This window comes from Pelecanus crispus, chromosome 7 (assembly GCF_030463565.1).
Source record: "Pelecanus crispus isolate bPelCri1 chromosome 7, bPelCri1.pri, whole genome shotgun sequence".
Classification (NCBI taxonomy): domain Eukaryota; kingdom Metazoa; phylum Chordata; class Aves; order Pelecaniformes; family Pelecanidae; genus Pelecanus; species Pelecanus crispus.
This window is the reverse complement of record NC_134649.1, coordinates 45,405,248-45,542,824: the sequence shown is the minus strand read 5'-3', so window position 1 is coordinate 45,542,824 and position 137,577 is coordinate 45,405,248. Positions and strand designations below refer to the sequence as shown.

The 137,577-nt window shown below is 46.5% G+C and overlaps 2 protein-coding genes across 2 annotated transcripts; both read left to right on the top strand.

Annotated features, from left to right (window-relative positions):
• The first annotated feature begins 33,813 nt into the window (after window positions 1–33,813).
• FRMD4B (FERM domain containing 4B) lies at window positions 33,814–118,693 on the top strand. The gene is made up of 23 exons (XM_075713749.1): window positions 33,814–33,975; window positions 55,510–55,575; window positions 56,337–56,431; window positions 58,805–58,897; window positions 63,279–63,363; window positions 75,352–75,408; window positions 76,407–76,429; window positions 90,442–90,525; window positions 91,717–91,782; window positions 92,841–92,898; window positions 93,843–93,929; window positions 103,695–103,771; window positions 104,894–105,032; window positions 105,551–105,692; window positions 106,485–106,618; window positions 106,708–106,827; window positions 108,087–108,315; window positions 111,588–111,644; window positions 112,987–113,134; window positions 114,339–114,464; window positions 115,616–116,421; window positions 116,979–117,111; window positions 118,551–118,693. The coding sequence occupies exons 1-23, from the start codon at window positions 33,814–33,816 to the stop codon at window positions 118,669–118,671; spliced, it is 3,108 nt and encodes a 1,035-aa protein (XP_075569864.1). The 3' UTR covers window positions 118,672–118,693.
• An 11,079-nt stretch (window positions 118,694–129,772) lies between these two features.
• On the top strand, window positions 129,773–135,764 carry LMOD3 (leiomodin 3). Its single transcript, XM_009481412.2, has 3 exons — window positions 129,773–130,116; window positions 131,974–133,264; window positions 135,738–135,764. Exons 1-3 carry the CDS (start codon window positions 129,773–129,775, stop codon window positions 135,762–135,764), a joined length of 1,662 nt encoding a protein of 553 aa, XP_009479687.1.
• The last annotated feature ends 1,813 nt before the right edge of the window (window positions 135,765–137,577 follow it).

Below are 137,577 nucleotides of genomic sequence, written 5' to 3'. Positions count from 1 at the left end.
CAAGAACTTCTCCTTGCATTTTTTGGGCTGCTGGCAGGGAAGGGCAGTGAGGTCACTGATTTTCCCGAAAGGGTTTTGTTTTATGAGGATGCTTGTGGCACATCTTCTCCCCATGTTAATGGATGTGAAGAGCAGGTTTGCCTTCCCTGGAGGTCTCCTTGGCCCAGGAGCAGTGTCTGTGAGCACAGCGATGCAGGGAAGGGTTGGGATGATAGGGCAAGAACGTAAGCAGCAGACAAATCTTGGAGCTGGGCTTTTCATTAAAGGGCTAGATGTGTGTGTTGTGACAAAGCTTGTTGCTGCTCCAGTTCGTTGATAATCGGGGTCCTTTGCCCTGGCAGGTAAGGAGGTCACTGTGGTAGGAAACAACAAGCATGCTGCAGCTGTAGAAAAGGTACTTTGCTTGTTCATACAGCCTGTCTTCTGGAGGTCTATGGCTGTCTGCACTGGGGTTATAACATTTCAGGACAGGCCCTGTTTTCTAGTTTGGGGGATGAGCTCCTGGCCCGGATGGATGAGCAGCTGACAGGCATTAGGTGTTGGCCACTCCTGCTCCTACACAACTCCTGGGGACAGCTGGCATCTGCCCTGCTTTGGATGGGCTGTGACATTCATTTGCTGTGGTGCCTCATCCCCAGTTCCTCGTGGCAGCTGTACTTTCTTGCCCTGATTTACAAAGGGGTAGGCTTTTATTTTCCCCTTTGGAGAGTGGCTTTGTATCCCCAAGAGCCCTTTGGAGGAGCCTTGGCTGGTTTGCCTGGGCTGCCCCTTAAACATCCCTTGTTTAAAAGACATTGCAGTAGATATTGCATCTTCAGCAATGATAACAGGTCCGTTACCTGAAAATACAGCTCCTGAAACCAAATATGGTTTAGAAAGGAGATATTGCTTTATTCAGCGCTGGGTGCAAGGTGGAAGAATTCCACAAAGCAAGCACACCAAGCTCGGGTTCTATTCCCTTATTTATGCATTGAGTATACAATTTCCACACATATCTAATACATAATTATTAACCTGTCTTTGCATGCTCATCTTCACTGGTTAACAGTTTACTCACCTAGACTTCAAAGCTATAGTGTTGTCTTAATTCACTGCGCTTGCACAGGAGGAGTGTGGGGGGCACTTGCTTCAGTGCTTAGTTGGGTCGGTGGTCTCAATCTCCCTGTGCCCAAACTACCTTTTCCCCGGTTTCTCTGATCTTGCACATGCCTGTGTGTTTTCCCTTCCCCTTATCTTTGAAGGTCAGCAACCATCTGCTTAGCCATCCTCCCTTCCTCCTTATATTTTATCAATATAGCAAGATACGCATTACTTCACTACTACTTAAGGACAATATTTCATCAGTATAGCAAGATCTACTGCTTAAGGGCAACAGGTCCATACCTTGCTCCTGTAGCGAGAGCAATAGTAAATTATTTCACAGGTCCCACTAAATCAGGGATGTGATGTTTTGCATGCCATCGAGGGGAGCAAGTGTCCCGGTGCCATTTTTTTGCAGGGATCGGCATAGCCCTCGCTCCTGGGTCTGTGCATGCCTCGGCAGGGGCACGGTTAGCGTGTGCTGCCGCAGGATCTCTTTGTTCCCGGTTTATTGGACCTGTCTAACGGCAGAGCTGGGATTTGCTCTGCCACGATTTCTTCTATCTACTTAATAGGTGCTTGTGGGCATCTAATAATCAAACCCCAAATGAAATACATAAGGTAAGGTTGCAAACAAGGAGATGTATGAGCTTTCAACTGTGTGTGCGTGGGATTCGCCTCTCTGGGGATGTATGTTCATAAATGCCATATTTGTTGATGGCACAACAGAGACCTAATTACAGGCCTGTTCTCTGTCACAGCTGTGCTGTCCTCTTGTACAGACCAGGCATAAATTTGGGTTTCCCAGGAGAAAATATTGTGTGTAATTATGTGTGCGTGTATTTTAATGTTACCTATGTAAGCTAAAATGAAGAATTTCCCATCTTTTTGTGATCACATCATCATGCCTGTCCTTTTTCCCCTGCTCCTTTGCCAGTAGCTGTGGATTTTTAGTATATTGCTTTAAATTCTTTCTTTCTCCTCTCCAATTTGATGTTCTGTATTCCTAAACTTTAGAGGGTGCCTTTTTCTGGGTCAAACCTGGAGAATCAGCAGGACTTGTACTTTTTGCTCATTGTATCTGCATGTCTTGGAAGTCATTAATTCATCTGACACTTTTTTTTCCCCAAAAAGTATTTTTAAAAAATGTCATGTAGGAGAATTTTATGCAGTAAAGGTGGTTTTAAATAGAAGCCCCCCTTGGAGCTGCTGAACCTCAAAGCTTAATGCCACCCAAGACTGTAAAATAAGGTGGTGGCGGGAGGGGGAGGAATCTCCATGTTAAATCACAGTAAACAAAAGCAGAGCCCCTTGAGTATCTCGAATGCTATGTGATGGATGAGAACTTCACAAAATAGACATTTGGATATTTTTTTTTAAAAAGGACTTTCTTTTACCATGCAATTGCTGACAGTAATGCAGAGAAGCAATACAGGGAGTGAGCTCTTGCTTCCCTTCCTCTGGTAAAGGAATAGAACAAACTGGTTTGGATTCATCTGCCATATTTCTTTCTGGGGCAAATGTTTAAAACCTTTCTGTCAGCAGGCAGAGCCTGCCTGCAGTTATCTCATGCCTGTGCAGAGAACCTGGTTTGATTCCTGTGGAGCCACTCAGGACAGAAAATGGAGGTGTGAGCTCAGCATCACCTTCCCAAAGGCTGTGGTCATAGGGAGTATAGTATTGCAATGCATGTTTGTTGCGTTAGCCTAATTGTGGCATGCATTCAAAACCAATAAATTAAAGCTACAGTTTAATTTCTGCTTTCACGTTCTCTCTTTTCCTCCTGTACCCTTATTTAGGACCTTTGCAAAGACTTTATTGAGCTGTGGTGTTAGAAGTGTAGCAACATCAGGTCAGGCATCTATGGGGAACAGTCGGTTGCTCCTGGTCACCCAGCCAAGAGTCTGAGCTGGCAACATCTAAACAGACTCTCAACTTCCCAGCTTTGTAACAGGAGCCAAGGAATTGGCAGAAAGAGGGATTAGATTTGAACCAGCAGTACAAATTCTTACAAACTCAACTGCTGTGTATGTATGTGGCTGGTATACATAGCCAGGGCTCTGCGTGGTGGAGTTAATGTATGCAGCGCGAGGAGCTCAGCTTGTGGGTCACCTTGAAATCGGCACAGTGCATCCTGAAAAGCTCTGTTGCTAGTAGGCTTATATTCAATGTGATCAGAACTTCACATTTCCAACTTCACCATTTCTTGGACTCATTTGAACATGTCTGGACTTACTAACATTGTTTGATCTATTTCTTTTCAATTATAATCCTGTAATAAGTACAACCTGAAATATTTTTAAGGTTCTTTTTCCTAGAAAATAGTATTTTACTTGCAGGGAAGGAGGAATAATTCCCCAAACTTGTCCTGTCCATTACAGAATGACTACATGCAGATTGATTTCTGGATCTTATTTTTCTAAGCGACTGGAACCATCCAGTGCCTTTAAATAACCACTGTGTTTGGTCTTGGATTCCCAAAAAGGAGGGAGTGGCATACAAACTAACCTCTATGGGAACAAGCAGTCTTTGGGACAGTTGGTGTACAAAAGTACAAAGCTGTACCTCTTGAGCGATGAAGCTGGTGGAAAGATCTGAATTCTCCAGAATGTGTTAAAAATCTCACTGACTCTTAATGACAAGAAGCGATAGAACTAGCCTAGGCAAAGTGCCATGGCTTGGTGCCTACAGAATTAGTGGAAAATAAACAGCTTGAACTTTCATGTTGAGTCCTAGAGAGGTTAATAGCTGCCCAGTTTTCTAAACTATTCAACAAAGTGCTACATCAAAACAGTCACTTGTCACAGTGTGTGCCCTGAATTTGTGGCTCTTAACTGTAAATGGTACAGGAGCACAAACCTGAGGACATTAGCTGTCCAGTGGCTCAGTTTGTGTGAAGAATTAATGGTTGAAAATCAAATCATGTTCATGGACCAGAAAGTGGCCAGATATGGGAGTGTGGCCTGCAGAGCTGTGAGAACTTCAGGTGGAAAGAAGCAAACTTGGCTGTCACCCATTAAGCTCATGGAGGATTTAGAGTTCAGACCCTGATTCTGTTGAAATTAACGGAAAAAACTTTTATGTTTCTGATTAAAAACAGGGAAAATTTCTTACTCTGGCAATAGAAGCCTGTGTGTGTAGATATCATTTACATAATGCACTGTATCAAGACATCTACTAAAGTGAAAATGGTTTCCTCAGCTGCAGTGAGCCACCTTATTTCCTGCTATAAATAACGAATCCCTTTTTTGCAGCAAAAGTAGTCCCTTTGGGGAAGACTGATCAAGGCCATTCCCAGGGTCTTGGAGCTTTTAATGTGTTTTGCAGCTGGGCCGCTTTGTGTGCTGGTCCTCAAGCCCTGGCTGGCAACTGCACAGGACTAAAGGTGTGCTGTAATACTCTTGGTGTTATGCAGATCTAGTGCAATGTGGTCACCCTGTAAAGCTGCAAGGCAATTGCCTTGCGTGCTGCATCTTGGGCTAAGGACTGGAGAAATCCATGGGCAACTTCCTACCCATCACTTTCAACATTGCTTCTAGTGGGATAGGAGTGTACAGTAATATTAAATGCCCTCACTTTTCCTGTGTCGGGTATATTTTACCCTTTTAGACTCTTGAAAAGATCATTATTTACTTGGAGTTTGGTCTGTGAGGATCCATCGGTGTTTGTAAAGCAATCTGTGATCTCTTAGTAAGATGAAATCATGTTTTTTTATTGCTATAAAAATGTAACTGGTGTTGACTATGAATGCAATAAGGCTTCTGCCAGGAAAGGCTTTCTTGACTCTGTTCTGAGGATAAATTACTTTTTAGGAGCACTCTATTATGTGGGGTCATGTGGGTGGGAAGACTCGCTACTCTGGCTGGTGCTGCATCAGTCTGAGAAATTAGAGGTGCTCAAAGGTGCAGCAGTTGTAAACACGCTTCTTGCAGGGAAGAGATGATGTTAGATGTGGTCTTGCTGAGAGGCAGCTTGAGATCTTTTAGATTGCATTTAAGTGTAAGTTTTAATGTGAAACAGTAGCAGAGGAGTGGTGAAGGTTGGGGCTGCAGCAGATGCAGTGATCTGTGCTTCAGCCTGCAAGCAGCTGAAGGCTGCTTTCAAAATTGGAGCACTGTTGCTTTCGTTGATACTGTTGAAGACTGAAAAGGATAGCTGGAATGATATTCAATTAACAAAACTCAAGTGAGAAGGAACTGTTTCTCTTCTATGTTGTGAACAGTCTCAGCCAGTAAATAGCAATGCTTTTGTGGTCTTTGACTAAAACTTGCAGAAAGGGAGTTAACTGCTTGAGAGCACGGGAACACCTGAGTTACCAGGCAAAACTGGAACAGCCTCCTGTTAGTGTTGTTCCTGCTTTGTTGTATTGGGAATATAAAGGGAGGAAATCCAGGGTTTTGAGAGACAAAACCACTTTCCCCAGAAAAACTGAGGAAAACCTTCTGCACAGCTGTAGTTGGCTTCTGCTGGAATTTATCACTTTTACTTAGTAGTCAAGATTGAAATTATTTACTGATGCTTGCTTAGTTAATAAAATGCTGAGGAGATGATACTCCTTGGATTAAAGCAGGTCCTTTTTGCAACTGAAGTAATGCCACATTTGCAGTAGCCTGGGCTAAGCCTGGTCCCTAAACTCAAAATTGTGTGGGTTCTTTGCCTATGTGGCTCTGGAGAAGCCTGTGTATTTGGTAGCATGGGTTAGAGCACCAGATGGTGTGAATGAGAAGCTCCAATAACTTAATGCTCTCCTAATGACTGCTATCAGCTAAGGATCTAGTTGGTTATTCTTTAAGCAATGTGGATAACTGGGAACCAGGAGAACATCTGTGGTTCCAGGTTAGATGGTGGCTGGTGTCAGTAACTCAGCTTAGGAAGGATACCTGCTGACCCTGCCCATGGGATAACATGTGTTCATGACCCCATCTTGTAACACTACTTTATGCCTCAAAGCATGAATTTTAATTACCAGTGTGAGCAGAGCCTGGTAGCTATTGCCTGAGCCAGGAGGGGACAAATCTGCCCCCAGCTATGGTTCAGCTGCTCTGAAATCACTGGAAGCGAGGAGGATGCTCTGGGTATCGACATGCAAGTGGTAAAACTTCTGCTCAAAGTAGAGGCATGAATCTATATATATTGTCCCTTTACTCTTCCACCCAACAGAGGTATTAAATGGTGTCATATATGTTGTGTGTGCACTGGGCTGGGATGTGTGTCATCCCTTTGTGGCAGCTCTGTTACCATGAATAGGAGCAGCACTGTGTTGGCCACAGTGTGCTGGCTCTTCCCAGTAATGAGCTGCAGCATCTGTATTGGCCTTTTCAAAAGCTGGCCCTGCTGCTGCTGCACTAATCCTGCACCATGGGGTGCAATGCTCTGCCAAAGATCTTCCTTTGCATTCCCCGTACCCCAGGGCATGCAGGCTGCAGAGTGGTGGCAGGTGCTGTGCTTGCTCATGTTGGTGGGTGCCATTGCTTTTGCTGCTGTTCTCATTTTTAATTTGCTCTCCTACTCCAGCTCTGGGCTTTAAATACTTGCAAGTGGAATGGGCTGGATTTTGATCTAAAATAAACATGATGCAGCTATTATGAATGTGATCATAGAATTTGTGTTCCCACCCATGCTAGGTGGGTTTAAACAAAGAGGGGGTGGATAAAAGTGGAACTAGTTTGTATTTAGAGAAAAAAAAGCTGAGTCGTCTTCAGGGCTGTAAACCTGTTTGTCAAATTTGACAGTGCTTCGATTCAAGGCAAAGTCCATAAGATACTGAAAACAAGGCTTTCTGTTGCTGCCTTGAAATCAAAATGAAGCCAAAAGTCACAGAACCGAATTAATCATCTTCAAGTTAAATCTTGCAAGTAATACTGTATAAACACTTTAGATCCAAAGGGGATTACAGGCAAATACTGAGCTGATGGAGGAGTTTAAGGATGTTCTGAATTGCAAAGCAGGCATTTGGAAAGCATTTCTGGAGCCATGTGGGCTGGGAGCACATGGAGGGAGGGATGAGGTGGTGCTTAGGGCAAGCAGCTAAGAGGAAATTAGGCTTGGCTGAGACTGAATGAGAGCAGAAGGCCACAGGGAGAGGGAAGATAACACTGCAGATCCAAGAATGGCCAAAGGTCCATAGGTCAGCAGCACCTTACCCCCAGCTCCATTCCATCCACTCCCATGTGCTGCCTGTGCCAGTGGTGTTTCCTATGCTTGCTTTGCTCGATGGGCTTCGGGGTGTTTTCTGTTGGGTACAGTGGCTGAGTAGGGTAGGTGCAAGCCCTGGCTGCTTCTAGCCCCAACGTGTACTTGCTATGTGGTCTTGGGCAAAAGTCTTAATCTTTGTATGGATCTGCTTACTCACCTGCAAAATGAGTGTCAGCCATAGTAGGGAACTTGTATCAAACTGATCATCATTAAGTACTTGGGATGGCGTTTTACTTTGGATCAGTCTGTGAAACAGTGGGGTATGAAATTCTGTGTAATCATGATGTATTGTGGATCACCTCATTTATTGTGATTGGAGGGGAGAGGGAATAGAGCCAACTTTTTTGTGATGAAGAAAGAAAACAAGTGTATTGTGTAGTCTTTAATACTATATCAGAAAGAGTATCTCCAGAAAACCAAGTGCCAGACTCATCCATGTAGCAGACAAATTCTTGAATTCTTCATCCTCTTTGTATTTCCAGTAGAGTACACATGATTAATCGATGGCTTCATCTCCCAAAGAACAGTAGATGAATCTAAAGTCTCCATTATCCCCTCTGTTCAGGCACCTACCCAGATGTTGTATTTGTTAGAGAAATGATTTGAAATATGTTATTTTGCTTTTCCTGTTTGAAATGCTTTGACTTCTCTGTTATCATTTTTACCTGCCGTGACTTGTGGTGCAAGCTCCCTGCACAGTTAATTTCCTTGGATGATTTATTTACCAGTGATACAGCAGAGCCCTCAACATAGTAATTGCAATGACATGATCATCAAAACATCAAAGACAGGAGCCCCTGGTTTCTCATCTCCCTAATGCCGCAGCAGTCTTCCCACATCTCCATTTGTGCTCCCTCTTTGTTGTTTTAATCCTTTTAGGGAAAGGAAAAAAATATATCCTATAACTAGATAAAAACTGGGTGAGTGCTGGAGCAGCTTTCTGTACATAACTGCTTACATGGCTTCCTTTAGCCAGAGAGTACTAAACCACTGTGTTACACTGCTTGGGGTTTTGCTGTCACCATGTCCCCTCCTTGACCCAGTGCTTTAAGTGGCTGTGTCCCAGCAAAGGTGGATTGTATTGCGGGCAGGCAGAAAACAGGGGTGTGCTGCCCACACTGCTCATCCTGGAGATGAAGTGGGAAAGTGGGGATAAGTGTGTGGGGAGAGCCCTGGTTTGCTGCTTCCCCATCTGGTGAGAAGCAGCTGGGTTTGCATCTCCAGGAATCCGCTAGGTCTTGTGGAAGAGGGGAAAGAGCTCACCCCTTGATGGGCTGAGCAGGATTTGGCTGAGCTCCAGACCTCCCCCCTACTCCGAGTTGAATCTCCCTGCCTGCTGCCCAGCACCCAGGCCTGGCTCAGCCTGTGCAGGAGAAAAGACCTCTGCAAGTCTGCAGCAGCTCCTCCCCAGGGCTGGAGAGTGCAGAGGGAGAGGGTCCTTGTTATTTGTGCACAGCTCACCCACCTCTCTTGTCCTTGTTGTCCATGTCACCTCTGCTACGCGGAGCCTGTCCCAGGCAGAAGTGATGCTCACCCTGGCAGTGACTGACCTTCAGGTCTTCAGAGCAGCCATCAGTCCGCTCCAGTGTGCACAACAGATGCTTGGGTACAGTAATTGCTGCAAATCGGAATCTGAGTGTGGATAACTGTGGATAAACACAGTTGTGTAGCTCTGAGAAATGTTTTGCACTTTCCCAACCCTCCCCTCTTTGCCCTGTTCCTTCAAGTAAGTTGAGAAAATCTTGCAAGAGAAGATGATGGCTGGATGAAGTGAAATCAGAATAGATTTTAGTGGGAAGGAATTTCAGTTTTAAACCTGCATCAGTAGAAACTTTGGTACCTCAAAAATGAGGCACTTCACTGGTATAAATGGGATTGGAGAGCTCATCTCTTCCATGCTCTCCTGTTCATCTCTGGTCTGAGCAGATGTTCATCCATTTGCTGGTTCCTGCTCAGCTCTGCAGCCTTCTGCAGGTGCTTCAGCTCGTAAGGTCAGGAGGAACTCTAGGATGCTTCATGTCCTGAGAATAAAATCCCCAAAGAGCTTGAGTTTTGGAAGCGGCTCCTCAGCAAGCAGCTAAATGTTGGTATGGGGATTAAGGACTGCTTGGAAGGAGAAAGTCTGGCAGTGCAGTGTGGTGAGCTGCATAAATCATTGCTTAAGGCATGCTGGTTTCACTGATTTAGGCTGAGACCTTTAATTAACTTGTTTTATGTGTGTGCACACCTCACTTAAGTGTCTTTCTGTTATTTGGGAGAACTACAAAAGGGGAAAAACAGAAGGGGAGAAAGGACTGGGAAACATGTTGATACTTTTTTCTTCATCTTTTGAAAAGCAACTGGAGGCTCCAGTTCCTGCTGAGAGCAGAGTAGGGGGGAGATTCCTGCTCCCAGGAAGATGTGCTCTGGGATTTGGAGGGACCAGCTGACCCAAGGTGATGTGCTGACCCCTTGGCACAAACTATCCCTCTTCCCAGACAGCAGGAGCCCAGGCTGCTGCTGCTCCTGCTCCATTACATGCTAATAGTCTGAGAAATGAAATACAATTATTAGTTGAATTGTTAAATGGACCTAGAGCCTGCATCAGTAATCTCTTTCCAACAGCAACTGGAGCGTACAGTAACAAAAAAAAGCTGCAAAAACAGGATTACTGCAGGATTTTTTTATATGCTGCTTTACTAGGTTCCAGCAGACTATTTGGAGGAGGCAGTGTAGCTGTGGATGGGGCACTGGGCTGAGACATAGCTGTGCTCCCAGCTCTGAAACTTGCTTTTTGTGGAGTCAGGCCACTGGTCTGTGCTTCAGCTGCTCTGTGAGAAGGGAGTGAGATCCATGAGAAGGTCTTCATAGTGATGGAAGAGCATTTATGATCTAGCTTTGAAAGAAGGTGGCTTTTTTCTATTTTGGCTTGGTATGTTGGCCTGAAAATACAGTCTTGACTTTCACATGCTGAAGCTAAGTACATCTGCCTTTGTAAAAGTGGTTGTATCTGCCTTGGCTTGCTGTAGGTCAAATACTGCAGAGTCTGCTGCAGAAGGAATGGCAGATGGATGATCTACAAACCAGTTCATGAGCACTGGGATACAAATTGTAGCTGCAACTGATAGAGGTGGTCATGTCCCTCTGTGTTACACTGTTCCATTTATGCAGGGCAGCCCATGATCTGTCTGGTAAGTGGAGTAGGAAAGTGTTTATTTTTTGAATACTTTATCAAAAGGAGTAGCTGTTGAAAATGGTTCTTCCTAATTTTTTTTGGTGACAACTCAGTTGCAAAATATAGCAACTCTAATCCAGTCTTTTGAGAAGCATCCTCGCAGTGCATTGAAGCAGAGTATCACTGTGTAATTCAGCCCTGTACATGTCAAGTCCAGCACTCCAGGATTACCATCCCAGAGCAAAACAGGTTCTGTTCTTGTTCTGAATCTGGCTGCTGAGTGCTTCAAAACACACAGCAAGTGTCCTTGCTGTGTATTGGGAGGTCTCGGGGGGCAAAGCTGCCCTTTCTGAGGGGACAGCAACAGATGGGATGGAAGCAGCTCCTAGATGGAAAATGCCTGGGACTTTCCCAGGTGCTGGCTAGCTTTGCTGGATGTTTTGGTGTGGGGCATGTCCTTTGTCTCTTAGTGAAGCTGGTAGGACCCAGGGAGGAGCCATCCTCTAACTTCTCCCCCTATAACAGGAACAAAGATGATGTTGGGTGGCAACTGCCCCACCTTCCATGCTGCAGAAAAATGAGGCAGGACTGTTGAAGCTTGCCTGCAGAGCCATAGAGCAGCATGGAAACTGCTCTTTCCAGCAGGGAATGCATGGTGGGGTGTGGAGAGAGAGGGGATGTTTGGTTATGAGGATTTTGTTTATGCCAGAAGCTTGGCTATCAGTTTGGGTGAAGGCAGATGGAAGTAATTTTAAGGGACAGGAGCCAGCTGACAGTTGCATCTTGATACAGAACAACTGTGGGCTAGCCAGTCCTTAGAGGAAGTCTTTATCCTAACCCCTGTCATTTAGTGGTTGGTCTGTGCCCTAAGAATGGTTTATGTGCCCTTACGGTCTGTGCATCGGGTTTTTTAGATGCTGTAGCCCTCCCTGGTAATGATGGGAAATGATGATCTCCATGATGTTTGCAGCTCTTAAAGGCTTGTGGCCTTTTGGTTTTGTTTTCTCTTCTTACCTCTTAAATTCTGAACTCTTGGAGTCTTGATATTGCAATAGCTGCTCTCCCTTTGGTAGGTTTGTAGCTTTCAGGGTAGCTGGGAAGATCTCGGAGATATGAGTCTCAGAAGGCAAATGGGAAGAAGCCCAAATAATGATAACTTTATAATGCATTTCTCACTACTTTATGTGTTCTTATCCCAGACAGACCTTTATCTTTCATCCCATAATTCTGTGATTCCCTGTGGGCGCCTTAAAGCGAGCTTTTGAAAGTGTTAATTTTATCTATTAGATGCTTTTTATGATCTCCAAGTGGAGACATTGGTACTAGAAGGAAAGTTTTGAGGGTAAATTCCTATAGTTTTGGTGAACTGCACTAGGAGACTAGCTTTGAGCCTGTTTAACAGGACTGTCTGCATTTGTAAGTGATATGGTTAAGTAATGTCCTGCTGGAGGGGGCTGCTTCCTCTTCCCACCTTCCCCTTCAGTTTAAGCTGTGCTGAGTGTATTTCTCCAAGATCCTGTTCTGCCATTTTTTTGCAAAAAGTGCCAAACTTTTCATGTATGTCCTGGAAAATGAGCAGAACCCACAGCTGAAATTTTGTTTCATCTTTGAACTAATATTTTGCACTTCACATGCATTTTATAATGTGTCTGTTTTTATTTTTGCTCTCTTCTACCTTGTACTAAGTGTAATGGTTCATACTAAAAGAAAACAAACATCAATAGGTGGTGGGGGAATAGATGTTTTTCCAGGCTCAGTTAAATTGCAGCTGTGTAGGACAACACTCCAGCAAAGAGAGGCTCAGAAATGTGATTCCGGGCACAGAGATCGGTCAGACCAGTAATTACGGAAACCATGTCCACTCATACCTCCTAGCTGCTGCTTAAACCCACAGCCCGAGCTGGTATGTGGCCTTTCCCAAAGGAAAGGGGAAAAGAGCAAGCTTGTGAGCTGTAGGCTAAGGCAAACAGATAAGAGGCTTTGAAAACAGAAGGGACTGGTTTGAATGAAATCCTGGAAGGGGGAGTGAAAGGAATTGGGGGCTCATATGCAAGGGGGATGACTTGCTGCTGTTGTCATCATGGTCTCCTCTTACAGGATAGGTGATTATTGCCCAAGAACATGATAATTTACCAGCATCCAAATTGAAGACAGGAGTCTCCAGCTGGAGATCCTTAGCTAAGGGGCAGGGTGCTGTGTGGTGTCAGCTCATTTCTCTAGCAAGGTCCTTCTGCCACTTGCGCCAGGGTTCTGGCAGAGCGAGCCCTCAGCATGCTGTGAAGGGTCCTGTGGGCTGTCAGGGGCTGAAGACCTGCCAGCTGTGCTCATCGCAAAATTACAAGCACCAGGAACCTCCCCCCACAGGATTACATCAGGGATTAATTTGGCTGGTGCAGGGATGGAGAAGTGAAACTGTTGCAGTCTTTTTTGGAGAGAGCTACTGCAAACTGGCCCATCCATGAGGGTATGTGTGGATGTGTATCGAGAAGGGACCCTACTGCCATCTTTGCACAATCCCTAGTCCTGCAGCAGGCCCCCACTTTCTCCAAAGTGCAGCATGGTTTTTAGGCACAGCTTGTTGTTGCTAAGTCTTTGCTAAGTCCAGATCTTGGTTTTGCGGTAAGCTTTAACTGTAGCAGAGCAATGCTTTGTTTAGAGGGGGGCTTAATAGAAAAATATGTGAAAGTGGGTGGTAAGTGAGAAAATCACTTGACTCCAGTTTCTTTTCCCTGTCAGGGGCTGGTTGCCACTGACCCAGGGAGCTGGGAGTGCTGCTGCAGCCTTCAGCTCTGCTTCTGCTGAGCCCAGGGCTGTCCCAGCACTCACCCAGATCACTTCCCAGCTTGCATGGAAAGTAACAGCTCATAAATACAAGGCTGCATCTCTGGACAGGGCAGCTGTTCTGGCTCTCCACATTAAATCTTCCTGTGCTGGGAGGAGATAAGCGTTTGAAAATGCATGGCTGCAGGACCCTGACTCCTCCTGCCCAGCTGCTGTTTGCAGTGTGCAAGGCTGGAGCATGTCCTTCCCTTGCCTTAATTTGTAGGACAGGGGTTGGTTTAAATCATTTGTTCACTGCTGGTGTTAGCAGGAGCTTTTGTGGCCCCTTCCTGGCTGGTGCGTGACAACTGATGGAGACTGGGACTTCAGACCCCTTGTTTTCTTATCACATGATGAAACACAAGAAGAGCTCTGAACAGCCTTAACACAGCGGCTTGCCCTTGTGTGCCCCCCCAGATGTGGGGTTTGTCATGGGGACACTGTGCCAAGGAGGGGTCTCCTCTAACACTGCTTTCTGCTGGGTGCACGAAGGATGTTTGTCTTTCTCCATGTGATGTGGTCCCTCCTCAGAAATGGCGCTGTCACCTGTCCTGGGGATGACAGCCCCAGGCTGCTGACTGCTGAGTTTTCTTCTCTGTTGTGAAATGAAAACCTGTCCTCTTACTGGGGTCCCAGCATGTCCCTGTGGACTCTGTTTTGTGCAGCTGGGAGTGAAACCAGCCGAGCTCTCCCACCCTGGGATGAGCTGGGAGCTGCTGGGATGTGGCATCTTCCAAGGGTGTCAAGTGAGTCTGCACATGCCTGAGCTCTTGTCTGTGCTGTAGATCCCCTTCTCCCCAGCTGATGCAGGATGCTCATCCTGAGCAGATGGAACTTCAGAATTTTTTTCCTTTATCTTTTTCCTAAAAAAAAAAAACCCACTAACAAAGCGAATGGTAAAAACCCAACCCTGACTCTGGATGTGTCATGTAACAGAAGAAGGCAAGAGTTGTCTTGTTAACCTCACCATTGCTGCACATTTGTTCTGTGCCTGGTTAGAAAACATCATTTGGAGAATATAATGCTACATGACAAATACAGCAGAGTCACGACTGCAGGAACATGGGTTTTTCCTCTCCTGAGGTAATGTGGCGAAGACTTCAAATTGTACTGCGTATCAAAACAGCCTCTTCAGAAATTGTGCTCAGCAACTCAAGCCAAGATCCTTGTTGTCTTGCAGAGCGCTGCAGATTAATGCTGGTGCAAGATTGGGCTCTTAGTACAATCTCAACCCTTTAATTAAAATAACATGGAACAAAAGGGGAGAATTAGTTAAAAATAACAACTCTCGGAAGCCCAGCTTGTCTTTTTATTAGACTTGTCCTCGCTTTCTCTGCTGTTCTGATAAGAGGGATATTCTCCCTCTGGGATGGAGTGTATAAACTGGGATGGAACTCATTTGTTTGGGCATTATGTATTAATTAATTTCTAACACTAATCCCTTCCCCATACACTGTTTCTTTTCTTTCTTCTGGTTTTTAGATAGTAGAATACAGTCCTGTTCCAAGGAGAGGATGGGCAGGTTTTGTTGTGTTACAAAAGGGCGAAGGTTGTGTTGTCCTCGTTGACCCCAGGGCTGTGAAGCTTTGCCTAGCCCTGTGCAGCAGTATTTTTGGGGGAGTCGGAGGGTTTCCAGACAGCCCATCCAGAACATGTGAAACTTAAATTCACCTGGAATGTTGCCTAGACCCTCAACCATTGTATTGCAGCCTCTTGCTGGTGAGATTCCCCTGGGAGCAAGGGGAAGGCGGAGTTCCCGTGGGGCACTGCTGCTGCTGGGAGCGATGCTGGCTCCCCAGCAGCTCGCCGGTGCTGCATCCCTGCGTCAGCCCTAGCAGTGCCCAGGGTCCCGTACTGGGCATGGAAGCACTGAGCTCACTGCCATAGAATGGTTTTAGCGGAAAAACCCCCATGTATGCTTTATCTAAAATTCTCTTTTTAGAAAAAACTGAAATAATCTTCAAGCCTCTGGACAATGTGGGCCGTTTTCCTTTTGCACCCAGGCTTTCCTAGACTTCCAATGAAATTTTGTTTTTAAGCGGTCTCTTTAAACTGATGGGAAGTTTGCCATTCAAGTGGAAGATGACATGGACCCTTTCTCTGATCTTTCAGTGATTTAGTGATTTTTAAGTCCTTTCTCTTGTTCAGCAGTTACTCCTGCCTGCCACTGCATCCTGCTTACTTAGCTTTGTCCATTTTTTCAAAATCAATATGCACTGCTAAATTACTGGAGTTGGAGAATAAAATAAAAAAAAAAAATCCCACTTGAGGCTTTGGCATGTGAGTATTGCTTATAAAATGATAGGATGGTCTTTAGTTCAAACTGGCCTGCTTTTTCACTTCTGATCTATACATAAGTGTCTATGAGTGAAGCTCCCTATTCAAGGAGAAGTAAAATGGTGATAGGGAATCCTGGAAAAGGGCAAATTTTTTATTCTGTCCAAGTATCTAAACTACCGCAGGTGTCTCGAGCGGTGACTTCATGCGCTGCCTTGCGAACTCTTTCCCACAGTGCGATTGCTCTGGGCTCACTTTCCAGTAACAGGGTAAAGGCTGACCTCTGTCCTGTCATCTTGCTGTGTTCTCAGGTGAATTAAGGGATGGACTTGAAAAAATGTCTATGAAACAAATTTCAGCTTGCCAACATGCTCTTAAAATAGCAGAGCAGGAAAACATCAATTACACAGTGGCTGTGGACTGTGGAAAGGGCCGACTTCTCACAGGGAATTTCTTGCCTGTGGTGTGTTTCACTCCTTAGATGCAAGGAGACACTTGGGATCTGACTTAGGGCTAGGTGTGGAATTGGGACCATCATGGCTTTGAAGAGCTGAGAGCAGCTTACTTTATAAGAAGGAAAATCATCTTCTTAAAAATCAATGTTTTTTTGTGGTGTGTTTTAAATTACGTTCCTTTCTAGTCTGAGAGCAATTTTCTTCTATCGGGTATCAGTTTGTGAAGACTTTAGCTATAACAGAACTGGATTTGGTCAGTTAAAGCATGAAGCAGAACTGATTTAAGGGTAGCTGCTGCTGAGGTGAGCTGGGGTTGTCCGTGGGGCTGCGCTGGGTTCAAGCCCCTGCAGAACCATCTGTTGGCCTTGGAGTTTTTCCATGCAGGATCAGTCCCTCCAAGTGACTCCAGTAAGCTTTGGGTCAGGTTGCTGGTCCCCCACATAAATAACATGCTGTTAGAAAAGGGTCCATTGGGAATATTTAATCTGATTAACTATTGATACAAGCAAATCTGTCCCACTGGAGGTTATTAAAGCCTGGTGAGAACTTACACTATCTACCTTAAATCCCTATTCCCATGGTCTTTCCTAATAGGATAAGAGGTCATTGCCATACAAAGGCAATTACACCCTGGCAGGAATTTACCAAAAGAATAAATACTTAAAATACAGAGTAAATCTCCCAGCAGTGGGGTTGGATCTCACTGTTTCTGGCTGGCATGAAGGAGCTTAGCAGGTGAGGTTGTGGGTATTCCCATGCGAGAGGGGGACTTTTCCGGGGAGAGGGCGATGTGATTGTTGGTGCTGCTGGTTCACTGATTTATATATGTCTGGCATAAGCTAGAAAACAAAGCTATGGCCTGGGTTTTTTTATGAACTGTTTAGGTTTGTTTTTTTCCAGAGTCCAAGCCTGTGTCTGAGCCACACTGCATGCAGAGTAGAGGTTAATAAGGTTTTTTACTTCTCCCTTGCCACACCATTGCTCGTGGAAATTCAGTTGTGCCGTTTATATGTTTATATTGGAGCCCTCCGAGGCTCTCGGCTCGTGGAGGTTTGGGTGGCAGAGGCGAGCTGGGTGCTGCCTGCCCTCTAGTGAGCTGCTGCCTGCAATAAACCACTGCAGGAGCAGCCAGGGTGGCTCTTCCTCTGTAGCCTCTTAAAAACCTGTGATCAGTGTAATCCTTTTAATCCTAAACTGATGATGCTCCATCTTGCTGGTAGGAATCTGACTGCTGACTAATTAGTGTGTGTTAAGCAGAGGGAGGGGTTAAATTTTGCACATCTGAAGAGTACTGCTGCTGTGGGAGGTGTGAAGGAACAGCATCAAACCTCTGTTTCCGCTGACAGCGGGGCTGTTTCTGCCCCTACCCTGTGCTTTTTGGTGTGAGCAGCAGCACTGCTGGGGACCGATCCCTTGGAGGAACTGCTGGTGGAACTGGAGCAACTCAGGTGAACAGCAAATTTCTGCACCGGATTTCTGTGCATATAATAAAATTGTAGGGTGGCTTTTAACAGCTGCAGGAGTGACTCGGTGGGCTCGGGCAGCGTGTGCCCTGTGTGCGGGCTGCTGTGTCTGGTGGGGAGAGCCCTGGCTGGGGCTGTGCCCTGTCCTCCACGCTGCCCTGCGGGACAGGCTGCTGGCACCAAAGAGTGCTGACATCCCTCTGTGCAAACCACGCCGTTCGAGCAGTGGGAAAGGTTTTGCTTTGTTTCCATAGGGGAGAGATACTTCAGGGTGGGCTTTTTTATCCTATATTTCTCTGGCTGTTTGTACCTGTACTTCTCTGGCTGTTTGTATATTGTGGTGGTCTTGGTGGGTACTTGTGTGGGGAGGGTTGAAGCTGGTACAAGTCCTGTCTGATAGCTACCATCATCATCGTGATCACTAGGACTCAAAATACCATTATTAAGATATGGTTGGCAACACTGAAATCCCTGGGGGGCTGCCCAGGCGGTGTGTTGGGGAGTTCCTCCAGGCTTCAGGTTTACACGAGGGTCGCCAAAACCATAAGCAATGTGTGCTGCAGCCTGCCGAGGAGAAAAGCCAGAGAGAGGAGACCTCAGTGGCGTTGGATGGTTTTAGTGCCAGAGCTGCCCTCTCTGAAGAGCAGGTGTGTGGATGCAGGAGGGGCATCGTAGCAAAATTCACCTGGGAGGTGAATTGGATGGATTCCCTGCATGAGAGCAGGCTTGAAACAGGCGCCGGTGCCCTGGGCTGTTGAAAGACCGGTCCTGCCGCAGCGGAGTGCTGCTGCTTTGAGGAGTTGCTTGTAGGGGATACCCAGGGGGTAGGATTGGGTAAGTGGGGTTAGAAGAGCTTAGTCAGGATGTATTTGTTTAAAGGATCTGCTTCAGCCTGACTCCTGTAATTAGGTAACGTGTATATCTCTGTTCCTTGGAAACACTTCATTCATTAATCTAATGGGGGGAAGGATTATGCAGAGATGAATTTAAAAGATGTTAAGCAAGGTTGGGTTTGCATCTGGAATGACCCAAGGCATGCAGCAGTGATCGCTGCTAGAAAGGGGAGCACCAGAAACATTATCAGGGAGCCATGCCAGTTTGATCTGTGCACCAGCGTCTTGGCAATATACCTGGCTTCATCCGCAGACCTGCGGACCAAGTCTACTATTAGGCTTGGGCAGGGAGGTTGTTCTGTGTGACTGTGGGTAAAAACTTGTAAAAAATGTAGCAGTTTAGGATGCATGAGACTTTTGTAAGGCAAAATCAATATTCTCTTTGCTGCAGTGTCCCAGCAAAGGGACTGGATAAAAGGAAGAAGAGTGAAATGATGAAAAGGATGAAATCCATATGTGGTAATGGGAAGTGAGGATTAAGCAAAGGCAGGAGGCTTCACTAGAACTACAGGTATGAATTGATAAAGGCTTCTCTTAGCAAAGCAGTCCAATAGCATGCTAGAGGTGCACCTACATGGAGATGTTTCAAGATGTTTCTAATTCTGAACGCTGCATTCTCCAAGCTGAGTGCTCTGGATGCTGTAGGGAAGCCAGCAGCTCCTTTGGGGGTGCTGATTTTACACGTGTTCTCCAGGGATGCACAGTGAAGTGGGTGTCTCTTTTCCTGTATAGCAATAGTTCTTTACTAGAAGGCAGTGGTAGCTGAAATGCAGCAAAGCACAGATGCTAACAGGGCTGTAATGATGAAGAAAGATACATCTAATATCTTGATTTCTCCCTAGGAACTCATTTTGTTGGGGGAAATGAGGAAAAGTGACCTGAGGTCTGAGCATCTTGAGCTGACCTGAAGAGCTGAAGCCTGAGTGTGTTTCCAAGAGTTGAGGGGGAGTCCTGCAGCCGTGGACAGGCTGGCTCCTCCTGTGCCTCCTGGTACCGAGTGCAGCCAGGCTAACCCGGCCCGGGATCAGCCTTTCCTTCGGCACAGTGCTGGCTCAGAGCCACAGCACCCAGTTGCTGTGGCTCTGGTGCATTCATATGGTGCATCCCGTCTGCAACAAAAAGCTACCGAAACCTGCAACCGTGGGACTTGAGATATTTAAGGCATAAGAAAGATATCATGGGTTCTATTTCTAGATCAGATGAAACACTCTTGAAACATTCATGGGTCGTCTCCTTTCCTTCCATGGGAAGTTAGGATATGGGGGCTGGTCATTCTTAAAGTCATGCTGGTTGTTTTGATTCCTTATGGCATGTGTGATAGACAACAGGCTGGAGGGGAGAGAAGTGGAAACAAGACTCCCCATTCCTGGCTCTGAACAGTAAAACTAGGGCTGTGGAAGAGGAGGCGTGTATATGTAAAATAATCTGGGAGAAGGAAAAGCCTGTTTTGTTACAACTTCAGCACTGAAGTTCTAACTCTTGTTTTGTTCTCTTTTCAGTCATAAAATATCCCCTTTGAAAATGGTTAGGTGAAAGTCTTAAATCTTATGAAGCCACTTTCTTTTCTTTTTTTTTTCTTCCAAGCTGGGGCAGGAGCGAACACATGACTCAAACACCTCCTGCGCTGAGCTGGCCTTCAGTATAGGCAGCAACAGGCTGAACCAGTTTGCTCATTGCTTTCGTCTCCTGACAGGCACTCTCTTGTCCCGGGCGCCCTGGGAGGTGCTTGGTCTCTTCTCTCAGCGCTGCAGGAATTCCCCTGCCTCCAGCCACCAGCTCGGGTGCCGCGGTGTGTGGCCAGCAGCCTTTGGCCGGTGGCAGCCCCACGGAGGAGGCTTTGCAGAAGACCCGAGCTGAGGTTGGGGGACTGAGTGGAGCATCCGGATACTGAGTTAAGGAGAGGTTTTTATGGCGTGTAGCAGAGGGTAAGGTGTGCAAGCAGCTTTCACCTCCAGAAGGTATCTGTCTCCTGAGTCTCAGGTGAGAGAAACTTGTTTGAGTTGATGAGTTGAGTTGCTTGAGCCTGGGAGACTGTTACTGCCTTTTGGGGGGTGTGTTGCTGTGGTTGGTGGAGGTGCTTCTGGGAGCTCGATCAGAAGTGACTGAGCACGAAGGGTATTTGAAAGCTTGTGTTAAGCTAAGATTACTTTGTGTGGGTGTTGCCAGTGGCAGACCTGTTCCTGATGCTGGGCTGGTTGGAGGGTCAGGCATTCATTTGGATGCAATGTCTACCACAGATGTCAAGGGGACCAAGGCTTAACCACGCAGGGATGCTGCCCTGCCTTGGGCCGGGTGCTGGAGCCTGTACCGAGAACCTCCCAGGCTGAAAGGGTTTCCTACCGCAGCAGGAGCCAGCGCTGCTCCAGGCTGTGGTGGACTTTGCTGTCTTTGCTGAGCACAGAGCCTCAACAGCTGCTCCGCATGCAGAAGAGCAGGAATTTGGGGTGAGTCAGGGGTGTGAGTTTTGCTCTGTTGCCTGCCAGCTCTGTCCTTTTGGAATAGCTCTGTACTTTGTTGAGGAAGCAGCAGGATGGGGCAGACTGTCCTCAGCTGAGCCCTTGCAGGGCTCTGCACCCTGTGCCTCCATCACTGGGCCTGGGCACCCCCCAAAACCCCCCATGGGGATGGTTACCTTCAGGATCTGCTCTATACTGAGCTCCCTGGTGCTTTGGCTACTATTTGAGGTCTGATCGAAACAGATGAAAGAGCTTGAAAGCTCCCGGACTAATGGCTGAGACTTCCATGTGTGCTTGTGTACAAGTCCCTTAAATTTCAATCTAAAGATGTGGAAATGTTGGCTGCTTTTCTCCTTCCCCTTCATCTGTCATAATGGAAAAACTTGCAGCAGCCCTCGGAATATTTAGAAATGAAATTGCTGATATAAATGTGCTCTGGCATAAGGCATAAACAGCTGGAAAATGTGCATTCTCCCACAGTATTTTAAGGATGTGTAGCATCATCAAGGGCTATTCACTAGAGCTGGCACGGTGAGCCTATCCCATATGTCAGAAAAGTGATCTGTCCCCACCTTTCGGTAGGGTGTATCCCAAATGTGCAGTGGGCAGGTGACAGATCCCTTTCTCTGGTGACACATTCTGCCCATCAGCTCAGCTGTACCTTGAAAGGGATATGCAAGTAAATCCCTGCTACAGTAGTTGGCAGCAAGCATATTGAGAAACAGATGGTGCTGTGCTACAATTTTACCTGCTGTAAGACAATACATAATTTAGCAATACAGAAATGTGAGTTGTATTCCAGTGGTTGCTGCATTCTTGTGGAGGTTTTTATTTGATTTAACAATCAGCAGGAGTAAGGGGTAAAGGATATTAGATGTAACTCCTTTTTTTTTTTTTGACTCCCAGAGGATTTGAAATGTAGCATCCGCTAGATTTGGGGTTGAATCCCTGAATTTATTTTCCCCTTGCCATTTCTGTGTGAATGCTAGGAACGAGTCATGTGCTGTGCTGTGTGTGCTGAAGGGGCAGATGCCCCTGTGTCCTGCCAAGGCCAGCTAATGCGTGGGGAGAGGTTGGGAGGACAGGGCTGTGTAGGGGGACAGTCCCCTCTATCTGTGCCCCTAATGAGAGATGGTATTTTCTCTACAGGGAGCCAAAGGTACATTGCAGCCCCTTTCAGTCTACAGCTGTGCTTTCTCTACCCACCAAGACCCTAGTCCTGGAGTTTTTCCCACCTTAAAGCTACTGCCTGTCTCCTGACAGTTTCTCCAATCCTTTTTCCCCACTGTGGCCCAGATATCCTTGTTTGCCTCCTTGAAGGATGATAAATATATTTAGCATGTTAGGGGGCAAGAGGCATACAGCAGCTTTAGCTTTGGATGCTGAAGGTAGGACAGGACCTGGTGAGCCACCTGATACCCCACAGTCCGCAGTGTCCCGTACTGGGGGCCAGGTGCACGTAAGGAGAAGGAAGTTGGGCCCCTCTGTTCCTTGTGTGGCTTCTCAAGACTTGAGAAACAAGTACATGGGACAGGAGGTAATGAAACTGGGTGTAGCAGGGCCCAGGCAGCAGTAGCTGGAAGTCTTCCTTCTTCCTCCCGATGTAGTGCTGGAGGAAGAGGAGGACTGGGTGCTCTGGTTTCCCTGGGCTTGATGTCCCCCGTCCCCTTCCCTTCCAACCACGTGCACAGGATGGGAGCAGGGCTCCTGAGAAATGTCCTCCAGGAGCAGCTGGGCAGGATGGCATGACCTGCTGAAACAGGCAGGCAAAGGGCTTTTTGTGCTGCAGTTTTGCCCATTAACCTGAATGAGAATAGCAGCTATTTTTTTTAAATGTCAATTTGCTCCTCTGACCTCAGAAAGGGCCTAATACGAGCACTCCAGCTCGGTTTCCAAGCATCCTCTTCCTGCTCCAAATGGCTTCCTTTCCCTGGCTAACCTCACATCATGTCCTCTCCAAGGAGGATGGGGAAAAACGCATTATAATTTTGCAGCCTTGGCAAATGAGGAATCATGCCCATGAAAACAAATACCCGTTAATTAGGACCATGAAATGCTGATTGAATCACAGCTCTGATAATGGCAAGGGCAGTTTGCAAGCCTGCTTTATATCCCAAAGGGGAAAAAAGAAAAGAAATGAGAATTTTTCTTTCAGACAGCCATTTCAGCCACTCCTAGCCATCTATTTAAAAGTTTCTCTGCCAACAGGTACTGCTCAGTTACTGCGTTGTTTCCATTTGAAGTACGAGGGGGAGACTGAAGTTATTGCCTAGGATAATTGTTAACAAATGCTGAGTTCTCATTTGTGCCCATTATAGCAGGAATAACTTTTTTCAGCATACGAATGGTCTCAGATTGACCTCCATTGGGGAGTTTATGTTGTTGCAGGGCGGCCAGAAGAGGTGAGGAAGCTGTGGGGAGCCTGGCTGGGGTAAAGCCCTGCTCCCAGTGTGTCTGCTTGGCTTCCCTCTCTGCCAAGGTGACTAGGGAAAAGTTTAAAGGGGTTAAACAGAATAAAACACTGGATCTAAACTATGTATTTAAAAGTGCTTTTTTTTTCTGAAGATGAGTTTTAACAGTCCATGCTATCAGCTCAGTCCATGCTACCAACTGTGCTATCAACTTTGGTAAAGTCCACTCTCCCTTTCTGCTATCACCTCTCTGCTCTTATTCTCCCCAGTAAGCTACAAAACAAGTGACTCTGGTTTAGTAGTGGGCTGGGGTAACCCATCCCCTGCACCCTTGTCATCACCCTCTGCATATAGTGGGGTAAGGGGTTGCATGGCTTTACCTGGTGGATCCGGCCACAGCTGTGGTGGCAGATGGGCTGGCAGGTGGGGAGCTGGGATGGATGTGCCACAAGTGTCTGGTGGGGGACTGTGAGCTGTGAGAAAGGGGTGAGATGTGGGGAAACCTCGCTGGGCAGGGATAAGACCCTGTGTCCAACACCTGCACCCTGCTTTCTGAAGGGGTGAGGTCCTGCTTTCCTCCTGCCTTGAACAGGCTGACTCAGCAGCTGGGGCCACAGACCCTGCGGCCATCCCACCTTCCCCTCCATCCCCTCCACCTTTCCCTGCTTCCTTTCTCATTGTGTTTCTGAGTTTCCTGCTGTCGCTGCTCCTGCCCTAGGGGCATCTGATAAAGCATCAGGTCTTTCTCTTGGTGCTTTTTTTTAAAAAGGGAGGGAAAATTGGACTGGGACTCCTTGTGTTTGTTCTGGGAGGAGCTCTGCTCAGCTTGAACATGCAAAATACTTGTTGTCTTAACTCTGCCTGTCTTTCTTGGCAAGAGGAACTTTGAATTTCTGTAGTATCAGTGCAGATTTCTTCTCCAAATACTGAAAGCCTCAGGGCAAATGCAAGGGTGGTAACTGGGGGAAGGACCGACGTGTGTGGTGGCTCCAGAAGGCACATCATGAAGTACGAGGCAGAGTTATGGTTCAGGCTTTCCATGCTGATATATATATTTTGGGCCCCAGCTACATGGGGGATTGATTCCTGACCCGTCTGTGTTCCTGTATTCCTGGGGTTGGGTAGGAAAAAAAAACCTATTTCAAAATAAATTTTTTAATTCTAATATAACATAAATAACTTTGGCTTGAGCAGCTAGTGATTGCGAAATGCCTGCTGAGGCCAAGGAGAAAAGAACTGAGCAATGGCAGGAGGAGCTGCGGGATGTGGCGGTGGAGTCACTGTTGGGGGTCGGCACGTTGGTGGGGCAGCGTGTGGAGCCCTCATGGCATGCCCGGCCTCGCTGGGAGCCTATTGAGGGCAGCTGGAGTCCCTCCATCGATTTCAATGGGCTTTGGATCAAGCCCGTGGCATGCTGCTTGTTTATTTTGGAGGCCTTTTGTGGATAAAAGCACTCTTTCAGGGCTGCTCTTTTTCCTTCTCCTTTGGTTCAGTTGCTCCTTGTGCCCTGTGGCTTCATGCTGTTGGATGCCCACCTACTTTCTGAACGGCCAGCAGCTCGTGTGCTTCGGAAAGCTTGCTTTAGTCCTGCTCGTAGCAACATTTAGTACCCTGTATAAGCGATGTGGTCCCTCTGTGGGGAAATGCCGTGAGCTGCTTGACTTGTTTTCTTTTCCATGGTCAAACACTCAGCACTGAGGCTGAGCTTCAAGAAATGCTTATGCCAGAGCTCATCTGCTCTAACAGCAAAACATACTGATTTGCCTCCTTTTGAATTCTAGATGGTTATTCCCCATTTATTTGCCCAGAGTTGGCAAATGCGCACTGTACAGGTACTTTGTTAGTAAAATGAGGCACTAATTGCTGTAGCAAGAGATGATATGTTGTGAAACTATGGTTTTTTGCTTCCTAGCTTGAGAAGCACAGTTGCAGCAGACCTGCTCTCTCAGAAAACATCACTCTGTAGCACCTAGAGTGTTGGCAACTTATTATATAGATTTACAGTGCCAATTTCTTTTTGCCTCTTCTATCTACCTGTGCTGTCTCTTTCTTACTGCTTTGTGATTCTCCCTCTGCAAAAATTGGCTGGGAAGGTGCACTGTTCTGCCTTGAAAAGCTCTGCACTGAACTCACCTGTGGCAGGTGGAACAAGACCTGTTGATTTCAGGTTGTGCTGGATCAAGTCTGAAATAAAAATGGCATGAGGACCGTTCTCTTACTCAAGCACGCCAGAGCTGTGGGGCTGGATGTTGGTGGTCTGGCCTGGGAGAGATGAGCCGAGGACCGTGGCCCTGGGAGAGCATCACCTGCCTGGGCCACGCTGCTGCCTTCATCCTCTGCCAGCCAGCGACAACGGGGATGGGGCTTGGTTACTTTAAATATGGCTTTTGATGAAAAGCTTATATTGGTATTGGTGCTTTGGTGTGCCAAATACTGAATGGAGACAGAAATGAATCCTGCTCTGCTGGGTTTATGGTCTGAAACTAGGGGTAGGTAGAAGAAGCACAGAGGTGTCCAAGATGGTTTCTTTGTTCATGTTTAATAGTATGTAGCAATAGAAACTCTGTCATTTGAGCATGTATGCAGGGAAGGACAAGTCCTTTCCTAGGTGTACACCTTTCCTGGGCTAGGCATGACCCATAAAGTCTAATCAGGGGCAGAGCATTGCTCTGAGTCATGATTTTTCTGGAGGCTACAGCATCCTGGGTTACTCATCCTGACAGAATGAATGCACTGAGGATATAATTACACATAATATAATAGTTAGACATCATTTATTCTCGCTCTTTAAAAGATTCTTGTCAGGAGACTGATAGGTTTGGGTTGTTGTTTTTGTCTTCGTGGTCATATATATCATGCAAAATGCTGAAACTTTTACTATCTCATTTATGCTGCCTCTTACAGTGTTGTAGATCTCTGCCCAGTATTTAGGTTATGTAGTAATTCTACCCCATTTGCCGTAGATTAACGAGGCTATAAAATAATCATAAAGCTGGGGCAGCCCTGGATTTTCATGCTCCTCACGTATTTATATCTACCGTGAAATACTTCATCCAAAAGTAATTACCTGACTTCTTCATGCTCCCTTAATATTCCCTGCCAACTCAAAATGCTGGAGACACTGCCCCATTTTTGGCTGCGACAGCAGCAGGGCGATGCCTACATCCATCATGGACCGGTGCCCGAGGGAAGCTGAGCAGGTTTGGTACCTGTCGGGGAGAGTGGTGCCTGTCTGAGTGACCAGTCGGCAGAGCCGGGGAAGAAATGCTCGTGCTGGGGCTGTGGGAAGCGCAGGACAAACCGGTGGGGCTGGATGCGTTGCCCTACCTGGCACTCCAGCCCCTCGGTCCTCCAGACTTCGAACCTGCCACTCCTCTGATAAGACCTGGAAGCATTTTGTGGCTCCAGTAGGGCGATGGATGGGAAGAGTGATATCCATTGCTAAAATGCAAACCACAGAGGCGTGTGGCAGTGCTCTGAGCTTCTGGGAAGCTGCTGAAGCAGGTCTAGGTGGGAGGTGGAGGGGGCTGTGCTGACCCACCTGAATATTTAGGCAAGTGAGGTGGAAATTTTATCAGAATGGCGTGTCAGTGCACTGAAGCTATTATAATTTTGCCTTTAAAACTAGGATGCTAGGAGTATTTTGTGTGCTTCGTGACTCCTCTGACAGTTTGGGGGAGGTAGAGGTATGAGAGACTGCAGGTGTAGAGGGAAAACACGGGTTTGTCCCTTCCTATCACTTATTTTTGTGGCAAGTGACACCTGTCTGTTCCTTTGCTCCCCAGGGTCTCAACCCTATTTCTGCAGAGGCTCCTTGTCTCTTCAGGCTTGGGGACCATCTCCATGGGCTGGTTATCGGGAGGGGAGGCGTGTGTGCAGTCTGCATGTGAGAGCGCAGTTTCTCCAGGGCTGGATATTAGGAAGGCAAAATCAGCAGCTTGGAGAGAAATCACTCCTCCTGCCACAATTTCCAAAGGCAGACGCAGCCTCTCCTCTGTGCTGTCGCTTCCCACAGGTCCTCCCTGCAAGTGCGGAGATGGGGGTGCCTCCCTCCTGCAAGGGCCTGGTGAATCATTTCCTCCAGCAGCACTGCCGCTGCCCTGGTCGCAGCGCGGCTCTGGGTGAAGCCCTCTCCGGGAAAGGCGGTGGTGGCAGTGGTGGTAGTGGTGGTGCTTTCTCTGCAGCCCTAAGGATGCCCCAGGCTTCCACCCCATGCTCGTTTGCTCTCTCGTTTCCTCCAGATGTGACTTGGGAGTAGCACTGAGTGCAGGATGACTTCCCATGTCACTGGTGGTGACTCTCCTCCTGATGAAGCTTTCCCTGCGAAGGAAGCCCTTCCCACCAAGCAGAGAAGAGGAGGGTGGATGTCCAAGCTCCTGCCTCATCCTGGAGCATTGTCACATTAATCCCACGGCCCCGCCAACGCTGCGCTCCTGGGGCAGGTCTCTCCCGGAGAGCTGCAGACCGCGGTGCTGGTGACTGCGTAGATGGCCACCTTCCTGCGGGTCCCCAGCCTGCCCAGCTGGCCATCACCTGCCCTGCTGAGGAAGGGCATAAAGACGCAGTTTGTCTGAAAGCATTTGCATACCCCCTGTGTGTGAGAGAAACAAATCCTCTTTCAGCTGGAAATCAAGTTTCTTCTCATGTTTTTTCATTCTTCTTTCCTCACAAGGCTGGGGTGGAGTTTCCCCGTATTACATATCTTGTCTGTGCAAACTGACTTTACGGGGGTAGACACATCTACCAATTTAGAAATATGTGTGTATAAAAATTTAAATACAATTTGTGTGTAGGTATATGTTAAACAGTGACACGCGTTGTAAGCCGTGCTTGCTGCTGCCAAATTGCACGTAGACCTCTTGAACTACATCCTCACCTGATTATATGCGTATGGACATGAGGTTTCACTGAAGTTGGTGGAGCTGTGCCAAACTATACCCCTGGTGCCCTGGCCATAAGGTACTGGAGGAGCTAGATTTGTGTTATAAAAACTGGGTGACATGTTCTGATGGTGATAGCGTGGTAGCAAAAGATGATAAACCCTGCCTTGTGAAACTGGAGTGTATGCTGCTTGTTTTGAACCTGACCTGATTTTGTAGTTCTAGGTATAGCAGGTATGCAAGTTTGCTGTTTGAGGAATCAGACTGCAAGCTGTTTAATAATTTAAAAAGTTAAAAGGCAGTGGCACTTCATTTCTCATGTGATGTGCTAATTAGTTTACTATGGGATCCAGAAACATGAATTTCCCGCAGTCTGTCATAGCGGCTGTTCATCTTTAAAAGTGTTTATTTGTCAGGGTGTTATGTTTATATTGTTAGTGTAGAGCAATATATGTACAGCCCGAGCTCTGAGAGGAGAGGAAAAAGGCAGCACCTCACTGAAGGGTGTAAGGCTGCTGTTAAATGAGTGCATTAGAGGGTGTGCCCCATCCAGAGAGGAGAGCATGAGGCACTGAAGCCTCCTCTGCAGCTGTGGATCATTTTGGGTGCAGTTGTGGCTTTCAGCTACATCAGCCACTTGACTTTGGGGCAGTTCAGTGGGCAAAAGCTGGGAATCAAAATTCCTGGTGCAGCACCTGGGGCCAGGGCAGGTGCCCAAATACCTACATTGGGTGCTGTTGTTAGGCTTCAAGGAGGGTGGCATGGTCCTCTCATGCAGATTTCATTTGCTTTCTAAATTATGGTTTGGTAAAACGAATGGTGGTAGATAAATCTTTGTGGAACTGTGACTTATTTCTGAGAGGTCCTCAAAATTTGTGCTAATATAAAGGATTAAAGTAGGTTAGCTAGGAATATTTTGTGATTTTTTTTTTCTCCCCTCAATCTCAAAGAACCAAATTGGTTTGCAAACACCTTTTACCAGAAGTTTGAATCTTGCTTCAAAAGCTCTTGATCAGGGCAGGTTGCATTTCAGACTTATCCTGTGCACCGGTGCTGCTTTTTAAGCATCTTACATACTGAGAGGTTACAACATCAAAGAGAGAGTGCCTGATGACTGTATTTCACTGTATTAAGTTGGTAATTAAGGGCCAGAGTGTAGCAAAAATGATTTTTGAAAAGTCACTTCATCTTTATTTGGGGTTAATTGCATTAATGCTCACAGCTTGACAGGCTTGTTTCGTGACAGGAATTTTTAAAAAAACTGTTACAGATATGCAGCTTCAGCATTGTCTAAGAAAGTCCTAATCCCCAAGTAATCCTGTTGTTCATGCTCATGCAAACTCCTGTAAATCGGCACCTTTGGGTGTATTTTAAATGTATTTTTAAAAGCAATGTAATCATGTGCCATTGGCTTGTAACTGGAGCAAAATGGGAGAATTTTGATGAAAACCTGCACACAGGTTTGTGCAGAAAGGAGAAACATGTCTGGGTATAGCAGGATGAGGTGGGTTTGCAGCTGGTTTCTCATGGGAATTCAGTGGACAATGTGGTACCACAGCCCTTTGGGTCCTAACATGGACCTCAACGATGCTTACCATTGCCCTGAGGCCAATCCAGGGTGTCAGGGCTTGAGGGTTTGAACCCTTGCAGTTGAGGTGACAGCAGATTTCAAAATAGTGATGTGTGCCATGAAACAGAACTTTTTCTCACAACCTTGTGAGGGCTGTCTCAGTGGTTTTTTTTTGTCATCGCTGAACTCTACTGCTTGCTCTACATAATGTTACGAATATTGGTTGCAGTCATGGATTAAAGTGTGTTTTTAAAGCACTGGTTTAACATCTGCTAACCCATATCATTAGGCATTTTGTGCATCTGCACAATAACTTACCTTTTACTGTTGAAGGTTGAGACCAAAAATGATCAAAGCTTTAATTTCATTACCTGCCACTAGGGACTTTGTGTGTGTGTCCTTTCTCCTGTATGCCTGATCAAAAGCCATATCTAGGGGCAGTACTGCTTTGTAGATAAGAGGGAAGATTGAGGCGCTTGTCCTGTGGTCTCGCAGGTAGATGAATTCTCTATTCATGTAAACCTCATATGAGCTATTTTGAAAAGAAGCAGCAATTCAGCTAAGCTTTGTTCCATTCATTCTGGCACAGAAGATAACATGCAAGGAAGCCTGAAAATCCACTTGGGATCATCTTTTCCTATTATGTTGGTAGCAAACCTTTGTTCTCTTCTAGTACTTATTGTTCTGGAACTATGATCAATAATGTAAGGAAAAGCATGAATCTGCCACACATCAAGTTTTCTATCTCTTTTTTTAAGTGATGTTCTGCTTAGGTTCCTGTTGTGTAGGCTTATTCCTTACTAGAAATGAATGCCATGCTGTTCATATGACTGTACATCAAATAGATTTGCGGTAGCTGTCTCGTGTGTTCCCTTGGAAGTGGTACGTATATCTATAGAGACTTTTTGTGAGTTACCTATCTTCCCCTGCCCCCTTCCTCATAGAATAGACATCTGGATACTACAGCCTTTGGAAATCATCTGGGTATCCTTACTGGCTTTCCCTTGCTGAATTTTCTGTGATTTCTGTTCTGACTCTAAGGAGCCTGGATATTATTTAGGTACTTCAAATTAACCCACTTTGCAATCAGGTTCTGAAAATGGAAGTTGATAAAAGACTAAGACTGATTTGAATGGATAATTCATCAGCTGCATATTAAACCCCCCAGATTATTCTAAATTGCATTTAGCTCTTTGCATCATAAACTTTCTTTGCTCTTTTTTGTTCTGTGGGTGTTCAAGGCTATGCCCCAGGTTGAAGGAATGGTGTCCCATGGTGTGATTACTGCCTCATGCACTTGGGTCACCTGGGGAGGTGAAGTCCAGATGGCCCTTGCTTCATATTTATCTGCTTTGTCTGCACAAGGGATGACAAGATGTGTGTGAAGCTTTTATTCATGAGACTGGACTTGAAGTCCATGTACGCTAAGCAAGGGTGGGGAAAAGGTTCTTGCCTTGCTCTAGCCTACACATGGAGATATAACTTTACTATAAGAGCATAAAGCCTGCACAAGGTAATGGAAATATTGATGGGTAAAGCAGTTGGGAGAGCTGAGGAGGGAGGGCCTGAGTACATGTGGCTCTGCCTTCTGAGATGGAGTTATCTGAGGCCATTGCTCAGGCACACAGGAACTCGTGAAGCATAAAGAGTAACTGCAAAACTTGTGAGTTCTTATTTAAAGATACCATGGGTCGTAGACCAACTTAAAAAAATCCCTTGTGCTGAGTTAAAGGAGAAAATCCTCATCCTTAATTTTTCCATTCTAATTAGGTGATAAGGAAAACAGGCACTGAAGGCAGCAGGCACAGCAGAAGCATTTAAACTTTTTCTAATGGGTTGGTTGGATTTTCCTGGCTCAGGACAGGGCTCTTCCCTGCACTTTCTTTAACTACAAAGCTGCTTTTCTTTTCTTTTTGAAATGGAAGTTGAAAATTAGATTTTCTTTTTTTATCTCTGTTTAAATTTGGATATGACTTGGATATGACAATAACACATATGCCATTGGAGATTTTCCTGGCTGGTTCCTCTCTGAAGCAGTGTTATCTGAGGGAATGGCAATTAGCTGCTGCTGAGCCTGGCGCTGGCTTACGTTATTGGAATAACTCTCTGTAAATATTCGTCACTGCTCTCTCCTGGTGGAAAACCAAAAGTTTTCCATTTTGTACATTTGTGTTGATGTTCTCTAAACACAGAACAGTGGTGATGGGCAACATTGGAGGAAGAGGAAGATGACTTGTGGCCACAGGCTCTGACAGCATTCAAAGGAGCAATAAAACTCTTGGGGTGGGCATATGGATGCTGGATTTCAATTGCAGAGCTTGAGTCTTGACTTGCCTCTTGTTACAGCAAGCTGTATCTCTCTGCACTGGCTCACTTTGTAACAGCTCCTAATAACATTTGAAATATAGTTGTTGTTTTCCCCATGTGAAAGCAAGGCTCAGAGAGATTTAAACCCCCTGGCAGCAGCACAGCCAATAGATAGCAGCACCAAGAGGAGCAGTTGCTCTTACTTCAATATGTGTGAGGAAAAAGTATGATGTTTGGGAGACACACAGGTCCAAAGCCTGTCTAAAACGGGCAGTCATCTGCCTACAGAATTACATCCCCCCACCTACAACATGGGAGCTGATGGTGCATGAGTGTAGGCTCTTACAATGTGAAGAAGGTTGATTAATATGGAATTAAATGAGTTTTGTGAATACTTGCACTGTGCTCTGAGCATGCAGGGTGTCTTCCTCCCATGAAGAGCATTTGGGACAGCACTGCTGTAACGCTGGTATAGAGGCCGTCTGCAGACAGTGCCCTTGGGGAAGCGCTGCCAGCAACACCGTGGGATTTAGGTGTCTCATGCAGTCTTTATGCAAACTGTTCCTGCCCCCTTCTCCTTCATTTCATTGCACGAGAGAGACTACTTTAACAGAGAGGTTGCTCTTGCTGATGGTTTTAGCCAAAAATCTGCACTTTGAGGAGTTTGTTCAGGAAGGTGCTGATGGTGGCATGGGGGGCCCCCCACAGCTTCTGTCCCCAAAAGCTTAAGAAATGTCAAATCCTCTGAGGGGTCTTAAAGGATTAATTGCTCTTTGACTTACACCCTTTCTTAGCTTTTAATAGGAGAGAGCTCACAAATGAAAGGTGCAGATTGCTGGCATTAGCAGTTTGAGCCCCCGAAGGGCAGGGTGCTGCTTAATTTTTATACCGACTATCAAGGCAAGGCTGGATTCTCTCGTGGGCTATTATTTCAGTGTTTATTTGCAGCGGGCTGTTTGTGAAGAGCTCGGCTAGTGTAAGCAGCTTTGTTTTTCTCATGCAGCCAGTGCTGCATTAATGGAATTATGTTAGTTTAGGGGTAGAGCAAAATTGTCTCTTTAGCAGGTGTTGAGCGTTTAATCGGTACGATGCAATGACCAAGGGAGGCGCGGAGCAGGGAGATGGCTTTGCGCTGTGGGCATCTGCCATGATCTGAACTGGAAGAGAAGTTACTGCATCTATTTCTGCAGGTGTATTCTGATCCTTTTGTGTGGTTTTTTTTTTTCCTCCTCCGTTCCCTGGTGCCCAAAAGTGCTTTTTAAAATAGGATTTCTAGCATATAATCTGAGCACAGGATCAGCCGGGAGAAAACGATGACAGCTTTGTTCCCTGTGCTGCAGATAATGAGGTGTTGGAGGCAGAGAGCGCTGGGCGTTAGGCGGGAGCTGCGTGTGAAGCGCCTGCCCAGCTTACTGAATTGCGGCGGCGATTAACGCTGGCGAGCGGTTTCCTTCTCTTCCTGCGGCGTCTAAATGGGGTGGTTGTCAGGGCATATGGCAAAAGGGTTAAAATTTCATTAGAAAACATAGTGGTAGCTACTGGAGCTTAACAGAGATTTATATAAGCTGCTAAGAAGGACAAGGCTGCTGTGTGAGCTGCTGGTAGGGCTGAGCTACTGCAGCCGCTGGCTCGGCTTCAGGCGCCGCTGGCCGGGGCATGCCTGGGAATCTGCCCAGGAAGCGCCGTGAAAGAGGAGTTTGTTTTAAGGCTTGACCCTGGCTCTGTGCAACACCCCTGGCCTCCACCTGCCGTATAAAGCCGGGCTGCCATCGTGCCAGGCGTTTGAGCGAGGGAGCGAGAGCCAGCAGGAGCCAGCCGGGACGGGGATTCTGTTTTGCCGGCGGAGCGGCTCATGGCTTCGGTGTTCATGTGCGGGGTGGAGGATCTGCTGTTCAGCGGGAGCCGCTTCGTGTGGACGGTGACGGTGGCGGCGCTGAGGAGGTGGTATGCCGCCCGGCTGCGGGCTTGCCGGCAAGCCCTGCGAGCATGGTGTGGTCTCCGGGACGTCTACCAGGTAAAAACCCCCTGGTACTCACTTCAAGCTCTGTTAAAGCATCGTGCTGCCCGACGGACACGTGCTCGCTCACCTGTCCGGTTCCTCAGTGCGCACAGCCCAGGTGAGGCGGCTGGGACGGGGTGAGGCGAAGAGCATCGTGCTGGAGCCGTGGCGCACGCAGCCCCGCTGTGAAGACACCCGGCGGGTTTCTAATCTGAGAGTCTGCGCTGATGTCCAATATTGCTTTCAGGCAGCCAGTGCTGTACATCTGCCTTGAATTCAGGGTTTAGGGGAGATATTTGCGATGTGAAATGTGTTTTATCAGCCAGTTTATCTAACACGGTGTCGGCAGCCAGCTGCCCCCCGTATCGCAGCCCCTCGGGAGCCCCTTACGCTGCTGTCGCCATCCTCACGCCCAGGATCTGGGAGACGTAGCTCAGCTCTCAGCCTGCGCTGCCATCGGGTACTCGGAGCACGATGCTGCCGTGGGAGAGACTGGCTGCAGTTTTTCCTGCTGTTTTGTGTCTGTGCTGCTGAATAGTGGCAGACTGTAATGTGATATACGTTGCATTGCAAAGGGATTGCTATTTGGGGGGCGGGGGGGGCTGCAATGAGTCCTGAAAAAAACTATTGGGAGGCTTCCCTTCCTGCAGGCAAAAAATACAGCATCGTACTTGCAGTTACTGTGGTATCCAGTTGCAGTTAGGGTGGTGTCACTCTTTTTGGAGTCTGTTTTTGCTGGCAGTTACTTATTTTTGTGTGTCTGTATTTATTTTTGTCTCACGTAAACTTGTGATGTGTGCCTGGTCACTGTGTCAAGTGTGCCTGTTTGCTAGATTATGTTGAATATTTCAAAGCTGCTTCTCCTGTCTCTGTGGTGTTTTGCAATACAGAGAATGACACAGCTCTCCAGAACCATGAGGATGTAACTTCCATGGGAAAGTCCTGCTGAGAGGACATCTGTGCCTATTTAATCCCAAAGGGATCTGTTGCTGTTTAGCTTTAAGGTATGCTCAGGAGTGGGAGAACAGCTTTACAGTGATAAAATTGCTTCCAAGTGCTCAAATGCATCTTGTACAGATGATGGATGTAAACACTTTGATATATGTAACCCGTGTGACACTTGAGGAATATGGATTGTGTGTAGTTAGGGAACGCAGGAGTATGGGCATCGTTGCTCCCCATCTGCCCACCATTACTGACCTGAAGAAATGTGGGATGCAGCCCTGGCTCCCTTCTTTCTCTATAAATAAAATCCAGCTACACCTGTACTGTGTGGGTGTTATTTTTGGAGTCTGCTCACGTAAAGAGTGTGGAGCTCGGACTGCCTTCGCTCCCTGCTGCGTCCCCATGGAGGCAAACCCCATCCCTCCAGGGTTGGAATAATGGCTTGGTGAGGACCAGCTCTGACAACAGCTGTATTCAGCCTGTTCAGCTGCAATTCTTTTGATGGTTGGCTGGAAGTGAAAAGAGATTTTTTTTTTTCTTTTCCAAAACAAAGCATGACTGTACCTCTTTCCAAACTTACTGTCTCCTAGTGGCTGCTGGTAGATTAATCTGTTGTCTTTATGAAAAGCGTCACTGACTTGTGCCTGTGTCCTAAAGTGGGGATGTGAACATGGGTAAAATGAGGAGATGGGTCCTTGCATCGTCCTTCCAGGTGGCCTGTGAACCACGGGGGTGGATGGGGAGCACCCCTTCCCTGCTCCCCTCTGCCTGCAGCTTGTCACAGCCACGAGGAGAGCACAGCCAGACTGCTGGGGACATGCAGTGACCTGTTGCCCTGTGTTCACTGCGCCGAGGGTTGGACTGTGCCTTATCCCTGCGAGATGAAACTGGGCAGAAACAAGGCCACTCTTGCATTTTAATGTCAGGAATTTCCTAGTGGTAATTTAGGGTGTATTAAAGAGAGGTGGCTGAAATGGCCTGGAGCTCTTCCTTGGGTTGCGTAACACATTGCTTTTTTGGCTGAGGTCTTGGCTCTTCGCTGTGAAAACCACTGGCGGTGTCCCAGCTGAGTAGTGGGTGCAGGACTGAGCACACAGCATTAAATGTCACCAGTCTGTTTGGATGTTGGAGCCCTGTAAGAGGCTGAATCAAATACTGGTTTTCTTTTCCTTCCTGCCAGGGATGCTATTTGTCTTAACTTTTTGCTAGAATAAGTCCTGTAGTTAGTGCAGCCACATGAAAGCACATTTTTGCCTTGTTCTTACTCACATTGGCATGTGGACAGGTGCTTAACAAAGTCCTTTCCCACCTTGGCTTCCTCAAGAATGTTCATATTTCTGTAATGCCTTCACGTTTGTATTCCAGGTGTGAAAGGTACCACAGGTTGTATATAGAGGCTCTTTTGACTGAACTTAACGCTTTTGCCCTCTCTGAGGACTCCCTGGGCTGTGCACAGTGTAACAAACCCAGCAACAAGTCAGAACTTTGTCAGGGAGCTACGTGCAAGGGACACGCAGGGAAGGGTGAGGTGACAGGCACTTGTGCTGCTGGTCAGCCCTGGCGCCTTCAGTTTGCTCTGATCTGTATTTGGACTTCATGTTGTTTTGTGGGTCAGTGGCTATTTTGGGGTGAGTTGGACACTGCTAGCAGGTTTGTGTGCGTTTGGTTTCTTTTTAATCATCAGTACATTATTGTGGTGAAAGGAAAGCCAGAAGCATTTCTTCTCCCTGGGCTGCTAAGTTTGTTATTGTGGTGGGAGAGTCGAGAGACCTGAGCTTGAGTCCCAGCACGGAGAAGCCACCAACACCTTCATGCCTCTATGCAGGGCGCTCACCCATGTCCTTTGAAGCTGGCAGGTGCAGAGGCTGTCACGCGGGCTGAGCTGTCTGGCCAGGGGAGGCCAAAATCCTCTCTGCCAGCATAAAGCCTTTACCTGCCTTAGCAGCTTTAAGTAGAGGGAAAAAAAAATCAAACCAAGAACAAACCAGCCTTTGTCACTTATCTTCTCTTTAGCCTTCTTATTTCTAGCATAGATGTGTAGGAAACACCTTCCAAGGTCTTACTGGCTGTTTTTTCACCCTGTCATCGGTGCAGGGACTTCAGCCCCAGCCCAGCAAGTCAAGCTCAGGCGCTTTCCCAAGCTGGTCTCTGCTCCAAGGTGCTTGCCATCATCTGCCAGAGGAGAAGGCATGTCCTATTTGCCCAGAGCCTATTCATCTGGAGGAGTTTGTGAGCCAAAGTGCTTATGGAATGTCCCATTTCACTCTGAAATAACCTCTGAACCTGTATGAGGGGAGGAGGGTGGTACAGTGTGTGAATTTATCCTCTCCGTGAGCGCTTGGGTTGTATGCCAGGGAACATTGTCTTGTCCGTGGTGGAGAGCATCTGAAAGCCTGTCCTAGAAAAAACAGAGACTTGCAGAGACAGCTGATGGAAGAGCTGGCCCAGATCGTTAACTGCAGCAAGCCAATATGAGCTATTGGGGCTATTAGGGTTTGGAAAATATCCTAGGTGAGAATTTGGCATAGCAGCTTTCATCCAAGGGTACCCATTTCCTACAAGGGAAAGGAGCGAGGGCTGTATTTTGTCGCAGAGGTTCGGCACGTAGCACTGGCCTGCCAGCCAGGCTTTGGGGTCTTCCCAGAGGCCCCCCTGATGTCCACAGTGGGACAGTGCGGCACTTCTGGGTGTCCTGATACTACTTAAGGAAATAAAGCTTTTGGCAGGGCTCTCCACATGCTGGTTTTATAGGCCACCTGTCTTAGATTTAATTATAGAGTAATAAAACAAAGTGAAATTTTTATATAAATGAGGTTAATAAGCAGCTGCAAAACCAAAAACTTTCAGGAGCAGCATCTATCCTGTGTTTAGCTACTTGTGCTACCACTGGCCTGACTTTCCTTGGTATGTCAACACTACCATGTTCTGGTGCACGTCTTCCCCTGAGGTATGAATATCAATTTTTTCCTACAAATCCCATGGCACAGTCATTCTTCACTAGCCCCCATGCTTTAAGCATGAAAGAAACGTTGCATCAAAGTCTAATTGATAATGCCAGTAATCTTATAAATTAAAGACTGATCAAGTGAATGCTTTCGTTTTCAGGGTTAAAACATGTCAGTCTGCTTGATGCAAAGGTGAAAAGAGAAACCAGGCAAACTGTCCCCACATTCCCTTGCAGAATACGATGACACATTGTGATTAGTATCTGCTGGGCATGAAAGTGGGTATGGGAGCATGTCTGCGATTAAGCTATTCAGTTACACTGGTAATTTGGCTAACAATCTCTGTTGTAACAGTGTAAATTGAATTCATGTGGCTTTTTGGACAAAGTGCTTTTTAACCTCTGAAAGGTCATTTCCTTTGTGTGAAGTGAAAAAAAAAAAAAATTGCTGATGAAGCACAACAAATAAGCTTTGTACATGTGTCCATCCCATACGTACCTGGGGTGGAGGAGCGAGAGAGGAAGCGGTTGACTTCTGTTTCCTATGGTGCTAACGTAGTTGGTTTGGATAGTGAGGACCATGTTTCCTCTGCTACCACACCTTAACTTTTAATTATAAAAAATGCTGACAACAAATTGGAGATGCCATGTTTTTTTCTTTCTCTTTTCACAATGATGACAAGTGGTGCTGGAGTGGTGAGGGTGAGCACGAAGGGCGAGCGCGGTGTTGTCAGGGCAGAGCTTTCCTTCCTCCGCACCAGACAGACCCCAGGAGCAATGCTCAGAGGAGGCATCTCGGGCATGCTTATGGGTCAGGGCTTTCCAGAGCGAGCCTGAAGACCTTTTTAGAGGATGCTGAATATGTGCGCCTTCAAAGATTTAAACTTGCGCACTGGGGATTACCGGTTGCTCTGGAAAAGCTTTGCTCTGACTGCTTTCATCCAGCTGTTTTTCTTTTTGAAGGGATCTGATCCTGTGACACTGCTCACACATCACCTGCAGAGCTTTGGCTCTGCTTGAAACCCCCATCATGTCCAAACACTGCACGTGGAGGCTTCCCCACGGCTGGGGCTTTGGGGGAGCCTCTTGCAGAGCTGAGAACAGGACTGGCTCCAGGCACTGCCTCCTGACAGCTTAGAGTTAAACTTGGCTTTACACACTTCCAACAGCAGCTTTCCAAAGCTCTCTGCCAGACGTGTCTCCATTTGAGCTCATGATACAGCGTTTTCTGTTTGAGAGAGTTTATTCAAACAAAAATATGATTCTTGTACCACTCCTCCCTCTTCCCTAGCAGACATGCTTCACAACCAGACTGTGAACTTCATCTCATTTCCTTCAGGGTGTCACGGTGCCAGTTTCAAACAGTGCCTTCTATTCACTACCTGCTTTGGCCTGTATAAATATTTTTTTCGATCTGATGCAGTTCACAAAATATGTTAGATTTCAAATGTCGCTGGCGCCATTTTTCAGAACCAGGCTCCTACGCAAAGGTATTGCTGTGTGAACTTCCCTGCATAAATCTCCATTTTGGTCTTGTGCAGAGGGGCTGGCCAGCTTGCTCTGACCAGACAAGAGGCTTATGAAAAGGCAAATTAAGTGTTTCAGGCACATGCTGGTTTTTCCATACTTCTTTTTTTTGTCTTTTTGAGTGTTTAGCTTTCTGTCACTTCTTTTGCTAGTGCTGTCACTGCAGTTCTTTGCAATCTTGGATGGACTGTCCATGTGCTTCAAATACCACTGTGCTATCTTTGTCTCCTCATTTTCTAAAAATCAGGCCACCCTTGTACAGTCTGCATTGCTCTTAAAACCTCTGAGTCATAATTAGCGATTAGTAATTCTACTAATCTTCTGTACAGATGGACACCAGTTCATTCTCAGAGACTGCAAAGAGGATAAAGCTATCAGCGCTGGAATATATTAGCTTAAATACCCTCCCACACACACATACACATGTACACTTTTCCCCACTAATTGGTCTGCCATTCATTTAAACATGCATCAACTCTGCATGTTGGGGAAGGAGAGGTGGGGAGAATAAGGGTCATCAAAATGCTGAGAGTAGCCTGAATGTGCTGTTTAGCCATTAAAAGCCATCACTGACTATCCAAAGCAGCATTAGGTTTGACTGTGATGTTGCCATGGTTGGTTTTCCAGCTGATGCAGAATAGGTGCTGTCCCGGTGATGGGTGCCCCAGTGTTCATCTTCCTGCTCACCACCGGGTGCAAATGTGCAGTGCCAGCAGAGCTGGGAGTGCTGATGGAGAAGTTATGCATACAGCACTTACACAGCACGGCCGCTGCTAATTATGTGCTGTTTTCTGAGCACCCTGGTTTTACCTTGTGTTGGTTCGGTGGTGTCTAGGTAGGGTGATGTGGACTGGGCAGAGGGTTCATGGTGTGGAGAAGTACATGCTTGTTGGTATCTCGTGCAGGCAGGTTGTTGGCTTCCTAGAGGAAGGCGAAGGACTGGATGATGGGAGTGAAGAAGCTGGAAGAGCAGGAGAGGGCAGCGCAAGAATTACATAGCATGAAAAGTACAGGCTGTGCAAGTAAGGAAGGAGAGAGAAGAGACCAGGGAATAAAAAAAACTATCATTCTGACCCCATTCAGGTATATGTCAAAAACCCCAATGCTCTAAACTAGAGCGTAAACTTGCAAGAAAGTGTGGGAAAAGAAACGGGTAGCGGGGGGAAAAAAGCAGCAGGAGTGCAATAGGAGAGGAAAACTGAGGTTGTAGGTAGACAGGAAAAGAAAATGAGGGGAGCAGCCTCTCCAGAAAGGTGGCTGCCCTAGGCAAAGAAGTTCCCATCATGCTGAGTGTAGAGTTTCTTGGCTGACGCTGGGCTGGATGTGTCTGGTTGTCACAGTTGTTTTGGGAGAGCAAGGATGTTGGTGTAGATGAAGCCCACTGGGAATCTGGTTGGGCAGGCGTACTTAGCAGGCGTGCAAGTTGGTGTTTGCTAAGCCGTGGTGAAAGTGGGAGTAATTCCTCTCTAATATCAGGCATGTTGCGTCTGCTCACCTCATTCAGAGAGGCTGGGGTGTGCTGCATTCGCTGTTGGGTTACGTACCCTTTGGTGGGGAATTGCAGTGCTGCCATCCCCGAACCCCAGCTCAGAGCTCTTCTGGTGGCCTCTGAATTGTGGAGACCTTCCCCCTGCTCAACTCTTGCTGCTCTAACAGCTTCCCACTGCTGGAACACCTTACAAGTATGCTGTATTTCTCTTAAACTCTAATTTTTCTTCTTGTTTAGAAAAATTATGAGTGTCCAGAGTAGGCCTGAATTACACAGCCCAGATCTGTATTTGTTTGGAAGCCCTGGCTCCTCTGAGGAGCTGTGCTCTTCCCCTTCTACAGCTATTCCTGTCCCTGTGGTTATCCCAGCAGGGCAGGAGCTGGCACCACCCAGGTAACCTTCACGTCATTTCTCTAAGGAAAAATGACTCACTGTCTATTTTCTGTCTTATTTTGGGGCTTTGGAGTCTGTTTTGGAGACAAAACACAAGTTTCTTACTTTGAAATACTCTCCCAAAACCATCTCAGCTGCCACTCCTTAGGTCACTGGTGCAGTCTGGACCAGCTGGCTGGACCTGCCCTGGTATCCTCCTGCCTGATGTGGGGCCAGCTCATGGTTTTTTCATGAAACCTGTGATACTGAGCGTTATGTGGAGAGCTTGTGTAGCCTCATGACTATGAGAATATTGGCTTTTACAAAGCAACTTTGGGGGGGGGGGGTGCGGAATCTCTTTGTCTGCAGCTATTTAAAAGGTGGATATTTGATCAAAGCTTGTCCCTCTGCATTAAACAAGGAGGGCAAGGCACCTCTGGCACCTCACTGCGTCCTGGGTGTCTGGGGTAGCCGGGGTGAGCTGCCCTCGGGAGGTGTCTGGATTGCTGGTAATTTATGGAGGCAGCCCCAGTGCCTGGCCCAGGCGAGGGGAGCGGGGCTGACTCGTGCTGTCTGGTCGTGTGGACCAGGCAGCCCTGCTTCTCTTGCTAGCAGTGTCAGCTACGCTGTGCTCTGCAGCTTAATGCAGCCCGTTGTTGGCCTCAGACGCTTGGTACACAGAGCCTCCTGTTTGGGGGAGTTTAGCAGGACTGAGAGGGCTCAGTACCTCTAAGAAGTGGGAGCTGTGTGTCTCTGATCGGGTGTTGCTCTCAAAAGTTTGACCCTGAGGTTTTTGCTTCCCATTCTGATAAAAGCAAACTAGTTTGTTCCAGGTGTTGAACCTAACTTTTTCTATTAAAATAGATCTATGGATTATAAAAAAAATGGGGTTGGAAAAGCTTTGATAGTTTGTCCTCTCTTCGTAGTCACTGCTCGGTTGTGGGGAGCATAAATAACCAAAGGAGAGCACCCAGCTAAAGGGAAGAGGCTGTTCTCTCTCCCAGGCGAGGTTGTCTTGGTGCGTGGCCAGAGCTCCTACCCGCTCTGCCAGCGTGTCGTGATGTTCCCCCAGCCTGCATCTTCCAGCCCATATTGGATGCAGTGGTCCTGGGCTGTGTTGTTCCCTTGGCATCAGTCTTCCTACCATAATTTATGTGGCCAGAGGATGTGAGTCAGTGGAGTATTTTAAAAGCTTGGGTACCCATACTCATGTCATGTAGAAGGGAATTAATAATGCTGAGCTGTGTTTGTGAAGGAGGAACGGGCCTGTATTTTAGATTTTGGAATAACTGCATGTGTAAATTTGAGACCTTGTGCCTCTTGTGTACCTGCCTGGAGGTCAGGTTGGGGATCTGGAAGGTTGCAGCCTCCTGGATTTGGGTGCACAGTTCTCTGGTTTTCTGTTCTTTCTGCTTTCAGTGAAAGCAGTCCTGTATAGTCATCTGACTGACACTACTTTTGGAGGAGAGCTTAGGTTTTGTGCCTTTGTGTGATACCTGTGCTTTGCCTGACACAGTTAGCGTTGCTGTGTCAAAGCCCAGAGGTGTGTGAAGCTTTGTGGGTTGATGCACCAGAAGGGAACAAACTGGGGAGATGAAGTATAATCTGGTGTTTTGCACACAGAAGACAGTCCTGCAAAGGGAGCGGTGGAACAGCAGGTAGATGATTTACTCCTGCACCTCTGCCAGCAACAAACTGCACTCCTGGAGACCAACCCTGACCCCAGAACAACTTCAGATTGACGCCCAAGGGTATAAACTCTGCGTTCCCGGTTCCCTTGCCAGTGTGCAGTAGCCCACGTCGGAGGCAGCGGACCAAAGTGTGCTTTGGAAAGGAGCTGGGGAAATCCAGTGAAACGCTGTACCCGGGGGTACCTGTCACAGCTGGGGAACTATGGAGATGAGCGTATGATATGAGGGCAGGAGTGCTGAGAAGACAAACTCTGGTTATTTTTGTTTACCCACATTCCTTCAGGTGGGCGGATGAGCCTCCCTGCTGCTGCAGGGCGAAGCCCCTGCTCCCAGGGGTTGCAAGTGGAGGCTGCGGCTTGAAGTTTTCCCACTGTGCCAAGTTTTAGCCTAAAGGTCCCTTCTGTCCCCTGGGTGGGGATGTGCGGGGGAGGAAGAGCCGGAGGCGACGGCAGCTCCCGGCAAGCACAGAGCTGTTGGCGTGGGGGTCCTCGGCCAGCTGCTGCGGGGCTGGCAGGGACCTGTGTTCCCACGGCAAAGTGTCTCACTGCCCCGGGGCTGGCACCTTGTGCTACGCCTTCGGTCAGTAACTGCTGGGTTTTTTACTTGGTTTTGTTTCCTAATAAAGGGGTTAATGTTACAAAAGAAAAAAAAAAATTGTAATGTTTTCCCAGCTTGCCTGCATTTTTAACAATCATGTTTCAACCTCTTGTTGTCCCCTGACTCACGCTGGAAGGGCTTTTGTTACTGAATCTGTAATCAAAGCAACAAATGCGAAGGTCACTTCCTTGAGATTATGTGGCAACGGAAGAAGTCCGGGTTCGTGTCTCCCTTCTTCCCCCAGCTTGAATGTACAGAAAATGTGAAGGCTTAGTACATGCACGCTGTTGAGTACTTCTTGGGTTTCTTCAGCAGGGTGTGTGGCTTGGAGGTAAGAGGCTATATTTTAATTTCTGATGCTTAGCAGCAACAGATACTGTTCTTTAGTGCTGTGGCATGGTGCCCCAACTTAAACATTGTGCAGACCTCGGAGATGTGAGTGCGGGAGGGCAGGCAGCCAGAAAGTAGCACAGAGCAAAGTGAGTTTGCTTTGGGGTACTTCGGTAGTGCAGGCTGAAACCTTTTTGCTTGCTCTTTTCTTTGCCCTGAAAGATCAGTCCATAAAAATTTCTTTGCATCTTTTGCACTCTGTTGTGGAGATAAGGGGCTGGCTGTTTACTCTCAGTATTTACAGCTGCTTTTTCCTGCCTTTGTAAGTGCTGCCTCGGCTGCTTTAGGAAAGTACTAAATCCAAGCTTGATTCTGGTAACTTTGCAGCTGGAGAGCAGGTCTGTAATTTCTGATGATAGAGAAAACCCATTTTCAGAGATTACCCCTATAGGCTGCTCTGAGATATGATTTAAACTGAACAAAGCACAGATTCATAAGTCCTGAGAAAAGGCGGTCAGTGCCTGGTACAGTAGCTCCTTTCAGCATGTAACTGTTAAATGTCTCATCAGTAAGGTCCCCACCCCTCTTGCACAAAAAAAACACCTCATGAAGAGGTTGGCACTGGAGATGCAGCAGTGCACATGGAACTTGTTAACGGCTGTTGAGAAAGAGCCTTTGATCCGAAGTGCTTGTTTTGCTTTAAAAGTGGAGTGGGGAGCAGTCCAAATCTGTCAACCCCCCTCTCCGAGTGCCTGGCAAGGTGCTGGTGGCTTGGCAGGCTGGGTCCTTGCTGCAGAAATGCTGCTCAGTGCCCGTTGCAGCCAATACCCCCTATTTTGACTCTTCCAAAGAGCTTGGGATTTCACACTTTGCTTGTCTTATTTGCTTGCTCTGTAACTCTTGAAAAAAATGCGAAGAAGTTAAAAGCAATTCAGATGGACTTGTGATATATCCCATCTTTTTTTCTAAATTATTTTTCATCGCCTGGTTGCCTAATGTCTGTTCAATGCTGGTATCTGGGTTTCCCAAGGGGCTGCTGTCAAGCATGAGAACAGCTGGAAAAGTCCAAGGGGAGCATGGGGCCAGGATGGGGGATGAGCCGGGTGCAAGGACCCTGATGGGGCAGGGGGGAAGAGATGCAAGACGCCCTTGGAGGACGTGGTGCCGCCTGGAGAGGATGGCAGATATTTGGTCAAGGCTTGCTCTGCCGATGTCTCCTGCCTCAGGTGCCTTCCCTCAAAAACCCAACCCAGGAGTGAACAGGGAGGTGGTGGAGAAGCAAGAAGTGCAGTGGAGGGGGCAGAGGAGCAGCCTGTGAGAAGCCATCAGAGAGATGGGGGAGGGCTTCAGGGCTGGGGAGAGGCGAAGAGGCACCAAGGGCAGGGTGCAGGTCTCTGGGAATGGAAAACCCCTTGCTAAGGGGTTTTTTTAGTCTTCTGTAACAGGGAAAGCTGAGTTTCTCTTTTGAGTGGGTTAGGGATGGCTTCTGGGGTGGGGTAAAACACAGGAAAAATTATTAGAAGCTCTGCACAGGATATCTCCGGAGATTTGTGTTGTAGAGACTGAAGCAAAGAAGCAGGAGCTTAACTGATTTGCCTCCAGCCTCCTGGTTGAGGAGCGAAGGTGAGAAGAGGTCGCAGGAGGGCAGATGTGTCCTGCCCCATGGTGGGTACCGCTCGTTCAAGGGCAGAGGATGCTGCTGCCTCCACGCAGTGCCCTTTCCAGGGCTGACACCGCGGTTGCTCTGTTGGGTAGTGTCAGGGAAGCTCTCTGATCCCACAGGATCTTTTTTTGCCCCCCGAGTTCCCAGTAGATTGCACTGGAACAAACCATCACCATGGGCTCGTGTGCGGTAATGACCCGACTGCAGTGCCTCAGTGCTGTCGGTGATAAGCGTGTCTTCACCAGACACTAATTTATTAGTTGTGTTCTGCCAAGGAAAGCAGATGTTGGATGAAGTATTTCATTGACTTGATATTTGTGGCAGATTTGCACTGATTGTTTCCTATTAATTTTCCTGATTGTTAGGATTAGCTGTAGAGTTGCCTGTCTGTTCTTTTCTTGCCTTTATTTTAAATACATTGCAAAGTGGTAGGAATGGTAACATCGGCACCTGTGGAATGACATGACCTGTTTGAGAAACACTTTGGTTTTGAGTATGAGACACCTTTTAATATAAGGAGAATACTGATGCAACAAGGGGGCTGTTCCTTCAAGAAGATGGCTAACCTCTCCTCCTCTGTCAGAGGGACCCAGCATCTACTGATAACGCTGCTGGCAAGATCCCGTGGCCTTTGGCAGTGTCAGGAGAGGTCAGATGCTGCCTGGATGCCACTTGTCAGCTGAAAAGCATGAGGCCAGCAGAGCCAGCAAAGGCTCTTCTGCAGCAGTACATCCCTCTGCCTCGTGGCGCAGGAACCGACGCTGCCTGCGTGCTTGTAGCACGCTCGTGCAGAGTTTGTGCGTGGGTGAACAACCCCTGCACCCCCGCGTGGGAAGGAGCAGCGGCAGAGATGTGAAACCATCGTGGGTAGCATCAGGAAAGGCAGCCACGCTGCAAAATTTCCTTGTGGGGAGGAGAGGGGTTGGTGTTTTATATTGCATGTTCCTGGTAGAGACCAAGAAGGAGCAACTCTTCTGTTTGTATTTTCCTCTTGGCAAAGGGCTTTATCTCCTGGCTGGGATACTGTATTTATCATTTTGAGAAAGACTGAATTCATTTGTTCCCTGGGTTTTCATTTATCACTGTTCTCTGGTTTTATTTTTTTTATTGCAGCGTGCTCATTGTTATTTCTGAGCATTGCATGTGAGCATTTTGGGAGAGGAAGATGATGAGATTGAGCCCCATGACCTGCTCCAGTGAGTGGGATGTTTCTAATGACCACAAGAGGCTGTGCCTGTTGTCCTGTACAAATCAGCAAACCGTCAATAAAGCAAGTGAAAGAGTCCCTTAGATTCGCCACCCCCTGCAATGAGAAATAGAATAAATGGGGGAAGAGGAGAATTGCATGGAAAGTGCATTGGCACTTGGCCCTGAAAAGCCACAGCGCTTGCAGTGAGGGAGAGTGCTTGGGCTGCTGCTTTGCCAGATTTTTTTACGGGCTGAGCTGGTGAGGCTTACATGCAAGTCAGTTGATGCTCTGCAGAAGCCAGTTTTTTTCATTCTCTCTTCAGTTCATGTGGCTATTTTAGGAAGGTGCCATGCAACCCAGAGAGCCTCTCAGCCCCTACTTCCAGGCAGTGTGTTTCATCTCTAACTCTTTGCCAAACTTCAGCAGAGCCAACATTTCTATGGAAAGCATCATCAAAGGGGCGTTTGTACCAGCTTGCGCTTATGTAAGTGTTCTCCAGCCTGTCAGGGTGGGCTCTGCAGCCTTTGGGAAGGGCGGGGGTGGCGCTTGGAGTCACCCTGGTGAGGCGAGATGGGTCCTGCAAGGTTGCTTGCCACAGCATGAAGGGTGAGAGATGTAGCCAGCCGCTTCAGTGCACTGCTGGCTATTTAACATTAAGCAGATACTGGCTTCTGTTAAGGTTAATAGCAAGATAACAAACGATTTAAGGCAAAATCCTGGACTTACTAAAGTTAAGGGCAAAATTAATCGACTGCATTGGAGCCAGCACTTTAGCCAAAGGTTTCTTTATGACTTGAAGATTAGGAAGGAGAGGCAGTATGTCTGGAAATATGGTCTGCCCCTTGTAAAGCTGCTGGAAGCTCTGCTGTCACCTTCGAAGGGATCACATCAAGTTTATTGCATCTGTGTGAGCCAGGCTGAGGTGCTGCAGCGGGGAAGCCACTGGCTGCCCCAGGCTGGCATGTGCAGAGACCGGAGGGAAACCTGAGTTTTCAGACCCAGAGCCAACCTTTGTGTTTAGCAGGAGGTATTGCTGAGTCCAGGAGACTTCACTGAGGGGAGGGTGACCAGGCAGAGGAGGCATCACTTGGGGGCTCTTGCACTGCACCCCTTGCTGGCAAAGGAGGTGCTGGAGAGGCGCACAGTGGGATTGGGGGTTCATTGCCCTTCCCCAGATCTACACCCCTGTGAGGGTGGAGTGCTTCCAACCCCCCCAGTCCATCTGTGTGCCCCTCAAGTGCCTCCCACCATGGGATACTCAGTGACGGGCACCCATGCTGGGTCAGAGAAGACCCGCAGGCTGACAAGATGTGTGCATCAAGGCATTTTTGGAGACCTATGCAGATCCTTTAGACAGCTTCCATAGAAATGCTGGTATAAAACCAAACTCCTGTTTGTTATTTTTCTGCTTATTCCTTAAAGCTTTGAGCGACTCCAAGTGCTGGAACATGACGAAGCTTTGCTCTCCCAACAGACACACCAGGAAACTCTGAGGTCATTTCAAGCATTATAACTTTTTCCCTCTTCCCCCCAGCTGCATGCAGGCCCTTCCTTCCAGAAGGACAGGCAAAGGCTTTTATTTTCCTGGATGTGCCTAGTTAGGGCAGCTCCATATTGCAATACATTCTTGCGTCTTATTTCATATTTTTATTAAGCTGTGCACGTTTACGGGCCAGATGTAAGCCGGCCGGTTGTATCAAAGTCAATGAAGCAGTGCTGATCTAAGGCAGCTGAGGATCCGATCCTAAATGCCTTCAGCACTGAAGACAAAAAACCCCACTTAAATGCCACGGAAAATCTGAAGTCAGTGTAGGGGCTTCAGTATTAAGCTTTGAAATCTCTTACAGGCTTATGAGTTACAGAAGAGGGGTTGGGGGTGGGGGTGGGGAGAAACCACCCTTACAGGAAATTACTGGTGATGCTTTATAGCTGGTTAACTGTACCTTAGGTAGGGATTTTGAGATGAAATTCTTTTTAAGTGCAAGGCTGGTTCTCTGGGCTCCTACACCTGCAAAGCCGTGCTGCTGCCTCTGAGTCACCGGTCAAAAGCAGGATGGCAGGATTTTGGGGCTCCCCCGTGCCGCAGGCTTTGTGGAGGCTGGGTCGGTGTGGCAAAGGGCCAGCATTTCCAAACTGGCCACGTGCATCTTGTAAGCGAGTGGGAATATTGCTCTTCTGCTTTTTGTTATCTGTATGATCTTCTTCAGTGCTCTCACTGAGCCACTGCGATGTGCCTGTTTCAGGAATGAATGATCCAGTTTTTACAATCCGTGTTCTAATGACGCACCACAGCCCAATTTCTTGCTTTTAAAACGACGCACCACAGCCCAATTTCTTGCTTTTAAAACTGCAGGCTTTGTGTGCTGGCCATTTATTTAGTGGAAATGGTGCTTCTTTCTCTCTCATCACTGGATGCAGCAGTGCGTTTTTTTTTTCTTCCTGTAAAATATCTTCTGGACCTTACTCACCTGCCAGTGAAGTTTAATTTTAGGTGGTTACCCTACAAGGAGCTTATGGAAATAACATGCGTGGTTCTGTGCAGCTGGGACCAAATCCCCGGTGCCACACTCGGGTGTTTCCCAGGCAAGAGCCCCTGTGGGTGCTCAGTAACACCTGTGCCTGAGCAAAAGGGTTCATCTTGAGAGAAAGGGAAGAGGGTTCCTATTTCCAAAACATTTCTTGAGGCTTGTGGAGTTTGGGGTATTAATGATGTGGAGCCTTGCTGGACGGGGGGGGGGGGGGTTAAAGCTTACAGCAACGTGTATTTATGTGGATGCAGGACCCTGGCGCAGCCCTCCTGTCCCCGGGCAGGTCACAGTTATCCGTCGGTGCAACACGGTCATGCCAGAAGTGTGTGTGTGTGGGCTGCTGAAGCCCAAATCGTGGCACACCTGTCTGGTTTTGGCTGGGATAGAGTTAATTTTCTTCCTAGTAGGAGGCACAGTGCTGTGGTTTGGATTTAGGGCGAGAATAATGCTGATAACGCACTGATGTTTGAGTTGTTGCGAAGTACTGCTTATGCTAGTCAAGGACTTTTCAGCTTCCCATGCTCTGCCAGGGGCACAAGAAACTGGGAGGAGGCACAGCCAGGACAGTTGATCCAAACTGCCCCAAAGGGCTATTCCATACCATATGGCGTCATGGCCAGTATAGAAACTGGGGGGGGTTGGCTGGGGAGCAGCGATCGCTGCTTGGGAACTGTCTGGGTATCTGTCGGCGGGTGGTGAGCAATTGCATTGTGCATCACTTGCTTTGTGTATTATTATTATTATATTGTTATTATCATTACTATTTTACTTCAACTATTAAACTGTTCTTATCTCAGCCCAGGAGTGTTTCTCACTCTTACTCCTCCAATTCTCTCCCCCATCCCACCGGGGTAGGGGCAGCGAGCAAGCGGCTGCGTGGTGCTGAGCTGCTGGCTGGGGCTAAACCATGACACTCGTCCCGAAGGAGGGCAGCTGGGAGGCATGCACAGACCTCTGAGTATTTTGATGGTAGAAGCAGTTCCCAATTTTGCCTCAATTCTGTGCAGCTTATGTATAATACTTTCTTCTTTGGCCGCAGAGTTGTTAGGGGTTGGAGTTTTTTGCCTTTCCCTAGTAATGAAGACTCCAGACCTTCTTAAAACAAAAAAGGCTTAAAAATAGAAGTCAGTGACAGATACGGCCAGCTATGCCAAGCGATGTCTCTGTAATTTGCCCAGTTCTGGGAGGTGAAATCTGGTCTGGAGGGAGTGCAACACATTTGGGTTTGCTTCTGACACGAACCCTTCACGATTTCCCATTCCTAAGCTATGCTTCAGGAGATACATTATTCTGTCAGCTTTTTTTTAACCTAAGTTTTTTTGAGGTTTCCTGTTTACACCCTGTCTAATTACTTTTTTCTTTTTCTTATTTTTTCTGAATTGGATAACACACATGAACGTCTAAAAATATTGCATGTAACAACTAGCTTCGAGTAGGGAGGATGTTTCGGCCGAAGAGAAATAGCATAAATATCCTGCATGGCTTCTTTCCCCAAATAAACATTCAGGCTCAGGATATCACAGGGAATTGGTTTAAGTAGCCAAGAAGTAGGGTTTTTTTCTCTGCCTTGTTGGTTTTTTCTTTTTAAAGAACTGATGTTTTGGAAAATCTGCCCCAATGACTTGAGGTGAAGAATTTGTCTTACTTTTTGTGTCACAAGTGAGATGGAGGAAAAATGTTTTGTTTTTTTTTTCTCCCAGCTATATAAAACCTTTCTGAACATGTTAACCTGCTATATAGGATCACAATGTCCCCCTATGCTTTAATTTCCACACATGAAGATTCTGAGAATTGTGTGTTTCTTCTGCTTTGTTATCTGCCTTTTTTTTACTGAAGATCTGGGTAAACCAGGTTCTTGCTGAAAGCCCACTGTAAGCTAGGAGGGCTGCAATATGTTGATATTGTTGCATTTCTGCACTGTACAGTGTTTGTCTCCTTTTCATTCCTCTCCATTTTTGAGTTCTTATTGCTTTCTTGTGTGCAGAGCATACGAGTGACTCTGGGAAACAAGAAGAATCCAGCATCCCATATCTCAGTATGGTTTTGCCAAAAATGGGGCTGTGCATTACGTCGCTCTGCTAATTTCCTATTGGGAGTGAGATGAGATACAGGGATACTTCATTAATTTTATGCTGCTGCTACTTTTACTGGATAATAGCTTAAATATTAGCAGGCTTTTAAAAATAACTGCTAAAAAGAGCAACTTGGAGGCATGTTGCAAAAATGTAACAAAACTGTTCATTTGTACAGACAATGCAAAATCAATGAGAAGAAGCTGAAAACACAGATGTGTGTGTATATATATCTCAAGACTGCTCATGCCACCTCTTAACTGAGCCAGACAGCTGTGCTCATCTCATGATGGATTGGTCCAACTACATAGAAAATCAATTGTATTGTTCAGATTAGCAAGACGAATTGAATTAAAGATGAAAATGATCCTCTGACGAGGAGCCCAGCACCGTGAGAGCTGGGGAGTCAAACACGGGTCCCTTCCCAGAGCCCAAGGAAGGAGGCCTGTGAGCGGATGTGCTGCGGGGAAATAAATCACGCCGGTGTCATTGGGGGAGTTGAAAACAAGTCCTTTGCTGCTTTGGCTCCAAGAGCTCAGGGTCTCTGGTCGCTGAGCTGGAGGCACTCTTCCACGACCAAAATTCTTTATATATTCTGTGGTAACTATGGTGGTGAAGTCCTCTTTTTGAAGCTCCCCAGCTCTTCTTCAGGCAAGAGGAGAGGACCAGACCATTGATACCTTGTGACCGTGCTGGCGCGTGTGGCATTGCTGTGCCGCAGTCATGTTGCACCTCTGCGTCACTGCGCTGGGACAATACGGGGCCGGTGGAACGTGATTGATACTCCAAAGTTCGTGAGGTGGTCTTGTGGCTGCAGTAGGCTCTGAAGCTTTTGGTTCTGCCCCCTGTGCAGAAGAGGCTTGCAAAATGTGAGTACTGGCTTGTATATAGGAGCCCCGTCTGCACAGGGGGGCAGCTCCATGCGAGGAGAGAGCTGTCTCCTGGAGATGACCTCTTGGGCAGGTGACATTCCTGATGCAGGATGGGCTTGTGTTGCTCTGTGGTAGTAGCTGGGAGTGATTTGCTTCTGAGTGTGTTTGTAAGGACAGAGTAAGCCAAGAGAAGTGCTCTCTGCCCCATCAGGAATGGGGTGGGGATACTGGGAGTGAGCTCTTGCACAGCTGCAGAAACCAGGGTGCTGGTCACTAAAGCCTTGGGTCTGCAAGAGGAGGATAAGGGCTGATGTTTGGGCTGTCCTAGTTGACACTGCTTTGTTTAGGGATTGGAGCCTGCAAATGCAAAGCTGGTAGTCACCCTGGCAGATTTGTGTTCCTTGCCTGGGCTGTGCTGCCACACAGTCAGTATCCATGAGTATCCATCCTCAGCCCAGGTGGAGAAGGCATCTTAGCAGGGATGTGGCCCTTGGGTGTGTGTGCATGGGCTGGGGTGCAGAGGGGTGCAAGGAGCAAATGGAAAGGGCTCCAGGGCCCCCTTCTTCCTTGAGCTATAGCCAGCAGCAGATATCTCATGGCCCTGGACACTGCTGTTGTGTCCCACCACGCGACAGAGCATTCCTGGGGTGACAGGAGCCCACTGCCACATAGAACTCTGGGGATACAGGCGGGAACTGACAGGTGTCACAGTAATGGCATTTCATGGTGCTTTATTGCTGAGCACCCTGGCACCTTCTGCAACTTCTTGGTTGAGCTTTCCAGTACTCTGGGAAGCAGCTGTATGATTTCTTCTGAGATGAGATTCCTGGAGACTCACGTACTAAATGTTATCTATATCTGTAAGCCAGACTTTTAAGCTACGCCCTTAGGTTTTCTCATCAATAATATTGGGAATATTTATATCTTGCCTATCTTCAGGGGTGTCATGAGGTTTAATTAGTTTACTTTTAAGGTGCTTTGCAATTACCCTGGATAGTCGAATAGAAGCACAGATTACAGTTGGTATTTCTTTTATGTTTTAATCTTCCTGGCAACCTTCCTTTCTCCTCCGCACAAGGCTTTGTGGATGTGTTTGCTATAATAGAAACCTTTTTTACTCAACAATAGACAACAGAGGCAATTAAAAACAGTCAGAAGTGATTAATGTGACTTCACTGGGTGAAAGCTGAAGCAACTAGCAATTAAATAATGGCAACCCTTGTGCTATCTCAGAGCAACAGATGGGAAATGATTTAAAAACACTATTGGATCAGACCCTTCGCAACAGGGGCAGATTGGTAACAGTATGTCAGAGCCAGAAATATGCACCACCTTGAAGGGTGTGCTGATGAAATGATTAATTGATGGTAATGTGACTGACTTATGAGCATGTGATGGCAGACCTTCAGTGCTCAGGAACAAATGGACCCGTGATCAGATTGTAATGGATTTAAGGGCTTCAGGCAGCATGTTTGGCAAGCGGTTAAATCGCAGGGAGCACGCTGGAGGCAGGATGCTGCAGCTTTGCTTCCAAAACCTGAAGGATAAAGCGCTGGAAGTGGTGCCCTGCTGGGAGCATGGGCCTGGGGCTAGCGCAGCTCTGGGCCGACGCCTCCTCGGGGTGCAGTACCGTGGGGTGAGGCCGTGGTTTGCACGGGGTGCATCGCTGCCATCTCCGTGATAGCACAAGGATGCCCAAGAAGTCAATCTTCATCTGGTACTTCTCTACAAATTCATGTTCACAGCAGTAGGAGAAGTGAAAAAGAAGCAGTTTCTTCCAGCCAGACTTGCTCTGCAAATGGCCCTTTTACTAGTGTTGCCGCTTTGACGAGCGATGTGATGATACATGTTTAATTAGCGCCATAAGTTGCCAGCGCTGGTGCCACAGATGCCCTAGCCCCGTTTTCCCGGACGCTAGACAGTTGTGCCCACAGATGCTCATCTCTGACCTGTTTGCAGAGCTCCTCAGGAGGGGGCTCCCTCCCGAGTTTTGGTCAAAATGAGCTCAAGTAGTTGAAACAATAAAGCTTTGTTAATTTGGCTGCTCACGGCTGACTGGTGACAGAAGAGGCTGTATCTCGGCAGCCCTCGCTGTGCGAACAGCCACGTGTTGAAACGGAGGCAGCGCTGGGGGAGGCAGGAGGTCTCTTCGGTTATACTGCCATCGGGTATAAACTGTATTTATTTTTAAGCCTTTATAAGGTTTGGATGTGCAGCATCCCAGGATGGGAGGTGATGAGGGGGTGCTGGTGGCAGTGGAGCTCAGCCCTGCCCTTGTCCCCATCCCTGCGGAGCCAGAGGGATGTGAAAGAAGAAACCACTGTGTGTTGCTGTTTAATCCCTCTGGGACCCCCTATCTAAGCAAACCACCCTCAGCCTCTGCTCAGAGCTCAGAATTTATAGTCTGTGAGAAGCTTGTGCTGTCAGGAAAATGAGTTACTCTGAAGCTGGGAGAATAAATAGAAAAGCCAGGTTTCCTTCAGCAGCTCTTGCCCGGAGAGTGGTGTGAAGCCGGTCTTCACCAAAGCCAGCGAGAGGTCCAGAATTAGAACACATTTTAAATAATGTAAAAGCTTTCGTGGAAATCTATTAGATTTCAAAGGGCAGATATTAAAAGGACATAATGTGCAGCTATTTCTGAATTGCTCTCCTTTTAAAGAGAGAAAGACATGTTGTTTGCCAAAGATAAATGTGACATGAAGTGGGAAGCAAGGTGGTCCAGATATGTTAGAGGTTTCAAAGCTCATCCTGTTCTTAATCATTCAGTTCAAGCACCTGTCTTGACGTGTGCAAGCATCTACGTAAGAAGCCTGTGGAGGCAATGACTTCTAATGAAAAGTTATCCAAGGGAGAGTGTTAATGTACCGGTAGAGACTCCATCTAGACTAGAGATGGAGGACCAGGTCCTCTGTCAAAGGACCAAATTTAGGCTGACCCATCTGCAGAGAGGGTTGGATAGATGGAGATTTCATGAGTCCCTGGTCATTTTTGCTCCTCACCGGAGCAAAAGGTTGTTGCTGCTGTTTGTGGCCATGGCACTAGCTGGGCTGGTTCATCATCAAATTAAATTCTCACAGCACTTAGGTCACTTTGATCTGATCCTGAGTGCTGCTAAGCACCCTTAATTCCAGCTTGAAGATGATGGGAGCTGAGAGTGCTGAGGCAGCTCCCAAGAGAGTCCTTGGAGAAGGACACTCAGCTCCAGTATGGAGTCGATTCCCTTATCAGCGTAGATTAAACACTTGCTACGCGCTGTCCTTGCCCCTGAGCCACACCAGGAAAGCCGTGGATCCTGCCCTTCCTCACGGTGCTGTGTTGCTGTCTTTGCAGATGACAGAGGGCCGGCACTGCCAGGTGCATCTCCTCGATGACAGGAACTTGGAACTGCTGGTTCAGGTACAGACCCCTCTCTTTTGGGCACCGGTAGCACGGTGCCAGATTTCTCTGCTGGTTTTGTTTAGTAGTGCTGTTGGGGCTGATGCAGAAAGTAATGTTTGGAGAAAAGTTGCTAGAGCGACTAACAGAAGTGGAATAAATGGGCATGCTTTCCGGCACCCATACCCCTCCTCAGACCTGAATTAGCAGGAAGGTTTCCCTTGGATGTTGGTGCACAGTGGGCAAAATACCTGCCATCAGTTCTGCATTCAATTTTTTATCTGCTTTCACCAGAATTCATGAAGCGTATTAAACGTACCCCTCGTGGTGGTGTTATTTTGTAAATTAGAAGGGAAGAAAAGTCTGTATTTCTGGGGATGTGTTTTATTCCCGTAACAGAACACAAAGCACAACATCCTCCAGTACACAGTATTTTCTTAATTGAAAAAATCCCTCCTGCTGTAAGTGCAGGAGAGCCTGAGCTACTACCTTTTTTTCCCAGAAAGAGGAAAGCAGCAGTCAGTCCGCAGGCATCAGCTTGATGTTGTGGGTTAAGTACATAACTGCTTCTCCGTGCTCCGCACATCCCGTGGCTCCACGGACACACCATATGCCGTATCCTCCTGCCCTGTGTCTGATGGAGCGACTTCTGTATTTGAGTTGTACAACAGGGTTTTAACTTGGCCACGTGTACTTAACTGTCAATATCTGCAGAGAAGCTTCTTATTATATATGAAAAGCCTGGACTGAAATCAATTAAATTATTATTATTCTCTCAATAGCCCAAACTTTTGTCTCGGGAGTTACTGGATCTGGTGGCCTCACATTTCAACCTGAAAGAAAAGGAGTATTTTGGGATAACGTTTATAGATGATACGTAAGTATGTTCATTTATTTTAAACAGCTGTGTGATTATTGCAGTGTGAAACCTATCCCCAACATGGTGGCAGCTCAGCATGATGGAAAAACGACTTTTGAAGAAGAAAGATTTTCCTACCTTGACCTTGTGCTGCTCGGCTGAGGAAAGGGGAAGGCACAAAACAGAAAATACTTGGAAAATATCTTCTGGGCACAAACCAGAGAATACTTACAAAATACCTTCCTGATGCTTTCACTTTTCATGTTTGTCTCTTAAGGTGAAAAAAATTGATTCGGCAATAATTTCCCATGTGAACACCCTCAGCTTTCCTACTCTGCACTTTTAGCAACAAAAAGCTTTTGCATTTATTTTCAAAATAAATTGCTCTTACTGTTTTACACTTTAATCTCAATGTATTATTGAGTCTTTTAAACCCAAACTTCCCTAGCAGCAGTGAAGTATGAGGTTAGTCGTTCCCATAAACAACTTTCCTCTAGCTTCCCTATTACTTTTAGGTATCCAAGCTATTCTGCAGACTACCAAAACGAGCTGCAAAAGCAGAACATGCTCAAGATGCACAACCTGCCCTTCCCAGCAGCTGGGCTATTGCAAGTGTGCGGTGGGGTTGGGTTGGGGGCAGTTTCTCATCTCTGCTGATGTAAGTGGGGCAGCTCAGGCAGCTGCTGCCTGTCCCCTGCCACCCTCTGCCTGTGGCCGCTGCCCAGCTGGGTGAGATGCTATGGCCAGGCTCCTGAGTGCCATGGGAGACCTGCTTCTGTGGCATTGACCCAGAATGGGCTGGGTTAATTGAAATCTCAGCTGGTGTTCAGGCTCATCTGTCAGCATTGCACTGAAATGCTTCCCTACGTCTGCTGGGTGCAGGACTGAAACCCACAGGCAGGACTCTGCTCCCCAGGGCCGGTGTCTCCAGAAGAGTTGCCTTCAGCTCTGCAAAAAAACTGGAGCAGACCTGCTTAGGGCAGTGGGGAAATGGAGCTGTGCACTAATACAGCCCCTAAATAAACCTCTTCTTGTCTAATGGCAATGATATTAGTCCTTGCTGCTTTTACGGTGTCCTGGATGGAAGCCTTCACCTACAATCACATCGGAGCCGTGTTTGGGGCAGTTCCCATCTGCAGGTGCAGGACTGGCCCTGGGGACAGGGCTGCTGTTTGTGGAGCTGGTAGGAGGTGCTCACTCTGGGACCCTGACCATAGCAGCGTGTTATTTTTACCAGCCACTCTCATCTTGGGCTCTCCCTAGAATATATTTGCTGCATCCTTGTCCTTTCAAGTGTTGGAAAAATACATTTTTACCAGCCACTCTCATCTTGGGCTCTCCCTAGAATATATTTGCTGCATCCTTGTCCTTTCAAGTGTTGGAAAAATACTTTCTTCCAGCTCTTCTATAAATCCCTTGAGGATGCTGTTTGCGCTGGGCTTAGGTTTTTTTCCCCCCAGAAGAGCTGCCATGAAATTCTTCGCGAGGTTTTTGGTTGCTGGCGCTCCCTCACGGTGAGCTTTAAAGCGCTGCCAGGGGATTACCTAAAAGCTGTTGGCTTGCCCAGAAACACCAGTGGGGCTCCAGAGGCTGCCTTGGGCGTATGGGGCTGGGCTGGGTGCTTGGAGGGAGCGTGTGGCCTCTGGAGGGCACCCATGCCCCAGCCTTTCGGGGCAGCCGCAGGCTTGTGTGCTCCCCATCGGCCCCAGGGTCTTGAGGGAGGTTAGTGGGGTTTGGGGGATTTTTGTTTTCTTTCTGGCTTCCCATTTCAAGCAGAGAAGCCGCTGCAGAGAGAAGCGTGTTTTATACACCTGCCTCATTTAATGAGTGTGCCTGTGGTAAACCCCTCTGCTCTGAAATGGGGGTTTATCGCATGCTGGGACTGGGGATCGTGCAGAACTGGGGCAGGGGGGGATACGGCCGTGGAGCTGCGCGGTTCCCCCCGCAGCAGAAGAGATCATAGAACCATAGAATGCTTTGGGTTGGAAGGGACCTTGAGAGATCAGAGCCATTTCTGCTGTAGGCAAATGTCCAGCCTCTGCTACACATTGCATCCCCCCGCTAGACACAAGAAGTCAATGGAAGCATCCCCACCTATAGCAAAGAAGGGTATTTCGATAATATTTAGTTTTTTCTGGGTGCCATGCTATGGCTTTTGCGCTGCAGCTGAAAATACAACCACAAAGAGCGTTCTCTACTGTCCAAAAGTGAATGACATCAAAATCTGAAAGTTAGGAAAAAAGGAAAGAAAATGACGAAATATTTGCCTGTCTCAGAGCTGAATCTCGCTCTTTTTAAAGTAACACTTGGAGTAAACAGGAGCACTGAAAAAACCCTGTTTCTATATTTCCTGTCCCAGTTTTTAACTGCCTCCCCAACCTGTTTCCGCAGAGGTCAGAGTGTCTGGCTGCAGCTGGATCACCGAGTCCTGGACCATGATTTGCCCAAGAAACCGGGCCCGGCAACTTTGTACTTTGCTGTTAGGTGAGTAATTGTTTCCACAAAGAATACATTACCACTTGGGTTTGTTTATCACCAGGGGTTTTTGTTTAAAAGAACTGATTACAGATTTGATATAGGAAAAAAATGTCAAAGCTATTTATTATTATTAGAAGGAGATAAGGTCCTGGATAAGTGCTGCTCTCTTTTGTATTTAACTATGAAATAAAGTAGGTTGGAACCTGCTACTTTTTAAACTGTTACTAGGATACCGTTCCTAGGGTGGGTTTTTTGTTTAAAACCCCATATTTTAAGTATCATCTTTGCCTGACTTGTCTTTAACAGTGCTAAATTTTAATACGGCTTGTTTAAACTTAGTTTTTCTTCTCTTATATTTACTTAAGGGTTGTCTGTACTCAAAAGGGATTGCTGATGGCTTCTTTGCTCACACAGCTTAAGCCAGTCCCCAGGAGAGAATAAAATCCCTGGCAAAGCGATCGTTTTGGCCAATGTAATTGCATTACTTTAGGGCTTTTTCTGGCAAAGCTCTGCTGGTTAAGGGCCTGAAAAAACCCAAGTCCTATGAGACAGAGCTGTGCTGGCAGAAAAGACCAAGCATCATATTCTTAATATTGTTGCAGTTTTTGTTTTCCTTACAGTCTATGAGGAAAACGAGAGCAGACTGACCTCATTTGCTTTTCATATCTTGGTAAATTTATGCCTTGTGTGCTTAATTATTTGAAGCACTTCCAAGGCAGAGCCTCTTGTGTAGTTGGGTCGGTTGGCACCATCACCTCGCCATGTCCTCCGCACCCTGGTCATTGAGGGAACAGTTCAAACAAGTGGCACTTTGTTTTTGCTGAATATGTGCTTATTTGTGATGGAGTTCAGAGCTTCTCTTCCCTTCCCCACTTTTAACAGGAGAATAAAAAAAAAAAAAAATCAGTTTTAAAAGGGATGATGGGCTCTTCAATGTGTTCACTGTTTGAGGATTTGGGAGGTTAAAATCTAGGACTGCCCAAGAAAGCTGTGAAGGCAATCGTATGACTTGAGCATTTCTTTGGCTGGGATTAATGCTGTTGGCTCGTGATGTTTATTTTGGCCCTCTGTGTTGCAAGATAGTCCTCTACAGGACAGGCTGTGCAGAGACCTGGGCAAGAGTTAATGTGTAAAGAGTGGGCTTGGAAAGAGCAGCTTCTAGAGGCTAATTTTAAGCCTGACTGGTCCAGGGTCACAAGATCCAAGACAAGCAATTAGGAGCCAAGGAGGTGGGCACTGAGCAAGAAGCAGAGCCAGGAGGAGGATACAGAAATAATTAGCAATATAGAAACTGTCCGATCTGTAGAAAATAGATGTTCCAGCAGAAAAGCCACTTCAAAATCTGCAGCTCTTTCTTACAACTTTTTGGATAAGCAATGGACTCCAGGCCTTTGTTCCATGGCATATGCCTTGGGTGGTTAGTCAGACACTTATCTTATGTGAACACATTTGCCTTGTCCTAGCCTATTCCTTAATTAAACTCCCATGAGAGCAGCTGAAATACAGTTGCAGCTGTGTGTGCCTGTGGCTCCAACAGAAAAGCGGAGTTGGGCGTGGGGCAAGTGGCACGGAGGGGCTGGGCAGGGAGCCCCAGCTCTTGGCTCTCGTTCCCCGGAGCCGGACAGTCTCTGGGGTGCAGGACGTGACAGCAGTGGATGCTGTTGCAGCTCCAGGGTGTCCCTTGGGCTGGGTGAGCCCTCCTGCGCGGGCTATGCCTTCTGCATGTTTGAAATAAGTTTAACCGTGAATAGAATAAATACTGCTTCAGTGTCGCTTTTGCTTGAGATGCAAGTGTAACGAGGCAGGGCACTGAGCTGCTGTTCTCGTAACAAGTGGCAAATGTGCAACAGCATCAGTTCTCAGTATCTTTTGGCACTGCACTGGGCAGTTTCCAGCAGCAATACTGGAAATGGGGGGAATCCCCCAATACCTGGTTTTGACCCGCCTTTTGTTCATAACTCCTCGGCCCTGAGCTTTTGCTGTTCAGTAATGAAACACATGATAATCCTTTCAGATTTTAATTATTTTTCTTCAGCTGGCATAAACTCAATCCAGTCATGTAAGTTTTCATATGGTACACGCAGCTGGTGAAGGGCTCTATAATGCAGATTTAGGACTTATTAAAATGTCGTTCCAGTTTCAAGGATGCTGACAGCATCGGAAATAAAAGCCAAACATATACTTTATGGTGTTCCCAAACATGGCTGTCATCCTCTGAGCATCCTTATCTCTGTGGTCCAGCGTTCCCCATCTGTACTGTGGTGATAAGAGCGTACAGCTTGTACCATGGAAGAAATAGAGCATGCAGAGCTGGCTGGGGCAGGGGGCAACGCCTCCCCGGTGCGCTCTTCCTAAATCCATGGACCCTACAGTCTCCTGCTCTGTACCAGCAGTGACTGGGAGCTACCTCTCTTCAGAGCCAGGGGTACTATCCTGCTTCTGAGGTTGTCAGCCTTCTCTGGCTCTTAGTTGAAAGAAACTGCAAGTGCAAATGAGGTCGTTAGTTGAGGAAAATCACCGTTGTGGTGCAGTGGGGGGAGGAAGGCTTTAGGCTGAGGAAGGTCCATGCTGTGAAGGGCCAGTCTGGCAGCAGGTTGGGAAGGGACGAAGAGTCAGGCTCCTGCCCTCTGATGCGCTGCATTTCTGGAGAGAAACACTCAAGTGTATTTCAAGTGAAGTTTAGCAAAGATGTTGGGGGGAAAAGAAAAAAAAAAAGAAAATTATATTGGGTGTCACTGAGAGGGTGGAAATACCTGTGGCTCCTACAGTTCTGAGTGAAAGGTGAGTCATGGAAATGTAAAATAGCCTTTCAAATATCTGGGGCAGGCTGCCGGGCACGGGTCTGCCCCTTGGACAGGCTGCATGCCTGTAAAATGGGTAAATTATCTCCTTATCCTGCAGAGGCGTTCTGAGGAGTGCTTTAAAATTAATTCAATGGAACATGCAGCAGGAATGCGAAATATTAAAACAATTACTGTTTAATGTATTGCTTGTCTCAAGTCACAGTGTAAATACTGCATGCGTTCCCAACAAGAGCAGCAGGTGCTAGCTTTACCGCTTCCTACCATGTGCTCCATGCTGCTGCTTTGGACTTCTTCCAATGTCTTGCAAATCATCTGTGCAGAGGTCAGTGGCTGGAGCTTGAGGCTGTGAGGAGCCTTAGGAGTGCCACGGGGCTGCGGGAGGGATTGGCTTGGTTCTGATAAATACAGTGGGCTGCGTGCCCTGTGTTGGCCATCCAACTCTCCTGCTATCAAAAGCAAGACACTAAGAAGCCCTGGTGTGGTCTGCACTGCTGGGGCAGTGGTGGTGGTGGCCCAAGTCTTTGCTTGGCTGGAAAAAAAAGTGCACCTTGTGTCTAGCATCGGGTGGGAGAGTCTGGACCCAGTGCATTCATCCTCCTTGAGGAGCTGAAGCACAGGTATCCTACTTTCAGATCCACCTGAAGGAGGACTGATAGGACCACGTTCACACAAATTTGTCTCTCTTTAAACTGACTTGGCAGTTCCGTGCTCCTCAAATTATAGATGTGTTTTCTCTGCACCATTTAATACATCTCAGCGCTGTTTGGTTTGATGCCCCGGGTGAGTCAGAGAAGCGCACGGACAGGTTGTGTGCGATTTTGCAGAGTGCCAATGGCGTACGTGATGTTTGGTGTAGCTCTATAACAAACCGGGACCCATCTGCCAACCTTGGCTGGGCCAGAGTAACCAGTCGTGGGATTGCTTTTGTCGGTGTCTGCCTCTGATGCACCCATGGCCCTGGGAAGAGGAAGGCAGCGAGCGCTGTGCAGAGCGGCGCCTGTAAGGCTGAGCCAGTTGCAGCCCTTCCATATACACCCCTGGTTTTGGGGCTCCCCTTGTCATTAGGGTGGATGTGCCCGATGGGATGGAGCCAACCCCAAAGCGTTCCTCATGGTTTTTTTGCTTGTCTCTGTTTGCTTGGAGCAAAGTGAATGGCTCTCAGCCCATGGCTGCTCTCTCCTGGAAGAAAGCCGGTCCTGCGGAGCAGCCAGCCCCTCTCCTCCGCAGCACCAGGCTGGCTTCCTGACCTGCAGCGTGCCGTTTGGAGTTACCTCTTCCACTTCTATGATTTTTATCTGCATAGGAGGGATGGGCTTTGCTGCTTTAATGTTCGACAGGGTTTTCAAATGAGATGAAAAGTCATCGGATACCTTGATCTATTGAGCAAGAAGTTTGTCATTCTCTGCATGCTGTTGGCCCATGGTTTGCTGCTTGCTCCCTCCTAATAGGCAGGAAATTAAGTGCGGTAGCTCATAGTTCCTCTGTGCTATTTTTTTACTAGAGAACAAAACATTGAGGAAACAAAATGATTTGGGAGGAAGATGAAACCTATTCAAGAAAGTAACTTTTTTTTTAATTTTCAGGTTCTACATTGAAAGCATATCCTTTCTCAAGGACAAAACTACGGTCGAGCTGTTCTTTCTGAATGCCAAGTCTTGTGTGCACCAGGTAAGTCCCAGCGTTCCATTGGAGCTCCTTGTTGTGCATCTTCCATTTATTGCTCCTTTGCCGTCTACACGGTACTGCAGACTTGCTAGGAGCTGCGTCTAATTTCTAGATCTTATTGAAGTATTAAAATCTCAGCGTGCTTTCTCTCCTCCTTCACTTAAATGCTGATGCTCCAAGCAAATGGATAAGGATGATGATGGTTTCCTTGTCCTGTTTTCACAGCCCCGCTGTGTGCTCACTGTGCTAGAATAAGTCTTAAATACTCAAAAGCTTTTAAGTTGTTTGAAATCTGGGTTGTACCTTCACAGGTAGGTTCTGTCTCGGTGGCGTATCCTTCTGTACACTGCACAGTAAATGCTCAAGGCAAGCATCTCTTTACTGATCTGAAGTCAAACTTGTCTCAAGAACAAAAGCTCTGTGAGGAAAGTCTGACGCTGGGAACTTGTTTCCTAGTTCCCTGATTTCCTGCCTTAATTCAGTGAGGTAGTAAAGTAATAAACCCTATAAAGCAGTAATCAAGACTAGTAATTAAAATACTTTTTCTATTTATTCTCTGGTTAAGAAGCTTCCACCATTTTCTTGAAATGTTTGAATTGGTAGAACATACTTTTAAAAGTTACTTTGTGATATGGTAGCCAAAACTCAAAAAAAAAAAAAAAAAAAGTTGATCTGCAGATTCATTGTGGTGTCTGAAAAAAGGGCGGTGTGGCAGGCACCTTCGGTGTGCCCCTAATAACCAGTGGTGCAACAGCAGCTGCAGCTCAGTGAGCTTTACTCCAGCAATGCCTGATGCTTCTGGGATTTTCCAGTTAATGTCAAACTCCGGCATCTGGCTGTTCTTTTATTTTACTCGTGGTTCCATCAGTCTAAAAGGGTCACTTGGCTCTTACAATCTTTTCTTGGAAAACAATCCTGTATCATTAGCGGGTGGTGGAGCTTGGTGTAGCTGGCCGAAGTTTCCACCTTTAATACGCTTCATATTTTAGAGGATTCTTATTCAGTATCCAGTATTTGTTATTTTATGGTGGGATCAGAAACCTGATGTGAAAGTGGTTAATGGCAAAGTTGTGACTGTGCTGTGTACAGGAATTGCTTTCTGGAAGAGTGGAGGAAATTTGGGCCTTTTTACAACATGCTAAAGTTTTAAAGATGTTTGAAGAACTTGGGGCCTAGCTGGTTAAGATTAATAAAAAGCAAATCTCTATTTGGCATATCTGCCATTTTAAATGAAGGGTCTTGGCAACTTGTAGTCATCCTTTCAGGGAATACTGGAGCACTTTAAACAGAAAGTGCAAATAATTTTGGAATTGGAAAATGGGTCTGGCTTTAGGATGGAATGTGAAAAATGCCACTGCTGTTGAAACAAATACTGTCAACATCAAAACATTTGGTGCAAGTATATGTGTTTATATGTGTATATGCACATGAGAGCAAAGGAGGAGAAGCAGCATAAAAAAAACCCCTTCCCTCGCTGATCACACGCATGTAATCAAACCAATAAGGAGTCACTTCTGGCCTGGTTAAATATTATTCAAGCAGCGTAACTTCACATTACTGCAATGAAGTGCTGATAGCATGTGAAGCGCTGATGGTGCATGCAGTGCTGCGGTAAGCAGCCTGTGCATCATCCAGAGGAGTTCAGGGCTTTGGGAGCTGGGGAGAGGTTTGAGTGGAGGCTGGTTTGTATTTTCCCCCCATGGCTTGCAAGGTGTTTGCTCTAATTGGTAGCAACCCGACGTGCCGGCTTCCCTGTTCCTGCAAGCAAAACTGCCAGAAGCAGGGAGGGTTTTCTGTTGCGTCCAGTTTCTGTAGGCAGCGGAGGGATGAGGAACACCGCTTCCTCCCAAGAGGAGGATCTCCGCAGGCAGTGCCGAGCGATTCGGCGCGTAATGAAAGCCGAGAGCCCCCGCTCTGCCTGCTGCACCTTCTGTGCTGGGCAGCTTCGCAGCCCAGCTTCAGTAGAAGCCTGCAGCGACTTCGCCAGGAGCCGGTTTATTTACTTTCAAGATACATTTGGTCCAGTGGCTTTTAACCTTCAAATCAGGTCTTTTAAAAATATTTTATCCTACTTAGTAAACTTACGGTCAGTCTCTAGGTTTCAAGTGGTGCATGAAGTGCACACCGGACCAATTCTCATATTTAAGCCCACGGGACGTGGACAAGAAGATGCACAAAGGCACCTTGGATGCGCTCGCGCAGTGTGCATGCTCCCACGGTGCTGCCAGGCTCCGCTGTGCTGCAGGGAAGGAGGCGCAGGATGCGGGACGGGCGGTGTCGGCTCCTGAATATGAGCACATCCCAGCTCCCGTGAAGCTAGTGGCTGATGCGTGCTGATGACAGCGAGGAATGTTCCCTGGTATTTCTCAGTTGTTAATCCATCTTGGGGAGGTTAGAACTGCCTTAGCTTAGCTTTTCTCCGTTTTGGGTTTTTTTTTTTTTCCCCTTTCCTTTCCTTGCTGCATGAGTGAGGAAACCCCAGCGTCTTAAAAAGCAGCAACCTACAGCCAGCCCACATGCTCTGGGGTGCTCCTCAATGCATGACACGTGCTGGAGGATGCCCTACAGGGGCCGTATCCTAACCTGGATCTTTGCATGGAGCTGCTGCTCTGTGTGGGCCAGGAATGTGGCTCAGAGCATAAATGCTGCAATACTGGGGTGTGAGAAGACCTGCGTGGATAAGATTGCTTAAAAGCCAGCTGTGTATTTTGCTTTCGCAAAGCTATTTCCAACGTTTTCACAGTAGCTTGTTCCCCACAGGGGACACGGTGGGTGGGAGAGCCCAAATCCAGGGTGGTGCAGAGGCCTGATGCTTGAAGGAGTTTGTGTTTGTGTCTTTTAGACATTCCTAAGCGCTGGCATGCGTTGACAGCACAGCAGTGTGCGGGTACTCGTGCTTCCGTGGCTTGTGTGCTTTAAAGGAAAATGATGCTTTCCTAAGCAGAGGGTGAGAGGGTGAGGTTGCCCTGCCCGTGAGATGGTGCATGTCGGCGCTCCTGCGTGCGTGTAGGACGCACCACGAGAGCCAACCCAAGGCTTGGGCAAACAGCCAGCGCGTTGGCGAAGGTTCATGCCAGTCCCTCCTCTGGAGGGGATTTATCCATGGCTTATGAGGTTCAGAGACTGCATCATAAATGTATTTACAGTATTCTTCGAGAGATCTGTGGACGATCCTGCGTATGAAATCCTGTAAGTGGCTGTATCTAACCACAGAGAATGGTATCTCCCCAACAAAGTCCAGCATCTCTGGGTCTAGGCTGGAGCTGCTGAGCCATGTGTGTTGGCTGTCTTGCCCCAGATGACTCCAGAGAGGTTTTGCTCCCAGCTGAATACAAATTCAGAATAAATAATATAGCATATTTAAATATATGAATAATTATATAAAATACTACAAAATACAAGAAATTCCAAAAAAAATAATGGGAACAAACCCTGCATAAAATATCTGGAAACAAAGAAGGCTAGCTTGGTGCTCTGGAGTGCACCGCCACGCTGCTCTTTCTCACCTTTCAACCCCACATTCCTTCCTGCCAATCTCTCCACTCGTTTCTGCAAATCTGGTACCACTTTCCCCTGCCAAGGGTTGGAGGAATCTGGGGCTTGTGCATTTTGCAATTTCTGTAGACATTTTGGCAAGGGAGAGACAAGATAGACAATAAAATCTCTGATGCCAAAAATGTATTTCTTTCTACTTGCCACCCACTCCCCCACCTCCGTGCTCTTCTATGAAGTCAAAGCTCCTTTGTGCCTCTGGGACCTTTGCTGCCACACCCCAGGCTTGTGCATCCTCTGACCTGTGGTGTTCTCTGCGCAGTCCCCCTCTGCCTTGCTCTCAGCCCCTGCGAGCAGCTGGGGTGCCAGGGGGATCCCCTTTGCCCAAAGCACAAGAGGGCAGAGACCTTATTTTCTACTTTTGCAAATCATGTTTTAGCAGCATTACAGTTCTGCACGCAGAGCAAAGAATCGCTGAGCGCAAGGCGTCCGTGGCTGCTCCTTTCCACTGCACCCCCATCTTAACCCACCACTGCACCGGTATCTTCCTTCTGCACAGTGTAACGTAACGCTGCTTTACACGCCTGGAGAATAAACTTCCTCTGCTGGATTTGCCACCGTGACCTGGTCGGTGTTTGCTGGCCTTGCCCTCCCCGTATCTCCTTGCATATGAACCAAACGAAACATTTGCTGTTCCACTTGTAAGAGTGCCCGGCGTTCCCTCACCGCTGGTGCGTGCATAAACCTTGGCCTCCAGCCGATACAACAAATGCTGCCAGTGCTCTCGCCCTACCCTGCTTTCATGTTGAGCTGCCCATTTTTTTTCCTGGTCTGATGCTGCAGTCCCCAGGCTCTCTTGGTCCTGTGTGGTCCAGCCAGCTGCCTGGCTCCTGCTCTCCAGCATCCGTGCTCTTTGGGTTGGAGCTTGGAGAAGCCGTATCCACTGCCAGGAACAGCTTGGGCCACTGAGCAGGAGGTGGGAGCTGGTAAAACTTAGATCTCCAGGTCTATGGAAGGACCTCCAAGTGACTTAGTTATAAACTCATTTATGTGTATTTTGGGAGAATGCAATGGCTGGAAGGATGCTTTGTGTGTGTCTGGGCTCTGTTTTCCTACCTGCCTCTCTTTTTCAAGGCTTTGAGAACTGCTGCCTGAAAACCTTCAGTGGTGACAACTTCAATTTAAAAGCTTTCTCTCCTGTCACTGGCTGTAAGAAGCTGGATTAGATTTATAGTGGTCTCTGAAATTTACTGTACAGCTGGAATTTAAAATAGTGAAAGCCTAGCACTTAGTTTCAGGTGAAATGGGTATCTCAGCGTTGTGTTTGCACAGGAATAGGGGACCTTTGTAACATATTCACTGTGTTATTACACAGCCCGTGACCATAGCTGGGATACTTTTAAGGAGGTGAGTCGGAACTGGTCACGCACATGTTGGTGATAAATTTGGAAAAATAAATTAGTCTTTTCTTCTTTCAAAACAGCCAAGTTTGAAAAAATAACACCCTACTTGGCTAGCGAAGCACTGTCAAGTTTATTATGCATTAGAGCTAACCTCCATATAGCTCTACAGCCATACAGTTGACTCTTTGCCAGTCCTTAAAATATGTTCTGTAAACTAAGATCTTGGTCAAGTTGGCTGTGTTCCCCTTTTCCTCTCTATATTTGGGTGTTGGGGGGGTTATTTATTTAATTTCCCTTTTTTTTTTTTAAGGTCTTGCAAGAGCTGCTTTAAAAAAAGATAAAAAAGTTAAAGGAAATGGAAGTTTTCAGAGGAGTCTGTAACCGTGATAGCTTTGTGAACAGCAATGCTTGTGAGCGCTTGGCAGCCTGAAGACCCGTGCTTACCAAGAAGAGCTGTTAAAACAGACCCCTGGTGCGAGCATGAAGCCTGGCTGGCTTCCAGCTTGTGGAGAGCAAAGTGGTCATATATCAGAGAGCTCTCGAAAGTTTTATAACAGATATTTCCTAATTCTCCCCCATCTCTAGGGAGAGGGGAGCATTCCCATACAGGCTTGTAACACAGACTAGTCTGATCCTCGCCAAGGCTATTAAAATATGCTCTGTCCATTGCCTGTATTTGCTGTTCTGCTCCCGAAGATGGCACGCGTAAAGCCTGGGATGAGGATCAGCAGAGCCAGTTGGCCTTTTGCACCTAGGGCTGTTACCTTCCATGGGTGCTGGCAGCCACCTCCATGGCCCAAACCCCCAGTAGCATGTCAGCAGATGAGAGGGACGGAACATGGTTATACCTGTGAACAAAATGTGACAGGAGGAGGCGGCAGGACCCCTATGCTGGTGTAAGATGGCAGATCTCCATGGGGCTCCCCTAGTCATTAGCCAATGAGACCTCACATGGGGCTGTGCTGGGGGCTTGGGGAGGGACTTGGCCATAGTGTGGCTATAGTCAAGGGACTCTGCACTCTGAGAATGGTTGAGGTTGGTCCAAGGCTGCCTTCTGTAAAGGGTGATGGTGCCCCAGGGACCTGTTGACACTCCTGCCAGGGGAGGTATAGGTTGAGTCTCAGCTGGGCTGGCCCATTGCGTATGAAGTCTTAGTTGGTTTGCAGTCAAAGTTTCATACCTCGCATCTCTTGATGTAGTCACCTCCTCCTGGGCCTAACTACTGGCGTTAATTGTGATGGAGTGTTTTGCACCTTTGATCTCCTGGCCATAGGGTAAAGATGCTGCGACAGCTCAGCCAGTTCTGTTATTGGGGTGTGTTGGGTATCTCACTGTGGTGCTGTGGTAGGAAAGCGAAAGGCTGTGATTATATGTTAAGTCTAATGACGCCTGCTATATACCCTGGCTTGCAAACAGGGAAGTCTTTATGTCCTTCCCCCATTCTCTCCTTTTACTCTTATATTAATGCCAAAAAAGCAGCACTAAACGTGCTCCTGTTGCGCTGAACTGTGTAGGCAAGTCTCAGAGTAGCTGCTGCTGTCCCTGGAGTTTCATCTAAGTGTTGGCTGAAGCACAAAATACAAGCAAGGGAGATGGATGGGGGTGGCTGGCAGAGATGGCAAAATAAAGGGTGTAACAGAGAAACCTGAAGCTTTGCTCACCATGAGGTGCTACCAGCTTTTTTTTTTTTTTTTTTTGGTTGGGGTTGGCCTAAGCCTCTGCAGTGGGAAGCAGCAGGTCCTACTAGGAGAGAGCTGTGGTGGCCGCCGCACAAGCACTGAGCTGCGTTTGGTCGCACGTCGTGCTCTCTCTCGTGGGTAGGAAGGGCTGTGGGGCTTAATGGATGAAATTAAAGATGTCCTGGACGATGTAAATGCTGTGAGGCCTCCTGAGCTATCCAGGCTGTGCTCCCTGTGGGGTAAATGCAGCACAAGTGCAAATCTGAAGTGCCCTTTTGAGGAGGGTCAGAAGGACCAGCCTTTAATTTGCTCCTATAAGGGCTTGTATTCTGTATCTCGTGCTGGTTTAGTGCTTTCCTTTGCCTCCCTAATGTACTGGAGGTGGTCGCTCACTTTGTGCTTTTTCTCAGCCTAGTGTTTCTGTCTTTGGGAAATTGGTCCCAATTGAGGTACTCCGCAAAGTTTGGAGCTTCCGATGCAGGATGGGATGGGGCCGGGGCGTCCGGTGCATCGCAGGGCAGTGTGAACAGCAGGTGACACCACGGGGATTGAGACGTAGGTGTGAATGCTGGTAATCAGGACAGGAGCTTTAAAGTTGGAGGGTTATTTGTTTCTGCTATTGTTTGCCTCCTTGGTGAAATTACCCAGTGCAGCCACACCGACAGAGCTGTTGAATTTGCCTGACCTAGTTGCTCCCGCGCTGCTCGACTTGCCGTGTAACAGGTTGTGGCCAACAACCCCTCCCCAGCCCGTCCCAGGAGCTCGGGCTGCCTTCTGCAGCCTCTGCTCTCAAAGAAGCCTTCAACGCCACTAAGCTTTCTGCGCTGCAGGGACCTGCCTTTGCATCCTCTGGCTGTCAGGAGCCGTCGCGGGGGATACTGGATCCCTTATGGGCGGTCACCACGGTGCTGGGTAAGGGCACGGGCGCTGGTATCGCTTTCTTCACTTGTGCTGGGTCCACGCCCAACTAATTGCATGGGATTGAACATCTTATTGTACGCATTTGGGTCCTTCCTTTCCCTCTGTCTAATTGCACCCTTCTTTCTCTCAGCTTTTTTTAACCACCTTTCAGTAATCATGGATAATTATATTCAATATTGTGGCTGTCTTGAGGCTATTCAATCACAGTGCTTGTATTTGGGGGAGTCTTTGGTTAATATACATTTTTTTTAAGGGGTCGGTTTGAGAGAAGAGGTGTGTTAGTATCTCAGTTCTCAAATCTCCAGGTGAAATGTTTTTGCTGTCAGTCTTTAACTTCTGGAGGTTACATGTGCTTTGAAGAAACCGTATCAGTTTTCAGTTCTTGTTCTGGCTCTAAAGAGTTAAAAGTGACAGTTCCTGTGTTGCTTTCTTTTTTTTAATCTGCTTTAATCTGAGTTTACAGTCTAAAGATTTGCTTAGCACAGTTAACGCTCATCTATCTTCATTCTTGATCTGTGTTTTCATTGGGATTTCAGACTTGTATCTCTGTGACAGTAAATTCTAGTGTTGTTGCTGTGTCTAATGGGGGTTCACTGCTCTATTCGTGACCGAGCCTTGTGATTTTTATCACATTCATAAGTCTACGTCTGTGCAGTGAAAGACTTGAGCTCCTATCTGAATTGGAGGCTAAATTCTGCCCATGGGCACCAAAGGCAGGAATTTGATCTTTACTAGCTGCTGAGACAGTGACCTATTCCTGCTCTACAGTAATTGCCACCCGGTTTGGACATCTGCTACAACCTTTTATTATTCTGATGTTTGTCAGTATGACAAAAGCCACCACCTGAATCTGCTGGACCAACTGCAGTGTTTGGATAAGCCAGCGGCGTTTTGGAGAGCTACGCAAGGGGCTGAATCTGTCGCGCTGGTTAAAATGATTGGTGTTTGTGCAAACTCTAATTGAAAAATGTTTCATCCCCTCCCTGGAGCTGCACCCACTAGTCTGTTTAAACTTATTTACATGTAAGATGTAGACGACTCAAATTCCATTATCTGAATTACATCCATCTACTTAACCTCGTGCTAGTGACCTCGTTCTCACTTGGGATAAATTTAGGAAAACCTTCCATCTATATCTTCAACATGCAGCCATGAGAGCATTCGCTGCCCTGGCTCCCAGGGCCCGCTGCCTGCTCACTGAAGTCTCCGCTTAAATTACCCTGGCAATTGCAGGCATTGAAAATGAATCTTCTTACAGTCATTTTTCCCCATCTATTTTTGAAATTTGACCTTGCTGTTAAAGCGATGCTAAAATGGAGGCCCCCGTCTGCCAGCTTCGGGGGCAGAAGGATGGTTAGGAAAGCAAAAGATTGCCTGAGTTGAGTGGGAAGAGTCGCGGTCCTGCGCTCCTGAGTGACACGGATCGCTGTATGGATTTGTGTCAAGCCAAGGGCTGTCCACACTCCTTGACAGCCCAGGGCTGGATTACAGTATAGCAATGGCCACTTGGCGAACCAGATGGCAAATAATGTTACATGATGATGGAAAATAATTCCAGGCTCAGGGAGTTGTCCAAGGGGCTGTCACTTGTATAGCATTAGTCTGTTAGATAAAGGCTGAGCTGGGCTTTGGGATCCCTTGCTTCAAATCCTCGCTCTGCTGCTTAGCTACTGCTGACCACAGGGCTGTCCCTTTGCCTCCCTGTGTCTCTTTTCTTCTTTGATTTTTAGCCCCTTTAAAGGGTAGGGGTTCTTCTGATTGCTCTTTGGGTTTTTTGGGGGGCTTTGTTGGTGCAGAGCCTCCCTCAGTGGCCCCAGTCTCCTGCTGCTGTTACTGTATGGTGATATGTGATAATTAGGGCTGCTCCACCCTGCTCTGAGGTTTGCAACAACTGGAGAGCTGTGGTGGCAGCCCTGCTCCTGGGGTGTCCTGTTTGCCCCCTTTGCTCTGATCAAGACACCTTCAGTTCTTGTTTGAGAGAGGTCAGGTTAGGGAGGACCCTCCTACCTGTTCACTCCTCAACACAGTTACTAAGTGAACGCGTTCAAAACTGTGGACATTGACATGGCAAAACCCTCATCAGGAAAGCAAAGACTGAAACCATCACCTGAAGAAGGCAGATCCCCCTTCAGCCTGTCTGGTCTCCTAAAACCCTAAATGAAGTGGTTTGTGGGATCGCTTTTAACATTTGTGGCAATGCCATAGCAGCCTCGTAAAGTGACCAGAGTTTCTTAACGCTTGTACTTAGGACCAAGTAAATAAACATGGAAAAGCAGCTTCGTAATTACTATTGCTAATTAGTTAATGGTTGTGAGGTGCTTTGAAGATGAAAAGTGAAGAGGTGCTTGGTTATTAAATCCCAAACACCCCTGTAATGCCAGCAGCAGCTATTCCTATGGGTCAGCAGAGACTCGATGCTGCAGTAGCTCACTGGGTGCTGCAGAGTTTTTCTTGGAGCCAGCGACAAAGAGAAGAGGGCCTTTGATGTGAGAATTGCATGTGGATAGTTAAATCTTGATGAGTTTCTTGTACGCTTAAAAGGTGACAGCATGTAGCTGTTTCTGCCTTGGGGCAGGGACATGGTCTTGATGATGAGCTTTTAAGGTCCCTTCTGGCCCTGTTTTCCCTGATTTTGTGGTCCAGGGACAGCTTTGCTGAACTAGAGCCCATCTTTCCTGCTGAGCAGAGGTTCCCTGCGATGGCGTTTTCTCACATCTGGGTCCCCTGCTTGCTGGTGCAGCAGAGCACGGTGCTGGGATGACCTGATCTCCCGTAATTCTCCCACTGCCACAGTTGGCCTCAGAGGCTGTTTGGGCAGATGCATTTTCAGCTAAAAAAAGGCAGCTCAGATGTGCATGACAAAGACTAACCTGATACAGACCTGGAAGTAACAAACTGCCTTAAAATTGCACCTATGTGAAGATTTTGAGCTGCAATCCTTGCCTCTTCTCTTAAGCGTCAATATAAAAGAGATCTGAAGGAAGGATGAACTTGAAGGTATTTTTTTTTTTTTTTCCCCCTCCTAAGTTGTGACGTGCCCCTCCTCTTCTAATAAAATGTCTGGGAATGCTTTGGAGGCTACTTCTGTATAGCTGTTGCCACACCTGTTGGGAAGGGGAAATTCCTCTTGGTCTGCTGTTGCGGAGCAGCCTGGGGGAGCGCTGCTGGAATGTTTTATTGACAAAGCTGGCAAAAAAACTCTTTCCATGAAAATTGAATTATTTGTTTGTTCGCTTTTGAGTTTAGCCTCTGTGGGCCAGACCTGCAGCTGTGGTAAATTAGCTCAGCTCCAGATGTGCCCTATATATTTTGAGATGTCATTTCCCTGTATCTGTATGTAATTCTGTAGATCTTCCTGCTACCCTGGTTTTGGCACTATTTCAGCTTTCCGTCTGCTTTGTCCCCTCATTCAGCCAACAGATCTTGGGGACAGAGGGTGTGTTGGGATCTCAGTGGCAGAAGATAGGCATCGTGTCCACTGTCTTCACTTGCAGAAGGTCAATAAGAAAAAAAAAAAAATCTGTTGTTCATGGGATGGTTCATGGGCTCAGTTTTGTCCTTTATACACAGTTTAGAGGATGCAGTAGGTGTAAGGGGTAGCTTCGATAACCCAAGAGTCCAACTGTAAATGCATCCCCTTTACTCTTCCAGCGTTACTGCTGGTCCCAGTGTAGAACCAAGACCAGGGGTTTTGCTTGCAAGAAACTGATTTTGAAAGATTGCCCTTAAGCTTGCAAGCAGGAAAAAAAGAAGGAGCGTTGCTTGGTTTTGATGTTTTGGCATTTATCAGCTGCACACCTCTGAAGTCACCGAGTGCACGGTGCTGTCAGGCCAGGACTGGTTTTGGAGTGGGGTCAGGACACGGGAGATTTCCAGCACGGAGCTCCACACAGTTTTTCTGAATGTTGCGCTACACCTCCAGCGTACTTGCAAGGACTGGAGTCTGTAAGATCCAGACTGTGTGGGGCGAAGGAAGCTTAGTTATGCTATCCTTGTGAGTAGTTATTACTTATCTAGCATCAGGGGTGTGCGTACCACCATCACAACAAAGAACCGCGGTCTCTGCCCTGAGGAGCCGGTGTGCTTCAAGCCATAAAAATGCCTCGCGTTCAACCCTGCCTCCCAGCTTCATGACAAGTTTTCCGTGCGCGTTCGCAGCGTGCAGGCGAGGCGCGCGCCGTCGGATGCAATAACGCCGAGCAGCGTCAAGTATAAAATGCGAGAAAAGAAAGATTTGTAAAGAAACCACGGGAGGGCTCGGAGACAGGGGTTGGGGGGGAGGAGGGAAGGCGCTGGGCGGGGGTGTGTGTGCATGCTCACAAAGCGGGGGTCGCGGCCAAGGGGATGCGGGGAGGGGACTCCCGCCCCGCCGCCTCCCGCGGGCGGAACTCGGCTCGCTGGACGCGGGGTACGGAGCGGGGTGCGGGTGCCGGCAACGCTGCCGCGGCGAGGCGGGGCGCGTCCGCTTCACGTTCTGCTCTTTCTTCCCTGCGCAGGGGCAGATTGAAGTGGAAAGTGAGACCGTCTTCAAGTTGGCAGCTCTGATTTTGCAGGTAAGCGCCTCTTTCCTCCTGCGTTTGGTCGGCTTTTTGGTGCCGGTAACTTGGATTTGGTTTAGCTCAGCTGCATTCTGCTTTTCTGTTCCCCCCCCAGTAAAGACAAGACCATGCAGTGTTGTTTAGAGTCTCTGCAGCTGGGGGTGGGGGAGAAGAAAAGCTAAAAAACTTGAGAGCTGTTTTTCTTAGAGAGAGAAACATTTACTTAAGGAATTTTAAATTGAAAGAGGGAAGGAAAGAGGAAAAACTCATCAAGGGAAGTAATTTATTTGGGCAGGTTTCCATCCAATTTATTACTTACTTTAATTTAAATATGTTCTGGAAATCTGGGAAGAAAAGAATATAATACTGTGGCTGAATTTGCTATATTATTGCTGTGTATCTTTCTTTCAGAGCATATGTTTTTGATATGTCTGTTATGTTAAACTATGTTCTGTCAGTTTTTCCTCTCTTTAATCAAGCTTTGTTGTACTCAGACTTAAACTCTGGTTATTTACCACTTTCTATGAAATAAAATTCTACCTTTAAAAAGTTGGGGCTTTTTTTGTACTGCATTCTCAGGGACAAAATGCTACAGCAAAGCTCCAGTGGCTTGCTCTGCCTGAACTGTTGTTCTCATCTCGAGTGAGCACAATTCCTCTCAACTGCTGACCTGCCTGCAAAGCCGACCTTTAGCTGGATGTGGTCGGCCGGAGAGAGAATTGTATTTCACTTCTCGTGCAGTAAAAGTGACACTTGATTTGCAATGTGAAATTCATCCCCACCTTGTGAAGCGGTTTTATTTATGGTGTAGGTGGATAATCTACAGCTGGAAGCGTAAAGGGCTGAGCCCTGTTCTTGAGTACATGCAGGCACCCTCCATGCTTTGCACGGAGCGTAACTGGGGTCAGGATCTGGCCGCAGAGCTGTGGGAGTGGGGAAGTGAACAATGCTGGGAAAACCGAGGACTTTTGAAGAGATCATGTTTTAATTCTGTCACTGTTTTTCAATTGTAGGAAGCTAAAGGGGACTATTCCAGGTAATAACGTTTTCCTTTCTAATGCTAGTGTGCTTGATGGATGTGTTTTGCTGTGTTGGCATTGTATTGCACACAATCAAAAATGGGGGTAAAGTCCAGCCGCGAGCAGTGGCTGAAGAAAGTGAAATGCACTCCTGGGCTGGATAAAATCTGAGTCTGCAGGGTGAGTAATGCCTTTTGTGAGCAGGCTCTGAGTCAAAACAGTTTTCCAGGCCATCCCGCTTTGCTCCCCTCCCCAAATGCGGGTGCTGAAGTGGGGCGGGGAGAAAGCTCCCATTCTTTCCTACCCGAAAAGCCTGTGCTTTGCACTGCGGCTTGGGTCCATCCGGGCAACCTTCCCTGCAACCCTGCCCGTACAGTGGCAGCACGTGCGGAGAGACGTGGAGCCCCGTCAGCTGCCCGCGCCGGAGATCAATGAGCCGCTTTCTTCTGCAGCTGCCCCACGGGGCCTCTCCCTTCCCACACTTGACCCGACAGTTGTGTTGTAGCTGGCGTTGCAACCCGGTTGCTGGGCTTTAGCTGTCTAAAGCTGCATCTTCAGACCAGCTTGCCTTTGGAAATGGCTTTTTACCATGCACTGGTTATGATAAGTGGCCATGGGGGGCTGTTGGGAGGAGGTGGGGGTTGCACTCAGACCTGTTAGAGCTAAGGGAAAAACCTCCAATTAGAAACAGCTCGCTAAGCAAATAGAAATTCAGAAGGTTGGCTTTGGTCACGTTAATATTCTACTACTTGCTGAATTTCCATATGGGAAGAGAGGTGTGTTTATACTTTAGCTACAATGACTTTCAAGAACCATGCTTTGAAAATGCTCAGTAAAGAGCTATCTGCTCAAATGCCGGGAGCAAGTCACGTATGACTGCCGAAGCCTGCAGCTGTGACGTACTCTGCTTTTCCTTCAGTACACAGTTGTCAAGTGCTAGTGCTGCTGCCCAAGACCCCTTCTTCTCCAAATGTCAGTCCTTTCTGCACTGAAGGACACGCTCTGTGAAGTCCATCACAACCTCCTCCTTTCTGTTGGCATGCTCTTGCACCTGCGGGGAGGAAAAGATGTCCTTGTGACTAAGATCAACTCGATGGGCTGGCTGTACAGACAATTTCTGTTCCCATTCATGCTGTAGACCTGCTTTGTGACTCAGTGTATTGCTTATAGCCAAAGTGCTGACTTTTTCTCTAGAAAGGCCGCTCATCTTGCCTGATCTCACAGGGACACCTTAAGACACCCTAAGCTTAACTCAGTTTAGGCACAGATAACCCGGGAACCACGGCTTACTTGACAAGAAGTAACTTGCTAAGCTGTAGCAACTGGTGGCACATGCTTTCAGTTCTCAAGGGAGGGGGTTAAGGTTAAAACTACCTTTGTGGAGAAAACCTCCCTTACGTGATTTGAACTTAACACTGACTCCTTATCATTTGCCATAAATAGGTTTCTAAGTATTGCTTCGCATGCCCAAGAACTGCATCTGTGGTTATTTTCCATGCCTCCACGGACACGTTGCAAGGAGTGGATTGCCCGTGGTTGCCTTTAAAACTATTTAAAGCAAATTGGAGGGAAGAATATTGTGCTACAAGACTGATTTCCTAACTACAGCTCTTCCCCTACCAGTGGCATGAAAATAGCTGCAGTGATTGTTTCCTCTGTTAAACAAAACATATGTTATGCCTCCATAGCAAATGAGCATGACCAGCTGTCCCAGGCCCGGTGAGTGTACCAGAAGTGAAGGAATTCCATTTTACATATCACAAGTGGTCGTTTGGACCGCTGCTGATAAAGCACTAGCTTAATTACCAGCATATCTTAACAAATGTCCCCTGCCAAACTTGCCAGTGATACAAGAATACGTCCTTGCAGCGGTGCTCTTTGTGCGGTGAGGTTGCCTCTATTTGCACTGTCTTGGGGTTTGGTGTGTTGAATGTTCGTTCTTATTTGGCAACTCTACTTTGAATCACTTTCTGGAATGCGGCTCTTGCACCGTTTATGCATACGTGCGAACACATGGGTTAATTTTTTTTTTATACAGGATTAGTGCTGAATGAACACGGGTAAATACAGGAATTGCCTGAAGTCCTAGAGATTAGCTTTCTGGAAGTGAAAAATGGGCCAGTCTAGACAACGCTGGTGATCTCTGCCTGGCTGATTTTTCACACATCCCATAGGGAGCTTTTCCACAGGGACATGTCCCGCGGTGGGGTCACTGTGTGGCGTTCCTGCTGACTTCAGCTGGGAACAAGCAGATCAGTACCAGGGTCTGAACGCTTCAAACTCCTGCGGCTCTGCAGTAATCCCTTTCCCAATCCGCTGCTCAAATTCTCAGATAATGTCTTGATGGTGGAGAGAAGCAATCTCCTGAGAAACACCCTCCCTTTACCCCGTGCTGAGTGGGTGAGCACATTCTTTTGAAATCTGTTTCTTTTCAGTGAGCAAACCTGATGTGCGGGTGTTTGGAGGAGGTAAAAACTTTTGATTTCTCCATTGCACAGGTCATTCTGGAGGGACTTTGCAGTCTGGTAGCACTGACAGCGTGCAAGTATCAGGGTCTTTGGGGTTTGGCCTTTGCAGGTGGTTTGCAATAGGACCCTGGGGTCCTGGGCTGGGGCTGTTAGGACAAGGGTGTGCATCTCAGCGTTCGGAGAGAGGCTATTTGTAAGATAAAACACCCCAAGTCCTACTTGGAGGGGTCTCTGGCTTTTAAGACATCTTGATAAAACTTAAGTATGTGCTTCAAAATTGCACACGCAGCATGTCCGTTGCGTATGTGCCCATTTTGGATGGCTTTGGTTTCTCAAAGGCAGGCTAAAATGACTGCGGGCCGCAGGAAGAACGATTAACAAAGATGACAGCGGACCGCGATCGGCGTAGCCCACCGCACACCCGGTTCCTTTTCCTGTTTACTGAACTGGTGATCCCAGTCAAGATAATTACCCCCTGTGTGTGATGAAGAGCGTGTCGCAGGGATGCTTGGTGAAGCCATTCCTCTCCTTACACGGGACAGTGTCGGAGCTGCCACAGGCAGAGCGGTTTCTCCTGATAGTCCTGCAGCTCTGATGTTCCCAGCAAGACTGGGATGCTGGCGAGTCTGTGGCTCTCCACCTTCCTGTGCAACAACTGGGCACATTTTGCTCAAGAGGAGCTCGTGTTCACCTTTCACGACTCATCTATGGCCTCCAGTTGACTGCTTCTCTGTTTAAACTTGAATTCCTATCAGTTTTCCTCCAGCTCCTGTAATAAGAACCCAAAGCAAAGTATTAGTCATTAACAGTAGTTTGGAAACTCTGCATTCATTAATTGCAGTCCTCCACTCTCATATTTGCAAATGAAACAGAAAAAGCTGCAAGCCTGATTTTACACAATCTTGTTTTTTAAACTCTATGCAAGGGTTTTAAAAAGAGAATTTGATTCAAGTTGCAGCTTCTGGCATGGTTCAATTTTTTTGGAAAAATGTCCATATTCTATTTATTTTAGAAATTTTATTTACATTTTAAAGAAAGCTAATGTCTTGGCAGGCAAGCAAAATAATAGATTGGTCTGGTAATTATTCATTGTGTAAATATGCAACATAAAAGTCTTGCCTCCTTGGGAAAATAAATGGTTTAGCTGTTTTTAGTTTACAGACTAAGCATCTGCCCTCAAAAATGCTGTGCAATAGTATATAGTATTATTTTTCTTTGTAGCTTGATGAAAGAGACAGTTTATAACTGAGATGTCCTAAATGCTGTCCTTCCAGCATCAGAAGAATGTTTATTGAAATCAGATTAGCTAGAGGGACTATATGAGGAAAGTAACTTTTAAAAAAGAGTTTGTTTTCTGACTGGTGATCTTGGATCATATTTTCCTCAGCAACATTTCCAGGACTGAAATGCAGCCGTGCTCCCTGAAATGTAATTAAATTGCTGGAGGAGGGCTTCCATTTTCTTTAAATAGCTGACGCATTCGATTTTGATTCTGGCCTGTAGGCTGCAAAGATAACTCCCGACTGGTATAACATAACACAGACAAAATAATGAATTCCTGATAGCTGACATGTGCGAGGCACCGGGGTTTATCATTACATGAGTGATAAATGCAGTTTGCAAAAGGAAAAGGTTTCTGTGAAAGATACCCCCACAAACTGCAGCTATTGGTTCAGAAACTCCTGAATTTACAAACTTCACTGAGGAAGAAATGAAGTGCTTGGTCTAGGTGTGGAAAACTGGTATTATCAGTTTGCTCCTAATTAAGAGTGAGTGCTCACTGTTAGATTTTTGGGTAGCGTTTGCTTGCGAAGATGACTTTTGCCAGATGAATTGGAAAATCTTTTGGTAGAAAAGAATGTGGAAGAGATAACGTGGGCAGTGCTAGAAGATAGCTGCTTGGAAGAAGTTGATAATTGTCTGATAGCAAAGCACCTGTTCACTGTACAGCTTACCCCAAGATTAAGGTAGCTTCAGAAACAGGACACACCTGAGATTTGTTGGAGGCAGCTTGTCCAGCCTGTTTTTGGAAATCTCACCAGGTTCATATGACCAAAACTCTGGGCGTGGCCACAGCCAGGACTGGGGTCGGAGCAGAAACACAAAATTTGGACTGAATCTCCCAGTTGTTGCTACTCACCTCTCTGGTTTGCATCCTGGAGAGGTCTCAGAGGCCTCAAGGTTGGATCCATATGGCATGAATGGAGCCCACCTCATGGGTGCTAGCCACTAATGGGTGCTCAGGCTGTGGGACCAGGCTAGAGCTGGCCTAAAGAAAGTCCTGAAACGGGTACGGTGTTGGGTGTCAGGTCCCCAGCACAAACCCTTTTGCTCCACAGAGCTGCTCCTCTTAGGCTGCCCCGTTGAGGAAGGAGACCTGTTGCGAACCGTTCACTGGAAGCTCTTCTCCAGGGCCTTTGGGATTGGGGATGGTTACAAGGGGACATCCATACTGGTCTCACGTGGAGGCCAAAGACCTGATCACGGTCTGGATGCCTCTTTCAGCCCGCGAGGATTTCCTTCCATGTGTATCAGTGGGTGATAGAAAAGAGGTGGTGGGTCACCATAGGATTCACTCCCAGGGCATCCATCTGGTGGTTTAGTTTTTGATTTTTCTTTTCCGTGCAAGTGCACTTTTTAAATGCCCATGCACTGGTATTTTCAGAGGCTTTCCCTAGCGTGACCCACTGCTCCCCGTGGGCTGCGTCTGCCTCGCTGTAAATCAGTGTTCAGCACTGGTGCTGTGGTTGTGCTTCTTGTGCTCCATGGCTGCTTGTTTGCCAAGTGAGTCATTGTGTATTTTGCCTTTCAGCTGCGACTCTGCACACTTTTTCTTTAAATACCTTGCTAGGCACTTGCTTGTGAACCATTAACTCTGTCTCAGTCAAACCCAGCTGTGTGCTTTCCTGAGCTCGCTCTTTTGCAATAAAGAACTATTTTGAAACAAGATGAGCAAAGCTTTATTAACTTAGAGTCTGTTTGCTGAGGGAGTTGATTATTTATTTCACTTTATTTGGGAACATCTAATGAACTAAGGGAGGAAATAAGTTTAGGGGAAGTCATGTTTGATACATATTTCATACAATGATAATGATTTCCCTACTTGACAGGTATCGGATACCCACTTTCCCAAAGATCTCTCTGCTATATTGGATTTTATACCCTCTTCAAAGAAAGCTGGTTGAAAACTGCACTAGTTTTTCTCTATCGATGTGCAAGTCTCGCTTTTCTTGATGAGTCACTGCAGTTCGTTTTTGGGGTTATACACCCCAGTGTACCATGAGGAACAGGTAGCTGAGGCAAGGCAGCGTGCGGAGGGGAGCCGGGCAGGGAGCCCCTGAACTCCATCTCCCTGAGCACTCAGGCAGCAGTTCTGAGATGAAAATGGTGTTCTCTCCTGGTGTTTTATTTTTCAATACACAGTGAAAATTCACTGTGTAAACCAGGTGCAATTACAAAAAAATGCATAGTTAAGACCCCAGTTTTCTGCTAGACTTTTAACAGCAAGAGGGTTTTTTCTGCTGGTGCTACTTGTAGATTCATACAGTTCAGGGCAGACCAAAGCGCACATAGTCTCTGCAATGATGTCATTTTGATGGTTTTTTTTCTTTTAACAATTTCCTATTTTAAAGCAGTTCTGTAAGGGCTCTTAAGGAACTCGTATAGTATGCTTATTATGTAGCAGATGAATTAGGTGGAAGCACTGTGGGTGAAATGAGCAAAAGGATTAGATGAAGGGGGGGGGAAGTATGTTTTCAGTAACTTAATCTGATCTCATGGGATTTACTACTTGTATAAGGCAGTGTAACTTCTAATATTTGCACATAATTATGGCAGTTTGGTAAGGAACATGTATTTTTAGGTTTCGTATGCATGATGTTCTTACAGTTTCCTGAGGGGCAGCAAAAGGGTGGTTGTGTTTTGTCCTCTTTAGTTGTCCCTCTACGGTTCTTTCTTTTCTTTCTTTTCCTTTAAGGCACTTTTGACTCAGAGAGGCAGTGCTATAGTGGGTACAACCCAGCCACCTAGGGAGGGCTTTTGTGTGTGCTCTGCATCCACAGCAGATGAGAGACAAGGCAAGCATGGTGCCAGAAAATTCATCATCCCCGCAAGTTGTCTCCCACAAGGGGACAAGTTGGAGACATGTTGCTGTTGTAGCTGTTAGGCTTGGAGTAGCATCATGGCATCCACAGCCTTAAGTAAAAGGTGCTCTCCCCCTTATCCCTAGAAATTCCCCAAGTACAGGTTCAGCACTAAAACACATTGCCTTTTCCTGTTGTAAAATTAAATTTCATGGCTTTTGTATTATAATGTATTCACCTCCCCTCTGCTGAATGAATATCTGGAAAACTTTGTCAGGTCTACAGAGTGTTTCTCCAGTCTTGCACAGTCAGCTGCAAGCAGGAGTTTGGGCTCTGGTCTGACTCCGAACAACATCCTCACTTTAAAAAAAGCAAAAATAACTATCTCTTGCTTTTCCTTCCCGTGGTGGTTGGGATCTATCACGTGGGGTGTATTTGTGCTTTGAGGAAATGGAACGACAGCTTTTCAGCCTCAGCTTTTTTCCTTTTGCAGATTTATCAGGTCTTTATCGTTGTTTGGATGCTTTATTTTTCTTGTGGTTCCATGTATCTCTGTATCAGCATGCAGGGCTGTGATAACAAGCTTTAAACTTTGCTGCTGTACTCAGACATGCTAAAAACCCACAACTAATACAGCTAAGCTGACTTTTGTGTGAACAGGAAGAGAGCGTGAATGTTAGTAATAACAGTCTGTTGTTGCGAGGGAGGGATTGGGATCCTTCAAGCGTTGTACCAACCGTGAATAGTCATCTTTTGCTCTGCAGTAAATCCCCAGGTAAAGCAGAGCTGTTCTGCTTCCCGTCTGGTCCGATAGAGAAGCACTGCTAATGCGTGCCGTCGGTATGGCTGAGCGGCCCTGTGAACGTGGATATGCTGTACCGGATCCGTGTGACTATGAGCCGTCACTAATGGTCGGTGTGTTGTTCAAGGTCCAAAGGGTTTTATCTTCAGAATATTCATATTTCACATCAAGAGCTGTAAAAGAAGACCTGAGAATTTAGGGCAGGTTCAGGTTGCACATTTTCTCTAGCCATGGAGAACTGCTTCCTCAGCACCCTGTTTTTCATCTGCAAAGTGGAAATAAGAACGGTGCTTCAATCTGCCAAGGTGGCTCTGGGAGCTACTCACATTCTCATTTGTCTGGTCTCCACGTCCTCAGATAGAGAGGTGCGTGCATGTAGGTGATACGAGAAGCTCTGCTTTTTCCTTGGTGCTCTTTGTCCATCTTCCAAAAGCCAATGAGTAGGGTTACCAAACCCCTGTGAGATCAGTAGGCACTGCTGCTGCTCTTTCTGAGAGTCAGGCAGGGCTCGGGAAGCAGAGAAATTAGCCTAAAGGAGCAGGGCTGGAGCTGGAGGTCAGGCCCAGGGGTCCAAGGCTGTGGTCCAGCCTGTGCGAAGTGTGGGGAAGGGTTGCCCAGCCCTAGCCATGCTTTGTGTTTGGTACAGGTCCCTTGCGAGCTGTGAATCTAAAGCTGTTGTTGCAGCACAGCGTGGGAATCCACAGCACAGCCGCAGCATAGATGGACAACAAGCTTTGGTGTTGAAAAAGCCATCTGCGCTGCTTATCGTGCTCCTCTTTGCGTACACGGTTTGGAAGGCTCTTAGAAATGCTCCTTCAAATACCTTTCTGAGCAGGCGGTTCCTATCTGGTATTCAAGTGGCAGGATTTGCAGCCCTGCCCCGGGCAAAGCTCCCCGCTGGGGTTCAGTGCTGGCTGTCCTGTGCCAATGGGAGCCCCTTGTTCGTGGCCTTTCCAGATCCTGGTCTTCCTTCAGTAGAAAAATAACTTTCTTGAGTGTGCCAGCAGACCATAAACTGAAAGGTTGGGAAATGATGGGAAACGTCTGGCACTTGTCACAAAAGAGGATTTGTCAGAGAGCACATTTCAAAATCCTGCTGCCAAGATCCTGCTGCTCTGACATACTCGAAAGCTGCTAAATCCCTTGGCTCTCCTTGTACCTTCCCTGTTCTGTCTTCCTTCCCCCCTCCTTTTTTCTCTTGCACTTTTAACCTCCTTCATTTATTTTTTCCCTTCTGTTGCCTTGCTGCTTCCTCCACACACCTGTTTCTTGCGGTACCTTGAAAGGCAGACCAACCTCCACGGGAGTGTGAGGTTGCCATGCTCTGCCCTTCCATTTATTTTAAAACAAAACAAAAGCCTACAGAAAAGGCACCTGTTGCTGAAGCAGTCCAGCTGCAGTGTGATGGTCGTGTTGCCGGCTCTCATCTGTGAACGTATGGAATGGAGCACCTTGGAGACCACGCCAATGCTACTCTAAGTCTGGTTACTTTAGAAAGTCGCTTTAGGACCAGGCTGTGGGGTGTGGGCAGCAACACAAGATGTTTTTGTGCTGTTACAGCATTGCTTGTAATCACATAGCAAGGAATTTAGTGGTTATTCTCAAGAAATAGGACCATTGCTAACATCATCTGAGTAACCTGACCAGCCCTCTGAAAACTTAGATTGTCAAGCTTTCAAGTATCTAGTCTAATTGTGTGCTGTTTCTATGTGTTTATTTTGCTAGCTTTAAATATCTTGAATAGAATAAGAAAAAAAATCCCAATGGGAAGTTTTTTGAAGCATCTTCACGATGCAGGGTAATAATTGTATCGTCCTTTAGCTGTGAAGCTCCACGTTTCCTCATCTCTCACATGCGATTCTCAGAAGTGTCTGTTATTTTTTAGGTGTCCATGTCCTTTCAGGTTAACTTGAGAGGTTGGTCAATATTTTCTAAAAAAACAAGGCACTTCTAAAGTCTACCTGTAGTGTGCCTAAAATTCATTTCAGGAATTAACCAAAGATGAAATAGTGACACTCAGAAAGACCCAGGAGGTGACTTATTCTAATGATCACATAGCAACACAAGAGTAAGTATGTGAGGTCAAGAGGCTTTGAGAATAGAGGAAAATCACTATACAATGCACTTTCCCCAGTGATAAATTCCTACCTTATAAAGTGTTATCAACATGATTCAGTGGTGGCAGACACACCTGCCATCACTTTAGTCCGTTAAAACTTGTCTGAATTCCCATGCTTAACAAGTTGTTAATATTTACAAAGGTGATGTGGGCTGGTAAAGTTTTATGTTGTAGTCCAATATATTGCTTTTGCTGCTCTGGGTGTGTTTATTGCTCTTCACGTTTCACACTAATCTCATTAACCACATCTTACTGCATCTAAGCTTTTACCTGCGTTAGCAACAGGCGTAAGCTGTTTTTGACAGTGGGAGCAGGGAAAGGCCGGGGCAGCCGTTGACAAGCGGTCCTAATTAGCACAGTTCTGTAAATCTTTGCCTAGCAGGGAGTGTTGTATCACTCGATTACAAGCTGTGAAGATGCCCTTTCTGGGAGCATAAATATGTAAGTCTCTTAATTTTCAGTAATGTGCTTTAGGCAGAGTGTGCCATAACAGTCTGGCTTGGTTCCTTCCCAGACTTTTGTTGGGGTTTTAGCAAGATGCCTAAAATTTCACTGTAACATCAGCAGGTTGTAGGAAGCATGTGGGATTGGTCCTGGTTTGCTGCTAGAGGTGATAGTTTGAATGTGGAACTCCTATTCATAGTAAGGTATGTGGTTAAATACTGCTATTTGTTATTTTAGAGACAGGCTGCCCTTCCATCTCCATAGAGCTGGCACTGATGAGCAGGGCGTGCTGCTGGGGACAGCATCTTGCCCAACGCTTGTTTGTGTTGGGACAGAAAATTAAATATGGACAGTACCAAGAATGCAAGCTGAGGTTCAGCGTGAGGAGGGTCTGATGTAGATTTTCATTTACATTGCCTAGATCAGTTCAAGTTCTGCTTGATAGCTGCTGGAGAGAAAACTCCCATTTAGAGGGTGGAATTGGAAGGAAAAAGGGTCTGTCTGCTGGTTTTCTTTAATTCTTCTCCATAGTGGAAAAAGACTTGAGATGAGAGTTTCCTATATTCTCCTCCTGGGGAATAAACAAACCTTTTGCCAAAAAATATTCAGTCCTGTTGACTCTGGGTGGTTTAAGTTTATGTATTGAAATTATGCCAAGAACCACCAGTCAAGAAGCCCCCTCCGTAGCAGAGGTCAGATTAAACGCAAGTGGGCCTCTCCATCCCGACAGCCGCCGCCGCCTCCTGCCCTGATGAGAACCGACCATGGACACGCCAGATACAACACTGGTGTGTTTGGCTGGTAGATAGCGTAGACGATTGGACATCTGGAGCTGGGGCTGTCTGCCTTGTGATTTCTGTATTGCCTTGTGATCGTTGTGAAACCAAACAGGAACAGGTAATAATTCAAACCGTCACTCCTGCTATCTGGAGTTGTCACCTCTGGGGAACAGCTGGGTCTCGGAGGGCTTGGGAAAGTGATCCTGAAGGTCAAGGGGAGACGTGCTCGGGCTCCTTGGTGCAGATGAAGCGATAATGAATTCTGTGGAAGGAGGGGGAGGACTATTTGAGGCTTTTATTACCCCTGAAGCCGTGAATCATCCCAAGCGCTAATCCTCTGGGCTGCCACGTGCCAGCCTGCGCTGTCTGAAGGCATCCAGTGTCCAAGGAGCTGTGCCCTGTTTCTCCGAGGTGTTTTACATTTTTCTAGGATTGTTTCATGCTTTATCTTACAATTGTGCAGGCAAAAATAAAATCCTCATGTGGCTCCTCGGAGACTTTCAGGCCTTGTAAGTCCATTTTGATGGATTCCCTCCAGCTGCAGGTGGATGGGACGGTGTGTCTGAACCTCAGGGTATGAGGTTGGGTCCCTTCAGGAAGGCAAGTTCCAAGGGCCAACTTTGCCTCGTAAAAGTGTATTCTCTGCTCTTGCGAGAAGTTGGTTGGGTTTGTAGGTTGGCAGAAGAACAGAGAAGGTCCAGCTCTGCTGTAAGTTGTCACAGCTCCGTGGACTTTTGCCTGCTAACGAACTGCACCAGGGCCCATGGTTCTGGGTCAGTGCTGAAGGGATGTGCCCTGCATCATGGCACAGACGTGGCTGCAGCCCTTTGGTCGCTATATGTCCCAGCTCAGAGCCCACAAACCTTATTGGGGAGGTGGGTACGCTGGCTGGCTGGTGCTCAGTTTAAATTCAGTAGCAGACATTTCCATATTGATGAGCTGCCACTCATCACTCAAGCTTAGCTAGTGCCCTCATTTTAGCATTTGATGGGGATAAATTAAGTAGCTGCTCAACCAGGTCCAGAGGCGAGGGGCCCAAAAACCGAACGGGAAGGCGAGTAGCCCTGCTACGAGGCCGTGAATTGTGCAAAAGGTGGCATTTCAGAGCATGGTAGGACGTAGCTGCCAGGGTTCGTGGCATTTCTGCAGAGTTTCAGTGACGGTGAGGCTACTGGCCCTGTAGTAGCTGGTCAAAGGAGAGCTTGGGACCTCTCCACCCGGCTGCAGTGGTGGCAGCTGGGGGGGTCACCTGTCCCCCCACCTGGCTGCCTCTGCGGGAGCTCAGCTCTCGCTTCCCAGCATCAGCCTCCTTAGGGCTTCAGCCCTTGCTTTGGCGTTTTGTTGTTCGCTGGCAACGAGGTTTCTAAATAGGGGTTTAGAGACCAGCCATTAAACCTCTGGTTGTGAATGCTGTGGGTTGAGAAGCCATATTTATAGGAACAGCCCTTTTGTTTGCTAAAAATGAGCTATCTTGGTATTGCTTCCTTCCAAAACCCCTTTACTTCGCTGTATTTTCCTGCCAACCCTGACTGCTACAGCAGCCATTGCAGTTATGAGTCAGGTGTAAAAATCAGAGGAAATTTTTATTTTAATCAATTATCCTGTGAGTCTGTGATGGAAGTTGGAAGGGACCTTGGGAGGTTGTCTGGCCCAACCCCCCTGCTCTGAGAGGAGTTAGCTGTGAGATCAGGCCAGGTTGCTCAGAGCTTGGTTTTTTTTGGTTCGGGGTGGGTTTTTATTTTTTGCTCTGGTTTCTGAGGCCTCAGGAGGGTGTGCTCGGTCTGTATTTTCATATGTCCCTACAAAACCTTGGTCATCTACCTTCTCGCTGCAAGCTGAGATGTCCTGGCAGCCTTTTGAGCCCATCAAAATGGGCTTTTAAGGGGTGAATAAAACCCCCTCAGCTTTTGTAAGCATTGGCTGTATTTGAGTGTTGGGAGGAGAGATCCTGATTTTTCTCCCCAGCTGTCCCAGTTTGTGGCACTTGGGTGCTGGCCAGCTTGCAAAGAAAAGTGCGTATTCCTGGCAGAAGAGCACTGGCCCAGCAAAGCTCAGCAACAACAGCTCCTCGGCGCTAATTGACCCCCTTCTTGGCAACTTCATCAAAGATGTTGAAGAATAAATAGGCTGTTGATTGAACTGTTTCCTCATCCTCAGAGGTGGTCCCTCTTAGTCAGGGTTGAGGCACATTGTCAGGGCTGGGGAAGAAGGTTGCAGAGCGATGAGCCCGTGCTCGTCAAGGAACAAAAAGCTTTAATTTACTGTGCCTTCCATGTGACGTCTCCCGTGTGAGACGGAAATGTGGTAGGGGTTTGCTGCCTCGTCTGTCTGCAGAGGTTGATCCATGGTGCCCGCAGAGCAGATTTCTGTGTTCTGGTCCACTCTACTGATGTACAGGGTGCTGATTTTGAGGGAAGAGGGGGAACGTAGCTCAGATGACATCTCTAATAGTGGAATGTAATGAAAACAGAGGTTGGGAGCAGGAAAACACCTTCAAGGAAAGCCTAGATGCAGAAGTTGAGGTGGATGCTGATGGACGTGACTGATGCATTCTTTACATAGAAAAGTCATGTTCGTGCTTGTTGGTGCTGCTGTGAAGGCACGCAGAAATCCTGCAGAAATGAGGCATGCAAGTTTCAGCTGATTAATTAATGGAGCATATAAGGAAAAAATTATTAACCATTTTACTGATGCCTGTAAATAGGTTTTTAAATATTCTGCTGGGGTTTTTCGTGACAAATTGCATTCCCATACTTCAACACCCTTTATTTTGTTCCTGGGCCTGGAGTCCAAAATACTTGAACTTTCTGTGGAATCAGCAGTCCAGGAAAACTATTTTCAGTGCAAATGTTTTAAAGTGGATGAACTGACATCCTTTGTTTTGAATCAGATCAGCATTAAACTCTGAGATTTGAGAAATACCATGCTGCTTCATGAAACTTACTGTCTAGAGGTAGGATTTAGCTAAAGATAGCGCAAAAATCAGCACTACAAGCCTTGCTTTTGCGCAGAGGCTTTCCTTCCGCAGCTGTTTCAGGGCTCATTCTGCAGTCAGCAAATGGAGTGAGTGTGTGCGAGGTAAATATTGATACGGTGCTCCCGTCACAGTGGCCTGAGAATCATGTGTCCGTGTAATGAGTTACGACATGAGGCTGCATGACACCATATACACCACTGTCATGTGAGAGGGCCTATAGGGTTACGTTGCTATGACAGCCTGATATGGGCAATGCACCGTGTTCTTGGGTAGCAAATACAGCCCTTCCCTTCTGCTAAAACTAATGATTTCATCTATGATTCACTAGCAGTGACTCTGTGCCATTTTTGGTTTTTAGTGATGAAAACACTAGAAAAGACTTGAAGACACTGCCTGTTTTTCCTACCAAGACGCTGCAGGAGCATCCGTCACTCGCTTACTGGTGAGCTATTTAATTTAAAATGTAAATCATCACTCTGAATGGTAATGAAAAGATCACTTCTAAACAGTTTCGCAAACTCTTTTAAAAGTTTTCAGCCTGTACGATATAGGGCTTGGAGTTAATTGCTCGTGTTCAAGCATTTCCAGTTTTTAGAAGGTTATAAATTATGCAAGATCCCATGCAAATCCCTCATTGAAAGTTCACTTAAATTAAATTGCTGGATCAGAATATGTGGGGACCACGCATTAGAAAGAGCTGAAACCTGAACTCCAGCCAAGCCTGGGTCTCCAAAGAGCACCTCGCTCTTCAGCTGTCACACAGTTGGAGCCTCTGTTGTGCATTGACCTGGGCTGGCTGGTAGATGCCCACCTGCCTGCTCTCCTCAACAGGACAGGGGGAGAAAATAAGCTAGAAAAGCTGGAAACAGAAAGGCAGGTCCAGTTTTGTGGCTTGAATCTGCTGTAAAGGAACACAGCATTTGGGATGAATCAACAATATTATTGCCTTGGAATTGATGCCCTTTGTGCAAGTTTGACTCCCTCATTTGTTTCATTTTTTTAGGCTTGATGTGTACCTGATGGGTTTTCAAGTATACGCGTACTTGCTTAAGATGGTTTTTTTTCAGAATGAATACTGCTGGGTTTTGCTTTGCTTTCAAGTGTCTGACACTTAAATGCATATTTTATTTCACATTCCGCTAAAACAAAATGTTGAAGTATATAACAGGAAAAATGCAAAAAGGTCATTGCTGACAAATCTGTATTTTTTCACCTTTGAAATGCCAGGGGAAAATACACTGGAAGGAAAACATTTCTGGTTTAACTTCTTCTGTCTTACATATGGAGCATTAACCATCCTTTGAAGTTTTGGTCCTTTAGAATGTGAAAATGAATTTATACAATTAGTACCATTATTCTGCAGGCAGCATCTGCAGCAGAGCAGGCTGATCCAAAACGACTCGTTAATTAGTCTGGAACGCGGCATGCGATGGCAGGGATCAGCCAGGCAGCTCCACGCTGCTTAATGAAGGGTGGGAAAGAAATCAGTAAGAAACAGAATGTAAAGCAGGGCGAGAAATGTACAGAGGGACGCTTCTCTGCATGCTGAGCAGGCGTCTGAATTTCGACAGATGCCGTCACACATGAGAAAAGTCACTGAGCCTCTAAATTGGGGTTTGTGCTTGTTTTGCAGCGAGGACAGAGTAATTGAGCATTATACACAAATTAAAGGTCTGACCAGAGGACAAGCCATTGTTCAGTGAGTATGACACTTGTTAATTTGTGAAGATGATATTTTTACTTCTTTTTTCTTTTTTGTTGAGAAGTGGCAATGCAGGATGCTTTGGTCGTTATTGCTTGCAAACTTTACCATTTGTATCTGTCAGATTCTTCTTTTTATTGAGTTATATTTCAAAGCTAAATTAGTTTCAGATTTCACTGGCTTCCAGTTAAGGTTGTGTGTACTCATTCAAATACCTCAAATATAAAAGAAATTATGTGAGCCTTACTTTATCGGAAGACTCTTCTCCATACCCTGCTTGCTATCAATTAGCTTTCACACCAAACTCTTAAGGGCGAGTATTACCTTACATCCTATAAAGAACCCAAATGCATGGTTGTTGAAGTGTTCAGAATTTGGCTTTCAAAAGAACAAGGTCTTCCAGGATGCATACAGAGCCCATGGAATTTTAATTTTTTTAATTTACCGTTAATATTGCTGTACTTCCTACAGGCAAACACATACATGGTAAGAAATGAGACACTGGAGATGATTGCCGTGGTTGCATGTAGGCAACTTGCAGTTTTTCTCATGTAGCTCGGTGCCTGTAACTCATCTCAACAATTCAGGGGCTTCTTTCAATAGGAACAAGGGAAAAAATTGTCTGTTCAGTGGTTGCCTGAATTGTCTCGTGAAACAGTCATACAACTGCATAAACACTTTCGGTTGGAGCCTATCCATTGTAACCAAAGCACCATAACGGAGTAATTATAGGCAGGTCTTTACCTCCAACATTTCCCAAAAGGCTCACATGTTCAGAATTTTTACATTCAGTTCTCTGACCTTCTGATAAGAGATTAAATGTTTTGCTCTATGAGAGATTTTTCCACTCACTTTAGCTAGGCCAAAATACCACATCTTTCCCTGAGCCAAGATGCTAAGTTTTTTTTCTGAAAACATGGGTCTTCAATTATTAAGACCTTCAAAATATGCAAATGATAAATGACATGTCCTGAATGTATGTGTGAAAAAAATATGTTAATAGATACTATTCCCTCAAGAGAAAATCATCTGATAGGCTATAAATCTGTCTACAGGTACATGAAAGTGGTAGAAGCCTTGCCAACATATGGAGTTCATTACTATGGAGTAAAGGTTAGTAAATGCACATAGATAATGTGATTGCTTAGCTTATTACATGTGATTACATTCCTATAGGAGTAGTTTGATGATTCAGTATTCTTTTAGCAGAATTAAAACCCACATTTTTCAACCTCTGTAATTTTTCCCCGCCTTCAATATTCTTTAAAAATTGTTTCCAGAGAGCGGCAAAGCATTATCTGCTACCAAAGACAGAAAAGATTAGTTGTAAAACCTTCTGTAATCCTATCAGGAGCTAAATTCATATCAGCTTAATTAAACTGGATATCATTTCTAGATCTGAAGCAGTTAATAGTTTCCCCAGAGGCATTTCTAATCAAGATGAGGGGGAAAAAAAAAAATACAATGTAGAAAAGACTACTTCTAAGTGACAGGTGATTAGTGGGTGCGTACTTGGAGTGGGGAAATGTTGAGAAATATTTTTGGAGAGCGATGGAAATGCACCATTTATTCCCGTAGAGCAGAGCCTGGGCAAAAGTGTTTTGGGCAGAAGAGTTCAGCAGAGATGATGTCTCCTTACTTTTGAGTCATGGCCATGACTGTGGTACCTGAGAAGCTGATGTTTGGTGCTGTTCTCTTCTCCTGCAGCTGTCCATGCCTGAATTTAGTGGATGCAGTCACTGGCCACAGTTTTTTTTCTGTCCCGTATCCTTCCCCCCTCACAGCTACTCCTGCAACAAGTGTCACCCTCCAGTTTCAGCAGCACTGTCGCTTTTTTGTCCACTTTGCACAACCACCATGTAGTTTCTTGTCTTTGCCTGAGAAGGCAAGGGGAGAAAGTTTCAACATTCACCCCAGCAACCCACTTCACATCAATTTGTTTGCAAAAAATGTCCTTCTGTACCTACCCGTACTTATCACAGAATGAAATGGGCTGTAATCTTGGAATTGCTTAATTCTTAAGTAGCTCTTGGTTCATGTAGATGTCCATTTTTCAGGATAAACAAGGAATCCCGTGGTGGCTTGGAATAAGTTACAAAGGAATAGGCCAGTACGACTTACAAGACAAAGTTAAGCCGAGAAAAGTAAGTTTTTTGCATCTGACTGTTTTTTTTCGGGGGGAGGCAGGTGGTGTTGCATATCAGAATATATTTTTTTAAGCTGTTGCTTATTAGACTAGTGAGCAAAAGACAAGGGGTTGGAGGGAGAAGGAGAATTCTGCTGGCACTGAGGCAGTAAAACTCTCCCTCTCGCACAGATAGTGGAAACTCCCTTTGGGAGCTTTGGCTCATGTGTCATCTTGAGTTTGGTGGTCTTAGGACAATCTGGGCAGGAATTTTGAGCCTCCAGGGATAACTGCAGAAGTATGAAGCAGTTGGGTTTCTGCAAGTCCCGAACTAAAGGCCTTGTACTCAGGCAGTGTTTTCACTTGGCTTTCACAGTTGTTTTTCGTGTGTGAAGTGATAAAGGCTCCACTAATATCCATGAAATACGAGGGGAACTGCGTGAAACTGCAGGCCTGTTTAGGCAATTGTATGTTTCCATGATGCAACAAATTATAAGGGGGGATTGAGAGTAAATGCCAAATACTGGAGGTCCTTCTTTACTTTTTCCACCCCTGTGCTCCCCAGCGCGTCTCCTGCAGGGTGAACTCTGCCAACAACCTCTCTTGTTGTTTAAACAGGGCAGAGGGTCCCGTATCGCACTGCTGGCTCCCTCAAAGTCCCCATCAGCCAGCCCTAACAGGCTCTTCTGCCGGCAGCCTTGGAAACCCATCATGCAGCCCAAGCACACGATGTGTTGGGAGCTTGCCCAGTCCTGTAGCCGCATACATCTCCCTGCAACAGGACTGAGCCCTGACAGTCTTTGAAGAGTTATTTAACCCGCTTGGCTGGAGGGGAAAAGCCAGCACTGCACGTGCAGGGGCCACGCTGTTGGGTCGAGGGTGTGTGGTTTCTTCTGGTCATGTCTTTGTCGGAACATCTGAGCCGTGAGGAGATGGGAGACCTAGGGTTTTGCTGTTCTTCCCCGGGAATGATCTGGGCAGGAGTTCACATGAAGTGAGTGCTTCCTGCCAGGGAATTTTATATTTGCAAAATGATAGTTTAGTGTATTTGTGCCAAAAAAACACAGCTTAACAAAACTTCCTTGTTAAGAGTAATTCCCCTTCAAGCTCCCAACTTGATCTTCTCTTTTTCCAGAGCAGGCTATAACTTGGTTTCTTTTGGTACATATATATATACCTGTGTGTCCAAGGTTGAACTCCTATGTCCTTCCTTTGCATTGTTTAGTAAAGCACATAGTTTTGTCCCAGGTCTCTCTTACCATGCCTGTTCTAAATGACAGTGACACAAGAGGAACCCTAGAAAATCAACTCAATGTTAATGAAGCCATTGATCGTCAAAGGAAAACATCAAGGAGCTCCTCTTGCTCTTGAGCACTTCCCTGTTTTTAGGCAACATCTACAAGTTTTTCCGGTCAGGTCAAACATGGATCATTCTCTAGCCAAGGTGTCCAGCTGTGACCAGCAATGCTCTCCAAGAAAATGCAGCCTGCCTGGCTAGAAGCATTGCTTCGCCAAGCAGTTTTTATGCTTGTGGGATTTCAGTTTACAACATAAACCAGGCAGACTAAGAAAATTTTTTAAGGTCAGCAGGGCCCAGATACCAAGTCACGCCCTGCTACAGTTAGTTACAAGGCGTTGTCTTTGAGCACAGCAGGAGTTGTATTTAAGCAAAATAAAATAAAAACCAAAGGTCACCTCTGTAGTGGAAGTGTTACAATGGAAATTATAATAGTTGTCTGCTTTACTGTAATTATAATCATACAACAGATGATAGAGATTAAAAGGGAAGGTGAGAGAGAGGAGCCTAAATGCAGAGGGAAGGTTTAATGCCAATAAGCTGATTGAAAAAGTGGGGATGGATATGGCTGTAGTATCCATACGGATTTGTGTTTGGTGTTAATAGGAGGGGACAAAAATGACTTAAGCCACGAGTCATGACTACTTTTAACATGTAGCTGAATATGCAAACAGTTTCTTTATAAAAAAGGTGTTTCACGTTTTGAAATGCAAAGTGCATTTCTGATATGATCCATGGAAGTAATTGCAATCAGATCGCTTTTGCGGGGGAGGGGGGGGAGCAGACACTGGGTCTATAGACACCCATGTCTGTAAAAAAACAGACTTGGTTTTGGAGTTAAGATGTTGAGACACTGCTATTTATTTCAGTGTAGCTGTAGCCTTGCTGCCTGTGACGTGGCAGGCAGAAGTTTCCTTTTAATCAGAATTGTTGTTGGTTCATATTTATGAATGTATCAGAATATGTTTTAGAGACAAGACACTGTATAGCTTGTCTGAATCTCTGAGGAGTCAGCAAGCACAGTCCTTTCCGAAGCAGCATGCAAGAGGGGAGTAGGCGTGTAAACTATGCCTGTCTTTTGGAGCAGAGGTGCTAGTTTTGCTGGATTTAGAAGAATTTTCTTGCTTTGCTGTTCGGGATGGAGCCAAACTCACAACTGCCATGTGCTGGTGTTATCCTGCTGTTTATACTGTGTATCAAAAGTGCTGTTGTGTTTATCCCTAGCCATCTGGGGGAGAGAATACTTATTGTGCTCCACTTCTCCAGTTAGTGATGTTTAAATATATGTGCAGCTGATTAACTCAATAAAAGGGAAAGGCTGAGTCCAAGCCTAATGAAGACCAAGCTGGCCTTTCCTAATTTTAAAGATACAAGTGACCTCTGGGTGTGCAAACCTCTTGGATACCAGCTGCAGTGGGAAAGCTGCTGAGTTTCAGGTGGGAGGCTTTGAACAGGAATTGGTGCCTGTGCTCCAGCTGAATTGACACCAGGCGGTTTTATGCTGCTCCCTGTGTCTTTTGTGCAGTGTTAATGGCTGCTATCAGAGGTAGATGCATTTGTTTAATGTGTTCATCACAGGCATCTGGTAAGAGCTAAGTCCATATTCAGAAGAAAAAGTATATATATATATATATATTAAAAGAAATTAACTGTACCCATTAATGCAGTGTCAATTCCCCAAAAATATAACCATCCTCAAAAAGTGAAATCTTTTGGCTTTATCCAAGTAGGTCTTTAGGCAAAGAGACCTAAATACGAGCCTTGGAGCGTAGTGGTTATCCCAAGATTTTGTTGTTGGATCAACACTGTTGTGTGAAGTCCAAGGTTGAGAACTCTTCACAGGAAACAACTTGCAAGACAGGCCTGGATGAAGCAATCTCCAGATCCGTATCGCCCAGCCTTGCTAACGCTTGCGCATGTACCGTCAATCATCTGCGAGGGGAATGTGTGTTGTTGGAGAGGACGGTGTGTAACACAGGGCTGGACCAGGAGAACCTGCTGTGTCTGTCTGTCTGTGTAGAGCTGGCTGGGGAGGTCTGAGTCCGGCTATTAATATTTTGCTGGTTGACCTGAGATGGTTTGGAGAAAGGAGTTTTGTTGCCGTAAGTCACTACGGAAAGCTTGTATTTCTTCGGAAGCGGTTTCTAGCAAAGCGAGCCCATGTTTTACCTCTTGCCTGGGACTGCGAGCTGATGGGAGCCAAGGGGAGCACTGTGCTCCAGTGCTGTAATAGACTGAAAATGGAGAATTATTTTTTTGTCATTTATGAAAATTGTCTTTTTCTTCACAGATAAAAGCAGCGGCTCCATGCTGGCTGGAGATTACACTGAGCTCAGTTGATTATAATCCTGAAGTCTCACAGGGCATAAAAAGACTAGGTTTGGCAACCCTTGTTCAGATTTCAGCTCAGACCTGGGATTAACTTTGCAGTCCTGCTGCTTTGCAAACAAATTCTCCCTTCAGCTGCAGTTAATACCGAGAGATGCCTCCTGCTTGCTATGGGGTGTCATGCCAAGATCCTGTCCCCAGTCTTCTCTGAATCAATTAGGAAAAGCATAAAACAGGTCCCGGGACTTTGTTTGCTGTTTTAAAACAGAATAGATCTCCCTTTTATCTCTCCCCCTATTCTGCTCACTGGTGAGATAAACAATGCGTCGTCTTGTTTATGGAGCGTGTATTAGGGTATGAGTTGAGTTTATTCTGTGTTCAGCCAATATGTGGTGATCCTCTTGAGGGACAGGAATTTGAGAAGGCAGCTTGCTGGCTTTTTGACTTGTTCTCCCACTTCATTGTGTTTCTGTGGGCGACTCCCTGGTGATAAATGAACTATAATGTCTGAAGAACTAATCTTGCTATGGTATTGTTTCAGATCTACAGGAATTTAGATTCTACTGCTGGTTGTCTTGAATACATTATGTTCTCAGAAGTGTTTTTGTTAGAGTATACTAGTTTTGAAATGGGTAATATTTATGATATTTTTCTTTTAATTCAACATATACTAAGAGCTGATGCTGAAAGTTTTCCCTGGCAGAACATTTACTTAATGTAAATTTGCTGTCCTGCTTTGCTGAATGGTTCAGAACACAACAGCATTTGTACAGGCTTCTCAGCAGGCGGATCTAATTAGACAGAGATTTCTTTTACTGTGTTTATTTCTCACCAAGTAGAAGCCATTGATTTAGACATAAGATACTAAGTGTGCATAATTATTTAAAATAAACACAGAGTTGTTACGAGACTGCTCTGAAATTCAGTTCCTTCCAGATGTGCGGAAAATTGCTTGAGTGTCACCTGCCCCAAAACACATGTGTTCTTGGGACGGTTTGTTTGGTGCCGAGACATCTCTCATTCTTATTAATGCCAATGCTAGTGAGAACTGGGCAAGGATGGATCATAATGTATTAGGAAAAAAGTGGTTGAAGAGGTTTTTAGAGGACTGGCTTAATATTTAAGAGATGAAGGATGCCTCCAGGGGAGCTCTGCCAATTTATGCTGGCACAGGTGGGAGCCGTCTGCTGCCTCCTCTCAGAAGTTGCTGCAGGTGGGGTAGTTTGGCTCTCGTGCTATCTCCTCAAGTGCCTCCCTCCATGGCCAGGCATAGCAATTTAAAACAAAAAGATGAAGGTAGCATGCCAGACAGCAAACTGCAGTGGAGGGGCTGAAATGCAGCCCTTCTTCCAGTGTTGCCGACAGGGTGGTAATTTCCTTCATCGGGGTGGGGTGCATTCCTGTGGGCAGAAATCTTTTATGTTTCCTTGGTCTGAATTGCCAGATTTGTCTTGAGATTGCTGTTCCCAGCCAGTTCCTGCGATGCTGGTCACCAAACCTCCTTACAGGCGCTGTGTGTACCACGAGGTGCTTTGAAAGTGCTTCCCAAGGGAAAGGCTGCTGCAAATGCTGCAGCACGGTTTGTGCTTCCACACTGACCTTACCCAATGATCCCTTGGGTGGAAGTTCAGGTGTCTGGGTAGTTTAGCTCTTGGTCAGAATTTGCTGTCAACCTTGGAAACATCCCGGGTGCAAGCCTGGCATGTGCTGTGCCCGGGGCTGGTGCTGCAGCTCTGCAGAAGTGCTCAGTCATGCAACCCCTCCAGCCAGCTCCTCTCCAGAGTTTTTTCACACGCTTGTGGGGAAAAAAAGCAGATTTTTTTTTTTTTAATCTTTTTTAAACAAAATACATCAGGCTGATAGGAATATTAAGCAAAGCACTCCTGAGCAGCTCTCTTGCACGTCTCTCAAGGCGGGGGCTCTGCCAGCTCCTGCCTGCGGTCCTGATGGGGCCGTTTTTCCGAGCCAGTGAGCTCCTGCTGTCAGGCCCAGACAAACTTGCATTTTATTCAAAACTGGATGCAAGATCAGCCAGGTAAAAAACCCAGCTGCTTCTTTTATTAAGGTGTCTGACTACTTAAGCAGTCTGTGTCTGCTTTGTGTCTCGTTAGACTACAATTACAGCTCTTTTTGTATGGGGAAGAGGGTTAGGAGGGTGATATCTTTTTGTCAGTATTCCGTAGTATCTTGAAGAGGATCACAGTAGAAGTGCAGGAAGCTTAATAAGCTCATGGGCTGGCAAAAGCAGCAGGTGGGTGGTAGGAGTCTGGCAGGTGCGCAGAGGTGCCCGAGTAATGAGGTGTGAGCTTTGCACCTCTGCCTTCTCCAAAAAGACCCAGAAAACAAACCTTGACCAGGCCAAATTAGAATCATAGAATCGTTTAGGTTGGAAAAGACCTTTAAGATCATCCAGTCCAACCATTAACCTACACTACCAAGTCCACTCTAAACCAATCAAGGGTAGACTAGACTAAACCATGTCCCGAAGTGCCACATCTACCTGTTTTTTGAACACGTTTTTTGAAATTCTGCCTGTGGAGCCGGACAGGCAGCCCCTGCTATGCTCAATGGGAGTTTTCAGGAGCCTTTAAGGATCTGGCAATCTTAAATGGATGGGAAGGCTATTAAGAAAACATTCATTAGCTCAGGTGGACCTAATCATCTGGTTAAAGGGAACATACATTGCAAAACTTCCACAAAAACATTTTAATTATTCCTAATTGTTCTTCCAGCCCTCAAAAACCTGTTTCAGATTTCCAGATTTTTTTTTAACAACTCTTTTGTTTTTTAATATGCATGTAGTTGAGGTAAAATTGAACTCAGGAATGATTTAGAAACATGTCTGTACAGAGTTAGGGAGTATTTGAAGGGAGCACGAAAACTCTGGTGCAGTGGCAGTTTCCTGAGTATTGCCTTTTGACCACAATTTAGGAAAATTTTATTTGAAGGAGTTTGTAGAATCTCATTTGGTTTACTCTGGTTTATTCTTTATTACTTTTTTTGCCCTTGTTTGTACTGAGGCCTTTTTTTCCTCTTGTCTTCATGAATCCAGGCATGTTAGGCAGAAACTTGTTAACACATTCATTCATGATTATTTTTAACTGCACCTCTGTAAACATTATTAATCCACAACTTATTCTGTAGCTACTAATATAATCATTGGTCTTTTTTTAAGGACCTGACTGCAGGAGGGTTTGTCAGAGGAGTTGATTGCTAAGGAGCTTATATTGTCCTTAAGTGAGATAGCTTAAGGACAGGGCACTTTTCAGTCCGTAAGAGCAAAAATGTGTCCTGTGTGCAGGATTTCAAACCTCGCTTCCCCGTCTCTCCTGCCACAGCAGAGAGGGGAGCCGGAGTTATCCCAGTCCCGCGTGTCTTTGGGTAAGGAGGCGAATATCTTTGTGCTGAATGTACCTGGCTGCAAGTGCTTCGGGCGCCTGTCGGCTCCTTTTTGGGCTGGGATGGATCTCACAGGGTGGGGAGGAAATGGGGCAAAGCTCTTCCCACATCCTGAGGCAATTCCGTGCAGGTTTCCTTACAAATGCAAAGGCTTTTTTCTTTTTTTTTCTTTTTTTTTTTTTAATTGTTCTTGGCACACAGGTGATCAGGGACGCATCTCGCCCACCTGCCGTTGGATTTGCACGGGCAGCTCCTCACGGAAGGGTCCACCCGGCCCTTTGGAGGGCTGGCGTGTCCCTCTGCCTGAGCAGGAGGCTGAAGGCAGTGGGGCAGCCGCATTTTGTCCCCCTGCCAAACGCGTCCCTCTTCGCCCCTGCTGCCCCTAGGCCAGGTGACCCCTTCTCCCACAGCCCTTGGGAATGCCGAGCACGTCCGGAGGGGAAAAACCCAGAGGAAGTGATAAAGGGGATGGGGGTGTCATCACCCGCAACCGATAAGAGGCAGCAAGGCGGTCTTTTTTTTTTCTGGAGGTCATGTTTGAAGCACGCCCATCGTTTTTACGAGCGTGGGAGCAGGGCGGCCGGGAACGCGGCACGATGCTTCTGGTTGAACCTGTTGCCTCTCGGGCGTGAGTCAACGCCGGCAAGGCCGGGACTCGGCCGCCGTGGGGGCCCGGCTGCCTCCCGCAGCCCCCTCGCCACGCTTGCTCCCGCCTCGGCCCCCCGCCAGGCCTCGGGGTGCTCTGAAGGGGTGCAGCCCTTGGGTCGAAACCCTCTTCTGCTCTCTCCCGGGTTCAGTTTTCCCTTTATCTGAGGGAAAGGGTGGGTCGGGGAGGCGTCGCTGCCGGGAGAGGCGGTGATGTCAGGCGTGTGTCAGCAGTGGGAGGCGAAGCCGGCGAAAGCCGAGCGGCACCCACGGGCCGCCGCCGCCGGCGAGGGGATGGCACGGTGGCCGCCTCTTGCTCTGCTCTTCTCATGTCGCCCTTGACGCTTGCCGGGGAGAAGGAGCCGGCACTGCGGGGAGGTGAGCGCGGGGAGCGGAGCCGGCACGGTGGGCTCTGCGGGGCAGGGAGGCGGCCGGGTCGTGCTGGGGATCCCCGCGTGCTGCAGCACCCTCGGCTGCTATTGCTCAATGTCCTGACATGCTGCGTGAGCTGGTTTCTTTAAAAAAAAAAAAATCTTTTTTTAAATGCATTTATTTAAAAGCTCAATGCCAAGTTATAGAGAGGGCATTTCTGAAAGCAGTGTGATTGGACAGGGTGTCTTTAATACAAAGATAAACTTACTTCAGCAGGGTAAAACTGCCACGATCTTTTAGAAAGTGACTTATTAGTTTAAGTAAATGACATTTCCTCTTTGCTGCGTTTTTCATATAGCAGGATCTGATAATGAATTGTAGTATTAGAATGGAAAGTTTTAACTAAACAGAGGGAAAGGTCACTGAAAGAGCCAGAGTTTTCCCAACAAACACGTGCACTGGGTTATGTTTCATTTACGATACGTGTTAAGAATGTTTTAAATGAAGCGTGGCATAATAGGTAGTTTTTTTACAAAACTTAAAACTTCTTCCGTAGTCGGAGCGCGGCGTGTCGGGTTTTGGCAGAGGTTGGCGGGAACGTCGCGTGTCCTGGGGACTTCTGGTGTGGTGGCCGCAGCCTTTGAAGGCTTTTGAAAAACTGTGGGGAAGGAGGAGGTCACTGTCATGGCCCGGGCGCCTGGGCTGGATCCCTGATGTTGCAAGCTGATCTCTCCCACTTAACGCTGGCCCTGCCTGCCCAGCCTGGGTGGAAGTTCCTCAAGTGCCTTCCCACTTATTTAAAAGCCCCACAGGGCTCTGGCTCTGGGAAGCAGCCAGCTGTAAACTGCGGCGTGTGCTGCTGCACTCGTGCACCCCGTCATCTTCGGGTGGCATCCCTGGGGACACCCGTACGGGTCTCCACGTGCACCGGCAGTGCTGGAGAGGGGGCAGGAGGTGGTGCTGCAGAAACCTGCGCTGAGGGGCCGGGGAACAGCTCAGCCGAAGCTGGCCTGAGAAGATGCAAGCCCTGATGGGTCATCCCCGGAGGGTGGCTAATGCTGGTGCAAAGGGAGAGAAGATTCATGTGAAATTCTGATCCCACGGGTGCAGCTGCCAAGCCCTGGTTGACTTTGATCTCTTCTCCCAGCTGGCACTTTGCAGGAAATCTGTGGTTTCCCTACAGAAGTATGTGTTGTGGGGTGGCTTCCTCCTTTAGCTGCTCTTTCCCTGTACATTTTGTACCCTTGCTCCAAAACGTCATGCTGAATCTCACCCAGCATCTTCAGAAGAGAAAAGTCTTGCTTTTCCCTGAGCTGCTGCCGTTCTCTGGGGATATTCTGACTGAAGGAAGAGACCATAGCTGTCTCTGCAATTACTTTGTGTAGAGATTTTTTTTTGCATTTAATCAGAGAGAAAAGAGATTTTGGGAGGACAGCTAAAGTCCTATGAACTTCTAGCAGTGCAATTAAATGTGCTATTGATGGAAACAGATGGTGTCACAGGCAAAATCCTCAATCTGCAATGCATTGTCTGTAAGAGTGTGAAATTACTTGAGGGGCACCCTACATATTTATATTTATGTGCTTATTTTAATTGATGTTATGAATGTTGTTATTGCTGAGTCTATGCCATAGCTGAAGATACACAGGAACTGTAATTTGCTGTAATAGTATAACCCTGGGGGGAGAAGACTGGTGATTCTTGGAGTGACAGTGTTCTGTTTCTCTCTCCCAATTCTCCTAGCTATTTCAATGGAAACAGCTGGAAAATCTCTATTTCCGTGAAAAGAAATTTGCTGTGGAAGTACACGATCCCCGCAGGTAAGGCTGGAGGAGGCAGTTGTAGCAGCGGGATGAATCTTTGCCCAGACTGGGGATTCATCATCTCGTGTTAATGGCTGGGGATGGGAGGTGCCTCTGAGTTCAACACAGACCTGAGTTTACTCTGGGCTTTGCAATACTGAGCCTGATCCTGCTTTTGGCAGGGCAGACCAGGGCTGGATCTGGTCTGTGGGCGATGGACAAGTGGTGCCGTGCTGTTGCAGAGGGAAGGTCACAGCCGCAGTGAGCAACCTGGGGCAACTGTTGATGTGTCACAGCTCTGGGTGTCCTTCTCTCAAATTGCCTATGGTGTCTGCCGAGGGAGCTCTTGGAGCAGAAGGAGGATTATTTGTCATGGCCAAGTTTGCTCACTTTACAAAACCATTCCCCGAGAGGCCACTGTAATGTGCCTGTGCAGCAGGAGACCTGGGAACGCAGCCAGCAGGACCTGGACATGACTTTCTTGCTCAACTTTTGCCCTCCCCTTCCTTGGCAGCAGTGCTCCCTCCTCTGAGCTTGAGCCTTCAGGGGCCCAAAGGAGCACTGCCGGTTAGGGTGGGGGCTCACCCACAGGCTGCTTTCCTGTGCCTTCCCCTCAAGATCCCTCCCAAGAATAAAGAGCCTTTGCCCAGGGGGAATTTCTGACTCCACCTTCCTTTCTGCTTCTCCTGCTGCCGGCTTTCTACCTCTGGCACAGGACCGCTGTGCCTCTCAGCTGGGCCAGGAGGAGCAGCAAGATGCCCTGCTGATGCCCCCAGGCCCTCCATCCTGCACGATCTCTCCTTTCAGGGTCCCATGGCAGTCTGCTTGCCCTTTCTAGATTTACAGCGTACCCAGCCGTTGGACTCAGCAACACAATTGCGCTACTGAACTAAAGGCGCAGCAGTTGCTGCTGCTCCGTGTTGCAAAGCTCAACCAGGAGGGGCTTTAACTTTAACTTTGTAAAATGGAGGTAAGGTTAGGAGTCTGGAAAGACAGCAGCACTGGGTGGTGAGGAGAAGGAAATCCAAGTTTTCACATCTCTAAAATGAAGGCTGAGCCTTGCCCGGTTGAGAGGGGCGCATTTGGGACTTTAAATCTCAACGACCTGTCTTAAAATTGCATTTCTTTTCACCTCCTCAGAATTTCAGTGTCGAGAAGGACTTTTGGTCAGAGTGGACTGGTAGTGCAAACCTGGTATGCAAACACTTCCTTGATCAAGTCCATCTGGGTGATGGCAATCAGTCAACACCAGTTTTACTTGGACAGAAAGCAAAGCAAAGTAAGTTGTAAGGCATTTTACTGTAGGCATAAGTTTTAACACCTTTCCTGTATATCCCTCAGTGTATCGTTGTTCCATGGATAAAGTAGTCCCCAGAGAAAAAATACAAATCGTTTTTGTCAACGTTTTGAGCAGTCTATTAGCGACGGTATTGTAATTCAATCCATTCTAGCCTGCCTGCAATTAAGGGCTATGGAAGTGTAATCACAGAAGAGGGAATTTGCACTTCTTGGTGTTTAATGTGTTTTTTCTTTTGTCTCCTTGTGTTCCTTTTGAACATGGTGCAAACAGAATAGAGATTTTTAGTTGGGAGATGGTTCAGGCTTTTGGGGGCGGGGGGAAGGGGAATGCCAGCACAGCCCTGTGCACCGCAAGCTCCTGCGTGATGCTGTTACTTTAGCCCTTAATTTTGTGGGAGATGAGGTGTGAAATGTCATCTGTGACTCTGTGTTCTGAAGTTAATTAGAGGTAATTCAATGAGGCTGGATTTTTTTTTTTTTCCCCCCAAACTCCTTCAGGCAAAAATTCCTTCAGCCAGAAGTTTGGATGATATCGCCATGGATCTGACAGAGATGGGAACACCAAAAGTTTCAAAGCTGGTGACTTTGGAGGCAAAGAACCAGCTTATTATGGCCAGCAATGGCAGCTTGATCTCCTCAGGTAATGCTTCGTGTAAATGCAAGGTAGTGAAGTACAGTGGGGCTTGTGTATGTTAAAAGGGAAAGCAAGGCTAGCTGACCATAAATACAGTGACATATGTGAAGGTTATGTATCTGAAACAGTAACATCAATGGTATAATCTGCTGTTTCCCCCTGCCTTGTAACTAAATAAGAAAATAAAAATATGCTAGATGGATAAACACCCATATACTGTTAGTCCATGAATAATTTGATATCAGTTTACCAGTCGGTCCTTGAATGACTGTGTCATCAAAGTCTGAGGGAAATTTGATCCAGGCTAACTTTAAACGCTTGTACTAGGAGTTGAATTGCCTCGAGCTTCCTCAAAAATGAGGAGAGAAGATAAATGCTTCCAATTAAAGCTCGGCTCTGGAGTGGACTTTAGACCTCTCCCTTGCCTCTGGAGGAGGGGAAAAGGAGGAAGGTAAAAGCCTGGCTGCCACACGTAGGTGCCCAAGTGAGGAGCCTCAGTCTCTCTTGACTGCAAAGTCAAAGCTAGAACATCAAGTATATCACAGATAACCCTAATGCATTGATTTATATTCCAGGTGGTGGATTTTTGGGGTGTATAATTGGGACTTACCATGCAAGTGTATACATTGGGGGTTTGAAAAAGTGTGGATTTCCTAAAAGCTTGCTTGCTGGATGTTGCACCTTGAAAAACATGTTGTTTTGCTGGGCTGGACTGCTTTGGGGAGATCTCTGCTTACCTGACCAGAAAAAAATAGCTTTTACCTGCAAATCCTCTGATACAGAGAATGTATTTTTCAGGCTCTCAGGATTCAGAGGTCAGTGAAGAACAGAAGAAGGAGAAAATTATGGAACTAAAGAAGAAAGAGAAACTCCTTCAGGAAAAACTGCTTGAGAAAGTTGAGGAGCTGAAGAAAATCTGCCTGCGAGAGGCGGTGAGAACTGCACCTTATGCTGGGGTTGGGGTGGGCAAGAGCCCTTCTCTTCCTCCCAGCCTTCATGTGGAGCCCTCTCTGTTCCCCAGGAGCTGACGGGCAAGATGCCCAAGGAGTATCCTCTGAGCTCTGGAGAGGAGCCTCCCCAGGTCAGGAGACGTGTTGGCACAGCGTTCAAGCTGGATGACAACCTGCTCCCGAGTGAAGAGGTGAGTGCTGGACTTTGTTTTCATAGCAAAGGTGGGGTGGCCAGACTGGTGGCCAAAGCCACTGGTGAGATTGTTTAAGAGGAGACAGCTGGGACACTCACTTGGCATAGGCTGGGAAATTTAGACTGGTGCCACCCTTATTTCAGCCATGCCCCCTTTGGAATGACTGGGAAGTTGGCCGTTTCAAAAGGCCTTAAAATCCCCTGACCTGAACCCCTGATTTGGCCATGCTGCTTGAATTGTAATGGACATTTTGCTGCTAATTAGAGAAGAGCAGGTGCATCATGCCATTTGGCAACCCATGGCTATGAGCTTTTCTCGAGCATTGATTTGTGTCGGGTTGAGACTGTGTTTGAACCCAGAACGTGGCAGGGGCGTGCACCGTCACCCTTGCAAAATCATCTGTCTGTGCCCATAGTTGTGTGACAGGTGACAGCAGGAGATTTATCTCTGGCTTAATGTAAGTTCCACCTAAGTAAAAGCTCTGTATGTTGCTCAAGAAGCTAATAGTAACTTTGCTGGCAGAGACAGACTCAGGAGATATTGTAATTCAGATATATGCAGTTTCTGGACACATACCATTCCCCCTCATTCCTTGTGAGATTTGTTAACAAGCTATATCAAGCAAATAGTAAAAAAGCATTGGGCACTTTGCATCTGTCTTTCACCAAAAACTTGCTGCCCTGGATTAGAGTACTGGTGTAATCTGCGTCTGCAGCAAACTGGTGCTATTGAAACAAAATCCTACTGACCAGACTCAATAACGTGTTGCTTAGCACCTCTGCAGCACCTTTCATCTGAGCCCCTCAAAGTTGTTTGCAAACAATTTATTAAAGCCTCCAACTCCCTGTTACGTAGGTATGGTGATTTCAATTGCCACTTTTGTTTTCTCTAAAGCAGAGGGAGATTTTTGAACAGATGTTTTCAGGCTTGGATTTGGAGCAGGGGAGGTTTAATGGCCTGCAGGTTGGCCTGTGTAACAGAAGGGTCTAAACCTGAATTTAGGTGTCTGTTTTACATCACCCAGGTTTGAGAACTTTGGACCTTTCTTAAGACCTCCCATAATTTTACACTTGTCAGAGAAATATTCTGTAAGGGTTTCCTATGCTTAGATTGTCTTGTGTATAAACTTTGGTATTTCTGTGTGTTGTGTTCAAGATTTCACTTCATTACCACAAAAACAGATCCTCTATGCCATAACTATCACTGATAATTTCTACCCAGAGGAGAAGCAAATAACTGATCTCACGAATTTGCAGGATCCCACTTTGCAGGGCTTGGAGAGCAATTTTATTATACAGCAAAAGCTGGTGGAAGCTGCAAAGAAACTTGCCAGTGAGCCAGACATCTGTAAAAATGTGAAGAAGAAAAGGAAGCAAGAATATACTGATGCTGTAAAAAAGCTGCAAGAGATAGAAAATTCCATAAATGAATATAGAATCAAGTGTGGCAAAAAACCAACCCAGAAATCAACTCTTACTCTACCAGGTAGGCAAGAGAATTACCCGTGTTCTGGTGAAAGCAGGGGAAAAAAGTAATCTGGCTCAAAAGTTTTGTTTACATCTCCTCTATATGATTTTTATCTTCTCCAAGGCAGTTAAGTAAGAAAAATAGAGATGCAATTGCTGCATCTGATACGGTAAGTGCACTGCTTATAGGCTGAGAGCAGAATAAGCTGCAGTTTTAGGAACAAGTGCCGACACGTTCCAGCACCAGGTACAGACCGAAGGTGCTATACATAGAACGGCTGGCAGGAGCATCGCAGCCGAAACTGGTGTGGCGTCTGAATTCATAGTGTATCAACTGCAGTTGTACGTCTAAGCTGCCACATGCAAGATCTCTCTCCCATCCGTTCCTCAATGCTTCAGTTCTAGCAAAAATAGAGCATGTGAGTTTTTCTACAGGACTGAGGAAATAAGGATCAAAGACTTTATTTCTTGAGTAAAAATTACTGATTGCCAGGGAGACGTAAGCGAAGTTCAAGAGTTTATGAATACAAATAGTGGCAAACAGATTCTTGACTAAATGCATTTGCCATTGATGAGCACAGTGAAAGCAGGTACCCTTGCCCTCTCCATTCTGAAAGTGGGATTTTCCTAAGGGAGGTGAGATTCTTGCTGCTTCACAGGATAAAAGCATGGAAACTTGCTAGTATCCAAGCCGATGGAGGGAGTTTGGGAGTAGTAAAAGCTCATAGCTGTTGCAGATTCTTCTAGTTTCTATAGTGAGCAACAGTTTTAGGATGTGTTTGATTCTTCCCCTCTGTGGAAAATATATGTGGGTAATTGTTGATGTTTAATTGATTTCTTTTTTTCCCCTTTGTCCCAGAGGAAATGCTGTTTTGTGAGGTTAGCAGGTTTTTCCTGGGAATTGCAAGGTGGGAAAGAAAATGCAAGATTTTTCTGCTGTTTATATTGATACCCTTTTACTGATCCTTGAGATGAGACATCTTGCCAATATGTATTCTTCCTGGAGAAGACCTTTCTCCTGTGCGCTGCCAGGTTTCTGTGGGGGAAACCTTCACCATGCCCCATTCCTGTTGAGAGCTTGGTTTGGATTCTTACCCAGCACAAACCACGGCAGCGCTGGGCTATCCATCATCACAAAGTGCTTATTCTGAAAGGCTGATGATCGCTATTTAATGTGGCTCAGCTAGTTCCTGATTGACAGAGATGAGGAAAACATCTGTTTTTCCAGTCTCTTGCTCACCAATCTGGATGCTAATTGTGGGAGGTCCTGTATTACCTGGGACACGTGAGTAGTAACGACCAGGAAGCTGTTGAAGGCCAGTGAGTAGCGAGAGCCCCGTGAGGCAGCATCCGTGCGCAGTCACTGCTGTTTGTTGCAGGCAGGGTTTTTTTGTCCTCTTGTGCAAACAAGCAACTTAGGAGTTGGTCCTTATTCATTCAGCCCGTTGTTTTGCAACATTTGATACGTGACATCCTTGTTTGCTGTCTGAGAAGGCGGACGCAGCCAGAAAGGACTTGGACTCTGTGTCTCGGAGGGTCTCCCTTCCTGCAGGCAGGGACTGCAAGAGAGCAAATACTTAGGCAGCAATAAGTTAGCTGCATTCCCTTCCAGTTCCTGACTCTTGCAGTGCAATGTGGTTTTGTCTACCTGAAGCAGAACCGTCATCTGCTTCAATGACTGATTTTACGTATAACCTCTTCACCATTGCTGACTGTACTCTCGGGCTCAAGGTACATGGTTTCAGAAAGCTGAGCAGTGATGAGTCACTTGCAGCTGTGAGTTTGGGGAATGACTTGTTGGAAATGACCTGTTAAATAGTAACATTGATTCATTGAATCAAACCGTAGCTATTTTCATCCCAGCCCCCAAGGGATGGGAGGTGAAGGACATACTAGACAGTCTCCTGCTCCCCATGTTCCACTCTCCCTTTCCTTTGCTTCGTCTGTAGCCCAGAGTTTCTTCCTGTTTCGTGGGGAATTGCACAGATTTGGGATTTAAATTCAGAGCTCCGCCATATGTCAGCATTGCAGACCCCACATGATCCAGTAGTGTAGCTTTAGGCTGGCTTTTTTTCCGCTCTGGGTAGGGTTTTTTCTTCGTTGCACTGGGCCCAGTTCCATTATTTCACCACCACATGGTCAAATTCACATGAATAAGCTCCCCTGAAACTTTTTCCCAGTGTCAGGTTGCAAGCAGAGCTGCAACCCATCCTCGGTAGTCTGACAAGTCCCCTCAGGGCAGGGGCCAGCCCTGATGTTTTGCTGTTCTTGAAAAGCTGCTCTATTTACCAAATTCTTGTAACCAGACCTTTCCTCTCAACAAAGCATGACAGCAAGGGAGCAACGTACATTGCATGTGCTCATGATGACTGGTGGAAGAAGCAGGAGTCACACACAAAGTGACTGCTGCTGTCTTCTTTTGCTGCACCTTTCCCCTCATGCATGGATGTTCCTGTAGACTTTTTATCCTGCTAGCACTGTGTCTTGCCAGAAATGGCTTGGGAACAGATTTTGCTCTTGGTTAATTATCTCTAGTGCCGCTTTTTATCACCAGCCTATTTCTCTGCTGCTGCTGGTCTGTTCTAAACCTTAGCAAGGACAGGCTGTTTCTGAGCGAGTGGTAGTGTGTAGTATCAAGATGAGAGGACAGGCAGGTGCATAAAGCACTTTGAATAAATAACAAAATGTAAAAGAAACAGAAAAAATTTGCAGTGTTCATACAACAGTTACTGCTGTCTGTGTTGTTGGAATTTGCAATAACTTGATTGAAATCAGTGGAATTATTCTGGATTGATATTAATTGACTTGAAACTGAATTTGTATGCTGATGAAACATTCAAAAGTGAATGCCAAATTTCAAAAGGCATTTTGTTTTGTACCTACCTGGTGGGATTTCAGGTGTACCTAGAAGAGATTAGGTGCTAGCAGCCAAGATCTACATGTCTGTGTAGGCTCCCAACTCGTATTGAAGCACCAAAACGCCCTGTGAGTTCTGTTGGAAGTTGGGTGGAAAACACCTTTGTAAATCTTGGCCTGATTCCCACTGCAGTTGGAAAAAAAAAAAAATCTCCTTTGATAATTACATAGGTAGCTTGCTGAACTGCAGCGAGCACAACTAGGTCATGATTTACTCCAAAGCACGACTGTCTTCAGGCTATTGAGGGCTAAAGCGTACAGATTGTAGTGTTACAAGTGGCAGCTGTCTCTGAAGCTGTAGCAAATAAACTGTATGTGATATTTGGAAATTAATGTTGGGTCTCCTATGCCTAAAGTGCTTGGTTTCATTCACAGATGATATAATTCCATCTGAGAGCAGCTCCCTGTCCGATACAACCACCTATGACGATGGTATGTTGCTTATCCTTTTCTTCCTATGAAGTGTGCCTGTTCAGAGACATTCCTTTGACTTAACATCCTTTAGCCTACTACTTTGGTGTCTTTAGATGACAAATTACTTTATAGCAGAGGAAAAAAGAGCTTAATCATGAACGTCTTTCCTCATAATGGGTTAGTTATTGAAAGTTTCTGCTCTGTGAGCAAATCTGAGTTGTCTTTAGGGAAGGTGATCAGTTTTAACATGACCAACCTGCAAGCTGAAGGCTTTGAATTTCAAACAAATACTTCATCCCTAGAATCTGTCCAGAGGTGGATGAGCGACTGGAGGAGTTATGAGCTGGGAGGATTTGCCCAGCCCTTCTGTCCTCACAGCTACTATAAAACTTACAAAAAAAGTAGAATAGTCACAGGTATTAACGATCTGTTTACGTTTATCTGTTACCTAGCGAGCTTGCATCTCACATGGGCATGGTGTTTGCTCAGCTTACTCGTTTCACACACACACCCACAGACACACACATTCACACCCTGTTCCACAAGGTGGAAAGGACTTGGCTTGCCTCTCCCTTAAACTGGATAATCATCATCTGGGGACAAACATTATCGAAATTATTACTCACTTTTCAGTTAGGGCCTGATTCTGATCTCTTTGTCCCAGTTACAGACTTGTACAACCCATCTGGTGCTTTAAAATGGAGTGACACCTGATTCCTGCTGGTACAAGTAGAAGTAGAGCCAAGGCTTTGACTTCTGAAAGTGTTCTCTATGATGCTTGTCCTGCATTTATATGTATTAGTTGGAGTTTCCTCTTGGCTCTGATAGGACTTGGGTTGTGCCCTAAGCAAAGTGAGAACAAGGATCAAACCAGCATCTTCCCAATTGCCTTCAGCCAAATGTGTCTGTCGGTTGTCTTTGCTCATTCAGTTGCTTTTGAAGTCAGTCCCTTTTAGGTTGTATTTCAAAATTAATTCATAAAATGTCATTTTCAAGTGAAGAGCTGGAAGGTGGGGGAGAAGAACTGGCCTTTGCAGAGGCTGAGCTTGCCTGCTCGGTTCTGGGGAGGATTGTGCTGCAAACAGGTGTTTTCCCAAGGAAGTTCCACTTTGTGATCTGGCACAGCCCGAAGCTGTGTGTAATCTCTGCAGGAGTCAGTGCTGCTGAGATCTGTCTGAGCCTCTGCGATGTTCTGTCTGTGTGGAGGAGAGCTCGGTACAGGCAGGAGAGCCTTTCTAGATTCACAGCTTCTATCCTTGTCTCCGTAGTGCAAAGCCTTTCTGCTTAGGGGCCACAGATTTGTATATAGGGCAAAAATATCGAGGATTTTGCTAACAAAATACATGTTCCTTTCCAACAGTCAGCGAATCGCTTCCTGTGCCAGCACAGAGACCCAGCTCTGTGCAGCTTTCTCCAAGGCTTCCTCCACCAAAGTCCCTCGGGGTGGAGAGAATTCATCTCAGAAAGTCATCCATGAACGAGCAGCTCTTGGAAACCAGACACTCCAGGTAGGGCACGTCTCGCTGCCACTGTGCTTACTGCCTTGCTGGCAATAGCTTCGTCTTGCCCCTGCCAAGACTCCTGTTACTACAGGCAAGACTCTGCGATTACAGGATTTGGTGATGGGAGCTAAATTTTCTGTTTAGTAACAGAAGTGTGTATAAGTGTGTGTAAGTAGTTGTCACAGTCTCTGAAATTGTAGGGTAGTGTAGTCTTTGTGAAGAGGTTTGAGACAGGTGAGAAATTGAATAGCAAGGTCTGTATTTAAGGAATTGCTCATGCCCACCAGTACTGTCACTCTTTGTCTCCATTTCTGTGGTTTGTTTTCAATATTAATTAATAACTTGTAGTTTTCCTGGTGACTGTGCTTAATGGCTTCTGATAATGCCAAACCATACCCATACCTCCTGATGGTATTGGCATTTCAGCAGGTACATTGTCAAAGCATACAGAATTCACGTTAAGTCCTGATGGGCAATTCTCCATGTAAGAGCAGAGTTACTGGGATTCAGCCAGCTACCATCTGCAGTGCCAGCTGCAGTGACTGGCTGAGGCTCCTGTATGTATCGGTGGGATTTGGGCACTTTCTGAGCTAGAAGAACAGTTCCATGGAGCGCATCGATAGCAGCAGCTCTGCTGATGGTTGTGTGATCATGTTGTATGGGTCTGATATGGTGCTAGTTGTTTTCAGTGTAAGGATTTCCACTGATTTTCATATTTCTTGGACTGTGTCTTGCCATGAGCAGGCTGTTGAAGGCACGCTTAAAAATGTTTTAAAGTTTTGGGCAATGTCATGTCTTTGTGTTTTTCTCATCTGTCCCTCAAGATTAGCAGAACGCTCCTCCACATGAAGTTCAGAAGTTGAATTATAGACATATGCAACCATTTAGCTGTGATGTGCTTCAATTTAAAACCCGATTCCTTTGCTTCTCTGTTACCTGCTCTGTCTCTTCTGCTTCATACTTCTGTCCTTTGGCAGCAACTTTTCCTACCGGTCATCCTGTGAGGACCTTCCTTGAAGCACAAGAAGGGATTGAATTTTTCTTCCTGTTTAGTGATTCTGTTCTTTATATGGGGAAGCATATCCAGTTATGCCCTTACCTGTTTTTTCTGCCCTTTGTTTTGTTTCTTCAAGACTTTAGGGTGCACATATTCTGTGTGTTGCAACTTGCATGGCATTTAACCTAACTGGGATTGTCTCCTTCATTGCAGGGACCCGCTTTCAACTCACAGCAGTCCTTACCGAACCCTGGACCGACCGGCCCAGCCCCATGGGGGGAGAAGCATGCCTACAACGCCTGTGCTCACACGCAACGCCTACAGCAGCAGCCACTTACGGTAAGGGGGCTTTGTTTTAAGTGCGATGTCCATCTTGGGCAGCAGAAGAATGAAGGCAAATGGTGTTAAGAGGGCAAAGGGTCCTTTGCTCTGCAGCTTTCCCTGCAAGCAGGGTCAGGCTCTCAAAATGTCTTTTCTGGACATTGGAGGCACAAGTTTACTATCGGCCACCATCTTCTGGCACAGTTCTGCACCAGCTTTGTGACATGTGAGTGAGGATGTTTGTGTGAGCACAAACCCTGTCTGGGCAAATAGCAGAACATGCAGATGGGTGTCTGCAAAATTAGGAGTAGGATGGAAGCTGGCACACAATATTGCCTATCTGATCATGAAAGACTATAGGAGAAGGGTCATTTCCAGATAGGCACCTATAGGGAGTTTTAACAAGTAATGCATGTTCAAAAAGTTTCTGTAAAATACTTGTGAGATAGCCAGCATTTATTTTGCATTTCCTTTGTAGTCTCGTTTTCTAACAAAGTGAGTCTTATGAAATTGTATTGTCTGTCAGCTAGTGGTCTCTCCACAAAAGCTTGTTCAGGAGCTGGCAGATGCCTGCTGTAGATTACGTTCCTACAAGCCTCCTGAAAAATTAAGTGCTGAGAGAGATCCCAGTTAGTGCCCTTACTAGGGGAAGAAGCTGCAATGTGCGCTCACCTGTAGTATCAGACAGCTGAGAATCCGTGTTGGGAAAGGAGAGATGCTATAAATCTTATAACGTTACCAAGAGCTCATGGTTTATTTGGCTGGGGTAATGCAGCCTTGAGACACAGCTACAGGAAACTCATCTTCCTATGTTCTGCTCCTAGCTCAGTTACTTGCATAGACTTCACCTCCTTAAAAACTGAGAGCCCTCCTGTAAATCGTTACAAAATGTGAGTTTGTGAGCTTTGCTGCATGTATACCTGTCACAGATTAACCTTGCTCACCATGATAGATTTTTATATGAGATCTCCTACTGTTGCAGCAAATCTAAAATTTAGCCAAGCTGAATTTCTTGCAGTGCAGATATTCGATGTGGAACGATAAGACTGGGTTTGTATTGTGCTTTGGGGAGGCAGCATGCCTGACTTGCCCATGCGTGCTCTCTCCAACTCTTGTGTGTATTTTTGTGTGTGACTGCCTTTAACCAACCTACATCTGTGTTGTTTCAGGCCAGATGTTTCCCCGCACCATTGCCGGCAGCGCAGCGGAAGTCTGGAATCCCAAACCCACCTGCTGTCCGAGGCTCCTGCTGAAAAGGCAGCCTTCACCCTCTCAAAGTCCCAGCGAAGCAGCAGCACAGAGATCCTCGATGATGGATCATCCTACACTAGCCAGTCAAGTGCAGAATATTGCTGCGCAACACCTACTCCCAATCCATATTATACTACTCAGACGCTCGACAACAGGACCAGGGGGCGAAGACGGTCAAAGAAACAAAACATTTCTGCTGCAAGTTCAGGAAGTATGCCAAATCTTGCCCAGAAGGATGTTCGCAATGGTGTCTACCACAAAAGTCAGGAGCAGCCTTCCTCTAGTTACTATATTTCTGGATATTCCCCATACACCGAATCTGACATTTATTACAATGGAGGATATGTTTATGAGAGTGATACAGAGGGACAGTACAGTGTCAATCCTTCCTATCGCTCATCGGCACATTACGGATATGACCGTTACAGGGAATTCAGGTCTTACCATGAGGATGAAGTGGACAGAGTACCGCATAACCCATATGCAACCCTAAGGCTTCCGAGGAAGCAAGTTGCTAAAACGGAGCATATAACCAAAAACATTCACAAGGCCTTAGTAGCAGAGCATCTCCGTGGTTGGTACCAGCGTGCCTCCAGTCAAAAGGAACAGGGTCACAGCCTGCAGGCAGGCTTTGAGTCTGACAGAGGATCTCAGAGGAGTTTGGGCTTTGCTGGTCTGCAGGTGCCGTGCTCTCCTAGCAGTCGGGTGTCGTCTTTCTCTTCGGGTAATGTCTGATTTCTATTCTGAGTAGTTTTCTAAGTCCCTGCTGTGCATCAAATTCTGCAAGGCTAGAGCTCTGTCCTGAAAGGTAGATGAGGAACTGAATAGGATCTTGTTGTTCCATGCTTGGGAAGACAGACTTGCTTGTTGTCTTCTCCTGTGGGTAAAATTGCCTTTTACACTTTGCAATCGCAGTAGTCCAAAGAAGCACAAAGAGCCATATGGGTTTCAAACAGGCGGGTTTACCAACGAGAAGCAATGTGCAAAAACTTCAAGCCATGTAAATGCAGTTGCCATGATGGCTTCCAAAATACAGTACAATGAGCATCACTGAATGGGTCAGAAAGTCTTTTTAAAGACATTCCCTAGCTCCAAAATACCACCCACACAGTTCTTTCCTCCCTACAGGGCTTGTAAATTCACATTTTGTGTTTGCATCATCTGCTTGTGTGTCCTGCAGAAACCCACAGAGATTGCTAATGGCAATCATCTCATTTGTCTCAGCTGATTTAGCTGGAGAAAGATCTAACTTGCTGTAATTTTTTTTTTTTTTCTTTCTAGCATCTTCCGCAAACACTGCCGGGAACTGGCGAAACCCACTTGCACTGGGACTTTCAGACTACGATACGTTGTCTCATTCCTCTTATGCCAGCTGTTACGGGAATGCTTATGGCAACCTTCCTTTGCAGAGCAGGTGAGTAGGGTGTATCAAGATTTTCTGCTCTTCCTCCTGCATTTCACAGGCTGTTAAAACTTCTGGGATTGATTTCAAAGGGCCAGGATGAAGAGTAATTATAAAATTGACTTTGTGAGAGCAAGTCTTCTCTATGTGGAGTAGATCAGCTGTACCACCACCAACTGTACCACCGATATTCAAGGAAAGGGAAAGCGGTCGTAGTGAAGGATGAACTCATTTGTTGCCCAGCCTTTTCATCTGGCTGATGCTGGACCATCGCAGAGCTTGCAATCCCTGGTAGCTGCAATGCTCGGAGCAGCATTGTGGGCAGAGCACCCACTGAGCCCAGTCCCTGTCACCTCCTGTGACAGGAGGTCTCTCCTGCACCCCATCAGCAGTCCAGCAGGGCACAGCCCTGCTGTGTTTCTGAAGCTGTAGTGCCTGTGCTGATAGACCGTTGGAAAAACAAGGAAAGGAAACAACTCTCTTCAACCTCAACATCTGAGTGATGGCATTCAAAGGTGATACTGCATCTGCCAAGTGCATCTTGCTTGGCAGAGCTTAACCCAGGAACCAGGTGGGACGGCTGCTGCTTGCAGAGCCACCCTGCTCGTGGGGGCTCTCCCACGGACTGCGGGGAGCCCAGGGTCCTTGCAGAAATTCCTGCAGCTCTCCCACTGCTTCTACTTGGTGTTTTCAGTCCCTTACCCCTGCTCTCGTATGCCAGCTGTTACCAGTGAGGACAGAGGCCTCCTGTCCAGGGGAATGACTGCCCACGCAAATGCCATCATGTTTAAGTACGCTTATGCTAAGAGTAGGCAGCTGTAGTAAGTATCCCAAGTTTGTGCCCTCTGCTTCGTGGGGTGCAGCTTGTGCTTGCTACCAGGCTGACTTGTGTGAAATTACTGAATTTTTAATTTTGTTTGTTTTAAAATAAATGAATGTGTAAGAAAAGATATGAAAGCTTCTGCTAGATCTTTGTTTCTAAGCTAAATGCCATGGGCTTTTTTGTTGTAGTGATTTAAAAGAGCTACAGTAAGAGTGTTTAAAAATACAGTTTCTACTAAATTCTGAACTTCCTATAATTGGGCTTTGAAAACTCTGCTTATTTTGGCAGCTTTATCTAAATTAGGTTTATTAGCTATTAATTTTCCATATTCTGAATCACTTGTCTAATCATTCATCTATTTTCTATTTTAATGTGATTATGGCAAATGAGCAATCAATACGCCCTACAGCCTTGACAATTTTGAGCAGCTGAGATCCTCTTGCACACAATTTTACTAATTACAGCACAAAAGATGGGTTTGCGTTTGGATCCAAATTACGCTGGGGTGAACTCGCAATAACCAGCGTTACTTCAGGCCCAAGGGAGTTGCATGAGTTCGTGCAGCCCTCGGGGGTCTGGGGAAGACCCTCAGCTCTTGCTGCTCCCTGATGCCATGTCTCTCTTGCAGAGCGTATGCAGAGACGAGCCAGCTGGGTGGCGATGACGAGAGCCGGTTGGAAGACGACTTGCACAGCAATGAGCAGAGGTTATTCTGGCATGAGGATTCAAAGCCCGGGACGCTCGTGTAGCCCACCTGCAGCCCCACATTCGTACCCTTGCGTGCCTTGCACAAAATGCTGTGACTCCGAGGCAGATCTCGGGTGGAACTTCCAAACCGAACAAGAAAAGAAAGCAGGCTGTTTTGCTGGGAAAGATTAAATTCAGCGTTAAGAGGGACTGTAGCAAAATGACAAAGTCTTACCACGAATGACGTTTCTTTCTGAATCCAGATAGCCTACACGAGCAAGGGCAAGCCACGGTTTAATCTATGACTAGACGCAGCACTTGGTTGAAGTATTTATATTTAGCAAGCACTTTTTTGGAAGATTGGAAGGTGTTGAAGGCAAACCTCAGAGAAAAAAAAAAATGTGAAAAGGAGACTCTTATGGAAAAACCAGGAATTCTAGGAGCACAATTCTGATGTCTGAAAGAAGAAGAAATGAAAATTTATTCTGCCATGGCTTATGATGACCTGGAAGGACTTTCATAAGCTTATGAAGGATAGATACTGTGTGTGTGAGTGAGGCAAAGGGTGACTTAATCAGTATTGGAACATTACTTGAAGGAAGGCTGGAATTTTTTTATTATGGAGGTTTGAATGAGTTTATCCACTTTTTGGGGTGTTGTTAAGAGTGTTTGTTAGCACCACAGGCAAGTTCTGGAAAGAAAAGAATTTGCTGACACAATATGTCATGTAAAACTATAGGTGGTTGTGGATTTTGGAAACAGAAGCAGTAAACTTTGAACTCTTTTCCATGATAAAGTGTAATTAATAACCTCCCATATAATGACCTTTCCATGGTACAACTTCACTGTGCAGAGAAGGCAAATTTTCATGGTGGCTGCACAGTGACCCCTGTTCATCCGGTGACGATTACATTTTGCACTGCCACAGTGAAAAATTTTTTCAACTTTGCTCTGCAGTGGGGAGCTCCAGTGATCACATGGGGAACAATTTGATTGTAACGGCCAGTATTTTAAGGTGGATGCAAACACAAACAGCCAAGTGGGTGCCTTAAAATGAGGGGCATTAGGATTGTACCACGAGTCATCTGAACTGCCAGGTGTGTTGCAAAGTCACTAAGTGACAGAACAGCATTTTTCATGAAACCATTTGTGTAGGAAAAAAGTGCGACTGCAGTCTTGATCTAAGAGGGATAAACCTACCTCACGTCATCTATCTGTAGGAACAAATTGGCATGGGTTATCTTGCGTGATTTCCGACAACTCGCTTGCATATGGTAAAAATCTCTCTCGTTTCTCAGCTGTACTGTGCTTCAGGATTCCATAAATGGTGCTCTTTTTTTCTTTTATACAAAGGATTAGTTACTCCTTGTTCATATTGTGAATAGAAATGTTTCTGATAAACTTTTTTGACGTTTTTTACCAGTATTCCAGAGCATGTAATATATACAGAAGGATACACTTGTTAAGCTGGTACTTAGTCGTTTGTATTATTAGAGTCGCGATTTGGAGTTAAACGAACAAAAACAAAATAAAAAATAACTTATTTCCTTGGTTTTGCATATTTGTATAGCCTCCTAGAAATGCGAAAGCTCTTTTTGCTTATTCTTTTACTACTTCTGAATTTTTTAGACCTATTATTTTGTATAGGTCAATAAACTAAAAAGTGTGCTTACCAAAACCACTTCAGCATTCCTCCTGTTTCTACGTGAGTGCTTGGAAAAGTGCAGTGTGCGTTATTTCAGGGCTTTAAAGTAAGAAAGAGTAAATCACCGTGGTCTGATTTCTTTTGGCTTGTGGTGTCAGGTTGGGTGCTGAGGGTCAGTGGCCTTGGCTGCTGTGCAAATCCCCCAGCCTGGGGCAGGGGAGTCAGCAACAGCCACACTGTTGCTGGGGGAAGCTTGGCCCGGGGCAGTTCAGACCCTCCCAAAACACATCTGTAAGTCTGGATTTCTGGTGGTGCAAGGAGTGGTGTCAGCGCCTTTGCAGGGGCCCCTGGGCTCATGCAGCATCCCCATGGGGAGGGTTGCTCTCCCTGGACCTGCTGCCCAGCCTCAGCTCGGCAGTGATGCACAGGCAGAGGTGGCCTTGTGTTTCTGGAAAGACTTCTTCCTCATCTATCCTTGCACCTAAAAATTGCCGCAGCCTTTCCCGTTTGGAGTTTGGCTCTTGGGGGTTTGAGTTGCTCATCTGCTGGGTCCTCTTGAGTTTGTGTCCTCTGAGACGCCCGCCTTCTGGAAGAGCGACTTGGCTTCTAGATGTACAATTGTTTTTGCACCCTGGTCACCAAGCAGTTGAGGTTATTCAGTCTCACTCTCCTCTCTTTGGAGTTACTTGTCATTTCCCGCTTCTTGTGGCATCCATAAGCTTCAACACCAACACTGAATTTTATGCTTATCTCCATGTTGCTGGTGAAAATAGGTATTAACAAGAACTTGCAGATGTGCCCACTAAAAATACCCCCATGTCATCATACTCTTGCATTTCTCCAAGTAGTTTTTGAGGTTTTTCTCTCCACAAGTTCTTAATTCATTGAATCATGCTTGCTGCTGTTAGAAAACATCGGTGTTTTGAGCAGGAAGCTGAGCAGTATGAAGTCCAGTCCCTTACCCAGAACTAATTGTGTTGGTGTGGGCTGGCAGTTAGTTATCAGCACTCTCAAAGCTTTTAATTTAAAAAAAGGAAATGAGGTGTCTAACAAGGTCTGTGCCCCATTTAAAGCGTTGTTTGCATTCCTTTATTTTAATGCTGTAACCATTGAGTTTTGTATTGGCTTTTCCATTAGTGTTCAGCATTTAGCTCAGTCTAACACATCTGTGTTGGCACAACACTGGCACTTAGCCTGTTCTCCCAGCTTGCTCGCACAGGACCAGGACAATTTTGGATGATGTTGTTGAGAAGATGGGAATTTGAGGTGGGTTTGGGTTGAGGATGGTTTGCTGTATTTGGGGATATTGGGCATAAAACCTCTAGGGCCAGAGTTCAGAGCCTGATTGCAGCTTCCAGCTGCAGAGGAGTTGGGAATCGAAGGGTGGTAGCGCGGGCGGTGCAGCACTTGTAACCCCTCTTGTCGTTCTTCGCATGCCTGGCCATGCAAGAGTTGTGCTCTTAGAAACTTTTATGAAGGGTGGAAGTACAGAGTGAAGAAGGAGGCCCAGAAGAGGAGGGAATAAGATCATCTAACTTCTCTTCCACAGGTGTTGGCAAGGGCAGGTAGCAGAGGGCTGGGGTCAGCCTTGGGTGGCACAGGGAAGGAGCGTGAGGGCACAACATCCCCGTGGGACCTCCTGCCCATCGCCAGCAAGGGAGCTGGCAATGCTGCGTGGCTTGGGCAACACACTTGTTCCCCAGGGCCCTTAATTTTGCCTTTTGCAGACCTCCAACTTTATTGCACTGCATTTCTGGAGCGATGTTTTGATGTGCGTGTACGACTTCACAGAGACCAAGTCTGTATGATGCAGCTGAAGAGGTAATGAAGACATGCTTGTAATTAGTATTATTGTATTTGCTCACAGCTGAAGTACAAATTACTGGTGCTTTGTCTGAATGCCTCCCTCATCTGTGCTTTCTGTTGTTTAACCACAGCCTTTCCTCACCAGGACTACCGAGGACATCTAGTGACTGACCAGCAGCATTGGCAAGAAGAGCCTTCCTGCCTCCCAACTCCTCTGAAACCCTTCCTGCCCCTTCCAGTTGGAAGAAATATTTAGAAATTCTTATTTAGTATGATCCAGAACAAAGCCAAGAGGTGAACAATGTGAAAAACAACACCCGCAGACCCCCAGGGTTCAATTTTACAGTGTCACAAACCTCTCTCTTTAGAAGGTAGAGCGTGCTGCTGATGAGAGTGCGGAGGGGAAATAGAAGCCCACATAAAACTGTATGTAATGGAGCACTTCTGAGTGCTTTTTAGTTGATGGATGAAAAAGAAAAACCAGTCCTTGCCAGGAATCCTTAAAAAGGCATTAGGGCACTGTGCTAAAATAAGCCATGCCTGACGTTTTTAATTGCTGCCTGGTTTTTATCTGCTGTTTTGAACAGAAATACTCCAAGCTGTGGGAGGACAAACTCCCGTGGGAGCTGCCGTGAGCCCTGCGGGAGGCTGGTGTCCAACATTCCTCCGGCGCAGGGACTGGCAAGGGATGAGGCTCAGACCAGGAAGCCCCCTCCCCGAGCACAGGCAAATCTTTAAAGATCACAAATCTTTAAAAATCACCCAGGTATGCTTACGTGAAACTTGTTGGCCAAGGTGACTTAATATGTGATGTGACTCTTGCAGGTTTCTGCTGACTTTTCATTTATGATCTTGGACTTGTTCAGCTCACATGTGAGCAACGTTGCAGCAATGTTTTTTGCACGCGGCGAGGCTGCGTGGCTCCTGGGTGGGTGAGCGGCCTCCACCGTGGCCCAGCCAGTCCTGAAATGTTGGTAGGAAATCCTAGAAGGGCTGAAGGTTTGCTCCATCTCCTGGCCTTTGGGGATTAATGCAGGAGAGCCGCTGCTGAAGGTGGCTTCTGAGCCTGGGGAGAAGCTCCTCATCACTGCGCTTGCCTGGCATTTCTGGGTAAGTTAACGCTTCTCCTAAGATGATCTCTGCTTTCTACACTATTCTTTGATCTCTTTTGTGCTTTTCTGTCATATTTAATAAATTTCTAAGGTAGAAAGCTGAGAGCTTCAGTTACAGCAGGGCCTCGCACAAAGATTGAAATTTATCAAGTTAAAGCAAATAGAGGCAAACTTTTAATTGTCTGTATTTTATCTAATGCTTATTAATTTAAGTCCAATTATCTGTTTTCCATGGACTTCCCCCCCCACAAGGGATCTTGTGCCAGGGGAAAAACTCTGTGTTGTTAGGAACGTTTTATCTTCTTGCTAACAGAAACTCCTTGGAGAGGTTTTCAGACTACTTCTGTCACTTTTTGCAGATGTTTGAGATAAATACAGTGTGTGGGGGGCGGAAAATCTTTCGCTAATGTGTGAAGACATGAACAGTTCTGTGTGCTTTTTCTCATTGTGCTACACTGGGCGTCGTGCCTCTCCCTGCCGCATCCCCTGCTCTTGCCCTTGTTCTTCTCATGCTGGAAGGCACCAGGCTGCTGACACCAACTGCATGGAGAGCCCCACGTCATTCCTCGGATCGGTCGGGGATAATCTGGCTTTCCAATCAAGTGAAGCAATGAACATGGTATTTGTGTTGAGCAGGGGAAGGGGACCTACAGCTCTAGCCTGGGGGCAGCCCACATTTTCCCACATAATGCAGCCTTCATTAGATTCAATTAGCATTTGGATTTATGTAATTTGGGTAGCTCTGCATGTATGGATGTTTGCTGTTTCACCAAGCAGTGAGAAAATGGACCTTCATCCTGGTATAGATGATGTTGCCAGGGAAGGATGAGGTTGCGTGTGGCATCTGTTCATGTTTTCAGGTATAAGCGTTGTATGATGGATTTTGTTGTGGCTGGTATTTCCAGAAATGGTCCTTGCCCACACTGATGCATGGTTGGTACTTTGGTGACTCTGGTCTCTCTCTAAACCCGACCCCAGCATTAGGACCTACAGGGTGGGACCTCAGGGTTGATCCCACCCAAGGCCTGGACCCTCTTTCCCTTCTGTTAAACTCTCTGCTCCACCTGCCCTGTCCTGTCACAAATTGGCCAAGTGTCCTTGCATGCCAGGACAGTGTCCCCGCAATGCCTGGCTGAGCTTTCCAAAGACGACACTTTCTCCCGTTCCCAGTGTTGCTGTGATGCCCATGCTACCAGTGGGTAAGGGTGGTGACACCCTGCCTGATACACAACCTCCTGCCTTGTCTGGCAGGACCTTCCCCTTCCCCTCATAGACACATGTTCAGGACCACATGGATCATCTCCCAGGGCAGATTTATCATCAAGGCAATTACCCCATGCTCTGACGCAGCAAGTCAAACCTGACGTGATGTTTCCTCCTTGGAAGAAGGGATGATGTGAGTCGTGATCGGTGCTGGTAGCCCAGGAGGACATGGGACACAGAAGTCAGGGCCTTCATGAAAGAGAAGCAAGACCTTTATCCAAGAAGCATCTCCTTGTCATCTGTCCAACTTCATTATCTGTCTGTCCCTCATGAAGGGAATCACCATAAATCCTTCAGGAAGTCCTTGACTGCAGAGGGATGTGCTCCATCTCCCAGGGCACCTCCTGCCTGTCTCAAGTGCAGCAGGCACGAGTCTCAATTTATATTTAATAGTTAGAGTATCATCGAAGAGCTGCAGATGAAGAAGAGTTTGCAGCCAGCCAGGGCTCAGCTGGAGTAACTCTAGAAGAAACCCTTCCACCTGTTCCCAGGCTGAGGTTAGGGAAGGACGTGCACCGTGCGTACATAACGAAATCACCACGTGGCCTTGCCGGCATCGTTACCCGCAGGCACGTTTTAGTGGCAGAACGATACGAGGTATGGGGCTGTGATAGGTTTGAACGCTATAAAAGAAAGATACGCCCTATGTTTAATGTGAAGTGTGACATTGTTTCCTAGAATTACTTCGTTTGTTATCGTATCTGATCTGGCTTGTGCTGAATTCAGTGTTTCATATAAACGTGAAGGTGATCGCTCATTCGAAAGGTTATGATGATGGCTGCTGCTCCTCCAAGAGTGTCGTGTTATAACAGTTCTGATTTAATAGTACTTGCCATGCACCATTTGGAGGGAAACTATAAATTTGGCTGCAAAAGGGAGAAGACATTTTAGAATTTAATTCTAGCTACTGGTTTTAGTGTGAGGCTTCTGTCGCTCCTGAGGCTCTGCCACACAAACGCAGAGCATAAATAAATCGTAAGAATGAAGGTAGAGTTAATAGTAAATAATTGCTAAATTGGATATGCTGCCACAGACAGGTTCTTATGCAGACTGCGTGAAGAATGAATGGTCCAAGCTTGTATTTCTGATGCAAAGTATTGAATCTCTGAGCCTGGGCCTGTCTTGCACACAGATTTGGAATAGTAAGCCTTCAGTTAATAATAGTCAATACTGGGGTAAATGCCCTGCGCAATGCCCATGGGTAGTGTGTGACTGAGTGCCGTGTCTGCCTGTGCTGCCCTGTGCTCCAGACAAGCTGCAGCCGACAGACAGGAGCCGGCACTGCCCTGGGGCAGCAGTGGGTCTCTGTCCCCGGGCGGTCCCTGGCGCAAGGGGTTGGTGTCCCCCTTTGGCCATAATTGAGGTTTAGATTGGATTTTAGGAAAGATTTCTTCATGGAAAGGGTTGTTGAGCACTGGAACAGGCTGCCCAGGGAAGCGGTTGAGTCCCCATCACTGGAGGCATTGAAAAGATGTGTAGATGTGGTGCTTAGGGACATGGTTTAGTGGTGGACTTGGCAGTGCTAGGCTAACGATGGGACTTGATGATCTTAAAGTTCTTTTCCAACCTAAACGATTCTATGATTCCACAACCAGCCTCAGCTCTGTCCCAAACCAGGTGAAGCCACATCAAGGCAGCTCAGGGCACCTCATGCCCCTGTCCCCGCTGCTCCATCCCATCCCCATGCCAGCTACCACTGCGCCTGCTGCTTCGCACAGGGGCTTGACTTTGCAGCTCCCTGCCAAGTGACTTGGGCAAATACTTTGAAAGTCAGATGTCCTTACTCTAAGCAACAAACTTAATCTGATATATTTATATCTCTAACAGTTTGGAGGTGTGGTGGTCCCCACCCCTCCTCCCAAGATGATCCCTGGTGTTTTTCCCACAGGGTGTCTCTCTATGCTTGCTCTTGTTACTTAGTGGTTGTTATTGTTAAGATCCCATCATCTGACCCTTTATAATCCCCATATTGTGTTACACTGCATTGCTGGGCATGCTTGGTGTATGCTACTGTTTGTTAATTTTAGATTGCCCCATCGAGCCTACGAGTTTCTTAAAAGTGATGCAAGGTTATGTTACACAGGCACATTCTCCAGCTCGTTCCAGTTAATGCCTTGGCACTTGGAAATGCCATGGATTGGTAATAGAGGGGAATAAATGTGTGGGTTTTATAAGCAAAAAAAAAAATGAAAGCCAACATTATAGAAATTGCTGTCAAGCATTTGGCGTCAGCATGTGTCCCATCAATTACCTTAAAAATAGAAGACGTTTTAGGCACTTGAAGCATGGTTTGATGGCCTGCTTCGTGTCAAATGGTGACACAGGGGTCAGCCCCTCTTGATATTTGAGTTAAAAACTTGTTAACCCTTTTGCTTTCAAGAGAAATATGTTGGAAGTTTTGAAGAAAATGCACAAATGAGAAAAATCAATGAAGTGAAACAATCCTGCACGAGAGCCTGCTGGGTTTCATGCAAGAGTTCATCCGTACATGAGTACCTGCCTTAGAAACAGTAAGCAATAAGTATGACTTGTTCAGTACCAAGGGCAGACCTTTTCTTCTATCAGTTTGCTCCTAAAGTGCTTTTATTTAACACTTCTTAGGTACCTACTTAGCATGAATTTTGAGCTGCTACCTGTAGGAATCGCTTTGTGATCGCTGCAGGTACCTCTTGTCTTCTGCTTATGCTTTGAGCGTAGCTGCTGGCACAGCTTTCTGCTGTTTGGTAACAGAGCACCTCGTGCAGCAGCTTATTAGTCCAGGGATTCCTGAGCAAGTGTCAAATTGGTGTGAAAATAACAAGTGCTACCGATGGAAGTGGCTTTCCTGTCTTAATGAAGGTTGAGGAACGAGTCATTATTTTGGAAAGCTCCAAAGGGTATACCCGCAAATGTTACTGGGAAGAAGATGGGAGTTTTGCCTTGGAAAAGACTTCTAGATTTGACCGTGAATGTGTCCCCAGCCTGGAGGGTGTCATTTGTTGCCTTAACGTGCCGTTTCCAGTGCACCAAAACACTAAGCAACATGTTAGAAAAGGAAGTGAATCCTGAACTCGAGGTAATTTATAGAGGAGAGACCTAAAGTAGGCAAAATGTGATACCCACCTTGGAAATCTGTGGGATTAGCACCCGTGTCACCAGGAGAGGTGTCACCAGGCAGCCTTTCGCTCTGCATCTGACGGAGAAGGCATCGCTCCCAGAAGTATAGTGTTTCGTAATCGTGGTATCAACAAGTTGTGTATTTCTACTTAAAAGAAAACTTGCTTTTCAAATACCTGTGTTCTCAATATCTCTGTTTTCCTTCTCAAGAGGACTTTGTGGGTTTGACCCCACTTAACTTAGCAGACCTGACAAGACCATGGCCCAAGATGGCCTGGCTGAAGATCATGGAAATACAAGAAGGTGACCAGGGGCTTTATTTACAGTCAAGAAATTAGCAAGCGATAAGTAACCACTGAATAGGCAGCTTCTGTGACCCAAACAGCATCGTTTGGGAGAATAACATACCAGCTACCAAAGAGCACTGATTTATTTGACAACATCAGGAAACCATTTATGGACTCTATTATGGACAGCAGTCGCTAGGGGTTAAAACTGCTAGACCAGATAGATTGATGTGTGGGTCTGCTGTTGTGCTTGCTACTGCAGGATATAAAATAAGGATGTCCCCTGAAATACCAAAGGGGCAAATGGAGCCATTACATTCTTGGCCTGGGTTTTTATTTTTTTCCTTTACCACTTATTTCGTTCTTAAATTTTTGCCCCCTTCCCCACTGGGTAAAAGCATTAATTAAATGAGGACCTTTGGATAATGGCTTTTTAATAGTGGTTAACAGGGCTTTGAACACCGTGTTTCTTGTTACAAAACACAGCTAATAGAGACCATCGTCATGCAGAGACTATCTTGCTGCTGGTAGACTCCAGCAGAGTGTGGTTGAGACTGTAATGAGAAGTATGGCTTAAAAATTGGTGGGGCTTGGTTTCACAGCCTCTTGTCTGAGGTTTCTTTTCTATGAAAGACGCATTCACAGTTGCAAGGTGAGGATTTGATTTGATAGCCCCTGCAAAGAATATTTAAAATTATGAGAGGAAATCTTCCTAATCCAATGAACAGTCCAAACTGCGGCGTACTGAAATTGCACCGTAGTGGAAAAATTACCTGCCCATGCTACTCTGTCTTTACAAAGCAACCATGGGCACAGTGGTGTTGGAGATGTGGCTTTCTGGTATGCAGTGTAAATTTAGAAGTCTATAAAATATCCTGAATAAAGAAGGAGGTACTTAGCTGGACTGGACACTTAATGAAAAAAAAAGGATTTCAGGTAACCTTCTACAGTTACATCAGTTCTATGAATATTAGCAAAGCAAATCTTTGTAGTTGCTTATTAATTCTGTAAAAAAAAAATGGTAAAAAGTAGGAAAAGGATGAACCCGAGATGAACTGTCAGCCAAGATCTGTTGGCAGTGCAAATAATGTCCATGATGGAGACTGGCCAGTCAAGAAACAGAGCCCTGGCATTGCCCCTGGGCAGACTAGGTGGGAGAAGGGCATGGATGCGTTGTGGGAAACGCTGTGGGGAAATGCTCCTGATGGGACCGCTCGGGCCGGTTCGGAGGGCTGGTGCCCATCCCTGCGTGGACGCCTGTCCCCCCGCACAAGGTGTGCGTTGTACCAACTGTTCACATGCCTTTTTCCATCTTGGAGGATTTTACCTTAACCAGGATCTGGCGTTTGGGAGAGCTCATCAACTGCGTGATGGCTGCGCTCACACCAAACCCACCTGCAGTATTCAGTCAGGGTTTAGACCTGGCTAAAGGCAGCGAAGAGCTTGCAGTCCCTGGCCCTTTTGAGATATCATTTTGGATACAGAGACCTTGTGCTGATTCTTCCCAAGGTGCAGAATTTCACCCGCACACCTCGCGGGTACCATTAATGCCACTCCACCCACCTACGGCGATTCAAGTGGGAGGTGAAGCATTGGAAGGCGTAGTGCCCCAGGAATCCTCTAGAAAATGGCCGTCTCCTCTCTTACTCAATGGGGGATGCACCAGCTGCACTGAAATGTCAGAAGGGTTTGCGCAGCTGACAGGTTGCTGAAAATGGAGCATGGCAGCATTGCCATAAATTCTCTTTATCCAGCCAAGGGCAGCTTAATATAGACTTAGCTGCACGGTCTGTCTCCCACACTGAGACCGAGAGCTGCCACAGCTCATGACCAAAACATGAAGTTGTCGATTTAACCGAATTAACTACTGCTCGTGAGGGGGGGGAAAAATCCTTTAAAATTTATCTTTTGCTTTAGGTTTAAAAAGTAATAGAGGAAGGAGAGAAGAAAGAACATGTCTGAACTCAGCCAAAACTCTGACGAAGAAGTGTGTCCCGAGGACATCGATGAAGATGAAATCCTGGCAAACCTGTCCCCTGAGGAGCTAAAGGAGCTGCAGTGTGAGATGGAAGTCATGGCCCCAGACCCCGAAATCCCAACTGGGATGATACAGAGGGATCAGACAGAGAAACCCCCCACGGGGAGCTTCGACCACAGGTCCCTGGTTGACTACCTGTACTGGCAGAAGGCATCCAGACGCATGCTCGAGGACGAGAGAGTTCCCGTCACCCTCTTGCCCTCTGAGGTAACAAGCAAAAAATCACAAATATTTATTATGCAGCTGCTGTGGGATCTGTTGTATAGCTTTAATACCTTAACCTGCCTTTGTTTCTGTCCCTTACGTAAGGTACGGTACAAACAAATTTAAATTAATCCTAAAAGCCTCAGCAATGTCAGGATCCAGCTTGTACTGATGCCAGAGTTAGTAATTTTTTAACTGCTTTTCCTAAATATTTACTTAAGCTTTTTAATATAAGAAAATCCTAATTCTGTTTCAGCAGAGCAAATCACTGAGAAATAGTCATAGAATCGGTTTGGAGGACGTAACTCAAATTTGTTTGCCTTTGCATATGGAACAACACCATATTGCTTTTCCATAGAAGACTACATTAATCATATGTGTTAAACTAATTACTTGACAGAATTTAATGCCATACTGGACAAAACCCCAAACCATTGCATCTTGACAATGCGAAACATTCACTAACACCCAAGCATGCAAACTCCATGAACTAGTCCAACCCTTTTCAATACAGTCCTTAAATTTATTCTACTATCCCTATGACTCTGAAATAAAGTTACAGTCATACTTAGACATTTTTTCAGGATGAGGGCCACACTTAAAAATAGGTTAACGGAATGGCAACTTGGCCAGATGAAACACATCCATACCTGAACCCAAGTGAATTTGAGGCAACTGATTTTTTTTTTTTTTTTTTTAAACACTAATGTTTTTGCTAATACACAACAGCACAGTACATCACGGACTTCCCAGGGCAGGTTTCATGGGCTGCCTCTGGAGAGGGGGGGAAATCTGTTGGTTTTTTGCTCCTGCAACACTCTTACTCTCAAAGAAACAACCTTTTTTACCACTTCTGAGGTTGTATCTGGAATTTGAGTGTAGAGCTGTCTGCTGCATTCACAACTGTTCAGGCGATCCCCAGCCGCTACCACAGCCCCAAGGGCACAAGTGACTTTGTGACCATTTCGTCTGACTTTTGGTGAATCACAAGCCATGACACTGCCCTGCCTGAACTAGTGCAAATCTTTTAGGAAAATATCTTGATCTTTATTAGCATTTCTCAGTGATGGAGGATCCACTGCAAAAAGTTGCTTGAAAAAAAAATCTCAGCTAGGAGGGTCTCTGGAGATGGTAGAAGTTTGCAACTAATTTTATATTGATGCTAGAAGCCCCACTGCCTTGCAACACCTGTGTGCAGAGTCCAGTTTCCTATCTCTGGACTCAAAGTAAAACTGAGCTAAGATTTTGCTTCATCTTCATTGACGTGCTTCCTTAGCTGTGATGCTCTGGTAGGTACCAGAGCAGGTGGCCTTGTTGTCTTGTGTGCTGGGCGACTCCTCTGTTTTTATGATGTGCCCTCTTCCCTCCTCCTTGGGCTGAGCAAACAGTCAGCGGTTAACACTGATTTCCAATGGTTTGTAGCATATGAAATAAATTTTCTCTCTTGTCAAGGAAATGATAAAAATTACACTAAATCCAGAAACAGACTTTGGATCAGAAACTGTTAATCCCCCGAAAGGTTCAAGGACCATCTTAACATAACATTAAATACATACAGGATTTAATTGCCAGGATTTAATTAACAGGCAAAGATAAGAAACTGGTTTGCAGCCACTTTCAGAGTGATCGTTCCTGTGTTCCCAAGCAAGCCAGCACAGCCCTGACTTACAGCCAATGCCACTTTTCAGGATTATTCTATAATGTATGGGCATAGAGGTATCTAAATCCAGCTGCTACATGTTTATTTGAGCAGAAATAAAGAAAAAAGTTAAAGTAACAAAGCCACGTTCAATTATTTCAGCTGTGAGGTTTTGTCTTCCTCAGAGAAGCGCCGTGGAGGAGACGGAAGGAAAGGCCGGTGGTGGCGGCGAGGCGGCCGGCGGGAGGGTGCCAGGAGCAGAGGGAAAAGAGAGACATTACAAAAATGAGCACTTGTCCAACTCGGGAACACAATTTGGGGAGACAAACAAAGGTGGAAGTGATAAAGGGAGAGAGGAAGAGGAGGAGGAAGAGGAGGAGGATGAGGAAGATGATGAAGAGGAGGAGGAAGAGGAAGATGAGACTCAATTGGAAACAAAGCAGACTTACACCAATGAGAACCATCACAGCGATCAGATAAGTAAGAAACCAGGTACAGAATCAGGAAAAATCACAGAAAAGCCAAATGAAAATGAAAGCGAAAAGAAAATATCAAAATTAAACATCCCCAAAAAGTTAGCACTGGATACCAGCTTCATGAAGCTAAGTGCCAGGCCTTCAGGAAATCAAACCAACTTAGAAGAGAGTTTGCAGAAAGTCCGAAAAAACAACCCGGATGTGAAAGAGCTCAACCTGAACAACATAGAAAACGTCCCCAAAGAAATGCTGATAGACTTTGTCAACGCCATGAAAAAGAATAAGAACGTAAAAATGTTCAGCTTGGCCAACGTGGGGGCTGACGACAACGTGGCCTTCGCGCTGGCTAACATGCTGCGGGAGAACAGGAGCATCACCACGCTGAACATCGACTCCAATTTCATCTCTGGCAAAGGGATCGTTGCTATCATGAGGTGCCTGCAGTACAACGAGACGCTGACGGAGCTCCGCTTTCACAACCAGCGGAACATGCTGGGCCACCAGGCAGAAATGGAGATCGCCCGGCTGCTGAAAGCCAACGCCACCCTCCTTAAAATGGGGTACCACTTCGAACTGCCGGGGCCCAGGATGGTGGTGACCAACCTGCTCAGCAGAAACCTGGACAAGCAGAGGCAAAAGAGGCAAGAGGAGCAGAGGCAGCAGCAAATGAAAGAGCAGAAGGAGTTGATAACGATGCTGGAAAACGGACTGGGGTTGCCTCCCGGGATGTGGGAAATGCTGGGGGGGTCGCTGCCCCAGCTGAGGATGCACGAGCCCCCGCAGGCTCCAAAACCACCCGTCCCTGCGGCCGTGTCGCTGAGCAAAAGGCCGGAGAGCGCGAGGCAGCCGGCCCCCGAGCAGCCGCGCAGGGAGAAGCCCGTCAGCTTCAGAGTGGTCAAGCTGAAGAAGATTCAGCGCAAACCCGCCGTGCCAGAGTACGTGGAACCCACCGAGAAAACCAACCTCAGAGACGTCATCAAAACGCTCAAACCAGTTCCCAGGAGAAGGCCACCTCCCCTCGTCGAAATAACCCCGAGAGATCAGCTACTAAACGATATTCGTCAGAGTAACGTCGCTTACCTTAAACCGGTAAGTGCTTAGCGATGGCTGCGAGGGCAAGGAATCGCGTCCACCCAGCGCGCTCCGGAGCTGCTGTTTGAAACGTCGGCCGTTCGGTGGGGCTTGCAAATGCGCCTGCATGCTGTGTGTGTCGTGTCGCGTCGCGTCGGGCTGCCATTCCTGGGATGCGGCTGGTTGTTTCCCCGGCAGCGCTAAGGTACGGCTTGCACCGGGAAATGACAGCGAGCGCCAAGGCTGCAGCCTCGCACGTCCCTGTCTGCATCCGTACAGGCGACAGAAAGGAAATTCGCTCAGGGGGTAAACAAAGCCACAGAAACTCAACGTTAGCACGCTAGTAACGGCGTATTAGTTATGATAGGCAAATGCTATTATAAGGTGTTTGCTTCAGGACAGCAACAGGTATTATTTTTCACATGAGCCTGTCCTCAGTCCCCCATAAAAACCATGTTTCTCTTTCCGGCAGCCCTGTTTTTCTGTAGGTCTCGCTTTACACAAGCAAGGACCAACACTTGGCCCATCCGATAAAGCGTAAACCGAAACACTGGCAGCAAAATAACTTACCCAAGATCACTTAAGAAACCGCACAGAGGCAGGAACTGGGTTTCCAGCAACACGCTGGCCATGCTCCATGCCTCCGCCTGCCCCCGCGGTGGGTGCCCAGGCCCCCGGGCTGCCCACGGTGAGCACCCGTGCTCCTTCTGCGCTGCCAAAAACCGCCGGGCCAGGGCTGCGGGAAGCGAGAAGGGTCTGCGGTACCGTCGTGGTCCGGGACCGCCTTCGGTGGGTCTGGTTTAAATGAAATGAAAAGCTTCAGCGTGAGGGGCAAGCCCCAAACTGTGGTAACTGTGATAGCTGCCTCTTGGTGACGCTCTTACTTGCATGCCAAACTCAGGGGCCACTCACTTTGCAAAATGCTGGCCACCAGATTAGCCTTTTGCTATCCTGAAATGTTACATTTCTTTGCATTGTACCGTTATTCAAGAAATACTAAAAGCTGGCTGATCTATCTGTAGCTAGTGATGTCAATGCATCCATTTGTGTTGCTAAGGCTAGAGGAAGAGGACAGAAAACCCTTTGCATTTAAAAATGGTCAGGTAGCATTTCATAATTCATATTTTGTTTAATATTGATATTTTAATATAGCGGGCCACATTTTGCTTTCATTTATACCTACAAATAAATAATTATTCATAGAATCATAGAATTGTTTAGGTTGGAAAAGACCTTTAAAATCATCCAGTCCAACCATTAACCTACACTACCAAGTCTACTCTAAGCCAATCAAGGGTAGACTAGACTAAACCATGTCCCGAAGTGCCACATCTACACGTTTTTTAAACACTTCCAGGGATGGGGACTCCACCACCTCTCTGGGCAGTCTGTTCCAATTCTTGACCACCCTTTCCGTAAAGAAATTTTTCCTAATTTCCAACCTAAACCTCCCCTGGCGCAGCTTAAGCCCATTTCCTCTCGTAATTCTCGTAATCCCTCAGTAATTCCAGACAGAGTAGTTTGTCCTGAAATTTTGGCAGGGGCAGGTCCTGCAGTGACCCTGGTCCAGGTTTAACATGAATGTTCTGCCCCCAAACCAAGTTTTGGGGCTGTGGTTTCTGCTGGCCAGTCTGACTTGGCTGCAGCCAGGGCCTCTCCTCAGGGCATTTCTGGCCTTTCTAGGCCAGTCTAGGTTTTGCATTTCGGTGCCGTGTCTAAGACAAGAAGACCTGCTCTCGTAAAGGTCATGGTTTGTCTGCACACGCTGAGACGGCGCTTGTGACGGCAGGTCGGTCCGTCGCTGCCGCGGGATCTGCTGCCTCCCCGCCTCGCAGGAAGATGGGGGACGATGGCACCGGTGCTCTGCCGGGCACGGCCCTCACTTTGCACAGCAACGATTAAGAAACCCAGGTGCCAGGGAGCAATAGTGAACCCCAGCCATTCCCCCCAAAATCCTTGGGAGGTTTTTATAAATGAGGGCTGTGGGGTTCGGGGTGGAGGGATCGATTCACGGTGCGTCCTAACTGGGTCAGATAACGATTGCTACACAGCTCATGGAAAAGTGAAGCAATGGACACGTGTTGGGGTTTCGGGGTGGTTTTTTGGTCATCTGTCATTGGGCCAAAGGGCTTGGGTTTGGGGCATTAGGGTTTTATTATCACCTGCCTGTGTGACCTTGGTAACTCCTTATTTGCCTCGATATCCTCAGCTGCATCTCTAAAATTGGGTTTTACTGCTTGAGCCGAGCTGTGTGTTTATTTGCTCCGTGGTGGGACTCACTGCTTGCAAATTGATTTCCTGGGCATTAAGAATTGCAAAGAGCAAGTGGGGAATTACAAACAAAAGAAATTCCCAACCAGAGCTCCTTAGAGCTCCCAGCTGTTGTATTTTTGATCTTTTTGCAGTGTCTGAAGGTTTGTATTAAACTAAATGGGTTTGGGAAATCAGACTGAGACATTTCCTCCTCCTAATACTTACTGTCCTTGCCCAGGTGCCACTGCCAAAGCAGCTGGAGTGAGAGACCAGACTGACCCGAAGAAAACAATCTGGAATAAAGACTATTCAAGTTTTGCTTACAACTGTTTCAGCAGATGTTTTCTGCAGAACCCAGGTGGTATATACGACTCTTTGGGAACAAAGCTTGCAATACACACTTTTATAAGTGTGGTGAAAATGGCTGGCATGGGAAAAGTCAGCGCTAAGCGTTTCCATCAGGTATCAAACAATCCCGGTGCCATCTGCCTGCCAAGCGGATTTGAGGCTCCAGTTTGTTGTGGGAGTATTTTCTCAGAGGCATCAATAACCTTGTCTTTCTAGTTTGTCAGCAAACTATTTTGCTTCCACGTTTGTCCTTCTGCTGCCAGATTCTGCAGGAACATGCTGTGCTTTATCTTATCTTTCTTTTCACACACACGCTCCTTTATTCTTCTCTTGTCCATGAGAAATGTATTTGGTTTCCATGTATACAGCTTCATTTTTTAGGCTAAGGAAAAAGAAATGAAATAAAGCTCTCTCTGTAAGACGTGTGCAAGCACTTCCATGGCTAATGAGATGCTCGCAGAACAGAATGACTGCTCTGGTACATCAAACACCGCGGCTTGATGGTTTCAAGCTACCTCTGATGCAGAACACAGTTTAGTTGGTATTGTACCCAATCAGCCTGTAAAAGATGATGCCATGCTCTGTTTTGAGAGCTGCCATCTTCATTCCCCATGATTCACCTCTGTTAATGATGTAATCCTTAATTACAGCCACCTTGGAGTGCATGGAAATGCCATTTCAGGTCTCTCACCGCACCACTCTTCAGTGGCGGGAGGATGAGCCTTATCCCACTCTTTGCCAGGGATTTAAGAAACTCATCATTCCTCCTAGTGCGGGGTCTGAATAGCATGTCTCACCCCTGGCAGGGCTGGATCTGATGGGTTTAAACCTGCATATACACAACTTAGTTTTTCCTTCATATTTTTGTGATATTTTTTCTCCTCTCCTTTTTTTTTAATCACATTAGGTTTTTTTTGCTGCAAGCCTTTTTGGTAAAGCAGCTATGGGCAAGTCACACTCTTGTGGAATACATCCACAGGAGACCAGTTGGTTTTGGTGATTTGTTGTGGGTTTTTTTGGTGGTGGGGTTTTTTTTCTAAAAGAAAGCCATTTAAAGCTGTAAGCTATAGGGAAAGAACAAAGCCTTTCCCTTTGCTAACATGCAGCTCCCTTGCCTTCCTGCGGCCGACACACTTGCTCAAAAGGCACAGCTTTGCAGCTCCTGGCAGGATTTCCCTCAGGTGAGTTTCTCCTTGCTCCTGCCTGTAACTCTTAGCAACCTTCCCCTGGCAGCTAAATCCCAGTCCCACCCCGCTCCCCCTTCCCACGTTTATTATAATAGTCCTGTAGTATCAGCAACGTCCAGGATCTCTTTGAATCCAAGGTAGCCTCCACTATCATTAATTCAAGTTTTCATTTATCCATGTCCTTTTTGTATCTATCACCTGGTCTCTTTCAAATCTTCACCCTCCAAACTTGTAAAGCTTCTCAGCTCTGCTTCTGTCTGCAACTGTAATGCCACAGACTTGAGAAACCTCGTTGATGTATTGCCTAGGACACAGCAAGTAGTTTTTAAGTATCACATAAGGGGGAAGGGCAGAGCCATTTCTGCATGGCAGAGACATAAAAAAGGAAGTAACATCTTCATTGCACCGGTTTCATACAGCCCTCTCTTTTCGTAAAGGATAAAAGTAGGAAACGGAAGGAACTTGGTACTTTTAGCCAAGCCCTTACATGGAGCGCGGCAGCAAGTGACAAGCGCAAAAAGCAGCTTCCCCAGAAAGCTCTTA

What these genes read in the sequence shown, in the direction of transcription:
- FRMD4B (XM_075713749.1), top strand. Translation starts at nt 33,814, where the DNA reads ATGGCTTCGGTGTTCATGTGCGGGGTGGAGGATCTGCTGTTCAGCGGG. An exon ending in TTCATTACTATGGAGTAAAG is followed by an intron (nt 92,899 to 93,842) that starts GTTAGTAAATGC and finishes TCCATTTTTCAG; the next exon opens with GATAAACAAGGAATCCCGTG. An exon ending in TACAACCACCTATGACGATG is followed by an intron (nt 111,645 to 112,986) that starts GTATGTTGCTTA and finishes CCTTTCCAACAG; the next exon opens with TCAGCGAATCGCTTCCTGTG.
- LMOD3 (XM_009481412.2), top strand. Translation starts at nt 129,773, where the DNA reads ATGTCTGAACTCAGCCAAAACTCTGACGAAGAAGTGTGTCCCGAGGAC. An exon ending in CAGCTGCTGTGGGATCTGTT is followed by an intron (nt 130,117 to 131,973) that starts GTATAGCTTTAA and finishes GGGAAAAGAGAG; the next exon opens with ACATTACAAAAATGAGCACT. An exon ending in ACGTCGCTTACCTTAAACCG is followed by an intron (nt 133,265 to 135,737) that starts GTAAGTGCTTAG and finishes GTCCTTGCCCAG; the next exon opens with GTGCCACTGCCAAAGCAGCT.